Source organism: Phyllobates terribilis, unplaced genomic scaffold (assembly GCF_046119375.1).
Source record: "Phyllobates terribilis strain yellow unplaced genomic scaffold, ASM4611937v1 Scaffold_3__8_contigs__length_932513732, whole genome shotgun sequence".
In the NCBI taxonomy this organism is placed as follows: domain Eukaryota; kingdom Metazoa; phylum Chordata; class Amphibia; order Anura; family Dendrobatidae; genus Phyllobates; species Phyllobates terribilis.
Window position 1 is genome coordinate 823,766,576 of NW_027362763.1, and position 144,179 is coordinate 823,910,754.

Here is a 144,179-nt window from a genome sequence, read left to right on the forward strand (position 1 = left end):
TAAATTGTATTTATATTGTTTTAACTTATGCTTTATTAAATTGTATTTATGTTGTTTTATCCTATGCTTTATTAAATTGTATTTATGTTGTTTTCTCCTATGCTTTATTAAATTTTATTTATGTTGTTTTGTCCTATGCTTTATTAAATTGTATTTATGTTGTTTTAACCCATGCTTCAATAAATTGTATTTATGTTGTTTTATCTTATGTTTTATTAAATTGTATTTATGTTGTTTTGTCCTATTCTTTATTAAATTGTATTTATGTTGTTTTAACCCATGCTTTATTTAATTGCATTTATGTTGTTTTATCTTATGCTTTATTAAATTGTATTTATGTTGTTTTATCCTATGCTTTATTAAATTGTATTTATGTTGTTTTGTCCTATGCTTTAATAAATTGTATTTATGTTGTTTTAACCCATGCTTTATTAAACTGTATTTATGTTGTTTATCCTATGCTTTATTAAATTGTATTTATGTTGTTTTATCCTATGCTTTATTAAATTGTATTTATGTTGTTTTATCCTATCCTTTATTAAATTGTATTTATGTTGTTTTATCCTATGCTTTATTAAATTGTATTTATGTTGTTTTATCCTCTGCTTTATTAAATTGTATTTATGTTGTTTTAACCTCTGCTTTATTAAATTGTATTCATGTTGTTTTAACCTATGCTTTATTAAATTGTATTTATGTTGTTTTTTCCTATGCTTTATTAAATTGTATTTATGTTGTTTTAACCTATGCTTTATTAAATTGTATTTATGTTGTTTTATCCTATGCTTTATTAAATTGTATTTATGTTGCTTTAACCTATGCTTTATTAAATTGTATTTATGTTGTTTTATCCTATGCTTTATTAAATTGTATTTATGTTGTTTTATCCTATGCTTATTAAATTGTATTTATATTGTTTTAACTTATGCTTTATTAAATTGTATTTATGTTGTTTTATCCTATGCTTTATTAAATTGTATTCATGTTGTTTTCTCCTATGCTTTATTAAATTTTATTTATGTTGTTTTGTCCTATGCTTTATTAAATTGTATTTATGTTGTTTTAACCCATGCTTCAATAAATTGTATTTATGTTGTTTTATCTTATGTTTTATTAAATTGTATTTATGTTGTTTTGTCCTATTCTTTATTAAATTGTATTTATGTTGTTTTAACCCATGCTTTATTAAATTGCATTTATGTTGTTTTATCTTATGCTTTATTAAATTGTATTTATGTTGTTTTATCCTATGCTTTATTAAATTGTATTTATGTTGTTTTGTCCTATGCTTTAATAAATTGTATTTATGTTGTTTTAACCCATGCTTTATTAAACTGTATTTATGTTGTTTTATCCTATGCTTTATTAAATTGTATTTATGTTGTTTTATCCTATGCTTTATTAAATTGTATTTATGTTGTTTTATCCTATCCTTTATTAAATTGTATTTATGTTGTTTTATCCTATGCTTTATTAAATTGTATTTATGTTGTTTTATCCTATGCTTTATTAAATTGTATTTATGTTGTTTTAACCTCTGCTTTATTAAATTGTATATATGTTGTTTTAACCTATGCTTTATTAAATTGTATTTATGTTGTTTTTTCCTATGCTTTATTAAATTGTATTTATGTTGCTTTAACCTATGCTCTATTAAATTGTATTTATGTTGTTTTATCCTATGCTATATTAAATTGTATTTATGTTGTTTTATCCTATGCTTTATTAAATTGTATTTATATTGTTTTAACTTATGCTTTATTAAATTGTATTTATGTTGTTTTATCCTATGCTTTATTAAATTGTATTTATGTTGTTTTATCCTATGCTTTATTAAATTGTATTTATGTTGTTTTGTCCTATGCTTTATTAAATTGTATTTATGTTGTTTTAACCCATGCTTCATTAAATTGTATTTATGTTGTTTTATCTTATGCTTTATTAAATTGTATTTATGTTGCTTTATTCTATGCTTTATTAAATTGTATTTATGTTGTTTTATCCTATGCTTTATTAAATTGTATTACTTTGTTTTATAGTATGCTTTATTAAATTGTATTTATGTTGTTTTATCCTATGCTTTATTAAATTGTGTTTATGTTGTTTTATCCTATGCTTTATTAAATTGTATTTATGTTGTTTTAACCCATGTTTTATTAAATTATATTTATGTTGTTTTATCCTATGCTTTATTAAATTGTATTTATGTTGTTTTATCCTATGCTTTATTAAATTTTATTTATGTTGTTTTGTCATATGCTTTATTAAATTGTATTAATGTTGTTTTAACCCATGCTTCATTAAATTGTATTTATGTTGTTTTATCTTATGCCTTATTAAATTGTATTTATGTTGTTTTGTCCTATGCTTTATTAAATTGTATTTATGTTGTTTTAACCCATGCTTTTTTGAATTGCATTTATGTTGTTTTATCTTATGCTTTATTAAATTGTATTTATGTTGTTTTATCCTATGCTTTATTAAATTGTATTTACAGTTATATGAAAAAGTTTGGGCACCCCTATTAATCTTAAGATTAATTTTTTATAAAAATTGGTGTTTTTGCAACAGCTATTTCAGTTTGATATATGTAATAACTGTTGGACACAGTAATGTTTCTGCCTTGAAATGAGGTTTATTGTACTAACAGAAAATTTGCAATCTGCATTCAAACAAAATTTGACAGGTGCATAGGTATGGGCACCATTATCATTTTCTTGTTTTAAATACTCCTACCTACTTTTTACTGACTTACTAAAGCACTTTTTTTGGTTTTGTAACCTCATTGAGCTTTGAACTTCATAGCCAGGTATATGCAGTCATGAGAAAAGCTACTTAAAGTGGCCACTTGCAAGTTGTTCTCCTGTTTGAATCTCCTCTGAAGAGTGGCATCATGGGCTCCTCAAAACAACTGTCAAATGATCTGAAAACAAAAATTATTCAACATAGTTGTTCAGGGGAAGGATACAAAAAGCTGTCTCAGAGATTTAACCTGTCAGTTTCCACTGTGAGGAACATAGTAAGAAAATGGCAGAACACAGGGACAGTTCTTGTTAAGGCCAGAAGTGGCAGGCCAAGAAAAACATCAGAAAGGCAGAGAAGAAGAATGGTGAGATCAGTCAAGGATAATCCTCAGACCACCTCCAGAGAGCTGCAGCATCAATTTGCTGCAGATGGTGTCACTGTGCATCGGTCAACTATACAATGCACTTTGCACAAGGAGAAGCTGTATGGGAGAGTGATGCGAAAGAAGCCGTTTCTGCAAGCACGCCACAAACAGAGTCGGCTGAGGTATGCAAAAGCACATTTGGAGAAGCCAACTTCTTTTTGGAAGAAGGTCCTGTGGACTGATGAAACCAAGATTGAGTTGTTTGGTCATACAAAAAGGCGTTATGCATGGCGGCAAAAAAACACAGCATTCCAAGAAAAACACTTGCTACCCACAGTAAAATTTGGTGGAGGTTCCATCATGCTTTGGGGCTGTGTGGCCAATGCCAGCACCGGGAATCTTGTTAAAGTTGAGGGACGCATGGATTCCACTCAGTATCAGCAGATTCTTGACAATAATGTTCAAGAATCAGTGACAAAGTTGAAGTTACGCAGGGGATGGATCTTTCAGCAAGACAATGATCCAAAACACCGCTGCAAATCTACTCAGGCATTCATGCAGAGGAACAATTACAATGTTCTGGAATGGCCATCCCAGTCCCCAGACCTGAATATCATTGAACATCTGTGGGATCATTTGAAGAGGGCTGTCCATGCTCGGCGACCATCAAACTTAACTGAACTGGAATTGTTTTGTAAAGAGGAATGGTCAAAAATACCTTCATCCAGGATCCAGGAAATCATTAAAAGCTACAGGAAGCGAATAGAGGCTGTTATTTTTGAAAAAGGAGGATCTACTAAATATTAATGTCACTTTTCTGGTGAGGTGCCCATACTTATGCACCTGTCAAATTTTGTTTGAATGCAGATTGCACATTTTCTGTTAGTACAATAAACCTCATTTCAAGGCAGAAACATTACTGTGTCCAACAGTTATTACATATATCAAACTGAAATAGCTGCTGCAAAAACACCAATTTTTATAAAACATGAATCTTAAGATTAATAGGGGTGCCCAAACTTTTTCATATAACTGTATGTTGTTTTGTCCTATGCTTTATTAAATTGTATTTATGTTGTTTTAACCATGCTTTATTAAATTGTAATTATGTTGTTTTATCCTATGCTTTATTAAATTGTATTTATGTTGTTTTATCCTATGCTTTATTAAATTGTATTTATGTTGTTTTATCCTATGCTTTATTAAATTGTATTTATGTTGTTTTATCCTATGCTTTATTAAATTGTATTTATGTTGTTTTATCCTATGCTTTATTAAATTGTATTTATGTTGTTTTATTCTATGCTTTATTAAATTGTATTTATGTTGTTTTATCCTATGCTTTATTAAATTGCATCTATGTTGTTTTATCCTATGCTTTATTAAATTGTATTTATGTTGTTTTATCCTATGATTTATTAAATTGTATTTATGTGGTTTTATCCTATGCTTTATTAAATTGCATTTATGTTGTTTTATCCTATGCTTTATTAAATTGTATTTATGTTGTTTTATCCTATGCTTTATTAAATTGTATTTATGTTGTTTAATCATATGCTTTATTAAATTGTATTTATGTTGTTTTATCCTATGCTTTATTAAATTGTGTTTATGTTGTTTTATCCTATGCTTTATTAAATTGTATTTATGTTGTTTTATCCAATGCTTTATTAAATTGTGTTTATGTTGTTTTATCCTATGCTTTATTAAATTGTATTCATGTTGTTTTAACCCATGCTTTATTAAATTGTATTTATGTTGTTTTATCCTATCCTTTATTAAACTGTATTTATGTTGTTTATCCTATGCTTTATTAAATTGTATTTATGTTGTTTTATCCTATGCTTTATTAAATTGTATTTATGTTGTTTTATCCTATCCTTTATTAAATTGTATTTATGTTGTTTTATCCTATGCTTTATTAAATTGTATTTATGTTGTTTTATCCTCTGCTTTATTAAATTGTATTTATGTTGTTTTAACCTCTGCTTTATTAAATTGTATTTATGTTGTTTTAACCTATGCTTTATTAAATTGTATTTATGTTGTTTTTTCCTATGCTTTATTAAATTGTATTTATGTTGTTTTAACCTATGCTTTATTAAATTGTATTTATGTTGTTTTATCCTATGCTTTATTAAATTGTATTTATGTTGCTTTAACCTATGCTTTATTAAATTGTATTTATGTTGTTTTATCCTATGCTTTATTAAATTGTATTTATGTTGTTTTATCCTATGCTTATTAAATTGTATTTATATTGTTTTAACTTATGCTTTATTAAATTGTATTTATGTTGTTTTATCCTATGCTTTATTAAATTGTATTTATGTTGTTTTCTCCTATGCTTTATTAAATTTTATTTATGTTGTTTTATCCTATGCTTTATTAAATTGTATTTATGTTGTTTTATCCTATGCTTTATTAAATTGTATTTATGTTGTTTTATCCTATGCTTTATTAAATTGTATTTATGTTGTTTTATTCTATGCTTTATTAAATTGTATTTATGTTGTTTTATCCTATGCTTTATTAAATTGCATCTATGTTGTTTTATCCTATGCTTTATTAAATTGTATTTATGTTGTTTTATCCTATGATTTATTAAATTGTATTTATGTGGTTTTATCCTATGCTTTATTAAATTGCATTTATGTTGTTTTATCCTATGCTTTATGTTGTTTTATCCTATGCTTTATTAAATTGTATTTATGTTGTTTAATCATATGCTTTATTAAATTGTATTTATGTTGTTTTATCCTATGCTTTATTAAATTGTGTTTATGTTGTTTTATCCTATGCTTTATTAAATTGTATTTATGTTGTTTTATCCAATGCTTTATTAAATTGTGTTTATGTTGTTTTATCCTATGCTTTATTAAATTGTATTTATGTTGTTTTAACCCATGCTTTATTAAATTGTATTTATGTTGTTTTATCCTATCCTTTATTAAACTGTATTTATGTTGTTTATCCTATGCTTTATTAAATTGTATTTATGTTGTTTTATCCTATGCTTTATTAAATTGTATTTATGTTGTTTTATCCTATCCTTTATTAAATTGTATTTATGTTGTTTTATCCTATGCTTTATTAAATTGTATTTATGTTGTTTTATCCTCTGCTTTATTAAATTGTATTTATGTTGTTTTAACCTCTGCTTTATTAAATTGTATTTATGTTGTTTTAACCTATGCTTTATTAAATTGTATTTATGTTGTTTTAACCTATGCTTTATTAAATTGTATTTATGTTGTTTTATCCTATGCTTTATTAAATTGTATTTATGTTGCTTTAACCTATGCTTTATTAAATTGTATTTATGTTGTTTTATCCTATGCTTTATTAAATTGTATTTATGTTGTTTTATCCTATGCTTATTAAATTGTATTTATATTGTTTTAACTTATGCTTTATTAAATTGTATTTATGTTGTTTTATCCTATGCTTTATTAAATTGTATTTATGTTGTTTTCTCCTATGCTTTATTAAATTTTATTTATGTTGTTTTGTCCTATGCTTTATTAAATTGTATTTATGTTGTTTTAACCCATGCTTCAATAAATTGTATTTATGTTGTTTTATCTTATGTTTTATTAAATTGTATTTATGTTGTTTTGTCCTATTCTTTATTAAATTGTATTTATGTTGTTTTAACCCATGCTTTATTAAATTGCATTTATGTTGTTTTATCTTATGCTTTATTAAATTGTATTTATGTTGTTTTATCCTATGCTTTATTAAATTGTATTTATGTTGTTTTGTCCTATGCTTTAATAAATTGTATTTATGTTGTTTTAACCCATGCTTTATTAAACTGTATTTATGTTGTTTTATCCTATGCTTTATTAAATTGTATTATGTTGTTTTATCCTATGCTTTATTAAATTGTATTTATGTTGTTTTATCCTATCCTTTATTAAATTGTATTTATGTTGTTTTATCCTATGCTTTATTAAATTGTATTTATGTTGTTTTATCCTATGCTTTATTAAATTGTATTTATGTTGTTTTAACCTCTGCTTTATTAAATTGTATATATGTTGTTTTAACCTATGCTTTATTAAATTGTATTTATGTTGTTTTTTCCTATGCTTTATTAAATTGTATTTATGTTGCTTTAACCTATGCTCTATTAAATTGTATTTATGTTGTTTTATCCTATGCTATATTAAATTGTATTTATGTTGTTTTATCCTATGCTTTATTAAATTGTATTTATATTGTTTTAACTTATGCTTTATTAAATTGTATTTATGTTGTTTTATCCTATGCTTTATTAAATTGTATTTATGTTGTTTTATCCTATGCTTTATTAAATTGTATTTATGTTGTTTTGTCCTATGCTTTATTAAATTGTATTTATGTTGTTTTAACCCATGCTTCATTAAATTATATTTATGTTGTTTTATCTTATGCTTTATTAAATTGTATTTATGTTGCTTTATTCTATGCTTTATTAAATTGTATTTATGTTGTTTTATCCTATGCTTTATTAAATTGTATTACTTTGTTTTATAGTATGCTTTATTAAATTGTATTTATGTTGTTTTATCCTATGCTTTATTAAATTGTGTTTATGTTGTTTTATCCTATGCTTTATTAAATTGTATTTATGTTGTTTTAACCCATGTTTTATTAAATTATATTTATGTTGTTTTATCCTATGCTTTATTAAATTGTATTTATGTTGTTTTATCCTATGCTTTATTAAATTTTATTTATGTTGTTTTGTCCTATGCTTTATTAAATTGTATTAATGTTGTTTTAACCCATGCTTCATTAAATTGTATTTATGTTGTTTTATCTTATGCCTTATTAAATTGTATTTATGTTGTTTTGTCCTATGCTTTATTAAATTGTATTTATGTTGTTTTAACCCATGCTTTTTTGAATTGCATTTATGTTGTTTTATCTTATGCTTTATTAAATAGTATTTATGTTGTTTTATCCTATGCTTTATTAAATTGTATTTACAGTTATATGAAAAAGTTTGGGCACCCCTATTAATCTTAAGATTAATTTTTTATAAAAATTGGTGTTTTTGCAACAGCTATTTCAGTTTGATATATGTAATAACTGTTGGACACAGTAATGTTTCTGCCTTGAAATGAGGTTTATTGTACTAACAGAAAATTTGCAATCTGCATTCAAACAAAATTTGACAGGTGCATAGGTATGGGCACCATTATCATTTTCTTGTTTTAAATACTCCTACCTACTTTTTACTGACTTACTAAAGCACTTTTTTTGGTTTTGTAACCTCATTGAGCTTTGAACTTCATAGCCAGGTATATGCAGTCATGAGAAAAGCTACTTAAAGTGGCCACTTGCAAGTTGTTCTCCTGTTTGAATCTCCTCTGAAGAGTGGCATCATGGGCTCCTCAAAACAACTGTCAAATGATCTGAAAACAAAAATTATTCAACATAGTTGTTCAGGGGAAGGATACAAAAAGCTGTCTCAGAGATTTAACCTGTCAGTTTCCACTGTGAGGAACATAGTAAGAAAATGGCAGAACACAGGGACAGTTCTTGTTAAGGCCAGAAGTGGCAGGCCAAGAAAAACATCAGAAAGGCAGAGAAGAAGAATGGTGAGATCAGTCAAGGATAATCCTCAGACCACCTCCAGAGAGCTGCAGCATCAATTTGCTGCAGATGGTGTCACTGTGCATCGGTCAACTATACAATGCACTTTGCACAAGGAGAAGCTGTATGGGAGAGTGATGCGAAAGAAGCCGTTTCTGCAAGCACGCCACAAACAGAGTCGGCTGAGGTATGCAAAAGCACATTTGGAGAAGCCAACTTCTTTTTGGAAGAAGGTCCTGTGGACTGATGAAACCAAGATTGAGTTGTTTGGTCATACAAAAAGGCGTTATGCATGGCGGCAAAAAAACACAGCATTCCAAGAAAAACACTTGCTACCCACAGTAAAATTTGGTGGAGGTTCCATCATGCTTTGGGGCTGTGTGGCCAATGCCAGCACCGGGAATCTTGTTAAAGTTGAGGGACGCATGGATTCCACTCAGTATCAGCAGATTCTTGACAATAATGTTCAAGAATCAGTGACAAAGTTGAAGTTACGCAGGGGATGGATCTTTCAGCAAGACAATGATCCAAAACACCGCTGCAAATCTACTCAGGCATTCATGCAGAGGAACAATTACAATGTTCTGGAATGGCCATCCCAGTCCCCAGACCTGAATATCATTGAACATCTGTGGGATCATTTGAAGAGGGCTGTCCATGCTCGGCGACCATCAAACTTAACTGAACTGGAATTGTTTTGTAAAGAGGAATGGTCAAAAATACCTTCATCCAGGATCCAGGAAATCATTAAAAGCTACAGGAAGCGAATAGAGGCTGTTATTTTTGAAAAAGGAGGATCTACTAAATATTAATGTCACTTTTCTGGTGAGGTGCCCATACTTATGCACCTGTCAAATTTTGTTTGAATGCAGATTGCACATTTTCTGTTAGTACAATAAACCTCATTTCAAGGCAGAAACATTACTGTGTCCAACAGTTATTACATATATCAAACTGAAATAGCTGCTGCAAAAACACCAATTTTTATAAAACATGAATCTTAAGATTAATAGGGGTGCCCAAACTTTTTCATATAACTGTATGTTGTTTTGTCCTATGCTTTATTAAATTGTATTTATGTTGTTTTAACCATGCTTTATTAAATTGTAATTATGTTGTTTTATCCTATGCTTTATTAAATTGTATTTATGTTGTTTTATCCTATGCTTTATTAAATTGTATTTATGTTGTTTTATCCTATGCTTTATTAAATTGTATTTATGTTGTTTTATCCTATGCTTTATTAAATTGTATTTATGTTGTTTTATCCTATGCTTTATTAAATTGTATTTATGTTGTTTTATTCTATGCTTTATTAAATTGTATTTATGTTGTTTTATCCTATGCTTTATTAAATTGCATCTATGTTGTTTTATCCTATGCTTTATTAAATTGTATTTATGTTGTTTTATCCTATGATTTATTAAATTGTATTTATGTGGTTTTATCCTATGCTTTATTAAATTGCATTTATGTTGTTTTATCCTATGCTTTATTAAATTGTATTTATGTTGTTTTATCCTATGCTTTATTAAATTGTATTTATGTTGTTTAATCATATGCTTTATTAAATTGTATTTATGTTGTTTTATCCTATGCTTTATTAAATTGTGTTTATGTTGTTTTATCCTATGCTTTATTAAATTGTATTTATGTTGTTTTATCCAATGCTTTATTAAATTGTGTTTATGTTGTTTTATCCTATGCTTTATTAAATTGTATTTATGTTGTTTTAACCCATGTTTTATTAAATTGTATTTATGTTGTTTTATCCTATGCTTTATTAAATTGTATATATGTTGTTTTATCCTATGCTTTATTAAATTATATTTATGTTGTTTTAACCTATGCTTTATTAAATTGTATTGATGTTGTTTTATCCTATGCTTTATTAAATTGTATTTATGTTGTTTTATCCTATGCTTTATTAAATTGTATTTATGTTGTTTTATCCTATGCTTTATTAAATTGTATTTATGTTGTTTTATCCTATGCTTTATTAAATTGTATTTATGTTGTTTTAACCTATGCTTTATTAAATTGTATTTATGTTGTTTTAACCTATGCTTTATTAAATTGTATTTATGTTGTTTTATCCTATGCTTTATTAAATTGTATTTATGTTGCTTTAACCTATGCTTTATTAAATTGTATTTATGTTGTTTTTTCCTATGCTTTATTAAATTGTATTTATGTTGTTTTATCCTATGCTTATTAAATTGTATTTATATTGTTTTAACTTATGCTTTATTAAATTGTATTTATGTTGTTTTATCCTATGCTTTATTAAATTGTATTTATGTTGTTTTCTCCTATGCTTTATTAAATTTTATTTATGTTGTTTTGTCCTATGCTTTATTAAATTGTATTTATGTTGTTTTAACCCATGCTTCAATAAATTGTATTTATGTTGTTTTATCTTATGTTTTATTAAATTGTATTTATGTTGTTTTGTCCTATTCTTTATTAAATTGTATTTATGTTGTTTTAACCCATGCTTTATTAAATTGCATTTATGTTGTTTTATCTTATGCTTTATTAAATTGTATTTATGTTGTTTTATCCTATGCTTTATTAAATTGTATTTATGTTGTTTTGTCCTATGCTTTAATAAATTGTATTTATGTTGTTTTAACCCATGCTTTATTAAACTGTATTTATGTTGTTTTATCCTATGCTTTATTAAATTGTATTTATGTTGTTTTATCCTATGCTTTATTAAACTGCATTTATGTTGTTTTATCCTATGCTTTATTAAATTGTATTTATCTTGTTCTATTTTATGCTTTATTAAATTGTATTTATGTTGTTTTATCCTATGCTTTATTAAATTGTATTTATGTTGTTTTATCCTATGCTTTATTAAATTGCATCTATGTTGTTTTATCCTATGCTTTATTAAATTGTATTTATGTTGTTTTATCCTATGATTTATTAAATTGTATTTATGTGGTTTTATCCTATGCTTTATTAAATTGCATTTATGTTGTTTTATCCTATGCTTTATTAAATTGTATTTATGTTGTTTTATCCTATGCTTTATTAAATTGTATTTATGTTGTTTAATCATATGCTTTATTAAATTGTATTTATGTTGTTTTATCCTATGCTTTATTAAATTGTGTTTATGTTGTTTTATCCTATGCTTTATTAAATTGTATTTATGTTGTTTTATCCAATGCTTTATTAAATTGTGTTTATGTTGTTTTATCCTATGCTTTATTAAATTGTATTTATGTTGTTTTAACCCATGTTTTATTAAATTGTATTTATGTTGTTTTATCCTATGCTTTATTAAATTGTATATATGTTGTTTTATCCTATGCTTTATTAAATTATATTTATGTTGTTTTAACCTATGCTTTATTAAATTGTATTGATGTTGTTTTATCCTATGCTTTATTAAATTGTATTTATGTTGTTTTATCCTATGCTTTATTAAATTGTATTTATGTTGTTTTATCCTATGCTTTATTAAATTGTATTTATGTTGTTTTATCCTATGCTTTATTAAATTGTATTTATGTTGTTTTAACCTATGCTTTATTAAATTGTATTTATGTTGTTTTAACCTATGCTTTATTAAATTGTATTTATGTTGTTTTATCCTATGCTTTATTAAATTGTATTTATGTTGCTTTAACCTATGCTTTATTAAATTGTATTTATGTTGTTTTATCCTATGCTTTATTAAATTGTATTTATGTTGTTTTATCCTATGCTTATTAAATTGTATTTATATTGTTTTAACTTATGCTTTATTAAATTGTATTTATGTTGTTTTATCCTATGCTTTATTAAATTTTATTTATGTTGTTTTGTCCTATGCTTTATTAAATTGTATTTATGTTGTTTTAACCCATGCTTCAATAAATTGTATTTATGTTGTTTTATCTTATGTTTTATTAAATTGTATTTATGTTGTTTTGTCCTATTCTTTATTAAATTGTATTTATGTTGTTTTAACCCATGCTTTATTAAATTGCATTTATGTTGTTTTATCTTATGCTTTATTAAATTGTATTTATGTTGTTTTATCCTATGCTTTATTAAATTGTATTTATGTTGTTTTGTCCTATGCTTTAATAAATTGTATTTATGTTGTTTTAACCCATGCTTTATTAAACTGTATTTATGTTGTTTTATCCTATGCTTTATTAAATTGTATTTATGTTGTTTTATCCTATGCTTTATTAAACTGCATTTATGTTGTTTTATCCTATGCTTTATTAAATTGTATTTATCTTGTTCTATTTTATGCTTTATTAAATTGTATTTATGTTGTTTTGTCCTATGCTTTATTAAATTGTATGTATGTTGTTTTATCCTATGCTTTATTAAATTGTATTGATGTTGTTTTATCCTATGCTTTATTAAATTGTATTTATGTTGTTTTATCCTATGATTTATTAAATTGTATTTATGTGGTTTTATCCTATGCTTTATTAAATTGTATTTATGTTGTTTTATCCTCTGCTTTATTAAATTGTATTTATGTGGTTTTATCCTATGCTTTATTAAATTGTATTTATGTTGTTTTATCCTATGCTTTATTAAATTGTATTTATGTGGTTTTATCCTATGCTTTATTAAATTGTATTTATGTTGTTTTATCCTATGCTTTATTAAATTGTATTTATGTGGTTTTATCCTATGCTTTATTAAATTGTGTTTATGTTGTTTTATCCTATGCTTTATTAGATTGTATTTATGTTGTTTTAACCCATGTTTTATTAAATTGTATTTATGTTGTTTTATCCTATGCTTTATTAAATTGTATTTATGTTGTTTTATACTATGATTTATTAAATTTTATTTATGTTGTTTTGTCCTATGCTTTATTAAATTGTATTTATGTTGTTTTAACCCATGCTTCATTAAATTGTTTTTATGTTGTTTTATCTTATGCTTTATTAAATTGTATTTATGTTGTTTTGTCCTATGCTTTATTAAATTGTATTTATGTTGTTTTAACCCATGCTTTATTAAATTGCATTTATGTTGTTTTATCTTATGCTTTATTAAATAGTATTTATGTTGTTTTATCCTATGCTTTATTAAATTGTATTTATGTTGTTTTGTTCTATGCTTTATTAAATTGCATTTATTTTGTTTTAACCATGCTTTATTACATTGTATTTATGTTGTTTTATCCTATGCTTTGTTAAATTGTATTTATGTTGTTTTATCCTATGCTTTATTAAATTGTATTTATGTTGTTTTATCCTATGCTTTATTAAATTGTATTTATGTTGTTTTATCCTATGCTTTATTAAATTGTATTTATGTTGTTTTATCCTATGCTTTATTAAATTGTATTTATGTTGTTTTATCCTATGCTTTATTAAATTGTATTTATGTTGTTTTATTCTATGCTTTATTAAATTGTATTCATGTTGTTTTATCCTATGCTTTATTAAATTGCATCTATGTTGTTTTATCCTATGCTTTATTAACTTGTATTTATGTTGTTTTATCCTATGATTTATTAAATTGTATGTATGTGGTTTTATCCTATGCTTTATTAAATTGCATTTATGTTGTTATATCCTATGCTTTATTAAATTGTATTTATGTTGTTTTATCCTATGCTTTATTAAATTGTATTTATGTTGTTTAATCATATGCTTTATTAAATTGTATTTATGTTGTTTTATCCTATGCTTTATTAAATTGTGTTTATGTTGTTTTATCCTATGCTTTATTAAATTGTGTTTATGTTGTTTTATCCTATGCTTTATTAAATTGTATTTATGTTGTTTTATCCTATGCTTTATTAAATTGTATATATGTAGTTTTACCCTATGCTTTATTAAATTGTATTTATCTTGTTTTGTCCTATGCTTTATTAAATTATATTTATGTTGTTTTAACCTATGCTTTATTAAATTGTATTTATGTTGTTTAATCCTATGCTTTATTAAATTGTATTTATGTTGTTTTATCCTATCCTTTATTAAATTGTATTTATGTTTTTTTATCCTATGCTTTATTAAATTGTATTTATGTTGTTTTATCGTATGCTTTATTAAATTGTTTTTATGTTGTTTTATCCAATGCTTTATTAAATTGTATTTATGTTGTTTTATCCTATGCTTTATTAAATTGTATTTATGTTTTTTTAACCCATTTTTTATTAAATTGTATTTATGTTGTTTTATCCTATGCTTTATTAAATTGTATATATGTTGTTTTATCCTATGCTTTATTAAATTGTATTTATGTTGTTTATCCTATGCTTTATTAAATTGTATTTATGTTGTTTTAACCTATGCTTTATTAAATTGTATTTATGTTGTTTTAACCTATGCTTTATTAAATTGTATTTATGTTGTTTTATCCTATGCTTTATTAAATTGTATTTATGTTGCTTTAACCTATGCTTTATTAAATTGTATTTATGTTGTTTTATCCTATGCTTTATTAAATTGTGTTTATGTTGTTTTAACCCATGCTTCATTAAATTGTATTTATGTTGTTTTATCTTGTGCTTTATTAAATTGTATTTATGTTGTTCTATCCTATGCTTTATTAAATTGTATTTATGTTCTTTTATCCTATGCTTTATTAAATTGTATTATGTTGTTTTATTGTATGCTTTATTAAATTGTATTTATGTTGTTTTAACCCATGCTTCATTAAATTGTATTTATGTTGTTTTATCTTATGCTTTATTAAATTGTATTTATGTTCTTTTATCCTATGCTTTATTAAATTGTATTTATGTTGTTTTGTCCTATGCTTTAATAAATTGTATTTATGTTGTTTTAACCCATGCTTTATTAAACTGTATTTATGTTGTTTTATCCCATGCTTTATTAAATTGTATTTATGTTGTTTTATCCTATGCTTTATTAAACTGCATTTATGTTGTTTTATCCTATGCTTTATTAAATTGTATTTATCTTGTTCTATTTTATGCTTTATTAAATTGTATTTATGTTGTTTTATCCTATGCTTTATTAAATTGTATTTATGTTGTTTTATCCTATGCTTTATTAAATTGTATTGATGTTGTTTTATCCTATGCTTTATTAAATTGTATTTATGTTGTTTTATCCTATGATTTATTAAATTGTATTTATGTGGTTTTATCCTATGCTTTATTAAATTGTATTTATGTTGTTTTATCCTCTGCTTTATTAAATTGTATGTATGTGGTTTTATCCTATGCTTTATTAAATTGTATTTATGTTGTTTTATCCTATGCTTTATTAAATTGTATTTATGTGGTTTTATCCTATGCTTTATTAAATTGTATTTATGTTGTTTTATCCTATTCTTTATTAAATTGTATTTATGTGGTTTTATCCTATGCTTTATTAAATTGTGTTTATGTTGTTTTATCCTATGCTTTATTAGATTGTATTTATGTTGTTTTAACCCATGTTTTATTAAATTGTATTTATGTTGTTTTATCCTATGCTTTATTAAATTGTATTTATGTTGTTTTATACTATGATTTATTAAATTTTATTTATGTTGTTTTGTCCTATGCTTTATTAAATTGTATTTATCTTGTTTTGTCCTATGATTTATTAAATTATATTTATGTTGTTTTAACCTATGCTTTATTAAATTGTATTTATGTTGTTTAATCCTATGCTTTATTAAATTGTATTTATGTTGTTTTATCCTATCCTTTATTAAATTGTATTTATGTTTTTTTATCCTATGCTTTATTAAATTGTATTTATGTTGTTTTATCGTATGCTTTATTAAATTGTTTTTATGTTGTTTTATCCAATGCTTTATTAAATTGTATTTATGTTGTTTTATCCTATGCTTTATTAAATTGTATTTATGTTTTTTTAACCCATTTTTTATTAAATTGTATTTATGTTGTTTTATCCTATGCTTTATTAAATTGTATATATGTTGTTTTATCCTATGCTTTATTAAATTATATTTATGTTGTTTTAACCTATGCTTTATTAAATTGTATTGATGTTGTTTTATCCTATGCTTTATTAAATTGTATTTATGTTGTTTTATCCTATGCTTTATTAAATTGTATTTATGTTGTTTTATCCTATGCTTTATTAAATTGTATTTATGTTGTTTTAACCTATGCTTTATTAAATTGTATTTATGTTGTTTTAACCTATGCTTTATTAAATTGTATTTATGTTGTTTTATCCTATGCTTTATTAAATTGTATTTATGTTGCTTTAACCTATGCTTTATTAAATTGTATTTATGTTGTTTTATCCTATGCTTTATTAAATTGTATTTATGTTGTTTTATCCTATGCTTTATTAAATTGTATTTATGTTGTTTTATCCTATGCTTTATTAAATTGTGTTTATGTTGTTTTAACCCATGCTTCATTAAATTGTATTTATGTTGTTTTATCTTGTGCTTTATTAAATTGTATTTATGTTGTTCTATCCTATGCTTTATTAAATTGTATTTATGTTGTTTTATCCTATGCTTTATTAAATTGTATTATGTTGTTTTATCGTATGCTTTATTAAATTGTATTTATGTTGTTTTAACCCATGCTTCATTAAATTGTATTTATGTTGTTTTATCTTATGCTTTATTAAATTGTATTTATGTTCTTTTATCCTATGCTTTATTAAATTGTATTTATGTGGTTTTATCCTATGCTTTATTAAATTGTATTCATGTTGTTTTATCCTATGCTTTATTAAATTGTATTTATGTTGTTTTATCCTATGCTTTATTAATTTGTGTTTATGTTGTTTTATCCTATGCTTTATTAAATTGTATTTATGTTGTTTTAACCCATGTTTTATTAAATTGTATTTATGTTGTTTTATCCTATGCTTTATTAAATTGTGTTTATGTTGTTTTAACCCATGCTTCATTAAATTGTATTTATGTTGTTTTATCTTGTGCTTTATTAAATTGTATTTATGTTGTTCTATCCTATGCTTTATTAAATTGTATTTATGTTGTTTTATCCTATGCTTTATTAAATTGTATTATGTTGTTTTATCGTATGCTTTATTAAATTGTATTTATGTTGTTTTAACCCATGCTTCATTAAATTGTATTTATGTTGTTTTATCTTATGCTTTATTAAATTGTATTTATGTTCTTTTATCCTATGCTTTATTAAATTGTATTTATGTGGTTTTATCCTATGCTTTATTAAATTGTATTCATGTTGTTTTATCCTATGCTTTATTAAATTGTATTTATGTTGTTTTATCCTATGCTTTATTAAATTGTGTTTTTGTTGTTTTATCCTATGCTTTATTAAATTGTATTTATGTTGTTTTAACCCATGTTTTATTAAATTGTATTTATGTTGTTTTATCCTATGCTTTATTAAATTGTATTTATGTTGTTTTAACCCATGCTTCATTAAATTGTATTTATGTTGTTTTATCTTATGCTTTATTAAATTGTATTTATGTTGTTTTGTCCTATGCTTTATTAAATTGTATTTATGTTGTTTTAACCCATGCTTTATTAAATTGCATTTATGTTGTTTTATCTGATGCTTTATTAAATTGTATTTATGTTGTTTTATCCTATGCTTTATTAAATTGTATTTATGTTGTTTTGTTCTATGCTTTATTAAATTGTATTTATGTTGTTTTAACCATGCTTTATTAAATTGTATTTATGTTGTTTTATCCTATGCTTTATTAAATTGTATTTATGTTGTTTTACCCTATGCTTTATTAAATTGTATTATGTTGTTTTATCGTATGCTTTATTTAATTGTATTTATGTTGTTTTATCCTATGCTTTATTAAATTGTATTTATGTTGTTTTATCCTATGCTTTATTAAATTGTATTTATGTTTTTTTAACCCATTTTTTATTAAATTGTATTTATGTTGTTTTATCCTATGCTTTATTAAATTGTATATATGTTGTTTTATCCTATGCTTTATTAAATTATATTTATGTTGTTTTAACCTATGCTTTATTAAATTGTATTGATGTTGTTTTATCCTATGCTTTATTAAATTGTATTTATGTTGTTTTATCCTATGCTTTATTAAATTGTATTTATGTTGTTTTATCCTATGCTTTATTAAATTGTATTTATATTGTTTTATCCTATGCTTTATTAAATTGTATTTATGTTGTTTTAACCTATGCTTTATTAAATTGTATTTATGTTGTTTTAACCTATGCTTTATTAAATTGTATTTATGTTGTTTTATCCTATGCTTTATTAAATTGTATTTATGTTGCTTTAACCTATGCTTTATTAAATTGTATTTATGTTGTTTTATCCTATGCTTTATTAAATTGTATTTATGTTGTTTTATCCTATGCTTTATTAAATTGTATTTATATTGTTTTAACTTATGCTTTATTAAATTGTATTTATGTTGTTTTATCCTATGCTTTATTAAATTGTATTTATGTTGTTTTATCCTATGCTTTATTAAATTGTATTTATATTGTTTTAACTTATGCTTTATTAAATTGTATTTATGTTGTTTTATCCTATGCTTTATTAAATTGTGTTTATGTTGTTTTAACCCATGCTTCATTAAATTGTATTTATGTTGTTTTATCTTGTGCTTTATTAAATTGTATTTATGTTGTTCTATCCTATGCTTTATTATATTGTATTTATGTTGTTTTATCCTATGCTTTATTAAATTGTATTATGTTGTTTTATCGTATGCTTTATTAAATTGTATTTATGTTGTTTTAACCCATGCTTCATTAAATTGTATTTATGTTGTTTTATCTTATGCTTTATTAAATTGTATTTATGTTCTTTTATCCTATGCTTTTTTAAATTGTATTTATGTGGTTTTATCCTGTGCTTTATTAAATTGTATTCATGTTGTTTTATCCTATGCTTTATTAAATTGTATTTATGTTGTTTTATCCTATGCTTTATTAAATTGTGTTTATGTTGTTTTATCCTATGCTTTATTAAATTGTATTTATGTTGTTTTAACCCATGTTTTATTAAATTGTATTTATGTTGTTTTATCCTATGCTTTATTAAATTGTATTTATGTTGTTTTATCCTATGATTTATTAAATTTTATTTATGTTGTTTTGTCCTATGCTTTATTAAATTGTATTTATGTTGTTTTAACCCATGCTTCATTAAATTGTATTTATGTTGTTTTATCTTATGCTTTATTAAATTGTATTTATGTTGTTTTGTCCTATGCTTTATTAAATTGTATTTATGTTGTTTTAACCCATGCTTTATTAAATTGCATTTCTGTTGTTTTATCTGATGCTTTATTAAATTGTATTTATGTTGTTTTATCCCATGCTTTATTAAATTGTATTTATGTTGTTTTGTTCTATGCTTTATTAAATTGTATTTATGTTGTTTTAACCATGCTTTATTAAATTGTATTTATGTTGTTTTATCCTATGCTTTATTAAATTGTATTTATGTTGTTTTACCCTATGCTTTATTAAATTGTATTATGTTGTTTTATCGTATGCTTTATTAAATTGTATTTATGTTGTTTTATCCTATGCTTTATTAAATTGTGTTTATGTTGTTTTATCCTATGCTTTATTAAATTGTATTTATGTTGTTTTAACCCATGCTTTATTAAATTGTATTTATGTTGTTTTATCCTATGCTTTATTAAATTGTATTTATGTTGTTTTCTCCTATGCTTTATTAAATTTTATTTATGTTGTTTTGTCCTATGCTTTAATAAATTGTATTTATGTTGTTTTAACCCATGCTTCATTAAATTGTATTCATGTTGTTTTATCTTATGCTTTATTAAATTGTATTTATGTTGTTTTGTCCTATGCTTTATTAAATTGTATTTATGTAGTTTTAACCCATGCTTTATTAAATTGCATTTATGTTGTTTTATCTTATGCTTTATTAAATTGTATTTATGTTGTTTTATCCTATGCTTTATTAAATTGTATTTATGTTGTTTTGTCCTATGCTTTAATAAATTGTATTTATGTTGTTTTATCCTATGCTTTATTAAACTGTATTTATGTTGTTTTATCCTATGCTTTATTAAATTGTATTTATCTTGTTCTATCTTATGCTTTATTAAATTGTATTTATGTTGTTTTATCCTATGCTTTATTAAATTGTATTTATGTTGTTTTATCCTACGCTTTATTAAATTGTATTTATGTTGTTTTATCCTATGCTTTATTAAATTGTATTTATGGTGTTTTATTCTATGCTTTATTAAATTGTATTTATGTTGTTTTATCCTATGCTTTATTAAATTGCATCTATGTTGTTTTATCCTATGCTTTATTAAATTGTATTTATGTTGTTTTATACTATGATTTATTAAATTGTATTTATTTGGTTTTATCCTATGCTTTATTAAATTGTATTTATGTTGTTTTATCCTATGCTTTATTAAATTGTGTTTATGTGGTTTTATCCTATGCTTTATTAAATTGTATTTATGTTGTTTTTCCTATGCTTTATTAAATTGTATTTATGTGGTTTTATCCTATGCTTTATTAAATTGTATTTATGTTGTTTTGTCCTATGCTTTATTAAATTATATTTATGTTGTTTTATCCTATGCTTTATTAAATTGTGTTTATGTTGTTTTATCCTATGCTTTATTAAATTGTATTTATGTTGTTTTAACCCATGTTTTATTAAATTGTATTTATGTTGTTTTATCCTATGCTTTATTAAATTGTATTTATGTTGTTTTATCCTATGATGTATTAAATTTTATTTATGTTGTTTTGTCCTATGCTTTATTAAATTGTATTTATGTTGTTTTAACCCATGCTTCATTAAATTGTATTTATGTTGTTTTATCTTATGCTTTATTAAATTGTATTTATGTTGTTTTGTTGTAAATACAATTTAATAAAGCATAGGATAAAACAACATAAATACAATTTAATAAAGCATAGGATAAAACAACATAAATACAATTTAATAAAGCATAGGATAAAACACCATAAATGCAGTTTAATAAAGCATAGGATAAAACAATATGAGTACAATTTAATAAAGCATAGGATAAAACAACATAAATACAAGTTAATAAAGCATAGAACAAAACAACATAAATACAATTTAATAAAGCATAGGATAAAACAACATAAATACAATTTAATAAAGCATAAGATAAAACAACATAAATGCAATTTAATAAAGCATGGGTTAAAACAACATAATTACAATTTAATAAAGCATAGGACAAAACAACATAAATACAATTTAATAAAGCATAAGATAAAACAACATAAATACAATTTAATGAAGCATGGGTTAAAACAACATAAATACAATTTAATAAAGCATAGGACAAAACAACATAAATAAAATTTAATAAATCACAGGATAAAAAAACATAAATACAATTTAATAAAGCATAGGATAAAACAACATAAATACAATTTAATAAAACGTGGGTTAAAACAACATAAATACAATTTAATAAAGCATAGGATAAAACAACATAAACACAATTTAATAAAGCATAGGATAAAACCACATAAATACAATTTAATAAACATAGGATAAAACAACATAAATACAATTTAATAAAGCATAGGATAAAACCACATAAATACAATTTAATAAAGCATAGGATAAAACCACATAAATACAATTTAATAAAGCAGAGAATAAAACAACATAAATACAATTTAATAAAGCATAGGATAAAACCACATAAATACAATTTAATAAATCATAGGATAAAACAACATAAATACAATTTAATAAAGCATAGGATAAAACAACATAAATACAATTTAATAAAGCATGGGTTAAAACAACATAAATACAATTTATTAAAGCATAGGACAAAACAACATAAATACAATTTAATAAAGCATAGGATAAAACAACATGAATGCAATTTAATAAAGCATAAGATAAAACAACATAAATGCAATTTAATAAAGCATGGGTTAAAACAACTAAATACAATTTAATAAAGCTTAGGACAAAACAACATAAATACAATTTAATAAAACATAAGATAAAACAACATGAATACAATTTAATGAATCATGGGTTAAAACAACATAAATACAATTTAATAAAGCATAGGACAAAACAACATAAATACAATTTAATAAAGCATAGGATAAAACAACATAAACACAATTTAATAAAGCATAGGATAAAACCACATAAATACAATTTAATAAAGCATAGGATAAAACAACATAAATACAATTTAGTAAAGCATAGGATAAAACCACATAAATACAATTTAATAAAGCATAGGATAAAACCACATAAATACAATTTAATAAAGCAGAGGATAAAACAACATAAATACAATTTAATAAAGCATAGGATAAAACCACATAAATACAATTTAATAAATCATAGGATAAAACAACATAAATACAATTTAATAAAGCATAGGATAAAACAACATAAATACAATTTAATAAAGCATGGGTTAAAACAACATAAATACAATTTATTAAAGCATAGGACAAAACAACATAAATACAATTTCATAAAGCATAGGATAAAACAACATGAATGCAATTTAATAAAGCATAAGATAAAACAACATAAATGCAATTTAATAAAGCATGGGTTAAAACAACATAAATACAATTTAATAAAGCATAGGACAAAACAACATAAATACAATTTAATAAAACATAAGATAAAACAACATGAATACAATTTAATGAAGCATGGGTTAAAACAACATAAATACAATTTAATAAAGCATAGGACAAAACAACATAAATAAATTTTAATAAAGCATAGGAGAAAACAACATAAAAACAATTTAATAAAGCATAGGATAAAACAACATAAATACAATTTAATAAAGCAGAGGATAAAACAATATAAATACAATTTAATAAAGCATAGGATAAAACCACATAAATACAATTTAATAAAGCATAGGATAAAACCACATAAATACAATTTAATAAAGCAGAGGATAAAACAACATAAATACAATTTAATAAAGCATAGGATAAAACCACATAAATACAATTTAATAAATCATAGGATAAAACAACATAAATACAATTTAATAAAGCATAGGATAAAACAACATAAATACAATTTAATAAAGCATAGGATAAAACAACATAAACACAATTTAATAAAGCATAGGATAAAACAACATAAATACAATTTAATAAAGCATTGGATAAAACAACATAAATACAATTTAATAAAGCATACGATAAAACAACATAAATACAATTTAATAAAGCATAGGATAAAACAACTGTATTTATGTTGTTTTAACCCATGCTTTATTAAATTGCATTTATGTTGTTTTAACCCATGCTTCATTAAATTGTATTTATGTTGTTTTATCTTATGCTTTATTAAATTGTATTTATGTTGTTTTAACCCATGCTTTATTAAATTGCATTTATGTTGTTTTATCTTATTCTTTATTAAATTGTATTTATGTTGTTTTATCCTATGCTTTATTAAATTTTATTTATGTTGTTTTGTCCTATGCTTTAATAAATTGTATTTATGTTGTTTTATCCTATGCTTTATTAAATTGTATTTATGTTGTTTTATCCTATGCTTTATTAAACTGTATTTATGTTGTTTTATCCTATGCTTTATTAAATTGTATTTATCTTGTTCTATCTTATGCTTTATTAAATTGTATTTATGTTGTTTTATCCTATGCTTTATTAAATTGTATTTATGTTGTTTTATCCTACGCTTTATTAAATTGTATTTATGTTGTTTTATCCTATGCTTTATTAAATTGTATTTATGTTGTTTTATTCTATGCTTTGTTAAATTGTATTTATGTTGTTTTATCCTATGCTTTATTAAATTGCATCTATGTTGTTTTATCCTATGCTTTATTAAATTGTATTTATGTTGTTTTATCCTATGATTTATTAAATTATATTTATGTGGTTTTATCCTATGCTTTATTAAATTGTATTTATGTTGTTTTATCCTATGCTTTATTAAATTGTATTTATGTGGTTTTATCCTATGCTTTATTAAATTGTATTTATGTTGTTTTATCCTATGCTTTATTAAATTGTATTTATGTGGTTTTATCCTATGCTTTATTAAATTGTATTTATGTTGTTTTATCCTATGCTTTATTAAATTGTATTTATGTTGTTTTATCCTATGCTTTATTAAATTGTGTTTATGTTGTTTTATCCTATGCTTTATTAAATTGTATTTATGTTGTTTTAACACATATTTTATTAACTTGTATTTACGTTGTTTTATCCTATGCTTTATTAAATTGTATTTATGTTGTTTTATCCTATGATTTATTAAATTTTATTTATGTTGTTTTGTCCTATGCTTTATTAAATTGTATTTATGTTGTTTTAACCCATGCTTCATTAAATTGCATTTATGTTGTTTTATCTTATGCTTTATTAAATTGTATTTATGTTGTTTTGTCCTATGCTTTATTAAATTGTATTTATGTTGTTTTAACCCATGCTTTATTAAATTGCATTTATGTTGTTTTATCTTATGCTTTATTAAATTGTATTTATGTTGTTTTATCCTATGCTTTATTAAATTGTATGTATGTTGTTTTGTTCTATGCTTTATTAAATTGTATTTATGTTGTTTTAACCATGCTTTATTAAATTGTATTTATGTTGTTTTATCCTATGCTTTATTAAATTGTATTTATGTTGTTTTATCCTATGCTTTATTAAATTGTATTTATGTTGGTTTATCCTATGCTTTATTAAATTGTATTTATGTTGTTTTATCCTATGCTTTATTAAATTGTATTTATGTTGTTTTATCCTATGCTTTATTAAATTGTATTTATGTTGTTTTAATCTATGCTTTATTAAATTGTATTTATGTTGTTTTATCTTATGCTTTATTAAATTGCATCTATGTTGTTTTATCCTATGCTTTATTAAATTGTATTTATGTTGTTTTATCCTATGATTTATTAAATTGTATTTATGTTGTTTTATCCTATGCTTTATTAAATTGTATTTATGTTGTTTAATCATATGCTTTATTAAATTGTATTTATGTTGTTTTATCCTAAGCTTTATTAAATTGTGTTTATGTTGTTTTATCCTATGCTTTATTAAATTGTATTTATGTTGTTTTATCCTATGCTTTATTAAATTGTATTTATATTGTTTTATCCTATGCTTTATTAAACTGCATTTATGGTGTTTTATCCTATGCTTTATTAAATTGTATTTATGTTGTTTTATCCTATGCTTTATTAAATTGTATTTATGTTGTTTTATCCTATGCTTTATTAAATTGTATTTATGTTGTTTTACCCTATGCTTTATTAAATTGTATTTATGTTGTTTTATCCTATGCTTTATTAAATTATATTTATGTTGTTTTATCCTATGCTTTATTAAATTGTATTTATGTTGTTTTATCCTATGCTTTATTAAATTGTATTTATGTTATTTTATCCTATGCTTTATTAAATTGTATTTATGTTGTTTTATCCTATGCTTTATTAAATTGTATTTATGTTGTTTTATTCTATGCTTTATTAAATTGTATTTATGTTGTTTTATCCTATGCTTTATTAAATTGCATCTATGTTGTTTTATCCTATGCTTTATTAAATTGTATTTATGTTGTTTTATCCTATGATTTATTAAATTGTATTTATGTGGTTTTATCCTATGCTTTATTAAATTGCATTTATGTTGTGTTATCCTATGCTTTATTAAATTGTATTTATGTTGTTTTATCCTATGCTTTATTAAATTGTATTTATGTTGTTTAATCATATGCTTTATTAAATTGTATTTATGTTGTTTTATCCTATGCTTTATTAAATTGTGTTTATGTTGTTTTATCCTATGCTTTATCAAATTGTATTTATGTTGTTTTATCCTATGCTTTATTAAATTGTATTTATATTGTTTTATCCTATGCTTTATTAAACTGCATTTATGGTGTTTTATCCTATGCTTTATTAAATTGTATTTATGTTGTTTTATCCTATGCTTTATTAAATTGTATTTATGTTGTTTTATCCTATGCTTTATTAAATTGTATTTATGTTGTTTTATCGTATGCTTTATTAAATTGTATTTATGTTGTTTTATCCAATGCTTTATTAAATTGTTTTTATGTTGTTTTATCCTATGCTTTATTAAATTGTATTTATGTTGTTTTAACCTATGCATTATTAAATTGTATTTATGTTGTTTTAACCTATGCTTTATTAAATTGTATTTATGTTGTTTTATCCTATGCTTTATTAAATTTTATTTATGTTGCTTTAACCTATGCTTAATTAAATTGTATTTATGTTGTTTTATCCTATGCTTTATTAAATTGTATTTATGTTGTTTAATCATATGCTTTATTAAATTGTATTTATGTTGTTTTATCCTAAGCTTTATTAAATTATGTTTATGTTGTTTTATCCTATGCTTTATTAAATTGTATTTATGTTGTTTTATCCTATGCTTTATTAAATTGTATTTATATTGTTTTATCCTATGCTTTATTAAACTGCATTTATGGTGTTTTATCCTATGCTTTATTAAATTGTATTTATGTTGTTTTATCCTATGCTTTATTAAATTGTATTTATGTTGTTTTATCCTATGCTTTATTAAATTGTATTTATGTTGTTTTACCCTATGCTTTATTAAATTGTATTTATGTTGTTTTATCCTATGCTTTATTAAATTATATTTATGTTGTTTTATCCTATGCTTTATTAAATTGTATTTATGTTGTTTTATCCTATGCTTTATTAAATTGTATTTATGTTATTTTATCCTATGCTTTATTAAATTGTATTTATGTTGTTTTATCCTATGCTTTATTAAATTGTATTTATGTTGTTTTATTCTATGCTTTATTAAATTGTATTTATGTTGTTTTATCCTATGCTTTATTAAATTGCATCTATGTTGTTTTATCCTATGCTTTATTAAATTGTATTTATGTTGTTTTATCCTATGATTTATTAAATTGTATTTATGTGGTTTTATCCTATGCTTTATTAAATTGCATTTATGTTGTGTTATCCTATGCTTTATTAAATTGTATTTATGTTGTTTTATCCTATGCTTTATTAAATTGTATTTATGTTGTTTAATCATATGCTTTATTAAATTGTATTTATGTTGTTTTATCCTATGCTTTATTAAATTGTGTTTATGTTGTTTTATCCTATGCTTTATCAAATTGTATTTATGTTGTTTTATCCTATGCTTTATTAAATTGTATTTATATTGTTTTATCCTATGCTTTATTAAACTGCATTTATGGTGTTTTATCCTATGCTTTATTAAATTGTACTTATGTTGTTTTATCCTATGCTTTATTAAATTGTATTTATGTTGTTTTATCCTATGCTTTATTAAATTGTATTTATGTTGTTTTATCGTATGCTTTATTAAATTGTATTTATGTTGTTTTATCCAATGCTTTATTAAATTGTTTTTATGTTGTTTTATCCTATGCTTTATTAAATTGTATTTATGTTGTTTTAACCTATGCATTATTAAATTGTATTTATGTTATTTTAACCTATGCTTTATTAAATTGTATTTATGTTGTTTTATCCTATGCTTTATTAAATTTTATTTATGTTGCTTTAACCTATGCTTAATTAAATTGTATTTATGTTGTTTTATCCTATGCTTTATTAAATTGTATTTATGTTGTTTAATCATATGCTTTATTAAATTGTATTTATGTTGTTTTATCCTAAGCTTTATTAAATTATGTTTATGTTGTTTTATCCTATGCTTTATTAAATTGTATTTATGTTGTTTTATCCTATGCTTTATTAAATTGTATTTATATTGTTTTATCCTATGCTTTATTAAACTGCATTTATGGTGTTTTATCCTATGCTTTATTAAATTGTATTTATGTTGTTTTATCCTATGCTTTATTAAATTGTATTTATGTTGTTTTATCCTACGCTTTATTAAATTGTATTTATGTTGTTTTATCCTATGCTTTATTAAATTGTATTTATGTTGTTTTATTCTATGCTTTGTTAAATTGTATTTATGTTGTTTTATCCTATGCTTTATTAAATTGCATCTATGTTGTTTTATCCTATGCTTTATTAAATTGTATTTATGTTGTTTTATCCTATGATTTATTAAATTATATTTATGTGGTTTTATCCTATGCTTTATTAAATTGTATTTATGTTGTTTTATCCTATGCTTTATTAAATTGTATTTATGTGGTTTTATCCTATGCTTTATTAAATTGTATTTATGTTGTTTTATCCTATGCTTTATTAAATTGTATTTATGTGGTTTTATCCTATGCTTTATTAAATTGTATTTATGTTGTTTTATCCTATGCTTTATTAAATTGTATTTATGTTGTTTTATCCTATGCTTTATTAAATTGTGTTTATGTTGTTTTATCCTATGCTTTATTAAATTGTATTTATGTTGTTTTAACACATATTTTATTAACTTGTATTTACGTTGTTTTATCCTATGCTTTATTAAATTGTATTTATGTTGTTTTATCCTATGATTTATTAAATTTTATTTATGTTGTTTTGTCCTATGCTTTATTAAATTGTATTTATGTTGTTTTAACCCATGCTTCATTAAATTGCATTTATGTTGTTTTATCTTATGCTTTATTAAATTGTATTTATGTTGTTTTGTCCTATGCTTTATTAAATTGTATTTATGTTGTTTTAACCCATGCTTTATTAAATTGCATTTATGTTGTTTTATCTTATGCTTTATTAAATTGTATTTATGTTGTTTTATCCTATGCTTTATTAAATTGTATGTATGTTGTTTTGTTCTATGCTTTATTAAATTGTATTTATGTTGTTTTAACCATGCTTTATTAAATTGTATTTATGTTGTTTTATCCTATGCTTTATTAAATTGTATTTATGTTGTTTTATCCTATGCTTTATTAAATTGTATTTATGTTGGTTTATCCTATGCTTTATTAAATTGTATTTATGTTGTTTTATCCTATGCTTTATTAAATTGTATTTATGTTGTTTTATCCTATGCTTTATTAAATTGTATTTATGTTGTTTTATTCTATGCTTTATTAAATTGTATTTATGTTGTTTTATCTTATGCTTTATTAAATTGCATCTATGTTGTTTTATCCTATGCTTTATTAAATTGTATTTATGTTGTTTTATCCTATGATTTATTAAATTGTATTTATGTTGTTTTATCCTATGCTTTATTAAATTGTATTTATGTTGTTTAATCATATGCTTTATTAAATTGTATTTATGTTGTTTTATCCTAAGCTTTATTAAATTGTGTTTATGTTGTTTTATCCTATGCTTTATTAAATTGTATTTATGTTGTTTTATCCTATGCTTTATTAAATTGTATTTATATTGTTTTATCCTATGCTTTATTAAACTGCATTTATGGTGTTTTATCCTATGCTTTATTAAATTGTATTTATGTTGTTTTATCCTATGCTTTATTAAATTGTATTTATGTTGTTTTATCCTATGCTTTATTAAATTGTATTTATGTTGTTTTACCCTATGCTTTATTAAATTGTATTTATGTTGTTTTATCCTATGCTTTATTAAATTATATTTATGTTGTTTTATCCTATGCTTTATTAAATTGTATTTATGTTGTTTTATCCTATGCTTTATTAAATTGTATTTATGTTATTTTATCCTATGCTTTATTAAATTGTATTTATGTTGTTTTATCCTATGCTTTATTAAATTGTATTTATGTTGTTTTATTCTATGCTTTATTAAATTGTATTTATGTTGTTTTATCCTATGCTTTATTAAATTGCATCTATGTTGTTTTATCCTATGCTTTATTAAATTGTATTTATGTTGTTTTATCCTATGATTTATTAAATTGTATTTATGTGGTTTTATCCTATGCTTTATTAAATTGCATTTATGTTGTGTTATCCTATGCTTTATTAAATTGTATTTATGTTGTTTTATCCTATGCTTTATTAAATTGTATTTATGTTGTTTAATCATATGCTTTATTAAATTGTATTTATGTTGTTTTATCCTATGCTTTATTAAATTGTGTTTATGTTGTTTTATCCTATGCTTTATCAAATTGTATTTATGTTGTTTTATCCTATGCTTTATTAAATTGTATTTATATTGTTTTATCCTATGCTTTATTAAACTGCATTTATGGTGTTTTATCCTATGCTTTATTAAATTGTATTTATGTTGTTTTATCCTATGCTTTATTAAATTGTATTTATTTTGTTTTATCCTATGCTTTATTAAATTGTATTTATGTTGTTTTATCGTATGCTTTATTAAATTGTATTTATGTTGTTTTATCCAATGCTTTATTAAATTGTTTTTATGTTGTTTTATCCTATGCTTTATTAAATTGTATTTATGTTGTTTTAACCTATGCATTATTAAATTGTATTTATGTTGTTTTAACCTATGCTTTATTAAATTGTATTTATGTTGTTTTATCCTATGCTTTATTAAATTTTATTTATGTTGCTTTAACCTATGCTTAATTAAATTGTATTTATGTTGTTTTATCCTATGCTTTATTAAATTGTATTTATGTTGTTTAATCATATGCTTTATTAAATTGTATTTATGTTGTTTTATCCTAAGCTTTATTAAATTATGTTTATGTTGTTTTATCCTATGCTTTATTAAATTGTATTTATGTTGTTTTATCCTATGCTTTATTAAATTGTATTTATATTGTTTTATCCTATGCTTTATTAAACTGCATTTATGGTGTTTTATCCTATGCTTTATTAAATTGTATTTATGTTGTTTTATCCTATGCTTTATTAAATTGTATTTATGTTGTTTTATCCTATGCTTTATTAAATTGTATTTATGTTGTTTTATCCTATGCTTTATTAAATTATATTTATGTTGTTTTATCCTATGCTTTATTAAATTGTATTTATGTTGTTTTATCCAATGCTTTATTAAATTGTATTTATGTTATTTTATCCTATGCTTTATTAAATTGTATTTATGTTGTTTTATCCTATGCTTTATTAAATTGTATTTATGTTGTTTTATTCTATGCTTTATTAAATTGTATTTATGTTGTTTTATCCTATGCTTTATTAAATTGCATCTATGTTGTTTTATCCTATGCTTTATTAAATTGTATTTATGTTGTTTTATCCTATGATTTATTAAATTGTATTTATGTGGTTTTATCCTATGCTTTATTAAATTGCATTTATGTTGTTTTATCCTATGCTTTATTAAATTGTATTTATGTTGTTTTATCCTATGCTTTATTAAATTGTATTTATGTTGTTTAATCATATGCTTTATTAAATTGTATTTATGTTGTTTTATCCTATGCTTTATTAAATTGTGTTTATGGTGTTTTATCCTATGCTTTATCAAATTGTATTTATGTTGTTTTATCCTATGCTTTATTAAATTGTATTTATATTGTTTTATCCTATGCTTTATTAAACTGCATTTATGGTGTTTTATCCTATGCTTTATTAAATTGTATTTATGTTGTTTTATCCTATGCTTTATTAAATTGTATTTATGTTGTTTTATCCTATGCTTTATTAAATTGTATTTATGTTGTTTTATCGTATGCTTTATTAAATTGTATTTATGTTGTTTTATCCAATGCTTTATTAAATTGTTTTTATGTTGTTTTATCCTATGCTTTATTAAATTGTATTTATGTTGTTTTAACCCATGTTTTATTAAATTGTATTTATGTTGTTTTATCCTATGCTTTATTAAATTGTATATATGTTGTTTTATCCTATGCTTTATTAAATTATATTTATGTTGTTTTAACCTATGCTTTATTAAATTGTATTGATGTTGTTTTATCCTATGCTTTATTAAATTGTATTTATCTTGTTTTATCCTATGCTTTATTAAATTGTATTTATGTTGTTTTATCCTATGCTTTATTAAATTGTATTTATGTTGTTTTATCCTATGCTTTATTAAATTGTATTTATGTTGTTTTAACCTATGCTTTATTAAATTGTATTTATGTTGTTTTAACCTATGCTTTATTAAATTGTATTTATGTTGTTTTATCCTATGCTTTATTAAATTATATTTATGTTGTTTTAACCTATGCTTTATTAAATTGTATTGATGTTGTTTTATCCTATGCTTTATTAAATTGTATTTATCTTGTTTTATCCTATGCTTTATTAAATTGTATTTATGTTGTTTTATCCTATGCTTTATTAAATTGTATTTATGTTGTTTTATCCTATGCTTTATTAAATTGTATTTATGTTGTTTTAACCTATGCTTTATTAAATTGTATTTATGTTGTTTTAACCTATGCTTTATTAAATTGTATTTATGTTGTTTTATCCTATGCTTTATTAAATTTTATTTATGTTGCTTTAACCTATGCTTAATTAAATTGTATTTATGTTGTTTTATCCTATGCTTTATTAAATTGTATTTATGTTGTTTTATCCTATGCTTTATTAAATTGTATTTATATTGTTTTAACTTATGCTTTATTAAATTGTATTTATGTTGTTTTATCCTATGCTTTATTAAATTGTATTTATGTTGTTTTATCCTATGCTTTATTAAATTGTATTTATGTTGTTTTATCCTATGCTTTATTAAATTGTACTTATGCTGTTTTAACCCATGCTTCATTAAATTGTATTTATGTTGTTTTATCTTATGCTTTATTAAATTGTATTTATGTTGTTTTATCCTATGCTTTATTAAATTGTATTTATGTTGTTTTATCCTATGCTTTATTAAATTGTATTATGTTGCTTTATCGTATGCTTTATTAAATGGTATTCATGTTGTTTTATCCTATGCTTTATTAAATTGTGTTTATTTTGTTTTATCCTATGCTTTATTAAATTGTATTTATGTTGTTTTCTCCTATGCTTTATTAAATTTTATTTATGTTGTTTTGTCCTATGCTTTATTAAATTGTATTTATGTTGTTTTAACCCATGCTTCATTAAATTGTATTTATGTTGTTTTATCTTATGCTTTATTAAATTGTATTTATGTTGTTTTGTCCTATGCTTTATTAAATTTTATTTATGTTGTTTTAACCCATGCTTTATTAAATTGCATTTATGTTGTTTTATCTTATGCTTTATTAAATTGTATTTATGTTGTTTTATCCTATTCTTTATTAAATTGTATTTATGTTGTTTTGTCCCATGCTTTAATAAATTGTATTTATGTTGTTTTAACCCATGCTTTATTAAATTGTATTTATGTTGTTTTATCCTATGTTTTATTAAATTGTATTTATGTTGTTTTATCCTATGCTTTATTAAGCTGTATTTATGTTGTTTTATCCTATGCTTTATTAAATTGTATTTATCTTGTTCTATCTTATGCTTTATTAAATTGTATTTATGTTGTTTTATCCTATGCTTTATTAAATTGTATTTATGTTGTATTATCCTATGCTTTATTAAATTGTATTTATGTTGTTTTATTCTATGCTTTATTAAATTGTATTTATGTTGTTTTATCCTATGCTTTATTAAATTGCATCTATATTGTTTTATCCTATGCTTTATTAAATTGTATTTATGTTGTTTTATCCTATGATTTATTAAATTGTATTTATGTGGTTTTATCCTATGCTTTATTAAATTGTATTTATGTTGTTTTATCCTATGCTTTATTAAATTGTATTTATGTGGTTTTATCCTATGCTTTATTAAATTGTATTTATGTTGTTTTATCCTATGCTTTATTAAATTGTATTTATGTGGTTTTAACCTATGCTTTATTAAATTGTATTTATGTTGTTTTATCCTATGCTTTATTAAATTGTATTTATGTGGTTTTATCCTATGCTTTATTAAATTGTATTCATGTTGTTTTATCCTATGCTTTATTAAATTGTATTTATGTTGTTTTATCCTATGCTTTATTTAATTGTATTTATGTTGTTTTATCCTATGCTTTATTTAATTGTATTTATGTTGTTTTATCCTATGCTTTCTTAAATTGTATTTATGTTGTTTTATCCTATGCTTTATTAAATTGTATTTATGTTGTTTTATCCTATGCTTTATTAAATTGTATTTATGTTGTTTTATCCTATGCTTTATTAAATTGTATTTATGTTGTTTTATCCTATGCTTTATTAAATTGTATTTATGTTGTTTTAACCTATGCTTTATTAAATTGTATTTATGTTATTTTATCCTATGCTTTATTAAATTGTATTTATGTTGTTCTAACCTATGCTTTATTAAATTGTATTTATGTTGTTTTATCCTATGCTTTATTAAATTGTATTTATGTTGTTTTAACCTATGCTTTATTAAATTGTATTTATGTTGTTTTAACCTATGCTTTATTAAATTGTATTTATGTTGTTTTATCCTATGCTTTATTAAATTGTATTTATGTTGTTTTATCCTATGCTTTATCAAATTGTATTTATGTTGCTTTATCCTATGCTTTATCAAATTGTATTTATGTTGTTTTATCCTATGCTTTATTAAATTGTATTTATGTTGTTTTATCCTATGCTTTATTAAATTGTATTTCTGTTGTTTTATCCTATGCTTTATTAAATTGTATTTATGTTGTTTTATCCTATGCTTTATTAAATTGTATTTATGTGGTTTTATCCTATGCTTTATTAAATTGTATTTATGTTGTTTTATCCTATGCTTTATTAAATTGTATTTATGTTGTTTTATCCTATGCTTTATTAAATTGTGTTTATGTTGTTTTATCCTATGCTTTATTAAATTGTATTTATGTTGTTTTAACACATGTTTTATTAAATTGTATTCATGTTGTTTTATCCTATGCTTTATTAAATTGTATTTATGTTGTTTTATCCTATGATTTATTAAATTTTATTTATGTTGTTTTGTCCTATGCTTTATTAAATTGTATTTATGTTGTTTTAACCCATGCTTCATTAAATTGTATTTATGTTGTTTTATCTTATGCTTTATTAAATTGTATTTATGTTGTTTTGTCCTATGCTTTATTAAATTGTATTTATGTTGTTTTAACTCATGCTTTATTAAATTGCATTTATGTTGTTTTATCTCATGCTTTATTAAATTGCATTTATGTTGTTTTATCTTATGCTTTATTAAATTGTATGTATGTTGTTTTGTTCTATGCTTTATTAAATTGTATTTATGTTGTTTTATCCTATGCTTTATTAAATTGTATTTATGTTGTTTTATCCTATGCTTTATTAAATTGTATTTATGTTGTTTTATCCTATGCTTTATTAAATTGTATTTATGTTGTTTTATTCTATGCTTTATTAAATTGTATTTATGTTGTTTTATCCTATGCTTTATTAAATTGCATCTATGTTGTTTTATCCTATGCTTTATTAAATTGTATTTATGTTGTTTTATCCTATGATTTATTAAATTGTATTTATGTGGTTTTATCCTATGCTTTATTAAATTGCATTTATGATGTTTTATCCTATGCTTTATTAAATTGTATTTATGTTGTTTAATCCTATGCTTTATTAAATTGTATTTATGTTGTTTAATCATATGCTTTATTAAATTGTATTTATGTTGTTTTATCCTAAGCTTTATTAAATTCTGTTTATGTTGTTTTATCCTATGCTTTATTAAATTGTATTTATGTTGTTTTATCCTATGCTTTATTAAATTGTATTTATATTGTTTTATCCTATGCTTTATTAAACTGCATTTATGGTGTTTTATCCTATGCTTTATTAAATTGTATTCATGTTGTTTTATCCTATGCTTTATTAAATTGTATTTATGTTGTTTTATCCTATGCTTTATTAAATTGTATTTATGTTGTTTTATCCTATGCTTTATTAAATTGTATTTATGTTGTTTTATCCTATGCTTTATTAAATTATATTTATGTTGTTTTATCCTATGCTTTATTAAATTGTATTTATGTTGTTTTATCCTATACTTTATTAAATTGTATTTATGTAATTTTATCCTATGCTTTATTAAATTGTATTTATGTTGTTTTATCCTATGCTTTATTAAATTGTATTTATGTTGTTTTATTCTATGCTTTATTAAATTGTATTTATGTTGTTTTATCCAATGCTTTATTAAATTGCATCTATGTTGTTTTATCCTATGCTTTATTAAATTGTATTTATGTTGTTTTATCCTATGATTTATTAAATTGTATTTATGTGGTTTTATCCTATGCTTTATTAAATTGCATTTATGTTGTTTTATCCTATGCTTTATTAAATTGTATTTATGTTGTTTTATCCTATGCTTTATTAAATTGTATTTATGTTGTTTAATCATATGCTTTATTAAATTGTATTTATGTTGTTTTATCCTAAGCTTTATTAAATTCTGTTTATGTTGTTTTATCCTATGCTTTATTAAATTGTATTTATGTTGTTTTATCCTATGCTTTATTAAATTGTGTTTATATTGTTTTATCCTATGCTTTATTAAACTGCATTTATGGTGTTTTATCCTATGCTTTATTAAATTGTATTTATGTTGTTTTATCCTATGCTTTATTAAATTGTATTTATGTTGTTTTATCCTATGCTTTATTAAATTGTATTTATGTTGTTTTATCCTATGCTTTATTAAATTATATTTATGTTGTTTTATCCTATGCTTTATTAAATTGTATTTATGTTGTTTTATCCTATGCTTTATTAAATTGTATTTATGTTGTTTTATTCTATGCTTTATTAAATTGTATTTATGTTGTTTTATCCAATGCTTTATTAAATTGCATCTATGTTGTTTTATCCTATGCTTTATTAAATTGTATTTATGTTGTTTTATCCTATGATTTATTAAATTGTATTTATGTGGTTTTATCCTATGCTTTATTAAATTGCATTTATGTTGTTTTATCCTATGCTTTATTAAATTGTATTTATGTTGTTTTATCCTATGCTTTATTAAATTGTATTTATGTTGTTTAATCATATGCTTTATTAAATTGTATTTATGTTGTTTTATCCTATGCTTTATTAAATTGTGTTTATGTTGTTTTATCCTATGCTTTATCAAATTGTATTTATGTTGTTTTATCCTATGCTTTATTAAATTGTATTTATATTGTTTTATCCTATGCTTTATTAAACTGCATTTATGGTGTTTTATCCTATGATTTATTAAATTGTATTTATGTTGTTTTATCCTATGCTTTATTAAATTGTATTTATGTTGTTTTATCCTATGCTTTATTAAATTGTATTTATGTTGTTTTATCGTATGCTTTATTAAATTGTATTTATGTTGTTTTATCCAATGCTTTATTAAATTGTTTTTATGTTGTTTTATCCTATGCTTTATTAAATTGTATTTATGTTGTTTTAACCCATGTTTTATTAAATTGTATTTATGTTGTTTTATCCTATGCTTTATTAAATTGTATATATGTTGTTTTATCCTATGCTTTATTAAATTATATTTATGTTGTTTTATCCTATGCTTTATTAAATTGTATTTATGTTGTTTTATCCTATGATTTATTAAATTGTATTTATGTTATTTTATCCTATGCTTTATTAAATTGTATTTATGTTGTTTTATCCTATGCTTTATTAAATTGTATTTATGTTGTTTTATTCTATGCTTTATTAAATTGTATTTATGTTGTTTTATCCTATGCTTTATTAAATTGCATCTATGTTGTTTTATCCTATGCTTTATTAAATTGTATTTATGTTGTTTTATCCTATGATTTATTAAATTGTATTTATGTGGTTTTATCCTATGCTTTATTAAATTGCATTTATGTTGTGTTATCCTATGCTTTATTAAATTGTATTTATGTTGTTTTATCCTATGCTTTATTAAATTGTATTTATGTTGTTTAATCATATGCTTTATTAAATTGTATTTATGTTGTTTTATCCTATGCTTTATTAAATTGTGTTTATGTTGTTTTATCCTATGCTTTATCAAATTGTATTTATGTTGTTTTATCCTATGCTTTATTAAATTGTATTTATATTGTTTTATCCTATGCTTTATTAAACTGCATTTATGGTGTTTTATCCTATGCTTTATTAAATTGTATTTATGTTGTTTTATCCTATGCTTTATTAAATTGTATTTATGTTGTTTTATCCTATGCTTTATTAAATTGTATTTATGTTGTTTTATCGTATGCTTTATTAAATTGTATTTATGTTGTTTTATCCAATGCTTTATTAAATTGTTTTTATGTTGTTTTATCCTATGCTTTATTAAATTGTATTTATGTTGTTTTAACCTATGCATTATTAAATTGTATTTATGTTGTTTTAACCTATGCTTTATTAAATTGTATTTATGTTGTTTTATCCTATGCTTTATTAAATTTTATTTATGTTGCTTTAACCTATGCTTAATTAAATTGTATTTATGTTGTTTTATCCTATGCTTTATTAAATTGTATTTATGTTGTTTAATCATATGCTTTATTAAATTGTATTTATGTTGTTTTATCCTAAGCTTTATTAAATTATGTTTATGTTGTTTTATCCTATGCTTTATTAAATTGTATTTATGTTGTTTTATCCTATGCTTTATTAAATTGTATTTATATTGTTTTATCCTATGCTTTATTAAACTGCATTTATGGTGTTTTATCCTATGCTTTATTAAATTGTATTTATGTTGTTTTATCCTATGCTTTATTAAATTGTATTTATGTTGTTTTATCCTACGCTTTATTAAATTGTATTTATGTTGTTTTATCCTATGCTTTATTAAATTGTATTTATGTTGTTTTATTCTATGCTTTGTTAAATTGTATTTATGTTGTTTTATCCTATGCTTTATTAAATTGCATCTATGTTGTTTTATCCTATGCTTTATTAAATTGTATTTATGTTGTTTTATCCTATGATTTATTAAATTATATTTATGTGGTTTTATCCTATGCTTTATTAAATTGTATTTATGTTGTTTTATCCTATGCTTTATTAAATTGTATTTATGTGGTTTTATCCTATGCTTTATTAAATTGTATTTATGTTGTTTTATCCTATGCTTTATTAAATTGTATTTATGTGGTTTTATCCTATGCTTTATTAAATTGTATTTATGTTGTTTTATCCTATGCTTTATTAAATTGTATTTATGTTGTTTTATCCTATGCTTTATTAAATTGTGTTTATGTTGTTTTATCCTATGCTTTATTAAATTGTATTTATGTTGTTTTAACACATATTTTATTAACTTGTATTTACGTTGTTTTATCCTATGCTTTATTAAATTGTATTTATGTTGTTTTATCCTATGATTTATTAAATTTTATTTATGTTGTTTTGTCCTATGCTTTATTAAATTGTATTTATGTTGTTTTAACCCATGCTTCATTAAATTGCATTTATGTTGTTTTATCTTATGCTTTATTAAATTGTATTTATGTTGTTTTGTCCTATGCTTTATTAAATTGTATTTATGTTGTTTTAACCCATGCTTTATTAAATTGCATTTATGTTGTTTTATCTTATGCTTTATTAAATTGTATTTATGTTGTTTTATCCTATGCTTTATTAAATTGTATGTATGTTGTTTTGTTCTATGCTTTATTAAATTGTATTTATGTTGTTTTAACCATGCTTTATTAAATTGTATTTATGTTGTTTTATCCTATGCTTTATTAAATTGTATTTATGTTGTTTTATCCTATGCTTTATTAAATTGTATTTATGTTGGTTTATCCTATGCTTTATTAAATTGTATTTATGTTGTTTTATCCTATGCTTTATTAAATTGTATTTATGTTGTTTTATCCTATGCTTTATTAAATTGTATTTATGTTGTTTTATTCTATGCTTTATTAAATTGTATTTATGTTGTTTTATCTTATGCTTTATTAAATTGCATCTATGTTGTTTTATCCTATGCTTTATTAAATTGTATTTATGTTGTTTTATCCTATGATTTATTAAATTGTATTTATGTTGTTTTATCCTATGCTTTATTAAATTGTATTTATGTTGTTTAATCATATGCTTTATTAAATTGTATTTATGTTGTTTTATCCTAAGCTTTATTAAATTGTGTTTATGTTGTTTTATCCTATGCTTTATTAAATTGTATTTATGTTGTTTTATCCTATGCTTTATTAAATTGTATTTATATTGTTTTATCCTATGCTTTATTAAACTGCATTTATGGTGTTTTATCCTATGCTTTATTAAATTGTATTTATGTTGTTTTATCCTATGCTTTATTAAATTGTATTTATGTTGTTTTATCCTATGCTTTATTAAATTGTATTTATGTTGTTTTACCCTATGCTTTATTAAATTGTATTTATGTTGTTTTATCCTATGCTTTATTAAATTATATTTATGTTGTTTTATCCTATGCTTTATTAAATTGTATTTATGTTGTTTTATCCTATGCTTTATTAAATTGTATTTATGTTATTTTATCCTATGCTTTATTAAATTGTATTTATGTTGTTTTATCCTATGCTTTATTAAATTGTATTTATGTTGTTTTATTCTATGCTTTATTAAATTGTATTTATGTTGTTTTATCCTATGCTTTATTAAATTGCATCTATGTTGTTTTATCCTATGCTTTATTAAATTGTATTTATGTTGTTTTATCCTATGATTTATTAAATTGTATTTATGTGGTTTTATCCTATGCTTTATTAAATTGCATTTATGTTGTGTTATCCTATGCTTTATTAAATTGTATTTATGTTGTTTTATCCTATGCTTTATTAAATTGTATTTATGTTGTTTAATCTTATGCTTTATTAAATTGTATTTATGTTGTTTTATCCTATGCTTTATTAAATTGTGTTTATGTTGTTTTATCCTATGCTTTATCAAATTGTATTTATGTTGTTTTATCCTATGCTTTATTAAATTGTATTTATATTGTTTTATCCTATGCTTTATTAAACTGCATTTATGGTGTTTTATCCTATGCTTTATTAAATTGTATTTATGTTGTTTTATCCTATGCTTTATTAAATTGTATTTATGTTGTTTTATCCTATGCTTTATTAAATTGTATTTATGTTGTTTTATCGTATGCTTTATTAAATTGTATTTATGTTGTTTTATCCAATGCTTTATTAAATTGTTTTTATGTTGTTTTATCCTATGCTTTATTAAATTGTATTTATGTTGTTTTAACCTATGCATTATTAAATTGTATTTATGTTGTTTTAACCTATGCTTTATTAAATTGTATTTATGTTGTTTTATCCTATGCTTTATTAAATTTTATTTATGTTGCTTTAACCTATGCTTAATTAAATTGTATTTATGTTGTTTTATCCTATGCTTTATTAAATTGTATTTATGTTGTTTAATCATATGCTTTATTAAATTGTATTTATGTTGTTTTATCCTAAGCTTTATTAAATTATGTTTATGTTGTTTTATCCTATGCTTTATTAAATTGTATTTATGTTGTTTTATCCTATGCTTTATTAAATTGTATTTATATTGTTTTATCCTATGCTTTATTAAACTGCATTTATGGTGTTTTATCCTATGCTTTATTAAATTGTATTTATGTTGTTTTATCCTATGCTTTATTAAATTGTATTTATGTTGTTTTATCCTATGCTTTATTAAATTGTATTTATGTTGTTTTATCCTATGCTTTATTAAATTATATTTATGTTGTTTTATCCTATGCTTTATTAAATTGTATTTATGTTGTTTTATCCAATGCTTTATTAAATTGTATTTATGTTATTTTATCCTATGCTTTATTAAATTGTATTTATGTTGTTTTATCCTATGCTTTATTAAATTGTATTTATGTTGTTTTATTCTATGCTTTATTAAATTGTATTTATGTTGTTTTATCCTATGCTTTATTAAATTGCATCTATGTTGTTTTATCCTATGCTTTATTAAATTGTATTTATGTTGTTTTATCCTATGATTTATTAAATTGTATTTATGTGGTTTTATCCTATGCTTTATTAAATTGCATTTATGTTGTTTTATCCTATGCTTTATTAAATTGTATTTATGTTGTTTTATCCTATGCTTTATTAAATTGTATTTATGTTGTTTAATCATATGCTTTATTAAATTGTATTTATGTTGTTTTATCCTATGCTTTATTAAATTGTGTTTATGGTGTTTTATCCTATGCTTTATCAAATTGTATTTATGTTGTTTTATCCTATGCTTTATTAAATTGTATTTATATTGTTTTATCCTATGCTTTATTAAACTGCATTTATGGTGTTTTATCCTATGCTTTATTAAATTGTATTTATGTTGTTTTATCCTATGCTTTATTAAATTGTATTTATGTTGTTTTATCCTATGCTTTATTAAATTGTATTTATGTTGTTTTATCGTATGCTTTATTAAATTGTATTTATGTTGTTTTATCCAATGCTTTATTAAATTGTTTTTATGTTGTTTTATCCTATGCTTTATTAAATTGTATTTATGTTGTTTTAACCCATGTTTTATTAAATTGTATTTATGTTGTTTTATCCTATGCTTTATTAAATTGTATATATGTTGTTTTATCCTATGCTTTATTAAATTATATTTATGTTGTTTTAACCTATGCTTTATTAAATTGTATTGATGTTGTTTTATCCTATGCTTTATTAAATTGTATTTATCTTGTTTTATCCTATGCTTTATTAAATTGTATTTATGTTGTTTTATCCTATGCTTTATTAAATTGTATTTATGTTGTTTTATCCTATGCTTTATTAAATTGTATTTATGTTGTTTTATTCTATGCTTTATTAAATTGTATTTATGTTGTTTTATCCTATGCTTTATTAAATTGCATCTATATTGTTTTATCCTATGCTTTATTAAATTGTATTTATGTTGTTTTATCCTATGATTTATTAAATTGTATTTATGTGGTTTTATCCTATGCTTTATTAAATTGTATTTATGTTGTTTTATCCTATGCTTTATTAAATTGTATTTATGTGGTTTTATCCTATGCTTTATTAAATTGTATTTATGTTGTTTTATCCTATGCTTTATTAAATTGTATTTATGTGGTTTTAACCTATGCTTTATTAAATTGTATTTATGTTGTTTTATCCTATGCTTTATTAAATTGTATTTATGTGGTTTTATCCTATGCTTTATTAAATTGTATTCATGTTGTTTTATCCTATGCTTTATTAAATTGTATTTATGTTGTTTTATCCTATGCTTTATTTAATTGTATTTATGTTGTTTTATCCTATGCTTTATTTAATTGTATTTATGTTGTTTTATCCTATGCTTTCTTAAATTGTATTTATGTTGTTTTATCCTATGCTTTATTAAATTGTATTTATGTTGTTTTATCCTATGCTTTATTAAATTGTATTTATGTTGTTTTATCCTATGCTTTATTAAATTGTATTTATGTTGTTTTATCCTATGCTTTATTAAATTGTATTTATGTTGTTTTAACCTATGCTTTATTAAATTGTATTTATGTTATTTTATCCTATGCTTTATTAAATTGTATTTATGTTGTTCTAACCTATGCTTTATTAAATTGTATTTATGTTGTTTTATCCTATGCTTTATTAAATTGTATTTATGTTGTTTTAACCTATGCTTTATTAAATTGTATTTATGTTGTTTTAACCTATGCTTTATTAAATTGTATTTATGTTGTTTTATCCTATGCTTTATTAAATTGTATTTATGTTGTTTTATCCTATGCTTTATCAAATTGTATTTATGTTGCTTTATCCTATGCTTTATCAAATTGTATTTATGTTGTTTTATCCTATGCTTTATTAAATTGTATTTATGTTGTTTTATCCTATGCTTTATTAAATTGTATTTCTGTTGTTTTATCCTATGCTTTATTAAATTGTATTTATGTTGTTTTATCCTATGCTTTATTAAATTGTATTTATGTGGTTTTATCCTATGCTTTATTAAATTGTATTTATGTTGTTTTATCCTATGCTTTATTAAATTGTATTTATGTTGTTTTATCCTATGCTTTATTAAATTGTGTTTATGTTGTTTTATCCTATGCTTTATTAAATTGTATTTATGTTGTTTTAACACATGTTTTATTAAATTGTATTCATGTTGTTTTATCCTATGCTTTATTAAATTGTATTTATGTTGTTTTATCCTATGATTTATTAAATTTTATTTATGTTGTTTTGTCCTATGCTTTATTAAATTGTATTTATGTTGTTTTAACCCATGCTTCATTAAATTGTATTTATGTTGTTTTATCTTATGCTTTATTAAATTGTATTTATGTTGTTTTGTCCTATGCTTTATTAAATTGTATTTATGTTGTTTTAACTCATGCTTTATTAAATTGCATTTATGTTGTTTTATCTCATGCTTTATTAAATTGCATTTATGTTGTTTTATCTTATGCTTTATTAAATTGTATGTATGTTGTTTTGTTCTATGCTTTATTAAATTGTATTTATGTTGTTTTATCCTATGCTTTATTAAATTGTATTTATGTTGTTTTATCCTATGCTTTATTAAATTGTATTTATGTTGTTTTATCCTATGCTTTATTAAATTGTATTTATGTTGTTTTATTCTATGCTTTATTAAATTGTATTTATGTTGTTTTATCCTATGCTTTATTAAATTGCATCTATGTTGTTTTATCCTATGCTTTATTAAATTGTATTTATGTTGTTTTATCCTATGATTTATTAAATTGTATTTATGTGGTTTTATCCTATGCTTTATTAAATTGCATTTATGATGTTTTATCCTATGCTTTATTAAATTGTATTTATGTTGTTTAATCCTATGCTTTATTAAATTGTATTTATGTTGTTTAATCATATGCTTTATTAAATTATATTTATGTTGTTTTATCCTAAGCTTTATTAAATTCTGTTTATGTTGTTTTATCCTATGCTTTATTAAATTGTATTTATGTTGTTTTATCCTATGCTTTATTAAATTGTATTTATATTGTTTTATCCTATGCTTTATTAAACTGCATTTATGGTGTTTTATCCTATGCTTTATTAAATTGTATTCATGTTGTTTTATCCTATGCTTTATTAAATTGTATTTATGTTGTTTTATCCTATGCTTTATTAAATTGTATTTATGTTGTTTTATCCTATGCTTTATTAAATTGTATTTATGTTGTTTTATCCTATGCTTTATTAAATTATATTTATGTTGTTTTATCCTATGCTTTATTAAATTGTATTTATGTTGTTTTATCCTATACTTTATTAAATTGTATTTATGTAATTTTATCCTATGCTTTATTAAATTGTATTTATGTTGTTTTATCCTATGCTTTATTAAATTGTATTTATGTTGTTTTATTCTATGCTTTATTAAATTGTATTTATGTTGTTTTATCCAATGCTTTATTAAATTGCATCTATGTTGTTTTATCCTATGCTTTATTAAATTGTATTTATGTTGTTTTATCCTATGATTTATTAAATTGTATTTATGTGGTTTTATCCTATGCTTTATTAAATTGCATTTATGTTGTTTTATCCTATGCTTTATTAAATTGTATTTATGTTGTTTTATCCTATGCTTTATTAAATTGTATTTATGTTGTTTAATCATATGCTTTATTAAATTGTATTTATGTTGTTTTATCCTAAGCTTTATTAAATTCTGTTTATGTTGTTTTATCCTATGCTTTATTAAATTGTATTTATGTTGTTTTATCCTATGCTTTATTAAATTGTGTTTATATTGTTTTATCCTATGCTTTATTAAACTGCATTTATGGTGTTTTATCCTATGCTTTATTAAATTGTATTTATGTTGTTTTATCCTATGCTTTATTAAATTGTATTTATGTTGTTTTATCCTATGCTTTATTAAATTGTATTTATGTTGTTTTATCCTATGCTTTATTAAATTGTATTTATGTTGTTTTATCCTATGCTTTATTAAATTATATTTATGTTGTTTTATCCTATGCTTTATTAAATTGTATTTATGTTGTTTTATCCTATACTTTATTAAATTGTATTTATGTAATTTTATCCTATGCTTTATTAAATTGTATTTATGTTGTTTTATCCTATGCTTTATTAAATTGTATTTATGTTGTTTTATTCTATGCTTTATTAAATTGTATTTATGTTGTTTTATCCAATGCTTTATTAAATTGCATCTATGTTGTTTTATCCTATGCTTTATTAAATTGTATTTATGTTGTTTTATCCTATGATTTATTAAATTGTATTTATGTGGTTTTATCCTATGCTTTATTAAATTGCATTTATGTTGTTTTATCCTATGCTTTATTAAATTGTATTTATGTTGTTTTATCCTATGCTTTATTAAATTGTATTTATGTTGTTTAATCATATGCTTTATTAAATTGTATTTATGTTGTTTTATCCTATGCTTTATTAAATTGTGTTTATGTTGTTTTATCCTATGCTTTATCAAATTGTATTTATGTTGTTTTATCCTATGCTTTATTAAATTGTATTTATATTGTTTTATCCTATGCTTTATTAAACTGCATTTATGGTGTTTTATCCTATGATTTATTAAATTGTATTTATGTTGTTTTATCCTATGCTTTATTAAATTGTATTTATGTTGTTTTATCCTATGCTTTATTAAATTGTATTTATGTTGTTTTATCGTATGCTTTATTAAATTGTATTTATGTTGTTTTATCCAATGCTTTATTAAATTGTTTTTATGTTGTTTTATCCTATGCTTTATTAAATTGTATTTATGTTGTTTTAACCCATGTTTTATTAAATTGTATTTATGTTGTTTTATCCTATGCTTTATTAAATTGTATATATGTTGTTTTATCCTATGCTTTATTAAATTATATTTATGTTGTTTTATCCTATGCTTTATTAAATTGTATTTATGTTGTTTTATCCTATGATTTATTAAATTGTATTTATGTTATTTTATCCTATGCTTTATTAAATTGTATTTATGTTGTTTTATCCTATGCTTTATTAAATTGTATTTATGTTGTTTTATTCTATGCTTTATTAAATTGTATTTATGTTGTTTTATCCTATGCTTTATTAAATTACATCTATGTTGTTTTATCCTATGCTTTATTAAATTGTATTTATGTTGTTTTATCCTATGATTTATTAAATTGTATTTATGTGGTTTTATCCTATGCTTTATTAAATTGCATTTATGTTGTGTTATCCTATGCTTTATTAAATTGTATTTATGTTGTTTTATCCTATGCTTTATTAAATTGTATTTATGTTGTTTAATCATATGCTTTATTAAATTGTATTTATGTTGTTTTATCCTATGCTTTATTAAATTGTGTTTATGTTGTTTTATCCTATGCTTTATCAAATTGTATTTATGTTGTTTTATCCTATGCTTTATTAAATTGTATTTATATTGTTTTATCCTATGCTTTATTAAACTGCATTTATGGTGTTTTATCCTATGCTTTATTAAATTGTATTTATGTTGTTTTATCCTATGCTTTATTAAATTGTATTTATGTTGTTTTATCCTATGCTTTATTAAATTGTATTTATGTTGTTTTATCGTATGCTTTATTAAATTGTATTTATGTTGTTTTATCCAATGCTTTATTAAATTGTTTTTATGTTGTTTTATCCTATGCTTTATTAAATTGTATTTATGTTGTTTTAACCTATGCATTATTAAATTGTATTTATGTTGTTTTAACCTATGCTTTATTAAATTGTATTTATGTTGTTTTATCCTATGCTTTATTAAATTTTATTTATGTTGCTTTAACCTATGCTTAATTAAATTGTATTTATGTTGTTTTATCCTATGCTTTATTAAATTGTATTTATGTTGTTTAATCATATGCTTTATTAAATTGTATTTATGTTGTTTTATCCTAAGCTTTATTAAATTATGTTTATGTTGTTTTATCCTATGCTTTATTAAATTGTATTTATGTTGTTTTATCCTATGCTTTATTAAATTGTATTTATATTGTTTTATCCTATGCTTTATTAAACTGCATTTATGGTGTTTTATCCTATGCTTTATTAAATTGTATTTATGTTGTTTTATCCTATGCTTTATTAAATTGTATTTATGTTGTTTTATCCTACGCTTTATTAAATTGTATTTATGTTGTTTTATCCTATGCTTTATTAAATTGTATTTATGTTGTTTTATTCTATGCTTTGTTAAATTGTATTTATGTTGTTTTATCCTATGCTTTATTAAATTGCATCTATGTTGTTTTATCCTATGCTTTATTAAATTGTATTTATGTTGTTTTATCCTATGATTTATTAAATTATATTTATGTGGTTTTATCCTATGCTTTATTAAATTGTATTTATGTTGTTTTATCCTATGCTTTATTAAATTGTATTTATGTGGTTTTATCCTATGCTTTATTAAATTGTATTTATGTTGTTTTATCCTATGCTTTATTAAATTGTATTTATGTGGTTTTATCCTATGCTTTATTAAATTGTATTTATGTTGTTTTATCCTATGCTTTATTAAATTGTATTTATGTTGTTTTATCCTATGCTTTATTAAATTGTGTTTATGTTGTTTTATCCTATGCTTTATTAAATTGTATTTATGTTGTTTTAACACATATTTTATTAACTTGTATTTACGTTGTTTTATCCTATGCTTTATTAAATTGTATTTATGTTGTTTTATCCTATGATTTATTAAATTTTATTTATGTTGTTTTGTCCTATGCTTTATTAAATTGTATTTATGTTGTTTTAACCCATGCTTCATTAAATTGCATTTATGTTGTTTTATCTTATGCTTTATTAAATTGTATTTATGTTGTTTTGTCCTATGCTTTATTAAATTGTATTTATGTTGTTTTAACCCATGCTTTATTAAATTGCATTTATGTTGTTTTATCTTATGCTTTATTAAATTGTATTTATGTTGTTTTATCCTATGCTTTATTAAATTGTATGTATGTTGTTTTGTTCTATGCTTTATTAAATTGTATTTATGTTGTTTTAACCATGCTTTATTAAATTGTATTTATGTTGTTTTATCCTATGCTTTATTAAATTGTATTTATGTTGTTTTATCCTATGCTTTATTAAATTGTATTTATGTTGGTTTATCCTATGCTTTATTAAATTGTATTTATGTTGTTTTATCCTATGCTTTATTAAATTGTATTTATGTTGTTTTATCCTATGCTTTATTAAATTGTATTTATGTTGTTTTATTCTATGCTTTATTAAATTGTATTTATGTTGTTTTATCTTATGCTTTATTAAATTGCATCTATGTTGTTTTATCCTATGCTTTATTAAATTGTATTTATGTTGTTTTATCCTATGATTTATTAAATTGTATTTATGTTGTTTTATCCTATGCTTTATTAAATTGTATTTATGTTGTTTAATCATATGCTTTATTAAATTGTATTTATGTTGTTTTATCCTAAGCTTTATTAAATTGTGTTTATGTTGTTTTATCCTATGCTTTATTAAATTGTATTTATGTTGTTTTATCCTATGCTTTATTAAATTGTATTTATATTGTTTTATCCTATGCTTTATTAAACTGCATTTATGGTGTTTTATCCTATGCTTTATTAAATTGTATTTATGTTGTTTTATCCTATGCTTTATTAAATTGTATTTATGTTGTTTTATCCTATGCTTTATTAAATTGTATTTATGTTGTTTTACCCTATGCTTTATTAAATTGTATTTATGTTGTTTTATCCTATGCTTTATTAAATTATATTTATGTTGTTTTATCCTATGCTTTATTAAATTGTATTTATGTTGTTTTATCCTATGCTTTATTAAATTGTATTTATGTTATTTTATCCTATGCTTTATTAAATTGTATTTATGTTGTTTTATCCTATGCTTTATTAAATTGTATTTATGTTGTTTTATTCTATGCTTTATTAAATTGTATTTATGTTGTTTTATCCTATGCTTTATTAAATTGCATCTATGTTGTTTTATCCTATGCTTTATTAAATTGTATTTATGTTGTTTTATCCTATGATTTATTAAATTGTATTTATGTGGTTTTATCCTATGCTTTATTAAATTGCATTTATGTTGTGTTATCCTATGCTTTATTAAATTGTATTTATGTTGTTTTATCCTATGCTTTATTAAATTGTATTTATGTTGTTTAATCATATGCTTTATTAAATTGTATTTATGTTGTTTTATCCTATGCTTTATTAAATTGTGTTTATGTTGTTTTATCCTATGCTTTATCAAATTGTATTTATGTTGTTTTATCCTATGCTTTATTAAATTGTATTTATATTGTTTTATCCTATGCTTTATTAAACTGCATTTATGGTGTTTTATCCTATGCTTTATTAAATTGTATTTATGTTGTTTTATCCTATGCTTTATTAAATTGTATTTATGTTGTTTTATCCTATGCTTTATTAAATTGTATTTATGTTGTTTTATCGTATGCTTTATTAAATTGTATTTATGTTGTTTTATCCAATGCTTTATTAAATTGTTTTTATGTTGTTTTATCCTATGCTTTATTAAATTGTATTTATGTTGTTTTAACCTATGCATTATTAAATTGTATTTATGTTGTTTTAACCTATGCTTTATTAAATTGTATTTATGTTGTTTTATCCTATGCTTTATTAAATTTTATTTATGTTGCTTTAACCTATGCTTAATTAAATTGTATTTATGTTGTTTTATCCTATGCTTTATTAAATTGTATTTATGTTGTTTAATCATATGCTTTATTAAATTGTATTTATGTTGTTTTATCCTAAGCTTTATTAAATTATGTTTATGTTGTTTTATCCTATGCTTTATTAAATTGTATTTATGTTGTTTTATCCTATGCTTTATTAAATTGTATTTATATTGTTTTATCCTATGCTTTATTAAACTGCATTTATGGTGTTTTATCCTATGCTTTATTAAATTGTATTTATGTTGTTTTATCCTATGCTTTATTAAATTGTATTTATGTTGTTTTATCCTATGCTTTATTAAATTGTATTTATGTTGTTTTATCCTATGCTTTATTAAATTATATTTATGTTGTTTTATCCTATGCTTTATTAAATTGTATTTATGTTGTTTTATCCAATGCTTTATTAAATTGTATTTATGTTATTTTATCCTATGCTTTATTAAATTGTATTTATGTTGTTTTATCCTATGCTTTATTAAATTGTATTTATGTTGTTTTATTCTATGCTTTATTAAATTGTATTTATGTTGTTTTATCCTATGCTTTATTAAATTGCATCTATGTTGTTTTATCCTATGCTTTATTAAATTGTATTTATGTTGTTTTATCCTATGATTTATTAAATTGTATTTATGTGGTTTTATCCTATGCTTTATTAAATTGCATTTATGTTGTTTTATCCTATGCTTTATTAAATTGTATTTATGTTGTTTTATCCTATGCTTTATTAAATTGTATTTATGTTGTTTAATCATATGCTTTATTAAATTGTATTTATGTTGTTTTATCCTATGCTTTATTAAATTGTGTTTATGGTGTTTTATCCTATGCTTTATCAAATTGTATTTATGTTGTTTTATCCTATGCTTTATTAAATTGTATTTATATTGTTTTATCCTATGCTTTATTAAACTGCATTTATGGTGTTTTATCCTATGCTTTATTAAATTGTATTTATGTTGTTTTATCCTATGCTTTATTAAATTGTATTTATGTTGTTTTATCCTATGCTTTATTAAATTGTATTTATGTTGTTTTATCGTATGCTTTATTAAATTGTATTTATGTTGTTTTATCCAATGCTTTATTAAATTGTTTTTATGTTGTTTTATCCTATGCTTTATTAAATTGTATTTATGTTGTTTTAACCCATGTTTTATTAAATTGTATTTATGTTGTTTTATCCTATGCTTTATTAAATTGTATATATGTTGTTTTATCCTATGCTTTATTAAATTATATTTATGTTGTTTTAACCTATGCTTTATTAAATTGTATTGATGTTGTTTTATCCTATGCTTTATTAAATTGTATTTATCTTGTTTTATCCTATGCTTTATTAAATTGTATTTATGTTGTTTTATCCTATGCTTTATTAAATTGTATTTATGTTGTTTTATCCTATGCTTTATTAAATTGTATTTATGTTGTTTTAACCTATGCTTTATTAAATTGTATTTATGTTGTTTTAACCTATGCTTTATTAAATTGTATTTATGTTGTTTTATCCTATGCTTTATTAAATTATATTTATGTTGTTTTAACCTATGCTTTATTAAATTGTATTGATGTTGTTTTATCCTATGCTTTATTAAATTGTATTTATCTTGTTTTATCCTATGCTTTATTAAATTGTATTTATGTTGTTTTATCCTATGCTTTATTAAATTGTATTTATGTTGTTTTATCCTATGCTTTATTAAATTGTATTTATGTTGTTTTAACCTATGCTTTATTAAATTGTATTTATGTTGTTTTAACCTATGCTTTATTAAATTGTATTTATGTTGTTTTATCCTATGCTTTATTAAATTTTATTTATGTTGCTTTAACCTATGCTTAATTAAATTGTATTTATGTTGTTTTATCCTATGCTTTATTAAATTGTATTTATGTTGTTTTATCCTATGCTTTATTAAATTGTATTTATATTGTTTTAACTTATGCTTTATTAAATTGTATTTATGTTGTTTTATCCTATGCTTTATTAAATTGTATTTATGTTGTTTTATCCTATGCTTTATTAAATTGTATTTATGTTGTTTTATCCTATGCTTTATTAAATTGTACTTATGCTGTTTTAACCCATGCTTCATTAAATTGTATTTATGTTGTTTTATCTTATGCTTTATTAAATTGTATTTATGTTGTTTTATCCTATGCTTTATTAAATTGTATTTATGTTGTTTTATCCTATGCTTTATTAAATTGTATTATGTTGCTTTATCGTATGCTTTATTAAATGGTATTCATGTTGTTTTATCCTATGCTTTATTAAATTGTGTTTATGTTGTTTTATCCTATGCTTTATTAAATTGTATTTATGTTGTTTTCTCCTATGCTTTATTAAATTTTATTTATGTTGTTTTGTCCTATGCTTTATTAAATTGTATTTATGTTGTTTTAACCCATGCTTCATTAAATTGTATTTATGTTGTTTTATCTTATGCTTTATTAAATTGTATTTATGTTGTTTTGTCCTATGCTTTATTAAATTTTATTTATGTTGTTTTAACCCATGCTTTATTAAATTGCATTTATGTTGTTTTATCTTATGCTTTATTAAATTGTATTTATGTTGTTTTATCCTATTCTTTATTAAATTGTATTTATGTTGTTTTGTCCCATGCTTTAATAAATTGTATTTATGTTGTTTTAACCCATGCTTTATTAAATTGTATTTATGTTGTTTTATCCTATGTTTTATTAAATTGTATTTATGTTGTTTTATCCTATGCTTTATTAAGCTGTATTTATGTTGTTTTATCCTATGCTTTATTAAATTGTATTTATCTTGTTCTATCTTATGCTTTATTAAATTGTATTTATGTTGTTTTATCCTATGCTTTATTAAATTGTATTTATGTTGTATTATCCTATGCTTTATTAAATTGTATTTATGTTGTTTTATTCTATGCTTTATTAAATTGTATTTATGTTGTTTTATCCTATGCTTTATTAAATTGCATCTATATTGTTTTATCCTATGCTTTATTAAATTGTATTTATGTTGTTTTATCCTATGATTTATTAAATTGTATTTATGTGGTTTTATCCTATGCTTTATTAAATTGTATTTATGTTGTTTTATCCTATGCTTTATTAAATTGTATTTATGTGGTTTTATCCTATGCTTTATTAAATTGTATTTATGTTGTTTTATCCTATGCTTTATTAAATTGTATTTATGTGGTTTTAACCTATGCTTTATTAAATTGTATTCATGTTGTTTTATCCTATGCTTTATTAAATTGTATTTATGTTGTTTTATCCTATGCTTTATTTAATTGTATTTATGTTGTTTTATCCTATGCTTTATTTAATTGTATTTATGTTGTTTTATCCTATGCTTTATAAAATTGTATTTATGTTGTTTTATCCTATGCTTTCTTAAATTGTATTTATGTTGTTTTATCCTATGCTTTATTAAATTGTATTTATGTTGTTTTATCCTATGCTTTATTAAATTGTATTTATGTTGTTTTATCCTATGCTTTATTAAATTGTATTTATGTTGTTTTATCCTATGCTTTATTAAATTGTATTTATGTTGTTTTAACCTATGCTTTATTAAATTGTATTTATGTTATTTTATCCTATGCTTTATTAAATTGTATTTATGTTGTTCTAACCTATGCTTTATTAAATTGTATTTATGTTGTTTTATCCTATGCTTTATTAAATTGTATTTATGTTGTTTTAACCTATGCTTTATTAAATTGTATTTATGTTGTTTTAACCTATGCTTTATTAAATTGTATTTATGTTGTTTTATCCTATGCTTTATTAAATTGTATTTATGTTGTTTTATCCTATGCTTTATCAAATTGTATTTATGTTGCTTTATCCTATGCTTTATCAAATTGTATTTATGTTGTTTTATCCTATGCTTTATTAAATTGTATTTATGTTGTTTTATCCTATGCTTTATTAAATTGTATTTCTGTTGTTTTATCCTATGCTTTATTAAATTGTATTTATGTTGTTTTATCCTATGCTTTATTAAATTGTATTTATGTGGTTTTATCCTATGCTTTATTAAATTGTATTTATGTTGTTTTATCCTATGCTTTATTAAATTGTATTTATGTTGTTTTATCCTATGCTTTATTAAATTGTGTTTATGTTGTTTTATCCTATGCTTTATTAAATTGTATTTATGTAGTTTTAACACATGTTTGTTTTATTAAATTGTATTCATGTTGTTTTATCCTATGCTTTATTAAATTGTATTTATGTTGTTTTATCCTATGATTTATTAAATTTTATTTATGTTGTTTTGTCCTATGCTTTATTAAATTGTATTTATGTTGTTTTAACCCATGCTTCATTAAATTGTATTTATGTTGTTTTATCTTATGCTTTATTAAATTGTATTTATGTTGTTTTGTCCTATGCTTTATTAAATTGTATTTATGTTGTTTTAACTCATGCTTTATTAAATTGCATTTATGTTGTTTTATCTCATGCTTTATTAAATTGCATTTATGTTGTTTTATCTTATGCTTTATTAAATTGTATGTATGTTGTTTTGTTCTATGCTTTATTAAATTGTATTTATGTTGTTTTATCCTATGCTTTATTAAATTGTATTTATGTTGTTTTATCCTATGCTTTATTAAATTGTATTTATGTTGTTTTATCCTATGCTTTATTAAATTGTATTTATGTTGTTTTATTCTATGCTTTATTAAATTGTATTTATGTTGTTTTATCCTATGCTTTATTAAATTGCATCTATGTTGTTTTATCCTATGCTTTATTAAATTGTATTTATGTTGTTTTATCCTATGATTTATTAAATTGTATTTATGTGGTTTTATCCTATGCTTTATTAAATTGCATTTATGATGTTTTATCCTATGCTTTATTAAATTGTATTTATGTTGTTTAATCCTATGCTTTATTAAATTGTATTTATGTTGTTTAATCATATGCTTTATTAAATTGTATTTATGTTGTTTTATCCTAAGCTTTATTAAATTCTGTTTATGTTGTTTTATCCTATGCTTTATTAAATTGTATTTATGTTGTTTTATCCTATGCTTTATTAAATTGTATTTATATTGTTTTATCCTATGCTTTATTAAACTGCATTTATGGTGTTTTATCCTATGCTTTATTAAATTGTATTTATGTTGTTTTATCCTATGCTTTATTAAATTGTATTTATGTTGTTTTATCCTATGCTTTATTAAATTGTATTTATGTTGTTTTATCCTATGCTTTATTAAATTGTATTTATGTTGTTTTATCCTATGCTTTATTAAATTATATTTATGTTGTTTTATCCTATGCTTTATTAAATTGTATTTATGTTGTTTTATCCTATACTTTATTAAATTGTATTTATGTAATTTTATCCTATGCTTTATTAAATTGTATTTATGTTGTTTTATCCTATGCTTTATTAAATTGTATTTATGTTGTTTTATTCTATGCTTTATTAAATTGTATTTATGTTGTTTTGTCCAATGCTTTATTAAATTGCATCTATGTTGTTTTATCCTATGCTTTATTAAATTGTATTTATGTTGTTTTATCCTATGATTTATTAAATTGTATTTATGTGGTTTTATCCTATGCTTTATTAAATTGCATTTATGTTGTTTTATCCTATGCTTTATTAAATTGTATTTATGTTGTTTTATCCTATGCTTTATTAAATTGTATTTATGTTGTTTAATCATATGCTTTATTAAATTGTATTTATGTTGTTTTATCCTAAGCTTTATTAAATTCTGTTTATGTTGTTTTATCCTATGCTTTATTAAATTGTATTTATGTTGTTTTATCCTATGCTTTATTAAATTGTGTTTATATTGTTTTATCCTATGCTTTATTAAACTGCATTTATGGTGTTTTATCCTATGCTTTATTAAATTGTATTTATGTTGTTTTATCCTATGCTTTATTAAATTGTATTTATGTTGTTTTATCCTATGCTTTATTAAATTGTATTTATGTTGTTTTATCCTATGCTTTATTAAATTGTATTTATGTTGTTTTATCCTATGCTTTATTAAATTATATTTATGTTGTTTTATCCTATGCTTTATTAAATTGTATTTATGTTGTTTTATCCTATACTTTATTAAATTGTATTTATGTAATTTTATCCTATGCTTTATTAAATTGTATTTATGTTGTTTTATCCTATGCTTTATTAAATTGTATTTATGTTGTTTTATTCTATGCTTTATTAAATTGTATTTATGTTGTTTTATCCAATGCTTTATTAAATTGCATCTATGTTGTTTTATCCTATGCTTTATTAAATTGTATTTATGTTGTTTTATCCTATGATTTATTAAATTGTATTTATGTGGTTTTATCCTATGCTTTATTAAATTGCATTTATGTTGTTTTATCCTATGCTTTATTAAATTGTATTTATGTTGTTTTATCCTATGCTTTATTAAATTGTATTTATGTTGTTTAATCATATGCTTTATTAAATTGTATTTATGTTGTTTTATCCTATGCTTTATTAAATTGTGTTTATGTTGTTTTATCCTATGCTTTATCAAATTGTATTTATGTTGTTTTATCCTATGCTTTATTAAATTGTATTTATATTGTTTTATCCTATGCTTTATTAAACTGCATTTATGGTGTTTTATCCTATGATTTATTAAATTGTATTTATGTTGTTTTATCCTATGCTTTATTAAATTGTATTTATGTTGTTTTATCCTATGCTTTATTAAATTGTATTTATGTTGTTTTATCGTATGCTTTATTAAATTGTATTTATGTTGTTTTATCCAATGCTTTATTAAATTGTTTTTATGTTGTTTTATCCTATGCTTTATTAAATTGTATTTATGTTGTTTTAACCCATGTTTTATTAAATTGTATTTATGTTGTTTTATCCTATGCTTTATTAAATTGTATATATGTTGTTTTATCCTATGCTTTATTAAATTATATTTATGTTGTTTTAACCTATGCTTTATTAAATTGTATTGATGTTGTTTTATCCTATGCTTTATTAAATTGTATTTATGTTGTTTTATCCTATGCTTTATTAAATTGTATTTATGTTGTTTTATCCTATGCTTTATTAAATTGTATTTATGTTGTTTTATCCTATGCTTTATTAAATTGTATTTATATTGTTTTAACTTATGCTTTATTAAATTATATTTATGTTGTTTTAACCTATGCTTTATTAAATTGTATTGATGTTGTTTTATCCTATGCTTTATTAAATTGTATTTATGTTGTTTTATCCTATGCTTTATTAAATTTTATTTATGTTGCTTTAACCTATGCTTAATTAAATTGTATTTATGTTGTTTTATCCTAAGCTTTATTAAATTGTATTTATGTTGTTTTATCCTATGCTTTATTAAATTGTATTTATATTGTTTTAACTTATGCTTTATTAAATTGTATTTATGTTGTTTTATCCTATGCTTTATTAAATTGTATTTATGTTGTTTTATCCTATGCTTTATTAAATTGTATTTATGTTGTTTTATCCCATGCTTTATTAAATTGTATTTATGCTGTTTTAACCCATGCTTCATTAAATTGTATTTATGTTGTTTTATCTTATGCTTTATTAAATTGTATTTATGTTGTTTCATCCTATGCTTTATTAAATTGTATTATGTTGTTTTATCGTATGCTTTATTAAATGGTATTCATGTTGTTTTATCCTATGCTTTATTAAATTGTGTTTATGTTGTTTTATCCTATGCTTTATTAAATTGTATTTATGTTGTTTTCTCCTATGCTTTATTAAATTTTATTTATGTTGTTTTGTCCTATGCTTTATTAAATTGTATTTATGTTGTTTTAACCCATGCTTCATTAAATTGTATTTATGTTGTTTTATCTTATGCTTTATTAAATTGTATTTATGTTGTTTTGTCCTATGCTTTATTAAATTGTATTTATGTTGTTTTAACCCATGCTTTATTAAATTGCATTTATGTTGTTTTATCTTATGCTTTATTAAATTGTATTTATGTTGTTTTATCCTATTCTTTATTAAATTGTATTTATGTTGTTTTGTCCTATGCTTTAATAAATTGTATTTATGTTGTTTTAACCCATGCTTTATTAAATTGTATTTATGTTGTTTTATCCTATGCTTTATTAAATTGTATTTATGTTGTTTTATCCTATGCTTTATTAAGCTGTATTTATGTTGTTTTATCCTATGCTTTATTAAATTGTATTTATCTTGTTCTATCTTATGCTTTATTAAATTGTATTTATGTTGTTTTATCCTATGCTTTATTAAATTGTATTTATGTTGTATTATCCTATGCTTTATTAAATTGTATTTATGTTGTTTTATTCTATGCTTTATTAAATTGTATTTATGTTGTTTTATCCTATGCTTTATTAAATTGCATCTATGTTGTTTTATCCTATGCTTTATTAAATTGTATTTATGTTGTTTTAACCTATGCTTTATTAAATTGTATTTGTGTGGTTTTATCCTATGCTTTATTAAATTGTATTTATGTTGTTTTATCCTATGCTTTATTAAATTGTATTTATGTGGTTTTATCCTATGCTTTATTAAATTGTATTTATGTTGTTTTATCCTATGCTTTATTAAATTGTATTTATGTGGTTTTATCCTATGCTTTATTAAATTGTATTCATGTTGTTTTATCCTATGCTTTATTAAATTGTATTTATGTTGTTTTATCCTATGCTTTATTTAATTGTATTTATGTTGTTTTATCCTATGCTTTATTTAATTGTATTTATGTTGTTTTATCCTATGCTTTATTAAATTGTATTTATGTTGTTTTATCCTATGCTTTATTAAATTGTATTTATGTTGTTTTATCCTATGCTTTATTAAATTGTATTTATGTTGCTTTATCCTATGCTTTATTAAATTGTATTTATGTTGTTTTATCCTATGATTTATTAAATTGTATTTATGTGGTTTTATCCTATGCTTTATTAAATTGCATTTATGTTGTTTTACCCTATGCTTTATTAAATTGTATTTATGTTGTTTAATCCTATGCTTTATTAAATTGTATTTATGTTGTTTAATCATATGCTTTATTAAATTGTATTTATGTTGTTTTATCCTAAGCTTTATTAAATTCTGTTTATGTTGTTTTATCCTATGCTTTATTAAATTGTATTTATGTTGTTTTATCCTATGCTTTATTAAATTGTATTTATATTGTTTTATCCTATGCTTTATTAAACTGCATTTATGGTGTTTTATCCTATGCTTTATTAAATTGTATTTATGTTGTTTTATCCTATGCTTTATTAAATTGTATTTATGTTGTTTTATCCTATGCTTTATTAAATTGTATTTATGTTGTTTTATCCTATGCTTTATTAAATTGTATTTATGTTGTTTTATCCTATGCTTTATTAAATTATATTTATGTTGTTTTATCCTATGCTTTATTAAATTGTATTTATGTTGTTTTATCCTATACTTTATTAAATTGTATTTATGTAATTTTATCCTATGCTTTATTAAATTGTATTTATGTTGTTTTATCCTATGCTTTATTAAATTGTATTTATGTTGTTTTATTCTATGCTTTATTAAATTGTATTTATGTTGTTTTATCCAATGCTTTATTAAATTGCATCTATGTTGTTTTATCCTATGCTTTATTAAATTGTATTTATGTTGTTTTATCCTATGATTTATTAAATTGTATTTATGTGGTTTTATCCTATGCTTTATTAAATTGCATTTATGTTGTTTTATCCTATCCTTTATTAAATTGTATTTATGTTGTTTTATCCTATGTTTTATTAAATTGTATTTATGTTGTTTAATCATATGCTTTATTAAATTGTATTTATGTTGTTTTATCCTATGCTTTATTAAATTGTGTTTATGTTGTTTTATCCTATGCTTTATCAAATTGTATTTATGTTGTTTTATCCTATGCTTTATTAAATTGTATTTATATTGTTTTATCCTATGCTTTATTAAACTGCATTTATGGTGTTTTATCCTATGATTTATTAAATTGTATTTTTGTTGCTTTATCCTATGCTTTATTAAATTGCATTTATGTTGTTTTATCCTATGCTTTATTAAATTGTATTTATGTTGTTTTATCGTATGCTTTATTTAATTGTATTTATGTTGTTTTATCCAATGCTTTATTAAATTGTTTTTATGTTGTTTTATCCTATGCTTTATTAAATTGTATTTATGTTGTTTTAACCCATGTTTTATTAAATTGTATTTATGTTGTTTTATCCTATGCTTTATTAAATTGTATATATGTTGTTTTAACCTATGCTTTATTAAATTGAATTTATGTTGTTTTAACCTATGCTTTATTAAATTGTATTTATGTTGTTTTATCCTATGCTTTATTAAATTTTATTTATGTTGCTTTAACCTATGCTTAATTAAATTGTATTTATGTTGTTTTATCCTATGCTTTATTAAATTGTATTTATGTTGTTTTATCCTATGCTTTATTAAATTGTATTTATATTGTTTTAACTTATGCTTTATTAAATTGTATTTATGTTGTTTTATCCTATGCTTTTTTAAATTGTATTTATGTTGTTTTATCCTATGCTTTATTAAATTGTATTCATGTTGTTTTATCCTATGCTTTATTAAATTGTATTTATGCTGTTTTAACCCATGCTGCATTAAATTGTATTTATGTTGTTTTATCTTATGCTTTATTAAATTGTATTTATGTTGTTTCATCCTATGCTTTATTAAATTGTATTTATGTTGTTTTATCCTATGCTTTATTAAATTGTATTATGTTGTTTTATCGTATGCTTTATTAAATGGTATTCATGTTGTTTTATCCTATGCTTTATTAAATTGTGTTTATGTTGTTTTATCCTATGCTTTATTAAATTGTATTTATGTTGTTTTCTCCTATGCTTTATTAAAAATTTTTTATGTTGTTTTGTCCTATGCTTTATTAAATTGTATTTATGTTGTTTTAACCCATGCTTCATTAAATTGTATTTATGTTGTTTTATCTTATGCTTTATTAAATTGTATTTATGTTGTTTTGTCCTATGCTTTATTAAATTGTATTTATGTTGTTTTAACCCATGCTTTATTAAATTGCATTTATGTTGTTTTATCTTATGCTTTATTAAATTGTATTTATGTTGTTTTATCCTATTCTTTATTAAATTGTATTTATGTTGTTTTGTCCTATGCTTTAATAAATTGTATTTATGTTGTTTTAACCCATGCTTTATTAAATTGTATTTATGTTGTTTTATCCTATGCTTTATTAAATTGTATTTATGTTGTTTTATCCTATGCTTTATTAAGCTGTATTTATGTTGTTTTATCCTATGCTTTATTAAATTATATTTATCTTGTTCTATCTTATGCTTTATTAAATTGTATTTATGTTGTTTTATCCTATGCTTTATTAAATTGTATTTATGTTGTATTATCCTATGCTTTATTAAATTGTATTTATGTTGTTTTATTCTATGCTTTATTAAATTGTATTTATGTTGTTTTATCCTATGCTTTATTAAATTGCATCTATGTTGTTTTATCCTATGCTTTATTAAATTGTATTTATGTTGTTTTATCCTATGCTTTATTAAATTGTATTTATGTGGTTTTATCCTATGCTTTATTAAATTGTATTTATGTTGTTTTATCCTATGCTTTATTAAATTGTATTTATGTGGTTTTATCCTATGCTTTATTAAATTGTATTTATGTGGTTTTATCCTATGCTTTATTAAATTGTATTTATGTGGTTTTATCCTATGCTTTATTAAATTGTATTCATGTTGTTTTATCCTATGCTTTATTAAATTGTATTTATGTTGTTTTATCCTATGCTTTATTTAATTGTATTTATGTTGTTTTATCCTATGCTTTATTTAATTGTATTTATGTTGTTTTATCCTATGCTTTATTAAATTGTATTTATGTTGCTTTATCCTATGCTTTATTAAATTGTATTTATGTTGTTTTATCCTTTGCTTTATTAAATTGTATTTATGTTGTTTTATCCTATGCTTTATTAAATTGTATTTATGTTGTTTTATCCTATGCTTTATTAAATTGTATTTATGTTGTTTTATCCTATGCTTTATTAAATTGTATTTATGTTGTTTTAACCTATGCTTTATTAAATTGTATTTATGTTGTTTTATCCTATGCTTTATTAAATTGTATTTATGTTGTTTTATCGTATGCTTTATTAAATGGTATTCATGTTGTTTTATCCTATGCTTTATTAAATTGTGTTTATGTTGTTTTATCCTATGCTTTATTAAATTGTATTTATGTTGTTTTCTCCTATGCTTTATTAAATTTTATTTATGTTGTTTTGTCCTATGCTTTATTAAATTGTATTTATGTTGTTTTAACCCATGCTTCATTAAATTGTATTTATGTTGTTTTATCTTATGCTTTATTAAATTGTATTTATCTTGTTTTGTCCTACGCTTTATTAAATTGTATTTATGTTGTTTTAACCCATGCTTTATTAAATTGCATTTATGTTGTTTTATCTTATGCTTTATTAAATTGTATTTATGTTGTTTTATCCTATTCTTTATTAAATTGTATTTATGTTGTTTTGTCCTATGCTTTAATAAATTGTATTTATGTTGTTTTAACCCATGCTTTATTAAATTGTATTTATGTTGTTTTATCCTATGCTTTATTAAATTGTATTTATGTTGTTTTATCCTATGGTTTATTAAGCTGTATTTATGTTGTTTTATCCTATGCTTTATTAAATTGTATTTATCTTGTTCTATCTTATGCTTTATTAAATTGTATTTATGTTGTTTTATCCTATGCTTTATTAAATTGTATTTATGTTGTATTATCCTATGCTTTATTAAATTGTATTTATGTTGTTTTATTCTATGCTTTATTAAATTGTATTTATGTTGTTTTATCCTATGCTTTATTAAATTGCATCTATGTTGTTTTATCCTATGCTTTATTAAATTGTATTTATGTTGTTTTATCCTATGCTTTATTAAATTGTATTTATGTGGTTTTATCCTATGCTTTATTAAATTGTATTTATGTGGTTTTATCCTATGCTTTATTAAATTGTATTTATGTTGTTTTATCCTATGCTTTATTAAATTGTATTTATGTGGTTTTATCCTATGCTTTATTAAATTGTATTCATGTTGTTTTATCCTATGCTTTATTAAATTGTATTTATGTTGTTTTATCCTATGCTTTATTTAATTGTATTTATGTTGTTTTATCCTATGCTTTATTTAATTGTATTTATGTTGTTTTATCCTATGCTTTATTAAATTGTATTTATGTTGTTTTATCCTATGCTTTATTAAATTGTATTTATGTTGTTTTATCCTATGCTTTATTAAATTGTATTTATGTTGTTTTATCCTATGCTTTATTAAATTGTATTTATGTTGTTTTATCCTATGCTTTATTAAATTGTATTTATGTTGTTTTATCCTATGCTTTATTAAATTGTATTTATGTTGTTTTAACCTATGCTTTATTAAATTGTATTTATGTTGTTTTATCCTATGCTTTATTAAATTGTATTTATGTTGTTCTAACCTATGCTTTATTAAATTGTATTTATGTTGTTTTATCCTATGCTTTATTAAATTGTATTTATGTTGTTTTATCCTATGCTTTATTAAATTGTATTTATGTTGTTTTATCGTATGCTTTATTAAATGGTATTCATGTTGTTTTATCCTATGCTTTATTAAATTGTGTTTATGTTGTTTTATCCTATGCTTTATTAAATTGTATTTATGTTGTTTTCTCCTATGCTTTATTAAATTGTATTTATGTTGTTTTGTCCTATGCTTTATTAAATTGTATTTATGTTGTTTTAACCCATGCTTCATTAAATTGTATTTATGTTGTTTTATCTTATGCTTTATTAAATTGTATTTATCTTGTTTTGTCCTACGCTTTATTAAATTGTATTTATGTTGTTTTAACCCATGCTTTATTAAATTGCATTTATGTTGTTTTATCTTATGCTTTATTAAATTGTATTTATGTTGTTTTATCCTATTCTTTATTAAATTGTATTTATGTTGTTTTGTCCTATGCTTTAATAAATTGTATTTATGTTGTTTTAACCCATGCTTTATTAAATTGTATTTATGTTGTTTTATCCTATGCTTTATTAAATTGTATTTATGTTGTTTTATCCTATGGTTTATTAAGCTGTATTTATGTTGTTTTATCCTATGCTTTATTAAATTGTATTTATCTTGTTCTATCTTATGCTTTATTAAATTGTATTTATGTTGTTTTATCCTATGCTTTATTAAATTGTATTTATGTTGTATTATCCTATGCTTTATTAAATTGTATTTATGTTGTTTTATTCTATGCTTTATTAAATTGTATTTATGTTGTTTTATCCTATGCTTTATTAAATTGCATCTATGTTGTTTTATCCTATGCTTTATTAAATTGTATTTATGTTGTTTTATCCTATGCTTTATTAAATTGTATTTATGTGGTTTTATCCTATGCTTTATTAAATTGTATTTATGTGGTTTTATCCTATGCTTTATTAAATTGTATTTATGTTGTTTTATCCTATGCTTTATTAAATTGTATTTATGTGGTTTTATCCTATGCTTTATTAAATTGTATTCATGTTGTTTTATCCTATGCTTTATTAAATTGTATTTATGTTGTTTTATCCTATGCTTTATTTAATTGTATTTATGTTGTTTTATCCTATGCTTTATTTAATTGTATTTATGTTGTTTTATCCTATGCTTTATTAAATTGTATTTATGTTGTTTTATCCTATGCTTTATTAAATTTTATTTATGTTGTTTTATCCTATGCTTTATTAAATTGTATTTATGTTGTTTTATCCTATGCTTTATTAAATTGTATTTATGTTGTTTTATCCTATGCTTTATTAAATTGTATTTATGTTGTTTTATCCTATGCTTTATTAAATTGTATTTATGTTGTTTTAACCTATGCTTTAATAAATTGTATTTATGTTGTTTTATCCTATGCTTTATTAAATTGTATTTATGTTGTTCTAACTTATGCTTTATTAAATTGTATTTATGTTGTTTTATCCTATGCTTTATTAAATTGTATTTATGTTGTTTTATCCTATGCTTTATTAAATTGTATTTATGTTGTTTTAACCTATGCTTTATTAAATTGTATTTATGTTGTTTTAACCTATGCTTTATTAAATTGTATTTATGTTGTTTTATCCTATGCTTTATTAAATTGTATTTATGTTGTTTTATCCTATGCTTTATTAAATTGTATTTATGTTGTTTTATCCTATGCTTTATTAAATTGTATTTATGTTGTTTTATCCTATGCTTTATCAAATTGTATTTATGTTACTTTATCCTATGCTTTATCAAATTGTATTTATGTTGTTTTATCCTATGCTTTATTAAATTGTATTTATGTTGTTTTATCCTATGCTTTATTAAATTGTATTTATGTTGTTTTATCCTATGCTTTATTAAATTGTATTTATGTTGTTCTAACCTATGCTTTATTAAATTGTATTTATGTTGTTTTATCCTATGCTTTATTAAATTGTATTTATGTTGTTTTATCCTATGCTTTATTAAATTGTATTTATGTTGTTTTAACCTATGCTTTATTAAATTGTATTTATGTTGTTTTAACCTATGCTTTATTAAATTGTATTTATGTTGTTTTATCCTATGCTTTATTAAATTGTATTTATGTTGTTTTATCCTATGTTTTATTAAATTGTATTTATGTTGTTTTATCCTATGCTTTATTAAATTGTATTTATGTTGTTTTATCCTATGCTTTATTAAATTGTATTTATGTTGTATTATCCTATGCTTTATTAAATTGTATTTATGTTGTTTTATTCTATGCTTTATTAAATTGTATTTATGTTGTTTTATCCTATGCTTTATTAAATTGCATCTATGTTGTTTTATCCTATGCTTTATTAAATTGTATTTATGTTGTTTTATCCTATGCTTTATTAAATTGTATTTATGTGGTTTTATCCTATGCTTTATTAAATTGTATTTATGTGGTTTTATCCTATGCTTTATTAAATTGTATTTATGTTGTTTTATCCTATGCTTTATTAAATTGTATTTATGTGGTTTTATCCTATGCTTTATTAAATTGTATTCATGTTGTTTTATCCTATGCTTTATTAAATTGTATTTATGTTGTTTTATCCTATGCTTTATTTAATTGTATTTATGTTGTTTTATCCTATGCTTTATTTAATTGTATTTATGTTGTTTTATCCTATGCTTTATTAAATTGTATTTATGTTGTTTTATCCTATGCTTTATTAAATTGTATTTATGTTGTTTTATCCTATGCTTTATTAAATTGTATTTATGTTGTTTTATCCTATGCTTTATTAAATTGTATTTATGTTGTTTTATCCTATGCTTTATTAAATTGTATTTATGTTGTTTTATCCTATGCTTTATTAAATTGTATTTATGTTGTTTTAACCTATGCTTTATTAAATTGTATTTATGTTGTTTTATCCTATGCTTTATTAAATTGTATTTATGTTGTTCTAACCTATGCTTTATTAAATTGTATTTATGTTGTTTTATCCTATGCTTTATTAAATTGTATTTATGTTGTTTTATCCTATGCTTTATTAAATTGTATTTATGTTGTTTTATCGTATGCTTTATTAAATGGTATTCATGTTGTTTTATCCTATGCTTTATTAAATTGTGTTTATGTTGTTTTATCCTATGCTTTATTAAATTGTATTTATGTTGTTTTCTCCTATGCTTTATTAAATTGTATTTATGTTGTTTTGTCCTATGCTTTATTAAATTGTATTTATGTTGTTTTAACCCATGCTTCATTAAATTGTATTTATGTTGTTTTATCTTATGCTTTATTAAATTGTATTTATCTTGTTTTGTCCTACGCTTTATTAAATTGTATTTATGTTGTTTTAACCCATGCTTTATTAAATTGCATTTATGTTGTTTTATCTTATGCTTTATTAAATTGTATTTATGTTGTTTTATCCTATTCTTTATTAAATTGTATTTATGTTGTTTTGTCCTATGCTTTAATAAATTGTATTTATGTTGTTTTAACCCATGCTTTATTAAATTGTATTTATGTTGTTTTATCCTATGCTTTATTAAATTGTATTTATGTTGTTTTATCCTATGGTTTATTAAGCTGTATTTATGTTGTTTTATCCTATGCTTTATTAAATTGTATTTATCTTGTTCTATCTTATGCTTTATTAAATTGTATTTATGTTGTTTTATCCTATGCTTTATTAAATTGTATTTATGTTGTATTATCCTATGCTTTATTAAATTGTATTTATGTTGTTTTATTCTATGCTTTATTAAATTGTATTTATGTTGTTTTATCCTATGCTTTATTAAATTGCATCTATGTTGTTTTATCCTATGCTTTATTAAATTGTATTTATGTTGTTTTATCCTATGCTTTATTAAATTGTATTTATGTGGTTTTATCCTATGCTTTATTAAATTGTATTTATGTGGTTTTATCCTATGCTTTATTAAATTGTATTTATGTTGTTTTATCCTATGCTTTATTAAATTGTATTTATGTGGTTTTATCCTATGCTTTATTAAATTGTATTCATGTTGTTTTATCCTATGCTTTATTAAATTGTATTTATGTTGTTTTATCCTATGCTTTATTTAATTGTATTTATGTTGTTTTATCCTATGCTTTATTTAATTGTATTTATGTTGTTTTATCCTATGCTTTATTAAATTGTATTTATGTTGTTTTATCCTATGCTTTATTAAATTTTATTTATGTTGTTTTATCCTATGCTTTATTAAATTGTATTTATGTTGTTTTATCCTATGCTTTATTAAATTGTATTTATGTTGTTTTATCCTATGCTTTATTAAATTGTATTTATGTTGTTTTATCCTATGCTTTATTAAATTGTATTTATGTTGTTTTAACCTATGCTTTAATAAATTGTATTTATGTTGTTTTATCCTATGCTTTATTAAATTGTATTTATGTTGTTCTAACTTATGCTTTATTAAATTGTATTTATGTTGTTTTATCCTATGCTTTATTAAATTGTATTTATGTTGTTTTATCCTATGCTTTATTAAATTGTATTTATGTTGTTTTAACCTATGCTTTATTAAATTGTATTTATGTTGTTTTAACCTATGCTTTATTAAATTGTATTTATGTTGTTTTATCCTATGCTTTATTAAATTGTATTTATGTTGTTTTATCCTATGCTTTATTAAATTGTATTTATGTTGTTTTATCCTATGCTTTATTAAATTGTATTTATGTTGTTTTATCCTATGCTTTATCAAATTGTATTTATGTTACTTTATCCTATGCTTTATCAAATTGTATTTATGTTGTTTTATCCTATGCTTTATTAAATTGTATTTATGTTGTTTTATCCTATGCTTTATTAAATTGTATTTATGTTGTTTTATCCTATGCTTTATTAAATTGTATTTATGTTGTTCTAACCTATGCTTTATTAAATTGTATTTATGTTGTTTTATCCTATGCTTTATTAAATTGTATTTATGTTGTTTTATCCTATGCTTTATTAAATTGTATTTATGTTGTTTTAACCTATGCTTTATTAAATTGTATTTATGTTGTTTTAACCTATGCTTTATTAAATTGTATTTATGTTGTTTTATCCTATGCTTTATTAAATTGTATTTATGTTGTTTTATCCTATGTTTTATTAAATTGTATTTATGTTGTTTTATCCTATGCTTTATTAAATTGTATTTATGTTGTTTTATCCTATGCTTTATCAAATTGTATTTATGTTGTTTTATCCTATGCTTTATCAAATTGTTTTTATGTTGTTTTATCCTATGCTTTATTAAATTGTATTTATGTTGTTTTATCCTATGCTTTATTAAATTGTATTTATGTTGTTTTATCCTATGCTTTATTAAGCTGTATTTATGTTGTTTTATCCTTTGCTTTATTAAATTTTATTTATCTTGTTCTATCTTATGCTTTATTAAATTGTATTTATGTTGTTTTATCCTATGCTTTATTAAATTTTATTTATGTTGTATTATCCTATGCTTTATTAAATTGTATTTATGTTGTTTTATTCTATGCTTTATTAAATTGTATTTATGTTGTTTTATCCTATGCTTTATTAAATTGCATCTATGTTGTTTTATCCTATGCTTTATTAAATTGTATTTATGTTGTTTTATCCTATGATTTATTAAATTGTATTTATGTGGTTTTATCCTATGCTTTATTAAATTGTATTTAAGTTGTTTTATCTTATGCTTTATTAAATTGTATTTATGTTGTTTTATCCTATGCTTTATTAAATTGTATTTATGTTGTTTTATCCTATGCTTTATTAAATTGTATTTATGTGGTTTTATCCTATGCTTTATTAAATTGTATTTATGTTGTTTTATCCTATGCTTTATTAAATTGTATTTATGTTGTTTTATCCTATGCTTTATTAAATTGTATTTATGTTGTTTTATCCTATGCTTTATCAAATTGTATTTATGTTGCTTTATCCTATGCTTTATCAAATTGTATTTATGTTGTTTATCCTATGCTTTATTAAATTGTATTTATGTTGTTTTATCCTATGCTTTATTAAATTGTATTTATGTTGTTTTATCCTATGCTTTATTAAATTGTATTTATGTTGTTCTAACCTATGCTTTATTAAATTGTATTTATGTTGTTTTATCCTATGCTTTATTAAATTGTATTTATGTTGTTTTATCCTATGCTTTATTAAATTGTATTTATGTTGTTTTAACCTATGCTTTATTAAATTGTATTTATGTTGTTTTAACCTATGCTTTATTAAATTGTATTTATGTTGTTTTATGATATGCTTTATTAAATTGTATTTATGTTGTTTTATCCTATGCTTTATTAAATTGTATTTATGTTGTTTTATCCTATGCTTTATCAAATTGTATTTATGTTGCTTTATCCTATGCTTTATCAAATTGTATTTATGTTGTTTTATCCTATGCTTTATTAAATTGTATTTATGTTGTTTTATCCTATGCTTTATTAAATTGTATTTATGTTGTTTTATCCTATGCTTTATTAAATTGTATTTATGTTGTTCTAACCTATGCTTTATTAAATTGTATTTATGTTGTTTTATCCTATGCTTTATTAAATTGTATTTATGTTGTTTTATCCTATGCTTTATTAAATTGTATTTATGTTGTTTTAACCTATGCTTTATTAAATTGTATTTATGTTGTTTTAACCTATGCTTTATTAAATTGTATTTATGTTGCTTTATCCTATGCTTTATTAAATTGTATTTATGTTGTTTTATCCTATGTTTTATTAAATTGTATTTATGTTGTTTTATCCTATGCTTTATTAAATTGTATTTCTGTTGTTTTATCCTATGCTTTATCAAATTGTATTTATGTTGTTTTATCCTATGCTTTATCAAATTGTTTTTATGTTGTTTTATCCTATGCTTTATTAAATTGTATTTATGTTGTTTTATCCTATGCTTTATTAAATTGTATTTATGTTGTTTTATCCTATGCTTTATTAAGCTGTATTTATGTTGTTTTATCCTTTGCTTTATTAAATTTTATTTATCTTGTTCTATCTTATGCTTTATTAAATTGTATTTATGTTGTTTTATCCTATGCTTTATTAAATTTTATTTATGTTGTATTATCCTATGCTTTATTAAATTGTATTTATGTTGTTTTATTCTATGCTTTATTAAATTGTATTTATGTTGTTTTATCCTATGCTTTATTAAATTGCATCTATGTTGTTTTATCCTATGCTTTATTAAATTGTATTTATGTTGTTTTATCCTATGAGTTATTAAATTGTATTTATGTGGTTTTATCCTATGCTTTATTAAATTGTATTTATGTTGTTTTATCTTATGCTTTATTAAATTGTATTTATGTTATTTTATCCTATGCTTTATTAAATTGTATTTATGTTGTTTTATCCTATGCTTTATTAAATTGTATTTATGTGGTTTTATCCTATGCTTTATTAAATTGTATTTATGTTGTTTTATCCTATGCTTTATTAAATTGTATTTATGTTGTTTTATCCTATGCTTTATTAAATTGTATTTATGTTGTTTTATCCTATGCTTTATCAAATTGTATTTATGTTGCTTTATCCTATGCTTTATCAAATTGTATTTATGTTGTTTATCCTATGCTTTATTAAATTGTATTTATGTTCTTTTATCCTATGCTTTATTAAATTGTATTTATGTTGTTTTATCCTATGCTTTATTAAATTGTATTTATGTTGTTCTAACCTATGCTTTATTAAATTGTATTTATGTTGTTTTATCCTATGCTTTATTAAATTGTATTTATGTTGTTTTATCCTATGCTTTATTAAATTGTATTTATGTTGTTTTAACCTATGCTTTATTAAATTGTATTTATGTTGTTTTAACCTATGCTTTATTAAATTGTATTTATGTTGTTTTATCCTATGCTTTATTAAATTGTATTTATGTTGTTTTATCCTATGTTTTATTAAATTGTATTTATGTTGTTTTATCCTATGCTTTATTAAATTGTATTTATGTTGTTTTATCCTATGCTTTATCAAATTGTATTTATGTTGTTTTATCCTATGCTTTATCAAATTGTTTTTATGTTGTTTTATCCTATGCTTTATTAAATTGTATTTATGTTGTTTTATCCTATGCTTTATTAAATTGTATTTATGTTGTTTTATCCTATGCTTTATTAAGCTGTATTTATGTTGTTTTATCCTTTGCTTTATTAAATTGTATTTATCTTGTTCTATCTTATGCTTTATTAAATTGTATTTATGTTGTTTTATCCTATGCTTTATTAAATTTTATTTATGTTGTATTATCCTATGCTTTATTAAATTGTATTTATGTTGTTTTATTCTATGCTTTATTAAATTGTATTTATGTTGTTTTATCCTATGCTTTATTAAATTGCATCTATGTTGTTTTATCCTATGCTTTATTAAATTGTATTTATGTTGTTTTATCCTATGATTTATTAAATTGTATTTATGTGGCTTTATCCTATGCTTTATTAAATTGTATTTATGTTGTTTTATCTTATGCTTTATTAAATTGTATTTATGTTGTTTTATCCTATTCTTTATTAAATTGTATTTATGTTGTTTTGTCCTATGCTTTAATAAATTGTATTTATGTTGTTTTAACCCATGCTTTATTAAATTGTATTTATGTTGTTTTATCCTATGCTTTATTAAATTGTATTTATGTTGTTTTATCCTATGGTTTATTAAGCTGTATTTATGTTGTTTTATCCTATGCTTTATTAAATTGTATTTATCTTGTTCTATCTTATGCTTTATTAAATTGTATTTATGTTGTTTTATCCTATGCTTTATTAAATTGTATTTATGTTGTATTATCCTATGCTTTATTAAATTGTATTTATGTTGTTTTATTCTATGCTTTATTAAATTGTATTTATGTTGTTTTATCCTATGCTTTATTAAATTGCATCTATGTTGTTTTATCCTATGCTTTATTAAATTGTATTTATGTTGTTTTATCCTATGCTTTATTAAATTGTATTTATGTGGTTTTATCCTATGCTTTATTAAATTGTATTTATGTGGTTTTATCCTATGCTTTATTAAATTGTATTTATGTTGTTTTATCCTATGCTTTATTAAATTGTATTTATGTGGTTTTATCCTATGCTTTATTAAATTGTATTCATGTTGTTTTATCCTATGCTTTATTAAATTGTATTTATGTTGTTTTATCCTATGCTTTATTTAATTGTATTTATGTTGTTTTATCCTATGCTTTATTTAATTGTATTTATGTTGTTTTATCCTATGCTTTATTAAATTGTATTTATGTTGTTTTATCCTATGCTTTATTAAATTGTATTTATGTTGTTTTATCCTATGCTTTATTAAATTGTATTTATGTTGTTTTATCCTATGCTTTATTAAATTGTATTTATGTTGTTTTATCCTATGCTTTATTAAATTGTATTTATGTTGTTTTATCCTATGCTTTATTAAATTGTATTTATGTTGTTTTAACCTATGCTTTATTAAATTGTATTTATGTTGTTTTATCCTATGCTTTATTAAATTGTATTTATGTTGTTCTAACCTATGCTTTATTAAATTGTATTTATGTTGTTTTATCCTATGCTTTATTAAATTGTATTTATGTTGTTTTATCCTATGCTTTATTAAATTGTATTTATGTTGTTTTAACCTATGCTTTATTAAATTGTATTTATGTTGTTTTAACCTATGCTTTATTAAATTGTATTTATGTTGTTTTATCCTATGCTTTATTAAATTGTATTTATGTTGTTTTATCCTATGCTTTATTAAATTGTATTTATGTTGTTTTATCCTATGCTTTATTAAATTGTATTTATGTTGTTTTATCCTATGCTTTATCAAATTGTATTTATGTTACTTTATCCTATGCTTTATCAAATTGTATTTATGTTGTTTTATCCTATGCTTTATTAAATTGTATTTATGTTGTTTTATCCTATGCTTTATTAAATTGTATTTATGTTGTTTTATCCTATGCTTTATTAAATTGTATTTATGTTGTTCTAACCTATGCTTTATTAAATTGTATTTATGTTGTTTTATCCTATGCTTTATTAAATTGTATTTATGTTGTTTTATCCTATGCTTTATTAAATTGTATTTATGTTGTTTTAACCTATGCTTTATTAAATTGTATTTATGTTGTTTTAACCTATGCTTTATTAAATTGTATTTATGTTGTTTTATCCTATGCTTTATTAAATTGTATTTATGTTGTTTTATCCTATGTTTTATTAAATTGTATTTATGTTGTTTTATCCTATGCTTTATTAAATTGTATTTATGTTGTTTTATCCTATGCTTTATCAAATTGTATTTATGTTGTTTTATCCTATGCTTTATCAAATTGTTTTTATGTTGTTTTATCCTATGCTTTATTAAATTGTATTTATGTTGTTTTATCCTATGCTTTATTAAATTGTATTTATGTTGTTTTATCCTATGCTTTATTAAGCTGTATTTATGTTGTTTTATCCTTTGCTTTATTAAATTTTATTTATCTTGTTCTATCTTATGCTTTATTAAATTGTATTTATGTTGTTTTATCCTATGCTTTATTAAATTTTATTTATGTTGTATTATCCTATGCTTTATTAAATTGTATTTATGTTGTTTTATTCTATGCTTTATTAAATTGTATTTATGTTGTTTTATCCTATGCTTTATTAAATTGCATCTATGTTGTTTTATCCTATGCTTTATTAAATTGTATTTATGTTGTTTTATCCTATGATTTATTAAATTGTATTTATGTGGTTTTATCCTATGCTTTATTAAATTGTATTTAAGTTGTTTTATCTTATGCTTTATTAAATTGTATTTATGTTGTTTTATCCTATGCTTTATTAAATTGTATTTATGTTGTTTTATCCTATGCTTTATTAAATTGTATTTATGTGGTTTTATCCTATGCTTTATTAAATTGTATTTATGTTGTTTTATCCTATGCTTTATTAAATTGTATTTATGTTGTTTTATCCTATGCTTTATTAAATTGTATTTATGTTGTTTTATCCTATGCTTTATCAAATTGTATTTATGTTGCTTTATCCTATGCTTTATCAAATTGTATTTATGTTGTTTATCCTATGCTTTATTAAATTGTATTTATGTTGTTTTATCCTATGCTTTATTAAATTGTATTTATGTTGTTTTATCCTATGCTTTATTAAATTGTATTTATGTTGTTCTAACCTATGCTTTATTAAATTGTATTTATGTTGTTTTATCCTATGCTTTATTAAATTGTATTTATGTTGTTTTATCCTATGCTTTATTAAATTGTATTTATGTTGTTTTAACCTATGCTTTATTAAATTGTATTTATGTTGTTTTAACCTATGCTTTATTAAATTGTATTTATGTTGTTTTATGATATGCTTTATTAAATTGTATTTATGTTGTTTTATCCTATGCTTTATTAAATTGTATTTATGTTGTTTTATCCTATGCTTTATCAAATTGTATTTATGTTGCTTTATCCTATGCTTTATCAAATTGTATTTATGTTGTTTTATCCTATGCTTTATTAAATTGTATTTATGTTGTTTTATCCTATGCTTTATTAAATTGTATTTATGTTGTTTTATCCTATGCTTTATTAAATTGTATTTATGTTGTTCTAACCTATGCTTTATTAAATTGTATTTATGTTGTTTTATCCTATGCTTTATTAAATTGTATTTATGTTGTTTTATCCTATGCTTTATTAAATTGTATTTATGTTGTTTTAACCTATGCTTTATTAAATTGTATTTATGTTGTTTTAACCTATGCTTTATTAAATTGTATTTATGTTGTTTTATCCTATGCTTTATTAAATTGTATTTATGTTGTTTTATCCTATGTTTTATTAAATTGTATTTATGTTGTTTTATCCTATGCTTTATTAAATTGTATTTCTGTTGTTTTATCCTATGCTTTATCAAATTGTATTTATGTTGTTTTATCCTATGCTTTATCAAATTGTTTTTATGTTGTTTTATCCTATGCTTTATTAAATTGTATTTATGTTGTTTTATCCTATGCTTTATTAAATTGTATTTATGTTGTTTTATCCTATGCTTTATTAAGCTGTATTTATGTTGTTTTATCCTTTGCTTTATTAAATTTTATTTATCTTGTTCTATCTTATGCTTTATTAAATTGTATTTATGTTTTTTTATCCTATGCTTTATTAAATTTTATTTATGTTGTATTATCCTATGCTTTATTAAATTGTATTTATGTTGTTTTATTCTATGCTTTATTAAATTGTATTTATGTTGTTTTATCCTATGCTTTATTAAATTGCATCTATGTTGTTTTATCCTATGCTTTATTAAATTGTATTTATGTTGTTTTATCCTATGAGTTATTAAATTGTATTTATGTGGTTTTATCCTATGCTTTATTAAATTGTATTTATGTTGTTTTATCTTATGCTTTATTAAATTGTATTTATGTTATTTTATCCTATGCTTTATTAAATTGTATTTATGTTGTTTTATCCTATGCTTTATTAAATTGTATTTATGTGGTTTTATCCTATGCTTTATTAAATTGTATTTATGTTGTTTTATCCTATGCTTTATTAAATTGTATTTATGTTGTTTTATCCTATGCTTTATTAAATTGTATTTATGTTGTTTTATCCTATGCTTTATCAAATTGTATTTATGTTGCTTTATCCTATGCTTTATCAAATTGTATTTATGTTGTTTATCCTATGCTTTATTAAATTGTATTTATGTTCTTTTATCCTATGCTTTATTAAATTGTATTTATGTTGTTTTATCCTATGCTTTATTAAATTGTATTTATGTTGTTCTAACCTATGCTTTATTAAATTGTATTTATGTTGTTTTATCCTATGCTTTATTAAATTGTATTTATGTTGTTTTATCCTATGCTTTATTAAATTGTATTTATGTTGTTTTAACCTATGCTTTATTAAATTGTATTTATGTTGTTTTAACCTATGCTTTATTAAATTGTATTTATGTTGTTTTATCCTATGCTTTATTAAATTGTATTTATGTTGTTTTATCCTATGTTTTATTAAATTGTATTTATGTTGTTTTATCCTATGCTTTATTAAATTGTATTTATGTTGTTTTATCCTATGCTTTATCAAATTGTATTTATGTTGTTTTATCCTATGCTTTATCAAATTGTTTTTATGTTGTTTTATCCTATGCTTTATTAAATTGTATTTATGTTGTTTTATCCTATGCTTTATTAAATTGTATTTATGTTGTTTTATCCTATGCTTTATTAAATTGTATTTATGTTGTTTTATCCTATGCTTTATTAAATTGTATTTATGTTGTTTTATCCTATGCTTTATCAAATTGTATTTATGTTGCTTTATCCTATGCTTTATCAAATTGTATTTATGTTGTTTATCCTATGCTTTATTAAATTGTATTTATGTTGTTTTATCCTATGCTTTATTAAATTGTATTTATGTTGTTTTATCCTATGCTTTATTAAATTGTATTTATGTTGTTCTAACCTATGCTTTATTAAATTGTATTTATGTTGTTTTATCCTATGCTTTATTAAATTGTATTTATGTTGTTTTATCCTATGCTTTATTAAATTGTATTTATGTTGTTTTAACCTATGCTTTATTAAATTGTATTTATGTTGTTTTAACCTATGCTTTATTAAATTGTATTTATGTTGTTTTATGATATGCTTTATTAAATTGTATTTATGTTGTTTTATCCTATGCTTTATTAAATTGTATTTATGTTGTTTTATCCTATGCTTTATCAAATTGTATTTATGTTGCTTTATCCTATGCTTTATCAAATTGTATTTATGTTGTTTTATCCTATGCTTTATTAAATTGTATTTATGTTGTTTTATCCTATGCTTTATTAAATTGTATTTATGTTGTTTTATCCTATGCTTTATTAAATTGTATTTATGTTGTTCTAACCTATGCTTTATTAAATTGTATTTATGTTGTTTTATCCTATGCTTTATTAAATTGTATTTATGTTGTTTTATCCTATGCTTTATTAAATTGTATTTATGTTGTTTTAACCTATGCTTTATTAAATTGTATTTATGTTGTTTTAACCTATGCTTTATTAAATTGTATTTATGTTGCTTTATCCTATGCTTTATTAAATTGTATTTATGTTGTTTTATCCTATGTTTTATTAAATTGTATTTATGTTGTTTTATCCTATGCTTTATTAAATTGTATTTCTGTTGTTTTATCCTATGCTTTATCAAATTGTATTTATGTTGTTTTATCCTATGCTTTATCAAATTGTTTTTATGTTGTTTTATCCTATGCTTTATTAAATTGTATTTATGTTGTTTTATCCTATGCTTTATTAAATTGTATTTATGTTGTTTTATCCTATGCTTTATTAAGCTGTATTTATGTTGTTTTATCCTTTGCTTTATTAAATTTTATTTATCTTGTTCTATCTTATGCTTTATTAAATTGTATTTATGTTGTTTTATCCTATGCTTTATTAAATTTTATTTATGTTGTATTATCCTATGCTTTATTAAATTGTATTTATGTTGTTTTATTCTATGCTTTATTAAATTGTATTTATGTTGTTTTATCCTATGCTTTATTAAATTGCATCTATGTTGTTTTATCCTATGCTTTATTAAATTGTATTTATGTTGTTTTATCCTATGAGTTATTAAATTGTATTTATGTGGTTTTATCCTATGCTTTATTAAATTGTATTTATGTTGTTTTATCTTATGCTTTATTAAATTGTATTTATGTTATTTTATCCTATGCTTTATTAAATTGTATTTATGTTGTTTTATCCTATGCTTTATTAAATTGTATTTATGTGGTTTTATCCTATGCTTTATTAAATTGTATTTATGTTGTTTTATCCTATGCTTTATTAAATTGTATTTATGTTGTTTTATCCTATGCTTTATTAAATTGTATTTATGTTGTTTTATCCTATGCTTTATCAAATTGTATTTATGTTGCTTTATCCTATGCTTTATCAAATTGTATTTATGTTGTTTATCCTATGCTTTATTAAATTGTATTTATGTTCTTTTATCCTATGCTTTATTAAATTGTATTTATGTTGTTTTATCCTATGCTTTATTAAATTGTATTTATGTTGTTCTAACCTATGCTTTATTAAATTGTATTTATGTTGTTTTATCCTATGCTTTATTAAATTGTATTTATGTTGTTTTATCCTATGCTTTATTAAATTGTATTTATGTTGTTTTAACCTATGCTTTATTAAATTGTATTTATGTTGTTTTAACCTATGCTTTATTAAATTGTATTTATGTTGTTTTATCCTATGCTTTATTAAATTGTATTTATGTTGTTTTATCCTATGTTTTATTAAATTGTATTTATGTTGTTTTATCCTATGCTTTATTAAATTGTATTTATGTTGTTTTATCCTATGCTTTATCAAATTGTATTTATGTTGTTTTATCCTATGCTTTATCAAATTGTTTTTATGTTGTTTTATCCTATGCTTTATTAAATTGTATTTATGTTGTTTTATCCTATGCTTTATTAAATTGTATTTATGTTGTTTTATCCTATGCTTTATTAAGCTGTATTTATGTTGTTTTATCCTTTGCTTTATTAAATTGTATTTATCTTGTTCTATCTTATGCTTTATTAAATTGTATTTATGTTGTTTTATCCTATGCTTTATTAAATTTTATTTATGTTGTATTATCCTATGCTTTATTAAATTGTATTTATGTTGTTTTATTCTATGCTTTATTAAATTGTATTTATGTTGTTTTATCCTATGCTTTATTAAATTGCATCTATGTTGTTTTATCCTATGCTTTATTAAATTGTATTTATGTTGTTTTATCCTATGATTTATTAAATTGTATTTATGTGGCTTTATCCTATGCTTTATTAAATTGTATTTATGTTGTTTTATCTTATGCTTTATTAAATTGTATTTATGTTGTTTTATCCTATTCTTTATTAAATTGTATTTATGTTGTTTTGTCCTATGCTTTAATAAATTGTATTTATGTTGTTTTAACCCATGCTTTATTAAATTGTATTTATGTTGTTTTATCCTATGCTTTATTAAATTGTATTTATGTTGTTTTATCCTATGGTTTATTAAGCTGTATTTATGTTGTTTTATCCTATGCTTTATTAAATTGTATTTATCTTGTTCTATCTTATGCTTTATTAAATTGTATTTATGTTGTTTTATCCTATGCTTTATTAAATTGTATTTATGTTGTATTATCCTATGCTTTATTAAATTGTATTTATGTTGTTTTATTCTATGCTTTATTAAATTGTATTTATGTTGTTTTATCCTATGCTTTATTAAATTGCATCTATGTTGTTTTATCCTATGCTTTATTAAATTGTATTTATGTTGTTTTATCCTATGCTTTATTAAATTGTATTTATGTGGTTTTATCCTATGCTTTATTAAATTGTATTTATGTGGTTTTATCCTATGCTTTATTAAATTGTATTTATGTTGTTTTATCCTATGCTTTATTAAATTGTATTTATGTGGTTTTATCCTATGCTTTATTAAATTGTATTCATGTTGTTTTATCCTATGCTTTATTAAATTGTATTTATGTTGTTTTATCCTATGCTTTATTTAATTGTATTTATGTTGTTTTATCCTATGCTTTATTTAATTGTATTTATGTTGTTTTATCCTATGCTTTATTAAATTGTATTTATGTTGTTTTATCCTATGCTTTATTAAATTGTATTTATGTTGTTTTATCCTATGCTTTATTAAATTGTATTTATGTTGTTTTATCCTATGCTTTATTAAATTGTATTTATGTTGTTTTATCCTATGCTTTATTAAATTGTATTTATGTTGTTTTATCCTATGCTTTATTAAATTGTATTTATGTTGTTTTAACCTATGCTTTATTAAATTGTATTTATGTTGTTTTATCCTATGCTTTATTAAATTGTATTTATGTTGTTCTAACCTATGCTTTATTAAATTGTATTTATGTTGTTTTATCCTATGCTTTATTAAATTGTATTTATGTTGTTTTATCCTATGCTTTATTAAATTGTATTTATGTTGTTTTAACCTATGCTTTATTAAATTGTATTTATGTTGTTTTAACCTATGCTTTATTAAATTGTATTTATGTTGTTTTATCCTATGCTTTATTAAATTGTATTTATGTTGTTTTATCCTATGCTTTATTAAATTGTATTTATGTTGTTTTATCCTATGCTTTATTAAATTGTATTTATGTTGTTTTATCCTATGCTTTATCAAATTGTATTTATGTTACTTTATCCTATGCTTTATCAAATTGTATTTATGTTGTTTTATCCTATGCTTTATTAAATTGTATTTATGTTGTTTTATCCTATGCTTTATTAAATTGTATTTATGTTGTTTTATCCTATGCTTTATTAAATTGTATTTATGTTGTTCTAACCTATGCTTTATTAAATTGTATTTATGTTGTTTTATCCTATGCTTTATTAAATTGTATTTATGTTGTTTTATCCTATGCTTTATTAAATTGTATTTATGTTGTTTTAACCTATGCTTTATTAAATTGTATTTATGTTGTTTTAACCTATGCTTTATTAAATTGTATTTATGTTGTTTTATCCTATGCTTTATTAAATTGTATTTATGTTGTTTTATCCTATGTTTTATTAAATTGTATTTATGTTGTTTTATCCTATGCTTTATTAAATTGTATTTATGTTGTTTTATCCTATGCTTTATCAAATTGTATTTATGTTGTTTTATCCTATGCTTTATCAAATTGTTTTTATGTTGTTTTATCCTATGCTTTATTAAATTGTATTTATGTTGTTTTATCCTATGCTTTATTAAATTGTATTTATGTTGTTTTATCCTATGCTTTATTAAGCTGTATTTATGTTGTTTTATCCTTTGCTTTATTAAATTTTATTTATCTTGTTCTATCTTATGCTTTATTAAATTGTATTTATGTTGTTTTATCCTATGCTTTATTAAATTTTATTTATGTTGTATTATCCTATGCTTTATTAAATTGTATTTATGTTGTTTTATTCTATGCTTTATTAAATTGTATTTATGTTGTTTTATCCTATGCTTTATTAAATTGCATCTATGTTGTTTTATCCTATGCTTTATTAAATTGTATTTATGTTGTTTTATCCTATGATTTATTAAATTGTATTTATGTGGTTTTATCCTATCCTTTATTAAATTGTATTTAAGTTGTTTTATCTTATGCTTTATTAAATTGTATTTATGTTGTTTTATCCTATGCTTTATTAAATTGTATTTATGTTGTTTTATCCTATGCTTTATTAAATTGTATTTATGTGGTTTTATCCTATGCTTTATTAAATTGTATTTATGTTGTTTTATCCTATGCTTTATTAAATTGTATTTATGTTGTTTTATCCTATGCTTTATTAAATTGTATTTATGTTGTTTTATCCTATGCTTTATCAAATTGTATTTATGTTGCTTTATCCTATGCTTTATCAAATTGTATTTATGTTGTTTATCCTATGCTTTATTAAATTGTATTTATGTTGTTTTATCCTATGCTTTATTAAATTGTATTTATGTTGTTTTATCCTATGCTTTATTAAATTGTATTTATGTTGTTCTAACCTATGCTTTATTAAATTGTATTTATGTTGTTTTATCCTATGCTTTATTAAATTGTATTTATGTTGTTTTATCCTATGCTTTATTAAATTGTATTTATGTTGTTTTAACCTATGCTTTATTAAATTGTATTTATGTTGTTTTAACCTATGCTTTATTAAATTGTATTTATGTTGTTTTATGATATGCTTTATTAAATTGTATTTATGTTGTTTTATCCTATGCTTTATTAAATTGTATTTATGTTGTTTTATCCTATGCTTTATCAAATTGTATTTATGTTGCTTTATCCTATGCTTTATCAAATTGTATTTATGTTGTTTTATCCTATGCTTTATTAAATTGTATTTATGTTGTTTTATCCTATGCTTTATTAAATTGTATTTATGTTGTTTTATCCTATGCTTTATTAAATTGTATTTATGTTGTTCTAACCTATGCTTTATTAAATTGTATTTATGTTGTTTTATCCTATGCTTTATTAAATTGTATTTATGTTGTTTTATCCTATGCTTTATTAAATTGTATTTATGTTGTTTTAACCTATGCTTTATTAAATTGTATTTATGTTGTTTTAACCTATGCTTTATTAAATTGTATTTATGTTGTTTTATCCTATGCTTTATTAAATTGTATTTATGTTGTTTTATCCTATGTTTTATTAAATTGTATTTATGTTGTTTTATCCTATGCTTTATTAAATTGTATTTCTGTTGTTTTATCCTATGCTTTATCAAATTGTATTTATGTTGTTTTATCCTATGCTTTATCAAATTGTTTTTATGTTGTTTTATCCTATGCTTTATTAAATTGTATTTATGTTGTTTTATCCTATGCTTTATTAAATTGTATTTATGTTGTTTTATCCTATGCTTTATTAAGCTGTATTTATGTTGTTTTATCCTTTGCTTTATTAAATTTTATTTATCTTGTTCTATCTTATGCTTTATTAAATTGTATTTATGTTTTTTTATCCTATGCTTTATTAAATTTTATTTATGTTGTATTATCCTATGCTTTATTAAATTGTATTTATGTTGTTTTATTCTATGCTTTATTAAATTGTATTTATGTTGTTTTATCCTATGCTTTATTAAATTGCATCTATGTTGTTTTATCCTATGCTTTATTAAATTGTATTTATGTTGTTTTATCCTATGAGTTATTAAATTGTATTTATGTGGTTTTATCCTATGCTTTATTAAATTGTATTTATGTTGTTTTATCTTATGCTTTATTAAATTGTATTTATGTTATTTTATCCTATGCTTTATTAAATTGTATTTATGTTGTTTTATCCTATGCTTTATTAAATTGTATTTATGTGGTTTTATCCTATGCTTTATTAAATTGTATTTATGTTGTTTTATCCTATGCTTTATTAAATTGTATTTATGTTGTTTTATCCTATGCTTTATTAAATTGTATTTATGTTGTTTTATCCTATGCTTTATCAAATTGTATTTATGTTGCTTTATCCTATGCTTTATCAAATTGTATTTATGTTGTTTATCCTATGCTTTATTAAATTGTATTTATGTTCTTTTATCCTATGCTTTATTAAATTGTATTTATGTTGTTTTATCCTATGCTTTATTAAATTGTATTTATGTTGTTCTAACCTATGCTTTATTAAATTGTATTTATGTTGTTTTATCCTATGCTTTATTAAATTGTATTTATGTTGTTTTATCCTATGCTTTATTAAATTGTATTTATGTTGTTTTAACCTATGCTTTATTAAATTGTATTTATGTTGTTTTAACCTATGCTTTATTAAATTGTATTTATGTTGTTTTATCCTATGCTTTATTAAATTGTATTTATGTTGTTTTATCCTATGTTTTATTAAATTGTATTTATGTTGTTTTATCCTATGCTTTATTAAATTGTATTTATGTTGTTTTATCCTATGCTTTATCAAATTGTATTTATGTTGTTTTATCCTATGCTTTATCAAATTGTTTTTATGTTGTTTTATCCTATGCTTTATTAAATTGTATTTATGTTGTTTTATCCTATGCTTTATTAAATTGTATTTATGTTGTTTTATCCTATGCTTTATTAAGCTGTATTTATGTTGTTTTATCCTTTGCTTTATTAAATTGTATTTATCTTGTTCTATCTTATGCTTTATTAAATTGTATTTATGTTGTTTTATCCTATGCTTTATTAAATTTTATTTATGTTGTATTATCCTATGCTTTATTAAATTGTATTTATGTTGTTTTATTCTATGCTTTATTAAATTGTATTTATGTTGTTTTATCCTATGCTTTATTAAATTGCATCTATGTTGTTTTATCCTATGCTTTATTAAATTGTATTTATGTTGTTTTATCCTATGATTTATTAAATTGTATTTATGTGGCTTTATCCTATGCTTTATTAAATTGTATTTATGTTGTTTTATCTTATGCTTTATTAAATTGTATTTATGTTGTTTTATCCTATGCTTTATTAAATTGTATTTATGTTGTTTTATCCTATGCTTTATTAAATTGTATTTATGTGGTTTTATCCTATGCTTTATTAAATTGTATTCATGTTGTTTTATCCTATGCTTTATTAAATTGTATTTATGTTGTTTTATCCTATGCTTTATTTAATTGTATTTATGTTGTTTTATCCTATGCTTTATTTAATTGTATTTATGTTGTTTTATCCTATGCTTTATTACATTGTATTTATGTTGTTTTATCCTATGCTTTATTAAATTGTATTTATGTTGTTTTATCCTATGCTTTATTAAATTGTATTTATGTTGTTTTATCCTATGCTTTATTAAATTGTATTAATGTTGTATTATCCTATGCTTTATTAAATTGTATTTATGTTGTTTTATCCTATGCTTTATTAAATTGTATTTATGTTGTTTTAACCTATGCTTTATTAAATTGTATTTATGTTGTTTTATCCTATGCTTTATTAAAATGTATTTATGTTGTTCTAACCTATGCTTTATTAAATTGTATTTATGTTGTTTTATCCTATGCTTTATTAAATTGTATTTATGTTGTTTTATCCTATGCTTTATTAAATTGTATTTATGTTGTTTTAACCTATGCTTTATGAAATTGTATTTATGTTGTTTTATCCTATGCTTTATTAAATTGTATTTATGTTGTTTTATCCTATGCTTTATTAAATTGTATTTATGCTGTTTTAACCCATGCTTCATTAAATTGTATTTATGTTGTTTTATCTTATGCTTTATTAAATTGTATTTATGTTGTTTCATCCTATGCTTTATTAAATTGTATTTATGTTGTTTTATCCTATGCTTTATTAAATTGTATTATGTTGTTTTATCGTATGCTTTATTAAATGGTATTCATGTTGTTTTATCCTATGCTTTATTAAATTGTGTTTATGTTGTTTTATCCTATGCTTTATTAAATTGTATTTATGTTGTTTTCTCCTATGCTTTATTAAATTGTATTTATGTTGTTTTATCCTATGCTTTATTTAATTGTATTTATGTTGTTTTATCCTATGCTTTACTTAATTGTATTTATGTTGTTTTATCCTATGCTTTATTACATTGTATTTATGTTGTTTTATCCTATGCTTTATTAAATTGTATGTATGTTGTTTTATCCTATGCTTTATTAAATTGTATTTATGTTGTTTTATCCTATGCTTTATTAAATTGTATTTATGTTGTATTATCCTATGCTTTATTAAATTGTATTTATGTTGTTTTATCCTATGCTTTATTAAATTGTATTTATGTTGTTTTAACCTATGCTTTATTAAATTGTATTTATGTTGTTTTATCCTATGCTTTATTAAATTGTATTTATGTTGTTCTAACCTATGCTTTATTAAATTGTATTTATGTTGTTTTATCCTATGCTTTATTAAATTGTATTTATGTTGTTTTATCCTATGCTTTATTAAATTGTATTTATGTTGTTTTATCCTATGCTTTATTAAATTGTATTTATGCTGTTTTAACCCATGCTTCATTAAATTGTATTTATGTTGTTTTATCTTATGCTTTATTAAATTGTATTTATGTTGTTTCATCCTATGCTTTATTAAATTGTACTTATGTTGTTTTATCCTATGCTTTATTAAATTGTATTATGTTGTTTTATCGTATGCTTTATTAAATGGTATTCATGTTGTTTTATCCTATGCTTTATTAAATTGTGTTTATGTTGTTTTATCCTATGCTTTATTAAATTGTATTTATGTTGTTTTCTCCTATGCTTTATTAAATTTTATTTATGTTGTTTTGTCCTATGCTTTATTAAATTGTATTTATGTTGTTTTAACCCATGCTTCATTAAATTGTATTTATGTTGTTTTATCTTATGCTTTATTAAATTGTATTTATGTTGTTTTGTCCTATGCTTTATTAAATTGTATTTATGTTGTTTTAACCCATGCTTTATTAAATTGCATTTATGTTGTTTTATCTTATGCTTTATTAAATTGTATTTATGTTGTTTAATCCTATTCTTTATTAAATTGTATTTATGTTGTTTTGTCATATGCTTTAATAAATTGTATTTATGTTGTTTTAACCCATGCTTTATTAAATTGTATTTATGTTGTTTTATCCTATGCTTTATTAAATTGTATTTATGTTGTTTTATCCTATGCTTTATTAAGCTGTATTTATGTTGTTTTATCCTATGCTTTATTAAATTGTATTTATCTTGTTCTATCTTATGCTTTATTAAATTGTATTTATGTTGTTTTATCCTATGCTTTATTAAATTGTATTTATGTTGTATTATCCTATGCTTTATTAAATTGTATTTATGTTGTTTTATTCTATGCTTTATTAAATTGTATTTATGTTGTTTTATCCTATGCTTTATTAAATTGCATCTATGTTTTTTTATCCTATGCTTTATTAAATTGTATTTATGTTGTTTTATCCTATGCTTTATTAAATTGTATTTATGTGGTTTTATCCTATGCTTTATTAAATTGTATTTATGTTGTTTTATCCTATGCTTTATTAAATTGTATTTATGTGGTTTTATCCTATGCTTTATTTAATTGTATTTATGTTGTTTTATCCTATGCTTTATTAAATTGTATTTATGTTGTTTTATCCTATGCTTTATTAAATTGTATTTATGTTGTTTTATCCTATGCTTTATTAAATTGTATTTATGTTGTTTTATCCTATGCTTTATTAAATTGTATTTATGTTGTTTTATCCTATGCTTTATTAAATTGTATTTATGTTGTTTTATCCTATGCTTTATTAAATTGTATTTATGTTGTTTTAACCTATGCTTTATTAAATTGTATTTATGTTGTTTTATCCTATGCTTTATTAAATTGTATTTATGTTGTTCTAACCTATGCTTTATTAAATTGTATTTATGTTATTTTATCCTATGCTTTATTAAATTGTATTTATGTTGTTTTATCCTATGCTTTATTAAATTGTATTTATGTTGTTTTAACCTATGCTTTATTAAATTGTATTTATGTTGTTTTAACCTATGCTTTATTAAATTGTATTTATGTTGTTTTATCCTATGCTTTATTAAATTGTATTTATGTTGTTTTATCCTATGCTTTATTAAATTGTATTTATGTTGTTTTATCGTATGCTTTATTAAATTGTATTTATGTTGTTTTATCCTATGCTTTATCAAATTGTATTTATGTTGCTTTATCCTATGCTTTATCAAATTGTATTTATGTTGTTTTATCCTATGCTTTATTAAATTGTATTTATGTTGTTTTATCCTATGCTTTATTAAATTGTATTTATGTTGTTTTATCCTATGCTTTATTAAATTGTATTTATGTTGTTCTAACCTATGCTTTATTAAATTGTATTTATGTTGTTTTATCCTATGCTTTATTAAATTGCATTTATGTTGTTTTATCCTATGCTTTATTAAATTGTATTTATGTTGTTTTAACCTATGCTTTATTAAATTGTATTTATGTTGTTTTAACCTATGCTTTATTAGATTGTATTTATATTGTTTTATCCTATGCTTTATTAAATTGTATTTATGTTGTTTTATCCTATGTTTTATTAAATTGTATTTATGTTGTTTTATCCTATGCTTTATTAAATTGTATTTATGTTGTTTTATCCTATGCTTTATCAAATTGTATTTATGTTGTTTTATCCTATGCTTTATCAAATTGTTTTTATGTTGTTTTATCCTATGCTTTATTAAATTGTATTTATGTTGTTTTATCCTATGCTTTATTAAATTGTATTTATGTTGTTTTATCCTATGCTTTATTAAGCTGTATTTATGTTGTTTTATCCTTTGCTTTATTAAATTGTATTTATCTTGTTCTATCTTATGCTTTATTAAATTGTATTTATGTTGTTTTATCCTATGCTTTATTAAATTTTATTTATGTTGTATTATTCTATGCTTTATTAAATTGTATTTATGTTGTTTTATTCTATGCTTTATTAAATTGTATTTATGTTGTTTTATCCTATGCTTTATTAAATTGCATCTTTGTTGTTTTATCCTATGCTTTATTAAATTGTATTTATGTTGTTTTATCCTATGATTTATTAAATTGTATTTATGTGGTTTTATCCTATGCTTTATTAAATTATATTTATGTTGTTTTATCTTATGCTTTATTAAATTGTATTTATGTTGTTTTATCCTATGCTTTATTAAATTGTATTTATGTTGTTTTATCCTATGCTTTATTAAATTGTATTTATGTGGTTTTATCCTATGCTTTATTAAATTGTATTCATGTTGTTTTATCCTATGCTTTATTAAATTGTATTTATGTTGTTTTATCCTATGCTTTATTACATTGTATTTATGTTGTTTTATCCTATGCTTTATTAAATTGTATTTATGTTGTATTATCCTATGCTTTATTAAATTGTATTTATGTTGTTTTATCCTATGCTTTATTAAATTGTATTTATGTTGTTTTATCCTATGCTTTATTAAATTGTATTTATGTTGTTTTATCCTATGCTTTATTAAATTGTATTTATGTTGTTCTAACCTATGCTTTATTAAATTGTATTTATGTTGTTTTATCCTATGTTTTATTAAATTGTATTTATGTTGTTTTATCCTATGCTTTATTAAATTGTATTTATGTTGTTTTAACCTATGCTTTATTAAATTGTATTTATGTTGTTTTATCCTATGCTTTATTAAATTTTATTTATGTTGTTCTAACCTATGCTTTATTAAATTGTATTTATGTTGTTTTATCCTATGCTTTATTAAATTGTATTTATGTTGTTTTATCCTATGCTTTATTAAATTGTATTTATGTTGTTTTAACCTATGCTTTATGAAATTGTATTTATGTTGTTTTAACCTATGCTTTATCAAATTGTATTTATGTTGTTTTATCCTATGCTTTATTAAATTGTATTTATGTTGTTCTAACCTATGCTTTATTAAATTGTATTTATGTTGTTTTATCCTATGCTTTATTAAATTGTATTTATGTTGTTTTATCCTATGCTTTATTAAATTGTATTTATGTTGTTTTAACCTATGCTTTATTAAATTGTATTTATGTTGTTTTAACCTATGCTTTATTAAATTGTATTTATGTTGTTTTATCCTATGCTTTATTAAATTGTATTTATGTTGTTTTATCCTATGCTTTATTAAATTGTATTTATGTTGTTTTATCCTATGCTTTATTAAATTGTATTTATGTTGTTTTATCCTATGCTTTATCAAATTGTATTTATGTTGCTTTATCCTATGCTTTATCAAATTGTATTTATGTTGTTTTATCCTATGCTTTATTAAATTGTATTTATGTTGTTTTATCCTATGCTTTATTAAATTGTATTTATGTTGTTTTATCCTATGCTTTATTAAATTGTATTTATGTTGTTCTAACCTATGCTTTATTAAATTGTATTTATGTTGTTTTATCCTATGCTTTATTAAATTGTATTTATGTTGTTTTATCCTATGCTTTATTAAATTGTATTTATGTTGTTTTAACCTATGCTTTATTAAATTGTATTTATGTTGTTTTAACCTATGCTTTATTAAATTGTATTTATGTTGTTTTATCCTATGCTTTATTAAATTGTATTTATGTTGTTTTATCCTATGTTTTATTAAATTGTATTTATGTTGTTTTATCCTATGCTTTATTAAATTGTATTTATGTTGTTTTATCCTATGCTTTATCAAATTGTATTTATGTTGTTTTATCCTATGCTTTATCAAATTGTTTTTATGTTGTTTTATCCTATGCTTTATTAAATTGTATTTATGTTGTTTTATCCTATGCTTTATTAAATTGTATTTATGTTGTTTTATCCTATGCTTTATTAAGCTGTATTTATGTTGTTTTATCCTTTGCTTTATTAAATTGTATTTATCTTGTTCTATCTTATGCTTTATTAAATTGTATTTATGTTGTTTTATCCTATGCTTTATTAAATTTTATTTATGTTGTATTATCCTATGCTTTATTAAATTGTATTTATGTTGTTTTATTCTATACTTTATTAAATTGTATTTATGTTGTTTTATCCTATGCTTTATTAAATTGCATCTATGTTGTTTTATCCTATGCTTTATTAAATTGTATTTATGTTGTTTTATCCTATGATTTATTAAATTGTATTTATGTGGTTTTATCCTATGCTTTATTAAATTGTATTTATGTTGTTTTATCTTATGCTTTATTAAATTGTATTTATGTTGTTTTATCCTATGCTTTATTAAATTGTATTTATGTTGTTTTATCCTATGCTTTATTAAATTGTATTTATGTGGTTTTATCCTATGCTTTATTAAATTGTATTCATGTTGTTTTATCCTATGCTTTATTAAATTGTATTTATGTTGTTTTATCCTATGCTTTATTTAATTGTATTTATGTTGTTTTATCCTATGCTTTATTTAATTGTATTTATGTTGTTTTATCCTATGCTTTATTACATTGTATTTATGTTGTTTTATCCTATGCTTTATTAAATTGTATTTATGTTGTTTTATCCTATGCTTTATTAAATTGTATTTATGTTGTTTTATCCTATGCTTTATTAAATTGTATTTATGTTGTATTATCCTATGCTTTATTAAATTGTATTTATGTTGTTTTATCCTATGCTTTATTAAATTGTATTTATGTTGTTTTAACCTATGCTTTATTAAATTGTATTTATGTTGTTTTATCCTATGCTTTATTAAATTGTATTTATGTTGTTCTAACCTATGCTTTATAAAATTGTATTTATGTTGTTTTATCCTATGCTTTATTAAATTGTATTTATGTTGTTTTATCCTATGCTTTATTAAATTGTATTTATGTTGTTTTAACCTATGCTTTATGAAATTGTATTTATGTTGTTTTATCCTATGTTTTATTAAATTGTATTTATGTTGTTTTATCCTATGCTTTATTAAATTGTATTTATGTTGTTTTAACCTATGCTTTATTAAATTGTATTTATGTTGTTTTATCCTATGCTTTATTAAATTTTATTTATGTTGTTCTAACCTATGCTTTATTAAATTGTATTTATGTTGTTTTATCCTATGCTTTATTAAATTGTATTTATGTTGTTTTATCCTATGCTTTATTAAATTGTATTTATGTTGTTTTAACCTATGCTTTATGAAATTGTATTTATGTTGTTTTAACCTATGCTTTATTAAATTGTATTTATGTTGTTTTATCCTATGCTTTATTAAATTGTATTTATGTTGTTCTAACCTATGCTTTATTAAATTGTATTTATGTTGTTTTATCCTATGCTTTATTAAATTGTATTTATGTTGTTTTATCCTATGCTTTATTAAATTGTATTTATGTTGTTTTAACCTATGCTTTATTAAATTGTATTTATGTTGTTTTAACCTATGCTTTATTAAATTGTATTTATGTTGTTTTATCCTATGCTTTATTAAATTGTATTTATGTTGTTTTATCCTATGCTTTATTAAATTGTATTTATGTTGTTTTATCCTATGCTTTATTAAATTGTATTTATGTTGTTTTATCCTATGCTTTATCAAATTGTATTTATGTTGCTTTATCCTATGCTTTATCAAATTGTATTTATGTTGTTTTATCCTATGCTTTATTAAATTGTATTTATGTTGTTTTATCCTATGCTTTATTAAATTGTATTTATGTTGTTTTATCCTATGCTTTATTAAATTGTATTTATGTTGTTCTAACCTATGCTTTATTAAATTGTATTTATGTTGTTTTATCCTATGCTTTATTAAATTGTATTTATGTTGTTTTATCCTATGCTTTATTAAATTGTATTTATGTTGTTTTAACCTATGCTTTATTAAATTGTATTTATGTTGTTTTAACCTATGCTTTATTAAATTGTATTTATGTTGTTTTATCCTATGCTTTATTAAATTGTATTTATGTTGTTTTATCCTATGTTTTATTAAATTGTATTTATGTTGTTTTATCCTATGCTTTATTAAATTGTATTTATGTTGTTTTATCCTATGCTTTATCAAATTGTATTTATGTTGTTTTATCCTATGCTTTATCAAATTGTTTTTATGTTGTTTTATCCTATGCTTTATTAAATTGTATTTATGTTGTTTTATCCTATGCTTTATTAAATTGTATTTATGTTGTTTTATCCTATGCTTTATTAAGCTGTATTTATGTTGTTTTATCCTTTGCTTTATTAAATTGTATTTATCTTGTTCTATCTTATGCTTTATTAAATTGTATTTATGTTGTTTTATCCTATGCTTTATTAAATTTTATTTATGTTGTATTATCCTATGCTTTATTAAATTGTATTTATGTTGTTTTATTCTATACTTTATTAAATTGTATTTATGTTGTTTTATCCTATGCTTTATTAAATTGCATCTATGTTGTTTTATCCTATGCTTTATTAAATTGTATTTATGTTGTTTTATCCTATGATTTATTAAATTGTATTTATGTGGTTTTATCCTATGCTTTATTAAATTGTATTTATGTTGTTTTATCTTATGCTTTATTAAATTGTATTTATGTTGTTTTATCCTATGCTTTATTAAATTGTATTTATGTTGTTTTATCCTATGCTTTATTAAATTGTATTTATGTGGTTTTATCCTATGCTTTATTAAATTGTATTCATGTTGTTTTATCCTATGCTTTATTAAATTGTATTTATGTTGTTTTATCCTATGCTTTATTTAATTGTATTTATGTTGTTTTATCCTATGCTTTATTTAATTGTATTTATGTTGTTTTATCCTATGCTTTATTACATTGTATTTATGTTGTTTTATCCTATGCTTTATTAAATTGTATTTATGTTGTTTTATCCTATGCTTTATTAAATTGTATTTATGTGGTTTTATCCTATGCTTTATTAAATTGTATTTATGTTGTATTATCCTATGCTTTATTAAATTGTATTTATGTTGTTTTATCCTATGCTTTATTAAATTGTATTTATGTTGTTTTAACCTATGCTTTATTAAATTGTATTTATGTTGTTTTATCCTATGCTTTATTAAATTGTATTTATGTTGTTCTAACCTATGCTTTATAAAATTGTATTTATGTTGTTTTATCCTATGCTTTATTAAATTGTATTTATGTTGTTTTATCCTATGCTTTATTAAATTGTATTTATGTTGTTTTAACCTATGCTTTATGAAATTGTATTTATGTTGTTTTAACCTATGCTTTATTAAATTGTATTTATGTTGTTTTATCCTATGCTTTATTAAATTGTATTTATGCTGTTTTAACCCATGCTTCATTAAATTGTATTTATGTTGTTTTATCTTATGCTTTATTAAATTGTATTTATGTTGTTTCATCCTATGCTTTATTAAATTGTATTTATGTTGTTTTATCCTATGCTTTATTAAATTGTATTATGTTGTTTTATCGTTTGCTTTATTAAATGGTATTCATGTTGTTTTATCCTATGCTTTATTAAATTGTGTTTATGTTGTTTTATCCTATGCTTTATTAAATTGTATTTATGTTGTTTTCTACTATGCTTTATTAAATTTTATTTATGTTGTTTTGTCCTATGCTTTATTAAATTGTATTTATGTTGTTTTAACCCATGCTTCATTAAATTGTATTTATGTTGTTTTATCTTATGCTTTATTAAATTGTATTTAGGTTGTTTTGTCCTATGCTTTATTAAATTGTATTTATGTTGTTTTAACCCATGCTTTATTAAATTGCATTTATGTTGTTTTATCTTATGCTTTATTAAATTGTATTTATGTTGTTTTATCCTATTCTTTATTAAATTGTATTTATGTTGTTTTGTCCTATGCTTTAATAAATTGTATTTATGTTGTTTTAACCCATGCTTTATTAAATTGTATTTATGTTGTTTTATCCTATGCTTTATTAAATTGTATTTATGTTGTTTTATCCTATGCTTTATTAAATTGTATTTATGTTGTTTTATTCTATGCTTTATTAAATTGTATTTATGTTGTTTTATCCTATGCTTTATTAAATTGCATCTATGTTGTTTTATCCTATGCTTTATTAAATTGTATTTATGTTGTTTTATCCTATGCTTTATTAAATTGTATTTATGTGGTTTTATCCTATGCTTTATTAAATTGTATTTATGTTGTTTTATCCTATGCTTTATTAAATTGTATTTATGTGGTTTTATCCTATGCTTTATTAAATTGTATTTATGTTGTTTTATCCTATGCTTTATTAAATTGTATTTATGTGGTTTTATCCTATGCTTTATTAAATTGTATTCATGTTGTTTTATCCTATGCTTTATTAAATTGTATTTATGTTGTTTTATCCTATGCTTTATTTAATTGTATTTATGTTGTTTTATCCTATGCTTTATTTAATTGTATTTATGTTGTTTTATCCTATGCTTTATTAAATTGTATTTATGTTGTTTTATCCTATGCTTTATTAAATTGTATTTATGTTGTTTTATCCTATGCTTTATTAAATTGTATTTATGTTGTTTTATCCTATGCTTTATTAAATTGTATTTATGTTGTTTTATCCTATGCTTCATTAAATTGTATTTATGTTGTTTTATCCTATGCTTTATTAAATTGTATTTATGTTGTTTTAACCTATGCTTTATTAAATTGTATTTATGTTGTTTTATCCTATGCTTTATTAAATTGTATTTATGTTGTTCTAACCTATGCTTTATTAAATTGTATTTATGTTGTTTTATCCTATGCTTTATTAAATTGTATTTATGTTGTTTTATCCTATGCTTTATTAAATTGTATTTATGTTGTTTTAACCTATGCTATATTAAATTGTATTTATGTTGTTTTAACCTATGCTTTATTAAATTGTATTTATGTTGTTTTATCCTATGCTTTATTAAATTGTATTTATGTTGTTTTATCCTATGCTTTATTAAATTGTATTCATGTTGTTTTATCCTATGCTTTATTAAATTGTATTTATGTTGTTTTATCCTATGCTTTATCAAATTGTATTTATGTTGCTTTATCCTATTCTTTATCAAATTGTATTTATGTTGTTTTATCCTATGCTTTATTAAATTGTATTTATGTTGTTTTATCCTATGCTTTATTAAATTGTATTTATGTTGTTTTATCCTATGCTTTATTAAATTGTATTTATGTTGTTCTAACCTATGCTTTATTAAATTGTATTTATGTTGTTTTATCCTATGCTTTATTAAATTGTATTTATGTTGTTTTGTCCTATGATTTATTAAATTGTATTTATGTTGTTTTAACCTATGCTTTATTAAATTGTATTTATGTTGTTTTAACCTATGCTTTATTAAATTGTATTTATGTTGTTTTATCCTATGCTTTATTAAATTGTATTTATGTTGTTTTATCCTATGTTTTATTAAATTGTATTTATGTTGTTTTATCCTATGCTTTATTAAATTGTATTTATGTTGTTTTATCCTATGCTTTATCAAATTGTATTTATGTTGTTTTATCCTATGCTTTATCAAATTGTTTTTATGTTGTTTTATCCTATGCTTTATTAAATTGTATTTATGTTGTTTTATACTATGCTTTATTAAATTGTATTTATGTTGTTTTATCCTATGCTTTATTAAGCTGTATTTATGTTGTTTTATCCTTTGCTTTATTAAATTGTATTTATCTTGTTCTATCTTATGCTTTATTAAATTGTATTTATGTTGTTTTATCCTATGCTTTATTAAATTTTATTTATGTTGTATTATCCTATGCTTTATTAAATTGTATTTATGTTGTTTTATTCTATGCTTTATTAAATTGTATTTATGTTGTTTTATCCTATGCTTTATTAAATTGCATCTATGTTGTTTTATCCTATGCTTTATTAAATTGTATTTATGTTGTTTTATCCTATGATTTATTAAATTGTATTTATGTGGTTTTATCCTATGCTTTATTAAATTGTATTCATGTTGTTTTATCCTATGCTTTATTAAATTGTATTTATGTTGTTTTATCCTATGCTTTATTTAATTGTATTTATGTTGTTTTATCCTATGCTTTATTTAATTGTATTTATGTTGTTTTATCCTATGCTTTATTACATTGTATTTATGTTGTTTTATCCTATGCTTTATTAAATTGTATTTATGTTGTTTTATCCTATGCTTTATTAAATTGTATTTATGTGGTTTTATCCTATGCTTTATTAAATTGTATTTATGTTGTATTATCCTATGCTTTATTAAATTGTATTTATGTTGTTTTATCCTATGCTTTATTAAATTGTATTTATGTTGTTTTAACCTATGCTTTATTAAATTGTATTTATGTTGTTTTATCCTATGCTTTATTAAATTGTATTTATGTTGTTCTAACCTATGCTTTATAAAATTGTATTTATGTTGTTTTATCCTATGCTTTATTAAATTGTATTTATGTTGTTTTATCCTATGCTTTATTAAATTGTATTTATGTTGTTTTAACCTATGCTTTATGAAATTGTATTTATGTTGTTTTAACCTATGCTTTATTAAATTGTATTTATGTTGTTTTATCCTATGCTTTATTAAATTGTATTTATGCTGTTTTAACCCATGCTTCATTAAATTGTATTTATGTTGTTTTAACCTATGCTATATTAAATTGTATTTATGTTGTTTCATCCTATGCTTTATTAAATTGTATTTATGTTGTTTTATCCTATGCTTTATTAAATTGTATTTATGTTGTTTTATCCTATGCTTTATTAAATTGTATTCATGTTGTTTTATCCTATGCTTTATTAAATTGTATTTATGTTGTTTTATCCTATGCTTTATCAAATTGTATTTATGTTGCTTTATCCTATTCTTTATCAAATTGTATTTATGTTGTTTTATCCTATGCTTTATTAAATTGTATTTATGTTGTTTTATCCTATGCTTTATTAAATTGTATTTATGTTGTTTTATCCTATGCTTTATTAAATTGTATTTATGTTGTTCTAACCTATGCTTTATTAAATTGTATTTATGTTGTTTTATCCTATGCTTTATTAAATTGTATTTATGTTGTTTTGTCCTATGATTTATTAAATTGTATTTATGTTGTTTTAACCTATGCTTTATTAAATTGTATTTATGTTGTTTTAACCTATGCTTTATTAAATTGTATTTATGTTGTTTTATCCTATGCTTTATTAAATTGTATTTATGTTGTTTTATCCTATGTTTTATTAAATTGTATTTATGTTGTTTTATCCTATGCTTTATTAAATTGTATTTATGTTGTTTTATCCTATGCTTTATCAAATTGTATTTATGTTGTTTTATCCTATGCTTTATCAAATTGTTTTTATGTTGTTTTATCCTATGCTTTATTAAATTGTATTTATGTTGTTTTATACTATGCTTTATTAAATTGTATTTATGTTGTTTTATCCTATGCTTTATTAAGCTGTATTTATGTTGTTTTATCCTTTGCTTTATTAAATTGTATTTATCTTGTTCTATCTTATGCTTTATTAAATTGTATTTATGTTGTTTTATCCTATGCTTTATTAAATTTTATTTATGTTGTATTATCCTATGCTTTATTAAATTGTATTTATGTTGTTTTATTCTATGCTTTATTAAATTGTATTTATGTTGTTTTATCCTATGCTTTATTAAATTGCATCTATGTTGTTTTATCCTATGCTTTATTAAATTGTATTTATGTTGTTTTATCCTATGATTTATTAAATTGTATTTATGTGGTTTTATCCTATGCTTTATTAAATTGTATTCATGTTGTTTTATCCTATGCTTTATTAAATTGTATTTATGTTGTTTTATCCTATGCTTTATTTAATTGTATTTATGTTGTTTTATCCTATGCTTTATTTAATTGTATTTATGTTGTTTTATCCTATGCTTTATTACATTGTATTTATGTTGTTTTATCCTATGCTTTATTAAATTGTATTTATGTTGTTTTATCCTATGCTTTATTAAATTGTATTTATGTGGTTTTATCCTATGCTTTATTAAATTGTATTTATGTTGTATTATCCTATGCTTTATTAAATTGTATTTATGTTGTTTTATCCTATGCTTTATTAAATTGTATTTATGTTGTTTTAACCTATGCTTTATTAAATTGTATTTATGTTGTTTTATCCTATGCTTTATTAAATTGTATTTATGTTGTTCTAACCTATGCTTTATAAAATTGTATTTATGTTGTTTTATCCTATGCTTTATTAAATTGTATTTATGTTGTTTTATCCTATGCTTTATTAAATTGTATTTATGTTGTTTTAACCTATGCTTTATGAAATTGTATTTATGTTGTTTTAACCTATGCTTTATTAAATTGTATTTATGTTGTTTTATCCTATGCTTTATTAAATTGTATTTATGCTGTTTTAACCCATGCTTCATTAAATTGTATTTATGTTGTTTTATCTTATGCTTTATTAAATTGTATTTATGTTGTTTCATCCTATGCTTTATTAAATTGTATTTATGTTGTTTTATCCTATGCTTTATTAAATTGTATTATGTTGTTTTATCGTTTGCTTTATTAAATGGTATTCATGTTGTTTTATCCTATGCTTTATTAAATTGTGTTTATGTTGTTTTATCCTATGCTTTATTAAATTGTATTTATGTTGTTTTCTACTATGCTTTATTAAATTTTATTTATGTTGTTTTGTCCTATGCTTTATTAAATTGTATTTATGTTGTTTTAACCCATGCTTCATTAAATTGTATTTATGTTGTTTTATCTTATGCTTTATTAAATTGTATTTAGGTTGTTTTGTCCTATGCTTTATTAAATTGTATTTATGTTGTTTTAACCCATGCTTTATTAAATTGCATTTATGTTGTTTTATCTTATGCTTTATTAAATTGTATTTATGTTGTTTTATCCTATTCTTTATTAAATTGTATTTATGTTGTTTTGTCCTATGCTTTAATAAATTGTATTTATGTTGTTTTAACCCATGCTTTATTAAATTGTATTTATGTTGTTTTATCCTATGCTTTATTAAATTGTATTTATGTTGTTTTATCCTATGCTTTATTAAGCTGTATTTATGTTGTTTTATCCTATGCTTTATTAAATTGTATTTATGTTGTTTTATTCTATGCTTTATTAAATTGTATTTATGTTGTTTTATCCTATGCTTTATTAAATTGCATCTATGTTGTTTTATCCTATGCTTTATTAAATTGTATTTATGTTGTTTTATCCTATGCTTTATTAAATTGTATTTATGTGGTTTTATCCTATGCTTTATTAAATTGTATTTATGTTGTTTTATCCTATGCTTTATTAAATTGTATTTATGTGGTTTTATCCTATGCTTTATTAAATTGTATTTATGTTGTTTTATCCTATGCTTTATTAAATTGTATTTATGTGGTTTTATCCTATGCTTTATTAAATTGTATTCATGTTGTTTTATCCTATGCTTTATTAAATTGTATTTATGTTGTTTTATCCTATGCTTTATTTAATTGTATTTATGTTGTTTTATCCTATGCTTTATTTAATTGTATTTATGTTGTTTTATCCTATGCTTTATTAAATTGTATTTATGTTGTTTTATCCTATGCTTTATTAAATTGTATTTATGTTGTTTTATCCTATGCTTTATTAAATTGTATTTATGTTGTTTTATCCTATGCTTTATTAAATTGTATTTATGTTGTTTTATCCTATGCTTTATTAAATTGTATTTATGTTGTTTTATCCTATGCTTTATTAAATTGTATTTATGTTGTTTTAACCTATGCTTTATTAAATTGTATTTATGTTGTTTTATCCTATGCTTTATTAAATTGTATTTATGTTGTTCTAACCTATGCTTTATTAAATTGTATTTATGTTGTTTTATCCTATGCTTTATTAAATTGTATTTATGTTGTTTTATCCTATGCTTTATTAAATTGTATTTATGTTGTTTTAACCTATGCTATATTAAATTGTATTTATGTTGTTTTAACCTATGCTTTATTAAATTGTATTTATGTTGTTTTATCCTATGCTTTATTAAATTGTATTTATGTTGTTTTATCCTATGCTTTATTAAATTGTATTCATGTTGTTTTATCCTATGCTTTATTAAATTGTATTTATGTTGTTTTATCCTATGCTTTATCAAATTGTATTTATGTTGCTTTATCCTATTCTTTATCAAATTGTATTTATGTTGTTTTATCCTATGCTTTATTAAATTGTATTTATGTTGTTTTATCCTATGCTTTATTAAATTGTATTTATGTTGTTTTATCCTATGCTTTATTAAATTGTATTTATGTTGTTCTAACCTATGCTTTATTAAATTGTATTTATGTTGTTTTATCCTATGCTTTATTAAATTGTATTTATGTTGTTTTGTCCTATGATTTATTAAATTGTATTTATGTTGTTTTAACCTATGCTTTATTAAATTGTATTTATGTTGTTTTAACCTATGCTTTATTAAATTGTATTTATGTTGTTTTATCCTATGCTTTATTAAATTGTATTTATGTTGTTTTATCCTATGTTTTATTAAATTGTATTTATGTTGTTTTATCCTATGCTTTATTAAATTGTATTTATGTTGTTTTATCCTATGCTTTATCAAATTGTATTTATGTTGTTTTATCCTATGCTTTATCAAATTGTTTTTATGTTGTTTTATCCTATGCTTTATTAAATTGTATTTATGTTGTTTTATACTATGCTTTATTAAATTGTATTTATGTTGTTTTATCCTATGCTTTATTAAGCTGTATTTATGTTGTTTTATCCTTTGCTTTATTAAATTGTATTTATCTTGTTCTATCTTATGCTTTATTAAATTGTATTTATGTTGTTTTATCCTATGCTTTATTAAATTTTATTTATGTTGTATTATCCTATGCTTTATTAAATTGTATTTATGTTGTTTTATTCTATGCTTTATTAAATTGTATTTATGTTGTTTTATCCTATGCTTTATTAAATTGCATCTATGTTGTTTTATCCTATGCTTTATTAAATTGTATTTATGTTGTTTTATCCTATGATTTATTAAATTGTATTTATGTGGTTTTATCCTATGCTTTATTAAATTGTATTTATGTTGTTTTATCTTATGCTTTATTAAATTGTATTTATGTTGTTTTATCCTATGCTTTATTAAATTGTATTTATGTTGTTTTATCCTATGCTTTATTAAATTGTATTTATGTGGTTTTATCCTATGCTTTATTAAATTGTATTCATGTTGTTTTATCCTATGCTTTATTAAATTGTATTTATGTCGTTTTATCCTATGCTTTATTACATTGTATTTATGTTGTTTTATCCTATGCTTTATTAAATTGTATTTATGTTGTATTATCCTATGCTTTATTAAATTGTATTTACGTTGTTTTATCCTATGCTTTATTAAATTGTATTTATGTTGTTTTAACCTATGCTTTATTAAATTGTATTTATGTTGTTTTATCCTATGCTTTATTAAATTGTATTTATGTTGTTCTAACCTATGCTTTATTAAATTGTATTTATGTTGTTTTATCCTATGCTTTATTAAATTGTATTTATGTTGTTTTATCCTATGCTTTATTAAATTGTATTTATGTTGTTTTATCCTATGCTTTATTAAATTGTATTTATGTTGTTTTATCCTATGCTTTATCAAATTGTATTTATGTTGCTTTATCCTATGCTTTATCAAATTGTATTTATGTTGTTTTATCCTATGCTTTATTAAATTGTATTTATGTTGTTTTATCCTATGCTTTATTAAATTGTATTTATGTTGTTTTATCCTATGCTTTATTAAATTGTATTTATGTTGTTCTAACCTATGCTTTATTAAATTGTATTTATGTTGTTTTATCCTATGCTTTATTAAATTGTATTTATGTTGTTTTATCCTATGCTTTATTAAATTGTATTTATGTTGTTTTAACCTATGCTTTATTAAATTGTATTTATGTTGTTTTAACCTATGCTTTATTAAATTGTATTTATGTTGTTTTATCCTATGCTTTATTAAATTTTATTTATGTTGTATTATCCTATGCTTTATTAAATTGTATTTATGTTGTTTTATTCTATGCTTTATTAAATTGCATTTATGTTGTTTTATCCTATGCTTTATTAAATTGCATCTATGTTGTTTTATCCTATGCTTTATTAAATTGTATTTATGTTGTTTTATCCTATGATTTATTAAATTGTATTTATGTGGTTTTATCCTATGCTTTATTAAATTGTATTTATGTTGTTTTATCCTATGCTTTATTAAATTGTATTTATGTGGTTTTATCCTATGCTTTATTAAATTGTATTTATGTTGTTTTATCCTATGCTTTATTAAATTGTATTTATGTGGTTTTATCCTATGCTTTATTAAATTGTATTTATGTTGTTTTATCCTATGATTTATTAAATTGTATTTATGTGGTTTTATCCTATGCTTTATTAAATTGTATTCATGTTGTTTTATCCTATGCTTTATTAAAATGTATTTATGTTGTTTTATCCTATGCTTTATTTAATTGTATTTATGTTGTTTTATCCTATGCTTTATTAAATTGTATTTATGTTGTTTTATCCTATGCTTTATTAAATTGTATTTATGTTGTTTTATCCTATGCTTTATTAAATTGTATTTATGTTGTTTTAACCTATGCTTTATTAAATTGTATTTATGTTGTTTTAACCTATGCTTTATTAAATTGTATTTATGTTGTTTTATCCTATGCTTTATTAAATTGTATTTATGTTGTTTTATCCTATGCTTTATTAAATTGTATTTATGTTGTTTTATCCTATGCTTTATTAAATTGTATTTATGTTGTTTTATCCTATGCTTTATCAGATTGTATTTATGTTGTTTTATCCTATGCTTTATCAAGTTGTTTTTATGTTGTTTTATCCTATGCTTTATTAAATTGTATTTATGTTGTTTTATCCTATGCTTTATTAAATTGTATTTATGTTGTTTTATCCTATGCTTTATTAAGCTGTATTTATGTTGTTTTATCCTTTGCTTTATTAAATTGTATTTATCTTGTTCTATCTTATGCTTTATTAAATTGTATTTATGTTGTTTTATCCTATGCTTTATTAAATTTTATTTATGTTGTATTATCCTATGCTTTATTAAATTGTATTTATGTTGTTTTATTCTATGCTTTATTAAATTGTATTTATGTTGTTTTATCCTATGCTATATTAAATTGCATCTATGTTGTTTTATCCTATGCTTTATTAAATTGTATTTATGTTGTTTTATCCTATGATTTATTAAATTGTATTTATGTGGTTTTATCCTATGCTTTATTAAATTGTATTTATGTTGTTTTATCCTATGCTTTATTAAATTGTATTTATGTGGTTTTATCCTATGCTTTATTAAATTGTATTTATGTGGTTTTATCCTATGCTTTATTAAATTGTATTTATGTGGTTTTATCCTATGCTTTATTAAATTGTATTTATGTTGTTTTATCCTATGATTTATTAAATTGTATTTATGTGGTTTTATCCTATGCTTTATTAAATTGTATTCATGTTGTTTTATCCTATGCTTTATTAAAATGTATTTATGTTGTTTTATCCTATGCTTTATTTAATTGTATTTATGTTGTTTTATCCTATGCTTTATTTAATTGTATTTATGTTGTTTTATCCTATGCTTCATTAATTTGTATTTATGTTGTTTTATCCTATGCTTTATTAAATTGTATTTATGTTGTTTTATCCTATGCTTTATTAAATTGTATTTATGTTGTTTTATCCTATGCTTTATTAAATTGTATTTATGTTGTTTTATCCTATGCTTTATTAAATTGTATTTATGTTGTTTTATCCTATGCTTTATTAAATTGTATTTATGTTGTTTTAACCTATGCTTTATTAAATTGTATTTATGTTGTTTTATCCTATGCTTTATTAAATTGTATTTATGTTGTTCTAACCTATGCTTATTAAATTGTATTTATGTTGTTTTATCCTATGCTTTATTAAATTGTATTTATGTTGTTTTATCCTATGCTTTATAAAATTGTATTTATGTTGTTTTATCCTATGCTTTATTAAGCTGTATTTATGTTGTTTTATCCTATGCTTTATTAAATTGTATTTATCTTGTTCTATCTTATGCTTTATTAAATTGTATTTATGTTGTTTTATCCTATGCTTTATTAAATTGTATTTATGTTGTATTATCCTATGCTTTATTAAATTGTATTTATGTTGTTTTATTCTATGCTTTATTAAATTGTATTTATGTTGTTTTATCCTATGCTTTATTAAATTGCATCTATGTTGTTTTATCCTATGCTTTATTAAATTGTATTTATGTTGTTTTATCCTATGCTTTATTAAATTGTATTTATGTGGTTTTATCCTATGCTTTATTAAATTGTATTTATGTTGTTTTATCCTATGCTTTATTAAATTGTATTTATGTGGTTTTATCCTATGCTTTATTAAATTGTATTTATGTTGTTTTATCCTATGCTTTATTAAATTGTATTTATGTGGTTTTATCCTATGCTTTATTAAATTGTATTCATGTTGTTTTATCCTATGCTTTATTAAATTGTATTTATGTTGTTTTATCCTATGCTTTATTTAATTGTATTTATGTTGTTTTTTCCTATGCTTTATTTAATTGTATTTATGTTGTTTTATCCTATGCTTTATTAAATTGTATTTATGTTGTTTTATCCTATGCTTTATTAAATTGTATTTATGTTGTTTTATCCTATGCTTTATTAAATTGTATTTATGTTGTTTTATCCTATGCTTTATTAAATTGTATTTATGTTGTTTTATCCTATGCTTTATTAAATTGTATTTATGTTGTTTTAACCTATGCTTTATTAAATTGTATTTATGTTGTTTTATCCTATGCTTTATTAAATTGTATTTATGTGGTTTTATCCTATGCTTTATTAAATTGTATTCATGTTGTTTTATCCTATGCTTTATTAAATTGTATTTATGTTGTTTTATCCTATGCTTTATTTAATTGTATTTATGTTGTTTTTTCCTATGCTTTATTTAATTGTATTTATGTTGTTTTATCCTATGCTTTATTAAATTGTATTTATGTTGTTTTATCCTATGCTTTATTAAATTGTATTTATGTTGTTTTATCCTATGCTTTATTAAATTGTATTTATGTTGTTTTATCCTATGCTTTATTAAATTGTATTTATGTTGTTTTATCCTATGCTTTATTAAATTGTATTTATGTTGTTTTAACCTATGCTTTATTAAATTGTATTTATGTTGTTTTATCCTATGCTTTATTAAATTGTATTTATGTTGTTCTAACCTATGCTTTATTAAATTGTATTTATGTTGTTTTATCCTATGCTTTATTAAATTGTATTTATGTTGTTTTATCCTATGCTTTATTAAATTGTATTTATGTTGTTTTAACCTATGCTTTATTAAATTGTATTTATGTTGTTTTAACCTATGCTTTATTAAATTGTATTTATGTTGTTTTATCCTATGCTTTATTAAATTGTATTTATGTTGTTTTATCCTATGCTTTATTAAATTGTATTTATGTTGTTTTATCCTATGCTTTATTAAATTGTATTTATGTTATTTTATCCTATGCTTTATCAAATTGTATTTATGTTGCTTTATCCTATGCTTTATCAAATTGTATTTATGTTGTTTTATCCTATGCTTTATTAAATTGTATTTATGTTGTTTTATCCTATGCTTTATTAAATTGTATTTATGTTGTTTTATCCTATGCTTTATTAAATTGTAATTATGTTGTTCTAACCTATGCTTTATTAAATTGTATTTATGTTGTTTTATCCTATGCTTTATTAAATTGTATTTATGTTGTTTTATCCTATGCTTTATTAAATTGTATTTATGTTGTTTTAACCTATGCTTTATTAAAATGTATTTATGTTGTTTTAACCTATGCTTTATTAAATTGTATTTATGTTGTTTTATCCTATGTTTTATTAAATTGTATTTATGTTGTTTTATCCTATGCTTTATCAAATTGTATTTATGTTGTTTTATCCTATGCTTTATCAAATTGTTTTTATGTTGTTTTATCCTATGCTTTATTAAATTGTATTTATGTTGTTTTATCCTATGCTTTATTAAATTGTATTTATGTTGTTTTATCCTATGCTTTATTAAGCTGTATTTATGTTGTTTTATCCTTTGCTTTATTAAATTGTATTTATCTTGTTCTATCTTATGCTTTATTAAATTGTATTTATGTTGTTTTATCCTATGCTTTATTAAATTTTATTTATGTTGTATTATCCTATGCTTTATTAAATTGTATTTATGTTGTTTTATTCTATGCTTTATTAAATTGTATTTATGTTGTTTTATCCTATGCTTTATTAAATTGCATCTATGTTGTTTTATCCTATGCTTTATTAAATTGTATTTATGTTGTTTTATCCTATGATTTATTAAATTGTATTTATGTGGTTTTATCCTATGCTTTATTAAATTGTATTTATGTTGTTTTATCTTATGCTTTATTAAATTACATTTATGTTGTTTTATCCTATGCTGTATTAAATTGTATTTATGTTGTTTTATCCTATGCTTTATTAAATTGTATTTATGTGGTTTTATCCTATGCTTTATTAAATTGTATTCATGTTGTTTTATCCTATGCTTTATTAAATTGTATTTATGTTGTTTTATCCTATGCTTTATTTAATTGTATTTATGTTGTTTTATCCTATGCTTTATTTAATTGTATTTATGTTGTTTTATCCTATGCTTTATTACATTGTATTTATGTTGTTTTATCCTATGCTTTATTAAATTGTATTTATGTTGTTTTATCCTATGCTTTATTAAATTGTATTTATGTTGTTTTATCCTATGCTTTATTAAATTGTATTTATGTTGTATTATCCTATGCTTTATTAAATTGTATTTATGTTGTTTTATCCTATGCTTTATTAAATTGTATTTATGTTGTTTTAACCTATGCTTTATTAAATTGTATTTATGTTGTTTTATCCTATGCTTTATTAAATTGTATTTATGTTGTTCTAACCTATGCTTTATTAAATTGTATTTATGTTGTTTTATCCTATGCTTTATTAAATTGTATTTATGTTGTTTTATCCTATGCTTTATTAAATTGTATTTATGTTGTTTTAACCTATGCTTTATGAAATTGTATTTATGTTGTTTTAATCTATGCTTTATTAAATTGTATTTATGTTGTTTTATCCTATGCTTTATTAAATTGTATTTATGTTGTTTTATCCTATTCTTTATTAAATTGTATTTATGTTGTTTTATCCTATGCTTTATTAAATTGTATTTATGTTGTTTTATCCTATGCTTTATCAAATTGTATTTATGTTGCTTTATCCTATACTTTATTTAATTGTATTTATGTTGTTTTATCCTATGCTTTATTAAATTGTATTTATGTTGTTTTATCCTATGCTTTATTAAATTGTATTTATGTTGTTTTATCCTATGCTTTATTAAATTGTATTTATGTTGTTCTAACCTATGCTTTATTAAATTGTATTTATGTTGTTTTATCCTATGCTTTATTAAATTGTATTTATGTTGTTTTATCCTATGCTTTATTAAATTGTATTTATGTTGTTTTAACCTATGCTTTATTAAATTGTATTTATGTTGTTTTAACCTATGCTTTATTAAATTGTATTTATGTTGTTTTATCCTATGCTTTATTAAATTGTATTTATGTTGTTTTATGCTATGCTTTATTAAATTGTATTTATGTTGTTTTATCCTATGCTTTATTAAATTGTATTTATGTTGTTTTATCCTATGCTTTATCAAATTGTATTTATGTTGTTTTATCCTATGCTTTATCAAATTGTTTTTATGTTGTTTTATCCTATGCTTTATTAAATTGTATTTATGTTGTTTTATCCTATGCTTTATTAAATTGTATTTATGTTGTTTTATCCTATGCTTTATTAAGCTGTATTTATGTTGTTTTATCCTTTGCTTTATTAAATTGTATTTATCTTGTTCTATCTTATGCTTTATTAAATTGTATTTATGTTGTTTTATCCTATGCTTTATTAAATTTTATTTATGTTGTATTATCCTATGCTTTATTAAATTGTATTTATGTTGTTTTATTCTATGCTTTATTAAATTGTATTTATGTTGTTTTATCCTATGCTTTATTAAATTGCATCTATGTTGTTTTATCCTATGCTTTATTAAATTGTATTTATGTTGTTTTATCCTATGATTTATTAAATTGTATTTATGTGGTTTTATCCTATGCTTTATTAAATTGTATTTAGGTTGTTTTATCCTATGCTTTATTAAATTGTATTTATGTGGTTTTATCCTATGCTTTATTAAATTGTATTTATGTTGTTTTATCCTATGCTTTATTAAATTGTATTTATGTGGTTTTATCCTATGCTTTATTAAATTGTATTTATGTTGTTTTATCCTATGCTTTATTAAATTGTATTTATGTGGTTTTATCCTATGCTTTATTAAATTGTATTCATGTTGTTTTATCCTATGCTTTATTAAATTGTATTTATGTTGTTTTATCCTATGCTTTATTTAATTGTATTTATGTTGTTTTATCCTATGCTTTATTTAATTGTATTTATGTTGTTTTATCCTATGCTTCATTAATTTGTATTTTTGTTGTTTTATCCTATGCTTTATTAAATTGTATTTATGTTGTTTTATCCTATGCTTTATTAAATTGTATTTATGTTGTTTTATCCTATGCTTTATTAAATTGTATTTATGTTGTTTTATCCTATGCTTTATTAAATTGTATTTATGTTGTTTTAACCTATGCTTTATTAAATTGTATTTATGTTGTTTTATCCTATGCTTTATTAAATTGTATTTATGTTGTTCTAACCTATGCTTATTAAATTGTATTTATGTTGTTTTATCCTATGCTTTATTAAATTGTATTTATGTTGTTTTATCCTATGCTTTATTAAATTGTATTTATGTTGTTTTAACCTATGCTTTATTAAATTGTATTTATGTTGTTTTAACCTATGCTTTATTAAATTGTATTTATGTTGTTTTATCCTATGCTTTATTAAATTGTATTTATGTTGTTTTATCCTATGCTTTATTAAATTGTGTTTATGTTGTTTTATCCTATGCTTTATTAAATTGTATTTATGTTGTTTTATCCTATGCTTTATTAAATTTTATTTATGTTGTATTATCCTATGCTTTATTAAATTGTATTTATGTTGTTTTATTCTATGCTTTATTAAATTGTATTTATGTTGTTTTATCCTATGCTTTATTAAATTGCATCTATGTTGTTTTATCCTATGCTTTATTAAATTGTATTTATGTTGTTTTATCCTATGATTTATTAAATTGTATTTATGTGGTTTTATCCTATGCTTTATTAAATTGTATTTATGTTGTTTTATCTTATGCTTTATTAAATTGTATTTATGTTGTTTTATCCTATGCTGTATTAAATTGTATTTATGTTGTTTTATCCTATGCTTTATTAAATTGTATTTATGTGGTTTTATCCTATGCTTTATTAAATTGTATTCATGTTGTTTTATCCTATGCTTTATTAAATTGTATTTATGTTGTTTTATCCTATGCTTTATTTAATTGTATTTATGTTGTTTTATCCTATGCTTTATTTAATTGTATTTATGTTGTTTTATCCTATGCTTTATTACATTGTATTTATGTTGTTTTATCCTATGCTTTATTAAATTGTATTTATGTTGTTTTATCCTATGCTTTATTAAATTGTATTTATGTTGTTTTATCCTATGCTTTATTAAATTGTATTTATGTTGTATTATCCTATGCTTTATTAAATTGTATTTATGTTGTTTTATCCTATGCTTTATTAAATTGTATTTATGTTGTTTTAACCTATGCTTTATTAAATTGTATTTATGTTGTTTTATCCTATGCTTTATTAAATTGTATTTATGTTGTTCTAACCTATGCTTTATTAAATTGTATTTATGTTGTTTTATCCTATGCTTTATTAAATTGTATTTATGTTGTTTTATCCTATGCTTTATTAAATTGTATTTATGTTGTTTTAACCTATGCTTTATGAAATTGTATTTATGTTGTTTTAATCTATGCTTTATTAAATTGTATTTATGTTGTTTTATCCTATGCTTTATTAAATTGTATTTATGTTGTTTTATCCTATTCTTTATTAAATTGTATTTATGTTGTTTTATCCTATGCTTTATTAAATTGTATTTATGTTGTTTTATCCTATGCTTTATTAAATTGTATTTATGTTGTTCTAACCTATGCTTTATTAAATTGTATTTATGTTGTTTTATCCTATGCTTTATTAAATTGTATTTATGTTGTTTTAACCTATGCTTTATTAAATTGTATTTATGTTGTTTTATCCTATGCTTTATTAAATTGTATTTATGTTGTTCTAACCTATGCTTTATTAAATTGTATTTATGTTGTTTTATCCTATGCTTTATTAAATTGTATTTATGTTGTTTTATCCTATGCTTTATTAAATTGTATTTATGTTGTTTTAACCTATGCTTTATGAAATTGTATTTATGTTGTTTTAATCTATGCTTTATTAAATTGTATTTATGTTGTTTTATCCTATGCTTTATTAAATTGTATTTATGTTGTTTTATCCTATTCTTTATTAAATTGTATTTATGTTGTTTTATCCTATGCTTTATTAAATTGTATTTATGTTGTTTTATCCTATGCTTTATCAAATTGTATTTATGTTGCTTTATCCTATACTTTATCAAATTGTATTTATGTTGTTTTATCCTATGCTTTATTAAATTGTATTTATGTTGTTTTATCCTATGCTTTATTAAATTGTATTTATGTTGTTTTATCCTATGCTTTATTAAATTGTATTTATGTTGTTCTAACCTATGCTTTATTAAATTGTATTTATGTTGTTTTATCCTATGCTTTATTAAATTGTATTTATGTTGTTTTATCCTATGCTTTATTAAATTGTATTTATGTTGTTTTAACCTATGCTTTATTAAATTGTATTTATGTTGTTTTAACCTATGCTTTATTAAATTGTATTTATGTTATTTTATCCTATGCTTTATTAAATTGTATTTATGTTGTTTTATGCTATGCTTTATTAAATTGTATTTATGTTGTTTTATCCTATGCTTTATTAAATTGTATTTATGTTGTTTTATCCTATGCTTTATCAAATTGTATTTATGTTGTTTTATCCTATTCTTTATCAAATTGTTTTTATGTTGTTTTATCCTATGCTTTATTAAATTGTATTTATGTTGTTTTATCCTATGCTTTATTAAATTGTATTTATGTTGTTTTATCCTATGCTTTATTAAGCTGTATTTATGTTGTTTTATCCTTTGCTTTATTAAATTGTGTTTATCTTGTTCTATCTTATGCTTTATTAAATTGTATTTATGTTGTTTTATCCTATGCTTTATTAAATTTTATTTATGTTGTATTATCCTATGCTTTATTAAATTGTATTTATGTTGTTTTATTCTATGCTTTATTAAATTGTATTTATGTTGTTTTATCCTATGCTTTATTAAATTGCATCTATGTTGTTTTATCCTATGCTTTATTAAATTGTATTGATGTTGTTTTATCCTATGATTTATTAAATTGTATTTATGTGGTTTTATCCTATGCTTTATTAAATTGTATTTAGGTTGTTTTATCCTATGCTTTATTAAATTGTATTTATGTGGTTTTATCCTATGCTTTATTAAATTGTATTTAGGTTGTTTTATCCTATGCTTTATTAAATTGTATTTATGTGGTTTTATCCTATGCTTTATTAAATTGTATTTATGTTGTTTTATCCTATGCTTTATTAAATTGTATTTATGTGGTTTTATCCTATGCTTTATTAAATTGTATTTATGTTGTTTTATCCTATGCTTTATTAAATTGTATTTATGTGGTTTTATCCTATGCTTTATTAAATTGTATTCATGTTGTTTTATCCTATGCTTTATTAAATTGTATTTATGTTGTTTTATCCTATGCTTTATTTAATTGTATTTATGTTGTTTTATCCTATGCTTTATTTAATTGTATTTATGTTGTTTTATCCTATGCTTCATTAATTTGTATTTTTGTTGTTTTATCCTATGCTTTATTAAATTGTATTTATGTTGTTTTATCCTATGCTTTATTAAATTGTATTTATGTTGTTTTATCCTATGCTTTATTAAATTGTATTTATGTTGTTTTATCCTATGCTTTATTAAATTGTATTTATGTTGTTTTAACCTATGCTTTATTAAATTGTATTTATGTTGTTTTATCCTATGCTTTATTAAATTGTATTTATGTTGTTCTAACCTATGCTTATTAAATTGTATTTATGTTGTTTTATCCTATGCTTTATTAAATTGTATTTATGTTGTTTTATCCTATGCTTTATTAAATTGTATTTATGTTGTTTTAACCTATGCTTTATTAAATTGTATTTATGTTGTTTTATCCTATGCTTTATTAAATTGTATTTATGTTGTTTTATCCTATTCTTTATTAAATTGTATTTATGTTGTTTTATCCTATGCTTTATTAAATTGTATTTATGTTGTTTTATCCTATGCTTTATCAAATTGTATTTATGTTGCTTTATCCTATACTTTATCAAATTGTATTTATGTTGTTTTATCCTATGCTTTATTAAATTGTATTTATGTTGTTTTATCCTATGCTTTATTAAATTGTATTTATGTTGTTTTATCCTATGCTTTATTAAATTGTATTTATGTTGTTCTAACCTATGCTTTATTAAATTGTATTTATGTTGTTTTATCCTATGCTTTATTAAATTGTATTTATGTTGTTTTATCCTATGCTTTATTAAATTGTATTTATGTTGTTTTAACCTATGCTTTATGAAATTGTATTTATGTTGTTTTAATCTATGCTTTATTAAATTGTATTTATGTTCTTTTATCCTATGCTTTATTAAATTGTATTTATGTTGTTTTATCCTATTCTTTATTAAATTGTATTTATGTTGTTTTATCCTATGCTTTATTAAATTGTATTTATGTTGTTTTATCCTATGCTTTATCAAATTGTATTTATGTTGCTTTATCCTATACTTTATCAAATTGTATTTATGTTGTTTTATCCTATGCTTTATTAAATTGTATTTATGTTGTTTTATCCTATGCTTTATTAAATTGTATTTATGTTGTTTTATCCTATGCTTTATTAAATTGTATTTATGTTGTTCTAACCTATGCTTTATTAAATTGTATTTATGTTGTTTTATCCTATGCTTTATTAAATTGTATTTATGTTGTTTTATCCTATGCTTTATTAAATTGTATTTATGTTGTTTTAACCTATGCTTTATTAAATTGTATTTATGTTGTTTTGACCTATGCTTTATTAAATTGTATTTATGTTGTTTTATCCTATGCTTTATTAAATTGTATTTATGTTGTTTTATGCTATGCTTTATTAAATTGTATTTATGTTGTTTTATCCTATGCTTTATTAAATTGTATTTATGTTGTTTTATCCTATGCTTTATCAAATTGTATTTATGTTGTTTTATCCTATTCTTTATCAAATTGTTTTTATGTTGTTTTATCCTATGCTTTATTAAATTGTATTTATGTTGTTTTATCCTATGCTTTATTAAATTGTATTTATGTTGTTTTATCCTATGCTTTATTAAGCTGTATTTATGTTGTTTTATCCTTTGCTTTATTAAATTGTGTTTATCTTGTTCTATCTTATGCTTTATTAAATTGTATTTATGTTGTTTTATCCTATGCTTTATTAAATTTTATTTATGTTGTATTATCCTATGCTTTATTAAATTGTATTTATGTTGTTTTATTCTATGCTTTATTAAATTGTATTTATGTTGTTTTATCCTATGCTTTATTAAATTGCATCTATGTTGTTTTATCCTATGCTTTATTAAATTGTATTGATGTTGTTTTATCCTATGATTTATTAAATTGTATTTATGTGGTTTTATCCTATGCTTTATTAAATTGTATTTAGGTTGTTTTATCCTATGCTTTATTAAATTGTATTTATGTGGTTTTATCCTATGCTTTATTAAATTGTATTTATGTTGTTTTATCCTATGCTTTATTAAATTGTATTTATGTGGTTTTATCCTATGCTTTATTAAATTGTATTCATGTTGTTTTATCCTATGCTTTATTAAATTGTATTTATGTTGTTTTATCCTATGCTTTATTTAATTGTATTTATGTTGTTTTATCCTATGCTTTATTTAATTGTATTTATGTTGTTTTATCCTATGCTTCATTAATTTGTATTTTTGTTGTTTTATCCTATGCTTTATTAAATTGTATTTATGTTGTTTTATCCTATGCTTTATTAAATTGTATTTATGTTGTTTTATCCTATGCTTTATTAAATTGTATTTATGTTGTTTTATCCTATGCTTTATTAAATTGTATTTATGTTGTTTTAACCTATGCTTTATTAAATTGTATTTATGTTGTTTTATCCTATGCTTTATTAAATTGTATTTATGTTGTTCTAACCTATGCTTATTAAATTGTATTTATGTTGTTTTATCCTATGCTTTATTAAATTGTATTTATGTTGTTTTATCCTATGCTTTATTAAATTGTATTTATGTTGTTTTAACCTATGCTTTATTAAATTGTATTTATGTTGTTTTATCCTATGCTTTATTAAATTGTATTTATGTTGTTTTATCCTATTCTTTATTAAATTGTATTTATGTTGTTTTATCCTATGCTTTATTAAATTGTATTTATGTTGTTTTATCCTATGCTTTATCAAATTGTATTTATGTTGCTTTATCCTATACTTTATCAAATTGTATTTATGTTGTTTTATCCTATGCTTTATTAAATTGTATTTATGTTGTTTTATCCTATGCTTTATTAAATTGTATTTATGTTGTTTTATCCTATGCTTTATTAAATTGTATTTATGTTGTTCTAACCTATGCTTTATTAAATTGTATTTATGTTGTTTTATCCTATGCTTTATTAAATTGTATTTATGTTGTTTTATCCTATGCTTTATTAAATTGTATTTATGTTGTTTTATGCTATGCTTTATTAAATTGTATTTATGTTGTTTTATCCTATGCTTTATTAAATTGTATTTATGTTGTTTTATCCTATGCTTTATCAAATTGTATTTATGTTGTTTTATCCTATGCTTTATCAAATTGTTTTTATGTTGTTTTATCCTATGCTTTATTAAATTGTATTTATGTTGTTTTATCCTATGCTTTATTAAATTGTATTTATGTTGTTTTATCCTATGCTTTATTAAGCTGTATTTATGTTGTTTTATCCTTTGCTTTATTAAATTGTATTTATCTTGTTCTATCTTATGTTTTATTAAATTGTATTTATGTTGTTTTATCCTATGCTTTATTAAATTTTATTCATGTTGTATTATCCTATGCTTTATTAAATTGTATTTATGTTGTTTTATTCTATGCTTTATTAAATTGTATTTATGTTGTTTTATCCTATGCTTTATTAAATTGCATCTATGTTGTTTTATCCTATGCTTTATTAAATTGTATTTATGTTGTTTTATCCTATGATTTATTAAATTGTATTTATGTGGTTTTATCCTATGCTTTATTAAATTGTATTTAGGTTGTTTTATCCTATGCTTTATTAAATTGTATTTATGTGGTTTTATCCTATGCTTTATTAAATTGTATTTATGTTGTTTTATCCTATGCTTTATTAAATTGTATTTATGTGGTTTTATCCTATGCTTTATTAAATTGTATTTATGTTGTTTTATCCTATGCTTTATTAAATTGTATTTATGTGGTTTTATCCTATGCTTTATTAAATTGTATTCATGTTGTTTTATCCTATGCTTTATTAAATTGTATTTATGTTGTTTTATCCTATGCTTTATTTAATTGTATTTATGTTGTTTTATCCTATGCTTTATTTAATTGTATTTATGTTGTTTTATCCTATGCTTCATTAATTTGTATTTTTGTTGTTTTATCCTATGCTTTGTTAAATTGTATTTATGTTGTTTTATCCTATGCTTTATTAAATTGTATTTATGTTGTTTTATCCTATGCTTTATTAAATTGTATTTATGTGGTTTTATCCTATGCTTTATTAAATTGTATTCATGTTGTTTTATCCTATGCTTTATTAAATTGTATTTATGTTGTTTTATCCTATGCTTTATTTAATTGTATTTATGTTGTTTTATCCTATGCTTTATTTAATTGTATTTATGTTGCTTTATCCTATGCTTCATTAATTTGTATTTTTGTTGTTTTATCCTATGCTTTGTTAAATTGTATTTATGTTGTTTTATCCTATGCTTTATTAAATTGTATTTATGTTGTTTTATCCTATGCTTTATTAAATTGTATTTATGTTGTTTTATCCTATGCTTTATTAAATTGTATTTATGTTGTTTTAACCTATGCTTTATTAAATTGTATTTATGTTGTTTTATCCTATGCTTTATTAAATTGTATTTATGTTGTTTTAACCTATGCTTTATTAAATTGTATTTATGTTGTTTTAACCTATGCTTTATTAAATTGTATTTATGTTGTTTTATCCTATGCTTTATAAAATTGTATTTATGTTGTTTTATGCTATGCTTTATTAAATTGTATTTATGTTGTTTTATCCTATGCTTTATTAAATTGTATTTATGTTGTTTTATCCTATGCTTTATCAAATTGTATTTATGTTGTTTTATCCTATTCTTTATCAAATTGTTTTTATGTTGTTTTATCCTATGCTTTATTAAATTGTATTTATGTTGTTTTATCCTATGCTTTATTAAGCTGTATTTATGTTGTTTTATCCTTTGCTTTATTAAATTGTGTTTATCTTGTTCTATCTTATGCTTTATTAAATTGTATTTATGTTGTTTTATCCTATGCTTTATTAAATTTTATTTATGTTGTATTATCCTATGCTTTATTAAATTGTATTTATGTTGTTTTATTCTATGCTTTATTAAATTGTATTTATGTTGTTTTATCCTATGCTTTATTAAATTGCATCTATGTTGTTTTATCCTATGCTTTATTAAATTGTATTGATGTTGTTTTATCCTATGATTTATTAAATTGTATTTATGTGGTTTTATCCTATGCTTTATTAAATTGTATTTAGGTTGTTTTATCCTATGCTTTATTAAATTGTATTTATGTGGTTTTATCCTATGCTTTATTAAATTGTATTTATGTTGTTTTATCCTATGCTTTATTAAATTGTATTTATGTGGTTTTATCCTATGCTTTATTAAATTGTATTTATGTTGTTTTATCCTATGCTTTATTAAATTGTATTTATGTGGTTTTATCCTATGCTTTATTAAATTGTATTCATGTTGTTTTATCCTATGCTTTATTAAATTGTATTTATGTTGTTTTATCCTATGCTTTATTTAATTGTATTTATGTTGTTTTATCCTATGCTTTATTTAATTGTATTTATGTTGTTTTATCCTATGCTTCATTAATTTGTATTTTTGTTGTTTTATCCTATGCTTTATTAAATTGTATTTATGTTGTTTTATCCTATGCTTTATTAAATTGTATTTATGTTGTTTTATCCTATGCTTTATTAAATTGTATTTATGTTGTTTTATCCTATGCTTTATTAAATTGTATTTATGTTGTTTTAACCTATGCTTTATTAAATTGTATTTATGTTGTTTTATCCTATGCTTTATTAAATTGTATTTATGTTGTTCTAACCTATGCTTATTAAATTGTATTTATGTTGTTTTATCCTATGCTTTATTAAATTGTATTTATGTTGTTTTATCCTATGCTTTATTAAATTGTATTTATGTTGTTTTAACCTATGCTTTATTAAATTGTATTTATGTTGTTTTATCCTATGCTTTATTAAATTGTATTTATGTTGTTTTATCCTATTCTTTATTAAATTGTATTTATGTTGTTTTATCCTATGCTTTATTAAATTGTATTTATGTTGTTTTATCCTATGCTTTATCAAATTGTATTTATGTTGCTTTATCCTATACTTTATCAAATTGTATTTATGTTGTTTTATCCTATGCTTTATTAAATTGTATTTATGTTGTTTTATCCTATGCTTTATTAAATTGTATTTATGTTGTTTTATCCTATGCTTTATTAAATTGTATTTATGTTGTTCTAACCTATGCTTTATTAAATTGTATTTATGTTGTTTTATCCTATGCTTTATTAAATTGTATTTATGTTGTTTTATCCTATGCTTTTTTAAATTGTATTTATGTTGTTTTAACCTATGCTTTATTAAATTGTATTTATGTTGTTTTAACCTATGCTTTATTAAATTGTATTTATGTTGTTTTATCCTATGCTTTATTAAATTGTATTTATGTTGTTTTATGCTATGCTTTATTAAATTGTATTTATGTTGTTTTATCCTATGCTTTATTAAATTGTATTTATGTTGTTTTATCCTATGCTTTATCAAATTGTATTTATGTTGTTTTATCCTATGCTTTATCAAATTGTTTTTATGTTGTTTTATCCTATGCTTTATTAAATTGTATTTATGTTGTTTTATCCTATGCTTTATTAAATTGTATTTATGTTGTTTTATCCTATGCTTTATTAAGCTGTATTTATGTTGTTTTATCCTTTGCTTTATTAAATTGTGTTTATCTTGTTCTATCTTATGCTTTATTAAATTGTATTTATGTTGTTTTATCCTATGCTTTATTAAATTTTATTTATGTTGTATTATCCTATGCTTTATTAAATTGTATTTATGTTGTTTTATTCTATGCTTTATTAAATTGTATTTATGTTGTTTTATTCTATGCTTTATTAAATTGTATTTATGTTGTTTTATCCTATGCTTTATTAAATTGCATCTATGTTGTTTTATCCTATGCTTTATTAAATTGTATTGATGTTGTTTTATCCTATGATTTATTAAATTGTATTTATGTGGTTTTATCCTATGCTTTATTAAATTGTATTTAGGTTGTTTTATCCTATGCTTTATTAAATTGTATTTATGTGGTTTTATCCTATGCTTTATTAAATTGTATTTATGTTGTTTTATCCTATGCTTTATTAAATTGTATTTATGTGGTTTTATCCTATGCTTTATTAAATTGTATTTATGTTGTTTTATCCTATGCTTTATTAAATTGTATTTATGTGGTTTTATCCTATGCTTTATTAAATTGTATTCATGTTGTTTTATCCTATGCTTTATTAAATTGTATTTATGTTGTTTTATCCTATGCTTTATTTAATTGTATTTATGTTGTTTTATCCTATGCTTTATTTAATTGTATTTATGTTGTTTTATCCTATGCTTCATTAATTTGTATTTTTGTTGTTTTATCCTATGCTTTATTAAATTGTATTTATGTTGTTTTATCCTATGCTTTATTAAATTGTATTTATGTTGTTTTATCCTATGCTTTATTAAATTGTATTTATGTTGTTTTATCCTATGCTTTATTAAATTGTATTTATGTTGTTTTAACCTATGCTTTATTAAATTGTATTTATGTTGTTTTATCCTATGCTTTATTAAATTGTATTTATGTTGTTCTAACCTATGCTTATTAAATTGTATTTATGTTGTTTTATCCTATGCTTTATTAAATTGTATTTATGTTGTTTTATCCTATGCTTTATTAAATTGTATTTATGTTGTTTTAACCTATGCTTTATTAAATTGTATTTATGTTGTTTTATCCTATGCTTTATTAAATTGTATTTATGTTGTTTTATCCTATTCTTTATTAAATTGTATTTATGTTGTTTTATCCTATGCTTTATTAAATTGTATTTATGTTGTTTTATCCTATGCTTTATCAAATTGTATTTATGTTGCTTTATCCTATACTTTATCAAATTGTATTTATGTTGTTTTATCCTATGCTTTATTAAATTGTATTTATGTTGTTTTATCCTATGCTTTATTAAATTGTATTTATGTTGTTTTATCCTATGCTTTATTAAATTGTATTTATGTTGTTCTAACCTATGCTTTATTAAATTGTATTTATGTTGTTTTATCCTATGCTTTATTAAATTGTATTTATGTTGTTTTATCCTATGCTTTATTAAATTGTATTTATGTTGTTTTAACCTATGCTTTATTAAATTGTATTTATGTTGTTTTAACCTATGCTTTATTAAATTGTATTTATGTTGTTTTATCCTATGCTTTATTAAATTGTATTTATGTTGTTTTATGCTATGCTTTATTAAATTGTATTTATGTTGTTTTATCCTATGCTTTATTAAATTGTATTTATGTTGTTTTATCCTATGCTTTATCAAATTGTATTTATGTTGTTTTATCCTATGCTTTATCAAATTGTTTTTATGTTGTTTTATCCTATGCTTTATTAAATTGTATTTATGTTGTTTTATCCTATGCTTTATTAAATTGTATTTATGTTGTTTTATCCTATGCTTTATTAAGCTGTATTTATGTTGTTTTATCCTTTGCTTTATTAAATTGTATTTATCTTGTTCTATCTTATGCTTTATTAAATTGTATTTATGTTGTTTTATCCTATGCTTTATTAAATTTTATTCATGTTGTATTATCCTATGCTTTATTAAATTGTATTTATGTTGTTTTATTCTATGCTTTATTAAATTGTATTTATGTTGTTTTATCCTATGCTTTATTAAATTGCATCTATGTTGTTTTATCCTATGCTTTATTAAATTGTATTTATGTTGTTTTATCCTATGATTTATTAAATTGTATTTATGTGGTTTTATCCTATGCTTTATTAAATTGTATTTAGGTTGTTTTATCCTATGCTTTATTAAATTGTATTTATGTGGTTTTATCCTATGCTTTATTAAATTGTATTTATGTTGTTTTATCCTATGCTTTATTAAATTGTATTTATGTGGTTTTATCCTATGCTTTATTAAATTGTATTTATGTTGTTTTATCCTATGCTTTATTAAATTGTATTTATGTGGTTTTATCCTATGCTTTATTAAATTGTATTCATGTTGTTTTATCCTATGCTTTATTAAATTGTATTTATGTTGTTTTATCCTATGCTTTATTTAATTGTATTTATGTTGTTTTATCCTATGCTTTATTTAATTGTATTTATGTTGTTTTATCCTATGCTTCATTAATTTGTATTTTTGTTGTTTTATCCTATGCTTTGTTAAATTGTATTTATGTTGTTTTATCCTATGCTTTATTAAATTGTATTTATGTTGTTTTATCCTATGCTTTATTAAATTGTATTTATGTTGTTTTATCCTATGCTTTATTAAATTGTATTTATGTTGTTTTAACCTATGCTTTATTAAATTGTATTTATGTTGTTTTATCCTATGCTTTATTAAATTGTATTTATGTTGTTCTAACCTATGCTTATTAAATTGTATTTATGTTGTTTTATCCTATGCTTTATTAAATTGTATTTATGTTGTTTTATCCTATGCTTTATTAAATTGTATTTATGTTGTTTTAACCTATGCTTTATTAAATTGTATTTATGTTGTTTTAACCTATGCTTTATTAAATTGTATTTATGTTGTTTTATCCTATGCTTTATTAAATTGTATTTATGTTGTTTTATCCTATGCTTTATTAAATTGTATTTATGTTGTTTTATCCTATGCTTTATTAAATTGTATTTATGTTGTTTTATCCTATGCTTTATTAAATTTTATTTATGTTGTATTATCCTATGCTTTATTAAATTGTATTTATGTTGTTTTATTCTATGCTTTATTAAATTGTATTTATGTTGTTTTATCCTATGCTTTATTAAATTGCATCTATGTTGTTTTATCCTATGCTTTATTAAATTGTATTTATGTTGTTTTATCCTATGCTGTATTAAATTGTATTTATGTTGTTTTATCCTATGCTTTATTAAATTGTATTTATGTGGTTTTATCCTATGCTTTATTAAATTGTATTCATGTTGTTTTATCCTATGCTTTATTAAATTGTATTTATGTTGTTTTATCCTATGCTTTATTTAATTGTATTTATGTTGTTTTATCCTATGCTTTATTTAATTGTATTTATGTTGTTTTATCCTATGCTTTATTACATTGTATTTATGTTGTTTTATCCTATGCTTTATTAAATTGTATTTATGTTGTTTTATCCTATGCTTTATTAAATTGTATTTATGTTGTTTTATCCTATGCTTTATTAAATTGTATTTATGTTGTATTATCCTATGCTTTATTAAATTGTATTTATGTTGTTTTATCCTATGCTTTATTAAATTGTATTTATGTTGTTTTAACCTATGCTTTATTAAATTGTATTTATGTTGTTTTATCCTATGCTTTATTAAATTGTATTTATGTTGTTCTAACCTATGCTTTATTAAATTGTATTTATGTTGTTTTATCCTATGCTTTATTAAATTGTATTTATGTTGTTTTATCCTATGCTTTATTAAATTGTATTTATGTTGTTTTAACCTATGCTTTATGAAATTGTATTTATGTTGTTTTAATCTATGCTTTATTAAATTGTATTTATGTTGTTTTATCCTATGCTTTATTAAATTGTATTTATGTTGTTTTATCCTATTCTTTATTAAATTGTATTTATGTTGTTTTATCCTATGCTTTATTAAATTGTATTTATGTTGTTTTATCCTATGCTTTATCAAATTGTATTTATGTTGCTTTATCCTATACTTTATCAAATTGTATTTATGTTGTTTTATCCTATGCTTTATTAAATTGTATTTATGTTGTTTTATCCTATGCTTTATTAAATTGTATTTATGTTGTTTTATCCTATGCTTTATTAAATTGTATTTATGTTGTTCTAACCTATGCTTTATTAAATTGTATTTATGTTGTTTTATCCTATGCTTTATTAAATTGTATTTATGTTGTTTTATCCTATGCTTTATTAAATTGTATTTATGTTGTTTTAACCTATGCTTTATTAAATTGTATTTATGTTGTTTTAACCTATGCTTTATTAAATTGTATTTATGTTGTTTTATCCTATGCTTTATTAAATTGTATTTATGTTGTTTTATGCTATGCTTTATTAAATTGTATTTATGTTGTTTTATCCTATGCTTTATTAAATTGTATTTATGTTGTTTTATCCTATGCTTTATCAAATTGTATTTATGTTGTTTTATCCTATTCTTTATCAAATTGTTTTTATGTTGTTTTATCCTATGCTTTATTAAATTGTATTTATGTTGTTTTATCCTATGCTTTATTAAATTGTATTTATGTTGTTTTATCCTATGCTTTATTAAGCTGTATTTATGTTGTTTTATCCTTTGCTTTATTAAATTGTATTTATCTTGTTCTATCTTATGCTTTATTAAATTGTATTTATGTTGTTTTATCCTATGCTTTATTAAATTTTATTTATGTTGTATTATCCTATGCTTTATTAAATTGTATTTATGTTGTTTTATTCTATGCTTTATTAAATTGTATTTATGTTGTTTTATCCTATGCTTTATTAAATTGCATCTATGTTGTTTTATCCTATGCTTTATTAAATTGTATTGATGTTGTTTTATCCTATGATTTATTAAATTGTATTTATGTGGTTTTATCCTATGCTTTATTAAATTGTATTTAGGTTGTTTTATCCTATGCTTTATTAAATTGTATTTATGTGGTTTTATCCTATGCTTTATTAAATTGTATTTATGTTGTTTTATCCTATGCTTTATTAAATTGTATTTATGTGGTTTTATCCTATGCTTTATTAAATTGTATTTATGTTGTTTTATCCTATGCTTTATTAAATTGTATTTATGTGGTTTTATCCTATGCTTTATTAAATTGTATTCATGTTGTTTTATCCTATGCTTTATTAAATTGTATTTATGTTGTTTTATCCTATGCTTTATTTAATTGTATTTATGTTGTTTTATCCTATGCTTTATTTAATTGTATTTATGTTGTTTTATCCTATGCTTCATTAATTTGTATTTTTGTTGTTTTATCCTATGCTTTATTAAATTGTATTTATGTTGTTTTATCCTATGCTTTATTAAATTGTATTTATGTTGTTTTATCCTATGCTTTATTAAATTGTATTTATGTTGTTTTATCCTATGCTTTATTAAATTGTATTTATGTTGTTTTAACCTATGCTTTATTAAATTGTATTTATGTTGTTTTATCCTATGCTTTATTAAATTGTATTTATGTTGTTCTAACCTATGCTTATTAAATTGTATTTATGTTGTTTTATCCTATGCTTTATTAAATTGTATTTATGTTGTTTTATCCTATGCTTTATTAAATTGTATTTATGTTGTTTTAACCTATGCTTTATTAAATTGTATTTATGTTGTTTTAACCTATGCTTTATTAAATTGTATTTATGTTGTTTTATCCTATGCTTTATTAAATTGTATTTATGTTGTTTTATCCTATGCTTTATTAAATTGTATTTATGTTGTTTTATGCTATGCTTTATTAAATTGTATTTATGTTGTTTTATCCTATGCTTTATTAAATTGTATTTATGTTGTTTTATCCTATGCTTTATCAAATTGTATTTATGTTGTTTTATCCTATTCTTTATCAAATTGTTTTTATGTTGTTTTATCCTATGCTTTATTAAATTGTATTTATGTTGTTTTATCCTATGCTTTATTAAATTGTATTTATGTTGTTTTATCCTATGCTTTATTAAGCTGTATTTATGTTGTTTTATCCTTTGCTTTATTAAATTGTATTTATCTTGTTCTATCTTATGCTTTATTAAATTGTATTTATGTTGTTTTATCCTATGCTTTATTAAATTTTATTTATGTTGTTTTATCCTATGCTTTATTAAATTGCATCTATGTTGTTTTATCCTATGCTTTATTAAATTGTATTTATGTTGTTTTATCCTATGATTTATTAAATTGTATTTATGTGGTTTTATCCTATGCTTTATTAAATTGTATTTATGTTGTTTTATCTTATGCTTTATTAAATTGTATTTATGTTGTTTTATCCTATGCTGTATTAAATTGTATTTATGTTGTTTTATCCTATGCTTTATTAAATTGTATTTATGTGGTTTTATCCTATGCTTTATTAAATTGTATTCATGTTGTTTTATCCTATGCTTTATTAAATTGTATTTATGTTGTTTTATCCTATGCTTTATTTAATTGTATTTATGTTGTTTTATCCTATGCTTTATTTAATTGTATTTATGTTGTTTTATCCTATGCTTTATTACATTGTATTTATGTTGTTTTATCCTATGCTTTATTAAATTGTATTTATGTTGTTTTATCCTATGCTTTATTAAATTGTATTTATGTTGTTTTATCCTATGCTTTTTTAAATTGTATTTATGTTGTATTATCCTATGCTTTATTAAATTGTATTTATGTTGTTTTATCCTATGCTTTATTAAATTGTATTTATGTTGTTTTAACCTATGCTTTATTAAATTGTATTTATGTTGTTTTATCCTATGCTTTATTAAATTGTATTTATGTTGTTCTAACCTATGCTTTATTAAATTGTATTTATGTTGTTTTATCCTATGCTTTATTAAATTGTATTTATGTTGTTTTATCCTATGCTTTATTAAATTGTATTTATGTTGTTTTAACCTATGCTTTATGAAATTGTATTTATGTTGTTTTAATCTATGCTTTATTAAATTGTATTTATGTTGTTTTATCCTATGCTTTATTAAATTGTATTTATGTTGTTTTATCCTATTCTTTATTAAATTGTATTTATGTTGTTTTATCCTATGCTTTATTAAATTGTATTTATGTTGTTTTATCCTATGCTTTATCAAATTGTATTTATGTTGCTTTATCCTATACTTTATCAAATTGTATTTATGTTGTTTTATCCTATGCTTTATTAAATTGTATTTATGTTGTTTTATCCTATGCTTTATTAAATTGTATTTATGTTGTTTTATCCTATGCTTTATTAAATTGTATTTATGTTGTTCTAACCTATGCTTTATTAAATTGTATTTATGTTGTTTTATCCTATGCTTTATTAAATTGTATTTATGTTGTTTTATCCCATGCTTTATTAAATTGTATTTATGTTGTTTTAACCTATGCTTTATTAAATTGTATTTATGTTGTTTTAACCTATGCTTTATTAAATTGTATTTATGTTGTTTTATCCTATGCTTTATTAAATTGTATTTATGTTGTTTTATGCTATGCTTTATTAAATTGTATTTATGTTGTTTTATCCTATGCTTTATTAAATTGTATTTATGTTGTTTTATCCTATGCTTTATCAAATTGTATTTATGTTGTTTTATCCTATGCTTTATCAAATTGTTTTTATGTTGTTTTATCCTATGCTTTATTAAATTGTATTTATGTTGTTTTATCCTATGCTTTATTAAATTGTATTTATGTTGTTTTATCCTATGCTTTATTAAGCTGTATTTATGTTGTTTTATCCTTTGCTTTATTAAATTGTATTTATCTTGTTCTATCTTATGCTTTATTAAATTGTATTTATGTTGTTTTATCCTATGCTTTATTAAATTTTATTTATGTTGTATTATCCTATGCTTTATTAAATTGTATTTATGTTGTTTTATTCTATGCTTTATTAAATTGTATTTATGTTGTTTTATCCTATGCTTTATTAAATTGCATCTATGTTGTTTTATCCTATGCTTTATTAAATTGTATCTATGTTGTTTTATCCTATGATTTATTAAATTGTATTTATATGGTTTTATCCTATGCTTTATTAAATTGTATTTAGGTTGTTTTATCCTATGCTTTATTAAATTGTATGTATGTGGTTTTATCCTATGCTTTATTAAATTGTATTTATGTTGTTTTATCCTATGCTTTATTAAATTGTATTTATGTGGTTTTATCCTATGCTTTATTAAATTGTATTTATGTTGTTTTATCCTATGCTTTATTAATTTGTATTTATGTGGTATTATCCTATGCTTTATTAAATTGTATTCATGTTGTTTTATCCTATGCTTTATTAATTTGTATTTATGTTGTTTTATCCTATGCTTTATTAAATTGTATTTATGTTGTTTTATCCTATGCTTTATTAAATTGTATTTATGTTGTTTTATCCTATGCTTTATTAAATTGTATTTATGTTGTTTTATCCTATGCTTTATTAAATTGTATTTATGTTGTTTTAACCTATGCTTTATTAAATTGTATTTATGTTGTTTTATCCTATGCTTTATTAAATTGTATTTATGTTGTTCTAACCTATGCTTATTAAATTGTATTTATGTTGTTTTATCCTATGCTTTATTAAATTGTATTTATGTTGTTTTATCCTATGCTTTATTAAATTGTATTTATGTTGTTTTAACCTATGCTTTATTAAATTGTATTTATGTTGTTTTAACCTATGCTTTATTAAATTGTATTTATGTTGTTTTATCCTATGCTTTATTAAATTGTATTTATGTTGTTCTAACCTATGCTTATTAAATTGTATTTATGTTGTTTTATCCTATGCTTTATTAAATTGTATTTATGTTGTTTTATCCTATGCTTTATTAAATTGTATTTATGTTGTTTTAACCTATGCTTTATTAAATTGTATTTATGTTGTTTTAACCTATGCTTTATTAAATTGTATTTATGTTGTTTTATCCTATGCTTTATTAAATTGTATTTATGTTGTTTTATCCTATGCTTTATTAAATTGTATTTATGTTGTTTTATCCTATGCTTTATTAAATTGTATTTATGTTGTTTTATCCTATGCTTTATCAAATTGTATTTATGTTGCTTTATCCTATGCTTTATCAAATTGTATTTATGTTGTTTTATCCTATGCTTTATTAAATTGTATTTATGTTGTTTTATCCTATGCTTTATTAAATTGTATTTATGTTGTTTTATCCTATGCTTTATTAAATTGTATTTATGTTGTTCTAACCTATGCTTTATTAAATTGTATTTATGTTGTTTTATCCTATGCTTTATTAAATTGTATTTATGTTGTTTTATCCTATGCTTTATTAAATTGTATTTATGTTGTTTTAACCTATGCTTTATTAAATTGTATTTATGTTGTTTTAACCTATGCTTTATTAAATTGTATTTATGTTGTTTTATCCTATGTTTTATTAAATTGTATTTATGTTGTTTTATCCTATGCTTTATTAAATTGTATTTATGTTGTTTTATCCTATGCTTTATTAAATTGTATTTATGTTGTTTTATCCTATGCTTTATCAAATTGTATTTATGTTGTTTTATCCTATGCTTTATCAAATTGTTTTTATGTTGTTTTATCCTATGCTTTATTAAATTGTATTTATGTTGTTTTATCCTATGCTTTATTAAATTGTATTTATGTTGTTTTATCCTATGCTTTATTGAATTGTATTTATGTTGTTTTATTCTTTGCTTTATTAAATTGTATTTATGTTGTTTTAACCTATGCATTATTAAATTGTATTTATGTTGTTTTTTTTTTAAGTATATGGGAATCTAGGACGAAAATTATATAGTAAGGGCTGCAAAGTTATGAGATATGCTCTTCTGTGACCCCGCTGAATATTATTATTTGTGGGGTAGTGGGGTTGGTTGCAATTAATGTGTAAGCCAGCTCTGTCTACTTCTATGGGAGCAGTGGTGTAATGCATAACCCCATATTACACCACTCCTCGCATAGAAGTGGATGGAGTGGTGTCGCTCATTACACCACTTCTCCCATAGAAGTGGACTGTGCGGGGAGACACAATATATACATTAGAATAGATACTGTGTATTTAATCCTATCCTGTGTGATACAGTCCGCTGAGCTCAATGTCTAATCCCATCAGATGATACACTACACTTGGCCCTGTATCTAATTTCAGCATTACTCTAAAAGTATCTAATCGCAGCACATGATACACTCCATGAATCTAACAACTTAATCTTATGATACCGGAAGCAGCACCAGCTAACAGAATTAATGCTGCCAGCTGTCCTCTGACACTGTACTTGTCAGTAACACTTTGCAGTCACTAACAAAATGGCTCCACACTGTGATCCTAAACTTCATCCTTTCTTATCCTTTTCCAAACACTCAGAATGGGAGGAGGGGTGAGGTCCCACACATGTGTGCAGATCCAGCCCACATTCACTGCAATTGTATTGTGAACTGGCACTATACTAGGTTTTTATGGCAAATTTCAGCAGCTGCTCCTCCTAGTGTTAAAAAGAGGAAATATAAAAACTTTTAAAATTATGTTTAATATTTTACTTATTTATAAACAAAAGATAATAATTGAAAAAAAAATTCAGGCTGTATGCACACTATGCGTTTTTTAAGCATTTCCGCAGCTGCAATTCCGCTGCAGAAACGCTTAAAAACGCTTGGTAGAAGGTCTGCCATGTTCCCCAATGATAATCCGCATGTGCTGTGCACATCCTGTGGAAATTTCCACTGCGGGTTATCATTGCGGAAAAATCCGCAGCACTACCAATTATTTTGCGGAATCGCGGAATTTTCGCTGCCATTGACTTGCATTGGACCGCATGACATCCACATCACTATGTGGCACCCCAGGGGTCTGGTTGCCACAGTAATAGAAATATTATGTCTGAGAGCAAGTGGGAGGTTTCTCTGGTCAGGAGCCCTAAGCATGCAACATGGCCCACCCAGACCTGGGAGGGGAGGAATCTGCCCTTATAAACTGGGTCTGGGGCGGGATTAGGGAGTGAAGTCCCAGACAGAGACGCAGTCTGGTCTGGAGGACAGCAGACACAGGGAAAGCAAGAACTAGGAGCTCTGTAGGAGCAGGAGCAGAAGACCAGGGGCTGGAAGCAGAGATATAGCTCGCCCTGGGAGAGCAACTTAGTAACCGGACACCGGAGTCCGAGGCTGTGGGGACTGATATACACCCAGCAGCAGAAACCAGCTGGCAGGGGATTCCAGGTCCTCTGGCCATAGAAGCCTGGAGGCTCAGTCACAAAGAAGGGACCAGCGCCGCCATCCAGGAGCGGAGGCTAACAGAAGGCTCCAAGTCACCAGCCATACGGGTGAGCACCACACAGTATTCTCAGAGACGTGGGCTACTTGTAACCGCTTACAGCAAGGTAGCCAGGAAGAGTGCAGATAGACGGGGAGGCCTACAACTCCACCTGGCCAGGGGAGATACTGCTTGCTCACAGACTGACCAGGCCCCTTATACTAGCCAGTACTCCCGGGAGGGTCTGCCTTATAACATCAGTAAAGACCCTGAACTGCAACCACACGTCTCTGTGTTTCATCGCCGCACCAGCACCATTAGTACTGGGATGTTCCCACCATCACTACCATCATTCACTCTAGCTGCCCTGAGGCAATACTTCTCCCGTGGGGAGTCATCCCATTCTTGGCTGCGCATATAACATCAGCCTCAGCAGTCTGCAGCGCAGCGGCGGTCCCCACTGACCGCAATCCACGGGTGGCGTAGTCGGACAATTACAATACCAATAGACTGCCACTGGCTTGACCACCCTGAGCCACGGACCGGGTCACCACCACACGGAGACTACAACCCCCAGAATCCTACAACAGGCCCGGTTCCGGGTTCCCAGCACAGGCCCAGGGGGTGAGTCAACTTTGGCGTAGTCGGCAGGATTTCGTGCCCGCAACCACCGGGTACTGCGTGCCTGAAAAAGACTTTTGTAACTTACCTGTGGCGAAGTTTCCCGCCGTCCGGAGTCGTTTACCGCCATCCGGAGCCGATTCCCGCCATCAGATGCCATCTTGGACCGTTTCCCTCCGTCTTCTGCCGTCTTCCCGCCATCCGCAGCTGCTTCCCGCCATCGGATGCCATCTTCAGGACGCCGAGCAGGAAGAAGAGGGGCGTGGACGCCGAAAGCGCCCGAGACCCGAAGCTCCGCCCCACGCTCTGACGCTGTGCAAGGTCCTGGAAGGGAGGAAGAGCGACGCTGACGTCATCGGAGCGCGATGCCAGGTCCTCGACCCCGACGATCGACTGTGGAGCCACGGCCTACGGAAGAAGAGCATCGCAAGGTAGGCCACGGTCCACTAGGGGGGAAGGAGGATGTCGGACACCGAGGGGAGCTCCACCGCCACACCGGCCGCCAGCGCAACCGCTGCTGTGGTCATGCCTTTCACCATGCCCTATATCCCGGGGGCAACCTGGCTACCCCAGTACTCAGGGGAGTCACATACCCTAAGTGACTTTAGGGAAAGACTGGATAGCCTCTTCCAGGTATACCCCCTCACGGAGGAGCAAAAAGTAAGCATCCTGGTGGCCCAGTTAATCGGGGCAGCCCAAAGGGAGGTAAAGTCCTGGCCACCTAGGAGGAAGAGAACTGTCAGAGAAATACTAGCCCGGCTGAAAGACACATTTGACACCCGCACCTCAGCCGATATAAAGCTCCGATTTTACGGGTGCAAACAGTGGGCACATGAGAGTATAAGAGACTATGCTCTAAACTTACAAGAGGCCCTGAGAGCCATTAAGCAGGCAGACCCTGACAGCGTGGGAAATGAAGACAAACTGTTGACCGAACAATTTATTGAGGGTCTACTGTGCAATGCCCACCGAACCCAGTTGCGGGCAATGGCCTTACAGGACCCTGACCTGGACTTTGCACAGTTCAAGGACAGAGCCATCCGGGTGCTCCGAGAACCGGCACCAGGTGGCGCTGTGACCCACAGGCACCCTGTTATCACTTACCACCAGGAGACGGCGCCCTTGTCTGCAGGGCCTGTGGGAGCTGATGCGCAGGCTTTAAACAGTGACCCGGCTACAGACCTGCAACATCAGGTCCAAGAGCTGACTAAGAGCGTTGCCGCGCTAACCAGAACTGTGCAGTCTTTACAGGTCTCTTCTCCAGGAAAGATCCAGCTGGCATCCGGACCGGAGGACGTCCCGTGGTGCCGAATGAGGAGGACCCCACCGGCCAGAGGAAGACCCAGCGACAGATACAACGAGGACGGACGACCCATCTGCCGCCGCTGCAATCAACCCGGACATATGGCAATGTACTGTCATTTAAAAGGGCACAACCTGGGGTAGAGGGCCAACCCCCAGGCATAAGATCATCAGGCCCATCAAACTGGCGTGATAAATACGTAGGGGGACGTCCAATCTTGCCTGTGGTACTGGATGGCATTCCTATGAGTGCCCTACTAGACACTGGGTCACAGGTGACCACCATCCCGTACGTGCTCTTTAAGCAGTACTGGAATGACTCGGACATAACCCGCTACCCAGATGACGACCTGAGGCTCAGTCACAAAGAAGGGACCAGCGCCGCCATCCAGGAGCGGAGGCTAACAGAAGGCCCCAAGTCACCAGCCATACGGGTGAGCACCACACGGTATACTCAGGGACGTGGGCTACTTGTAACCCTTTACAGCAAGGTAGCCAGGAAGAGTGCAGATAGACGGGGAGGCCTACAACTCCGCCTGGCCAGGGGAGATCCTGCTTGCTCACAGACTGACCAGGCCCCTTATACTAGCCAGTACTCCCGGGAGGGTCTGCCTTATAACATCAGTAAAGACCCTGAACTGCAACCACACGTCTCTGTGTTTCATCGCCGCACCAGCACCATTAGTACTGGGACGCTCCCACCATCACTACCATCATTCACTCTAGCTGCCCTGAGGCAATACTTCTCCCGTGGGGAGTCATCCCATTCTTGGCTGCGCATATAACATCAGCCTCAGCGGTCTGCAGCGCAGCGGCGGTCCCCACTGACCGCAATCCACGGGTGGTGTAGTCGGACAATTACAATACCAATAGACTGCCACTGGTTTGACCACCCTGAGCCACGGACCGGGTCACCGCCACACGGAGACTACAACCCCCAGCATCCTACAACAGGCCCGGTTCCAGGTTCCCAGCACAGGCCCAGGGGGCGAGTTAACTTCATATGCACATGCGGATATCATGCGGTTCAATGTGCGGATGGTAACCGGGTTTGGAGAAGAGGAGACTCTCCTCCAGACTCGGGTACCATAGTACCTGTAAAAAAAAAAGAATAAAATAAAAAATATACATTATACTTACCTTCTGATGGCCCCCGGTGTTCTTATCAGATCCGTTCTGGCTTGCCGTCAGCTCGCGATGGGCTTAAAGGACCTGTCATGACGTCATTTAGTCATGTGACAGGTCACGCAACCGCCGTCAGCGGTCGGGTGACCCATCACATGACTAAATGACGTCATGGCAGGTCTTTTAGACCATCGCGAGCTGCCGGCAAGCCAGGACGGATCGGATAAGGACACCGGGGGCCATCAGAAGGTAAGTATAATATTTATTTTTTGCCATTATTTTAGGGTCACACTATATAGATCCATGCCGGTTGCATGGATTTATATAGTGTGACCAAGTTGTCAAGCATTTTCCAAGTGATGCTAAAATCGCTTGGAAAGCGCTTGACAACCCGCATGAGGAAATGCATGTGAAAAACGCTTCACATCCGCTTGACCCTGGCAGGAAAAGCATTTTTTTTTCTGCCAGGGAGATGCAGAAACGCTCCGGAAAAATCCAGAGCATTTCGGCATCGTGGGCACATGGCCTTACTTGTATTTAGTTTTAAAAATATTGTATGGCTCTCATGGAACTACATTTTAAAATATGTAGCATTCATGGCTCTCTCCAAAGGTTCTTGACCCCTGCTCTATGCGTTTCTCCTGCAAATCGGCTCATCAGGAGTCACAAACAATATAAATTCCTAAGATGCAAGATGCATAATCAAAAGTCGACTTAGCTTTTGGTGATTGTAATGGCATTCTTGATAGAGTACATTGTGCATGCCCATCTGCAGTATACCAGTGGCGTTATTAATAAAGTGCCTCATGCATCCTCTGGATCAAATGTTCAAATAATGGTTCAGATATCGCCAAATGGCAGTAAAAAGCACTAGACCCCACCCGGCTTTTTTGTGGTCCGTTTTTGGGTATTTACTACATGCACAACAACTATGTGCTGTATGTTGAAGGACTATTGTCTAATATAGAATATACAAGAGGTAATAGTGTTCTCAGGATATCACACAGACTTTCCTGGATATTTTTCACCACATCTGCATGTTGCAGGTACAGTGGTGAGTTGGTTGCGGTGTCCGGAATCAGCTGTCTGGTTACTTTTTTTCTGCCCCTCTCACCTCTGTACGGAATCCCATCAACTTCCATCTGCTCAGGGCCTAATGGTATCCTTTGGAGAGAGCCGTCGAGGAGCGGAGGCGCCATTTGCGTTCAAGAGGGTGCCAACCTCCGCTGACTGGTAGGGATAGACCAGTGTAAGGTATCCAACTCCCCCCCTTCCACTTGTATTATCCAGTTTTGGTTATATACTGGCTTTTGTTTTTTGAGGGATTTTTTTGTCTTTGATATTTTTAATTGATACTAATAAATTATAAGTTTTATGTGTATTATCTGTGAGTCTCAAGAACAGGTGAGCCCCAAATTTTGACTGGCACTGTAGGTTACACTCCCAAATATGGCTTTGTGCCACTGCAACATCGCAGCAAAATGCAGTGACATTGAGTACCGCGACAAGCAGAAGTCTAAGGGTATGTGCAGACGTATCTCCCAGCCTGCGGCCCCGATGCTACGGAGGAGCTGATATGCAAATGAGCTTCGCTTTTTTTTTTTACCTACAGACTTTTCTCATAGAGATTAGGTCTATGGGGAAAGTCCACAAGCGGACCCGCATGAGAAATTGACATGCTGCGGTCTGGAAAGACGCGCCGCATGTCAGTTTCCGCGGGTGCACAGAGATGCACAGTGGACATGGGATTTGTACAAATCCCATCCACTATGCTGTAACAGCTGGCAGCTGCGGTTTGATGTTGCATAAGTCCGCAACGTAAAACCCTCAGCAGCTCTGGATCGTCTGCACACACCCTCAGTTAGCCTTTCTGTGACTTGCTCCTTGTGGTATCCTAGGCGCTGCAATGCAATCCCATTGACCTGCATTACGCTGTGATGTACTGTAGTAATGGCACATAGTGATCTCTGGCCGTCTGACCTGGGTCTCGGCCAAAGTCACAGTGTAACTAGCCCCAGTCTTAGGCTAAGTGCCCACGATGCAGAAATGCTGCATATTTTTTCCATTTCTCCCTTGCAGGAAAAACGCATGTGGCTATTACATGCGTTTTTCCCGCCAGGTAGAAGCGTTTGTCAAGCGTTTTTGCATGCATTTCTGCATGCCGGTTATCAAGCATTTTTCCAAGCGATTTTAGCATCACTTGAAAAAGTGCTTGACAACTTTGTCACACTATATAAATCCATGCAACCGGCATGGATTTATATAGTGTGACCAAGTAATAGTTAAAAAAATGAATAAGAATGGTAAAAAATAAAAAATAAACATTATACTTACCTTCCGATGGCCCGCGGTCTCCTTTTCCGATGCGTCCGGTCTCCCCGGTGTCTCACGGTTGTGTAAAAGGACCTGCCATGACGCCATTGAGTCAAGTGACAGGTCATGCAACCGCCGACGTCAGCGGTCGCGTGACCTGTCACATGACTAAATGACGTCATGTCAGGTCCTCACACCACCACGAGCTGCCCAACACATCGCACGCATCGCTGAGGAGACCGGGGGCCATCAGAAGGTAACTATAATCTTTATTTTTTATTCTTTTTATTTTACAGGTACTATGGTACCCGGGTCTGGATGAGAGTCTCCTCTTCTCCAGACCTGGGTACCATCTGCACATTGAATTGCTTCATATCCGCGTGTGCACATGTAGTGATGAGGATATCAAGCATTTCAATGCAAGTCAATGGCGGCAATTACGCTGCGTGTTCGCAAAATTAATGGACATGCTGCGTATTTTTCTGCAATGATAAAACACAGCGGAAATTTCCACAGCATGTGCACAGCACATGCGGATTATCATTGGGGACCATGGGGCACGTATTACCGGGACATACTAAACTGCATATTGGGATGATGGGATGATGGGCTGCAATGCTAGACTCGACCACTAGATGGCAGCACATTTTTCAAATGCAGACCAGGAAATGACTTCTGGCCTTTATACTGGATTAGAAGAAGCTGCAGTTTTTAACTCTTGACCTGTAATATAGAAAGAAATCAGAGGGAATTCAATGGAAATACTTAAATGAATCAGAACATCCACAGGGCTGAATTAAAGTTTAATAATAGAACCAGGGAAAAAAGATTGTAACTATTTGGGATTATGTGTAGAATATTGGGGTTACACACGTCTGGTGATATATCTCATCAACAACTCATAGGAATATAGGTATAGTTATTGTTCTGTATGGGGATTATGGCTAAAATATCACAAATACACATGCCCAGGAACATATTTCATCTACATTCAATAGGAATATGGGTATAACTATTGTTCTGTATGGGGATTATGGGTGAAATATCACAAATACACATGCCCAGGAATATATTTCATCTACATTCAATAGGAATATGTGTATAACTATTGTTCTTTATGGGGATTATGGGTGAAATATCAAAAATACACATGCCCAGGAACATATTTCATCTACATTCAATAGGAATATGTGTATAACTATTGTTCTGTATTGGGATTATGGGTGAAATATCACAAATACACATGCCCAGGAACATATTTCATCTACATTCAATAGGAATATGGGTATAACCATTGTTCTGTATGAGGATTATGGGTGAAATATCACAAATACACATGCCCAGGAATATATTTCATCTACATTCAATAGGAATATGTGTATAACTATTCTTCTGTATGGGATTATGGGTGAAATATCACAAATACACATGCCTCGGAACATACTTTATCTACTTCTCATAGGAATATGGGTATAACTATTGTTCTGTATGGGGATTATGGGTAAAGTATCACAAATACACATGCCCAGGAACATATTTCATCTACTTCTGATAGAAATAAGGGTATAACTACTGTTCTGTATGGGGATTATGGGTGAAATATCACAAATACACATGCCCAGGAACATATTTCATCTACTTCTGATAGAAATATGGGTATAACTACTGTTCTGTATGGGGATCATGGGTGAAATATCACAAATACACATGCCCAGGAACATATTTCATCTACTTCTGATAGAAATATGGGTATAACTATTGTTCTGTATGGGGATTATGGGTGAAATATCACAAATACACATGCCCAAGAACATATTTCATCTACATTCAAGCATCTGGAGGATGGCGCGGAGCTGAAAATGACAGGTAAGTAAAAAGTACACTGACTCTTTAAACAGATCAAAAACAAGGAAGATTGATATTTTTAGCCTGGAATCCAGAATTTTACAAGTAATTTGTATTCTATGGGCGCTTTAGACTTTCATTATTTTCCAAAAGTGCCCATAAAATACAGTAAAGAGTGTATAAAGGCTCTGAATTGGTATAATGTGTGTTCTGTACATCAGGAACGAATGTGCTGAACATAGGACTTTTTGATGGTGGCACAGCTAAACTGTGCAATCAGGGAGGCAGTGAGGGCAGAGGGAGAGGGGTGGGTAGGTCTGCCCACCGCCAATCCCTATTGCAGTGGAGAGGGAGGATGATATCTGTGACCTATGTCAGGCAGACATCATCCTCCCTTGATGTCCACCCCTCCACATGAGTGTTCCGGCAGAGGTCAGAATTCTCTTGAAGAAGTAGAAGGAAATATGCCACGCACTGGACCGGGGATTCCGACGCACAGCAGAGGATGATAGTGGCAGCACAGAAACGGACACACACACACAAAAAAATCTGCCCTGTATAGCGGGGAACAATATGAAAGTTTACATTCCCATTCAAGTGAACCTGGATGGAAAACAGGCACATAAGATTCAATTATGCCTTGCCTACTGACTAAGAAGCAATACCGAGTCCTATATCAGACATGTGAAGGTAAGCAGGATAATTTATTGTTCCACGAAAGCTATTTTGTTGTATTTGTTATGATGGGCTTCGTATTAACCTAGAGACCAGTATACACTAAAATACATGTTCCATTTCCAAATTATTTGGTTAAGATAAACCTATTATTTTATTAAAAGTTGTTTAAAAAAAATTCTATATATCTCCATTAAAAGTTATTGATGTCAACAAACCAAAGTAACCAATAAAACCCTCCAAAAGATCCAACATCCTATAAAGAACAATGTGTTGAGAATAATATCTACATATATAATTGTCTTATCCCGTCTGTCTGTCTGTCTTTCTGTCTGTCTGTCCAGGAAATCCCGCGTCACTCATTGGTCCGGCCGCTGTCTGTCCAGGAAATCCCGCGTCGCTCATTGGTCCGGGCGCTGTCTGTCCAGGAAATCCCGCGTCGCTCATTGGTCCGGCCGTGGCCAATCAGCGACACGGGATTTCAGAACAAAGATTGCAGCTGTTAGCGGCTCATCTGCCGCATGGAAGTCAGAGGCGATGCAGCCGGGAGATGAGCGGCGCTAACCGCAGAACTACCCCGACCGGCGGCGCCGCTGACCTCCATGCGGCTAACGTCGGGAGACATCCCGACGGCAAGTGTGAACGGAGGACCGGGGAGCGGTGCCACCGGTCGGGATGCTTCTGCTGCGAGCAGCCACTCATCTCCCAGCTGCTCGCAGCGGAAGTACCCGCACAAGCAGGGCCGCTCCCCGGTCCTCGCTAATACGACGCTGATTGGTCGCAGCCGCCGGACGCGACCAATCAGCGATATGGCCGGCAAATTTAAACGCCGCTCTGCTGATTGGTCGCGGCCGCCAGCCGCGACCAATTAGCGAGATTGGCGCCAAGTTTAAACACCGCTCTGCTGATTGGTCGCGGCCGTCAGCCGCTACCAATCAGCGAGATTGGCGCCAAATTTAAACACCCCTCTGCTGATGGGTCGCCGTTGCTGGCCGCGACCAATCAGCGATATTGGCGCCAAATTTAAACATCCCTCTGCTGATTGGTCGCGACCGCCGGCCGCGACCAATCTGCATTATTGGCGCCAAATTTAAACACCGCTCTGCTGATTGGTCGCGGTTGCCGGCCGCGACCAATCAGCAATATTGGCGCCAAATATAAACACCGCTCTGCTGATTGGTCGCGACCGCCGGCCGCAACCAATCAGCGACATTGGCGCCAAATTTAAACATCGCTCTGCTGATTGGTCGCCGGCCGCAAACAATCAGCATTATTCGCGCCAAATTTAAACCCCGCTCTGCTGATTGGTTGCCACCGCCAACCGCGACCAATCAGCGATATTGGCGCCAAATTTAAACACCGTTTTGCTGAGTGGTCACGACTAATCAGCGATTTTATCGCCAAATTTAAACAAGCTCTCCGGTCCTCACTAACACAGTTCGCTGATTGGTCGCGGCCGCCACCCGCAACCAATCACCGATATTGCCGGCCGCGACCAATCAGCGATTTTGGCGCCAAATTTAAACAACGTTCTGCTGATTGCGCCCGGTCGGCCGCATACATATTCTAGAATACCCGATGCGTTAGAATCGGGCCACCATCTTGTAGGTATATAAGCAAGAAGTATGGTGCAAGACTGCTCATCACTCTGACATGACCAGCCTATCTAATAAGGAGGTGGGAACACTGGGTCAAAGAGCTATGATGCCAGGGCTCACATCTCCCAGGGGTGGGAGAAGTCAATGGACATGTAATCCTGTCAGATGTAAATAGGTTACAGGATCTGTATATCCATGGCATTCCGACCATAACCCCATATAGAATAATAAATATACCCATATTCTTACCGGAAGTTAATGAAATGTTTCAACATGTGAATTCATCTTATTTTACCAATAATCAACATATAAAACAATAATTGTACACATATTCTTACCGGGAATTGATCGAATATGACACTGGGCATGTGTATTCATGATATATCACCTATAATACCCACAAAGAACAATTATACCCATATTCCTAGCAGAAGTAAATCATATATGTTACTGGGGATGTGTATTCATTGTATTTCAACCATAATTCCCAGTAAAAATATTTATACCCTGTGACGACTTCAGTCTCGGGATCGCCGCCTAGCATCTCCAGGCGGATGGCACTCTTCAATTAAAGGCACTTCACATGGGTTTTAAAGGTAATTCTGTCTCCTGTATTTATGATATTTCACCCATAATCCCCATACAGAAAAATATTTATACCCATATTCCTATGAGAAGTAGATGAAATATGTTCCTAGGCATGTGTATTTGTGATATTTCAACCATAATCCCCATACAGAACAATAGTTATACCCATATCCCGAGGAGAAGTAGATGAAATATGTTCCTGGGCATGTGTATTTGTGATATTTCACCCATAATCCCCATACAGAACAATAGTTATACACATATTCCTATTGAATGTAGATGAAATATGTTCCTGGGCATGTGTATTTGTGATATTTCACCCATAATCCCCATACAGAACAATAGTTATACACATATTCCTATTGAATGTAGATGAAATATATTCCTGGGCATGTGTATTTGTGATATTTCACCCATAATCCCCATATAGAACAATAGTTATACCCATATTCCTATTGAATGTAGATGAAATATGTTCCTGGGCATGTGTATTTGTGATATTTTACCCATAATCCCCATACAGAACAATAGTTATACACATATTCCTATTGAATGTAGATGAAATATGTTCCTGGGCATGTGTATTTGTGATATTTTAGCCATAATCCCCATACAGAACAATAGTTATACACATATTCCTATTGAATGTAGATGAAATATGTTCCTGGGCATGTGTATTTGTGATATTTTAGCCATAATCCCCATACAGAACAATAGTTATACACATATTCCTATTGAATGTAGATGAAATATGTTCCTGGGCATGTGTATTTGTGATATTTCACCCATAATCCCCATAAGGAACAATAGTTATACCCATATTCCTATCAGAAGTAGATGAAGTATGTTCCTGGGCATGTGTATTTGTGATATTTAACCCATAATCCCCATATAGAACAATAGTTATACCCATATTCCTATTGAATGTAGATGAAATATGTTCCTGGGCATGTGTATTTGTGATATTTCACCCATAATCCCCATAAGGAACAATAGTTATACCCATATTCCTATCAGAAGTAGATGAAGTATGTTCCTGGGCATGTGTATTTGTGATATTTCACCCATAATCCCCATATAGAACAATAGTTATACCCATATTCCTATTGAATGTAGATGAAATATGTTCCTGGGCATGTTCATTTGTGATATTTCACCCATAATCCCCATAAAGAACAATAGTTATACACATATTCCTATTGAATGTAGATGAAATATATTCCTGGGCATGTGTATTTGTGATAATTCACCCATAATCCCCATATAGAACAATAGTTATACCCATATTCCTATTGAATGTAGATGAAATATGTTCCTGGGCATGTGTATTTGTGATATTTTAGCCATAATCCCCATACAGAACAATAATTATACCTATATTCCTATGAGTTGTTGATGAGATATATCTCCAGACGTGTGTAACCCCAATATTCTACACATAATCCCAAATAGTTACAATCTTTTTTCCCTGGTTCTATTATTAAACTTTAATTCAGCCCTGTGGATGTTCTGATTCATTTAAGTATTTCCATTGAATTCCCTCTGATTTCTTTCTATATTACAGGTCAAGAGTTAAAAACTGCAGCTTCTTCTAATCCAGTATCAAGGCCAGAAGTCATTTCCTGGTCTGCATTTGAAAAATGTGCTGCCATCTACTGGTCGAGTCTAGCATTGCAGCCCATCATCCCATCATCCCAGTATGCAGTTTAGTACGTCCCTGTATTACCAAGCGTTTTTTAAGCGATTTCGATGCGGAAATTCCGTGGCAAAAACGCTTGAAAAACGCATAGTGGGCACGCAGCGTTACAATGTCAGGCAATCTAACAGAACATGCCTCTGTCAAACGCCTTACATACCAATGCATAAAAAATAAAATTACAAAATCGTTATTGCAGTAATCGTTCAGATCTGGAGAATCATGTTTCCAGGTATTTTTTATCACACTAAATGCTCTAAAAACAAAATGGCAGAATTGTATTTTGTTCAAATTACTTGAAAATTGTAAAAAATATGACTCTTGGAAGAGAAGGAAAAAGCAAAAGCGCAAAGAAATAATCACCTGGTGTGGAAAGGGAGCTGCATGCTACATCTAAACACTAATGAGCAAAATCCTGTCAGGTAAAAGTGTCCGAAATGCCACAATTTCCAGCCGCCGCCGCACAGAGACCTCTGCAGAGACAAGGAGGCAGAGAAGGACCCTTGTGCCAAACTGAGTAACTTCTGACATCTTTTATTCACACAAGATCCATTCTAGAGATTTTACAAATGGGGCAAGTAAAATGCTCCAACAACTCTCATTCTATTACACATAACACAGCATGAAATGAGCTAAACAAATACGGGGCCCAACTCAGATTTTTTACAGTAACTCTTCTATTAATCTTACTACATTTAGCATGCACTATGTGTCAAGAGCATTGCATACTCATTTCCACCTTTTCTGTAGAAGTGCAATAAATAAAGCAGAAAAGTACTGAGCATTAGTAGCACCTAGCTATTTCCAGAATCGATCGGATTTGCAGCTCATTTCTTTCTATAATAAATGATAAGG